General features: G+C 34.5%; 19 protein-coding genes and 2 pseudogenes across 26 annotated transcripts; 7 read left to right on the top strand and 14 right to left on the bottom strand.

Annotated features, from left to right (window-relative positions):
* Nucleotides 1–29,664: 29,664 nt before the first annotated feature.
* CYCB1;4 (Cyclin B1;4) lies at nucleotides 29,665–32,749 on the top strand. Its single transcript, XM_016331760.3, has 8 exons — nucleotides 29,665–30,155; nucleotides 30,505–30,628; nucleotides 30,748–30,790; nucleotides 30,885–31,145; nucleotides 31,244–31,363; nucleotides 31,576–31,986; nucleotides 32,076–32,257; nucleotides 32,358–32,749. Exons 1-8 carry the CDS (start codon nucleotides 30,101–30,103, stop codon nucleotides 32,497–32,499), a joined length of 1,338 nt encoding a protein of 445 aa, XP_016187246.1. The 5' UTR covers nucleotides 29,665–30,100; the 3' UTR covers nucleotides 32,500–32,749.
* Nucleotides 32,750–34,630: 1,881 nt separating this feature from the next.
* Nucleotides 34,631–42,304, top strand: LOC107629070 (stomatal closure-related actin-binding protein 1). Its single transcript, XM_016331761.3, has 13 exons — nucleotides 34,631–35,024; nucleotides 35,362–35,662; nucleotides 35,874–36,002; nucleotides 38,537–38,629; nucleotides 38,752–38,892; nucleotides 39,396–39,464; nucleotides 39,751–39,834; nucleotides 40,224–40,404; nucleotides 40,557–40,673; nucleotides 40,827–40,885; nucleotides 40,985–41,119; nucleotides 41,232–41,381; nucleotides 41,939–42,304. The coding sequence occupies exons 2-13, from the start codon at nucleotides 35,381–35,383 to the stop codon at nucleotides 41,981–41,983; spliced, it is 1,485 nt and encodes a 494-aa protein (XP_016187247.1). The 5' UTR covers nucleotides 34,631–35,024; nucleotides 35,362–35,380; the 3' UTR covers nucleotides 41,984–42,304.
* Nucleotides 42,305–44,574: 2,270 nt separating this feature from the next.
* LOC107629071 (uncharacterized) lies at nucleotides 44,575–46,655 on the top strand. Of its 2 annotated transcripts, XM_016331763.3 has the most exons (3): nucleotides 44,575–44,787; nucleotides 45,292–46,258; nucleotides 46,374–46,655. In XM_016331763.3, exons 2-3 carry the CDS (start codon nucleotides 45,296–45,298, stop codon nucleotides 46,377–46,379), a joined length of 969 nt encoding a protein of 322 aa, XP_016187249.1. In that variant the 5' UTR covers nucleotides 44,575–44,787; nucleotides 45,292–45,295; the 3' UTR covers nucleotides 46,380–46,655. The 2 variants fall into 2 exon arrangements, with proteins under 2 accessions (XP_016187249.1, XP_088364915.1); XM_088508789.1 differs by lacking the exon at nucleotides 46,374–46,655 and having other exon boundaries at nucleotides 44,659–44,787; nucleotides 45,292–46,267.
* Nucleotides 46,656–46,869: 214 nt separating this feature from the next.
* Nucleotides 46,870–50,902, bottom strand: LOC107632331 (cation/H(+) antiporter 4-like). Its single transcript, XM_088506590.1, has 4 exons — nucleotides 50,637–50,902; nucleotides 49,208–49,520; nucleotides 48,064–49,080; nucleotides 46,870–47,961 (listed from the first exon to the last, which is right to left on the bottom strand). Exons 1-4 carry the CDS (start codon nucleotides 50,900–50,902, stop codon nucleotides 46,870–46,872), a joined length of 2,688 nt encoding a protein of 895 aa, XP_088362716.1.
* A 1,183-nt stretch (nucleotides 50,903–52,085) lies between these two features.
* On the bottom strand, nucleotides 52,086–59,435 carry DGS1 (dgd1 suppressor 1). The gene is made up of 14 exons (XM_088506914.1): nucleotides 59,140–59,435; nucleotides 58,863–58,974; nucleotides 58,506–58,709; nucleotides 58,206–58,343; nucleotides 57,881–58,042; nucleotides 56,782–56,976; nucleotides 55,871–55,965; nucleotides 55,367–55,456; nucleotides 54,320–54,392; nucleotides 54,208–54,236; nucleotides 54,009–54,132; nucleotides 53,216–53,326; nucleotides 52,692–52,792; nucleotides 52,086–52,565 (listed from the first exon to the last, which is right to left on the bottom strand). The coding sequence occupies exons 1-14, from the start codon at nucleotides 59,346–59,348 to the stop codon at nucleotides 52,445–52,447; spliced, it is 1,764 nt and encodes a 587-aa protein (XP_088363040.1). The 5' UTR covers nucleotides 59,349–59,435; the 3' UTR covers nucleotides 52,086–52,444.
* Nucleotides 59,436–62,869: 3,434 nt separating this feature from the next.
* Nucleotides 62,870–64,181, bottom strand: LOC107634106 (cysteine proteinase inhibitor-like; annotated as a pseudogene). The gene is made up of 3 exons (XR_015907485.1): nucleotides 63,870–64,181; nucleotides 63,520–63,702; nucleotides 62,870–63,213 (listed from the first exon to the last, which is right to left on the bottom strand). The product of XR_015907485.1 is annotated as a cysteine proteinase inhibitor-like (transcript).
* Nucleotides 64,182–69,352: 5,171 nt separating this feature from the next.
* On the bottom strand, nucleotides 69,353–70,813 carry LOC148569689 (uncharacterized; annotated as a pseudogene).
* Nucleotides 70,814–74,561: 3,748 nt separating this feature from the next.
* LOC110269897 (uncharacterized) lies at nucleotides 74,562–75,126 on the bottom strand. Its single transcript, XM_021117860.2, has 2 exons — nucleotides 74,944–75,126; nucleotides 74,562–74,858 (listed from the first exon to the last, which is right to left on the bottom strand). Exons 1-2 carry the CDS (start codon nucleotides 75,124–75,126, stop codon nucleotides 74,562–74,564), a joined length of 480 nt encoding a protein of 159 aa, XP_020973519.1.
* Nucleotides 75,127–77,928: 2,802 nt separating this feature from the next.
* LOC107629073 (tropinone reductase homolog At5g06060) lies at nucleotides 77,929–79,675 on the bottom strand. Its single transcript, XM_016331765.3, has 5 exons — nucleotides 79,295–79,675; nucleotides 79,001–79,208; nucleotides 78,676–78,892; nucleotides 78,493–78,599; nucleotides 77,929–78,384 (listed from the first exon to the last, which is right to left on the bottom strand). Exons 1-5 carry the CDS (start codon nucleotides 79,480–79,482, stop codon nucleotides 78,196–78,198), a joined length of 909 nt encoding a protein of 302 aa, XP_016187251.1. The 5' UTR covers nucleotides 79,483–79,675; the 3' UTR covers nucleotides 77,929–78,195.
* A 2,615-nt stretch (nucleotides 79,676–82,290) lies between these two features.
* On the top strand, nucleotides 82,291–82,863 carry LOC107632333 (uncharacterized). Its single transcript, XM_016336028.3, has one exon. It carries the CDS (start codon nucleotides 82,291–82,293, stop codon nucleotides 82,861–82,863), a length of 573 nt encoding a protein of 190 aa, XP_016191514.1.
* A 1,528-nt stretch (nucleotides 82,864–84,391) lies between these two features.
* On the bottom strand, nucleotides 84,392–87,336 carry PTAC16 (plastid transcriptionally active 16). The gene is made up of 5 exons (XM_016331764.3): nucleotides 86,466–87,336; nucleotides 85,717–86,172; nucleotides 85,516–85,584; nucleotides 85,304–85,362; nucleotides 84,392–85,205 (listed from the first exon to the last, which is right to left on the bottom strand). The coding sequence occupies exons 1-5, from the start codon at nucleotides 86,916–86,918 to the stop codon at nucleotides 84,674–84,676; spliced, it is 1,569 nt and encodes a 522-aa protein (XP_016187250.1). The 5' UTR covers nucleotides 86,919–87,336; the 3' UTR covers nucleotides 84,392–84,673.
* Nucleotides 87,337–93,901: 6,565 nt separating this feature from the next.
* Nucleotides 93,902–99,918, bottom strand: LOC107629074 (splicing factor PWI domain-containing protein). 3 transcript variants are annotated; one of them, XR_015907339.1, is made up of 15 exons: nucleotides 99,659–99,918; nucleotides 99,406–99,495; nucleotides 99,122–99,244; nucleotides 98,586–98,753; nucleotides 98,390–98,476; nucleotides 98,140–98,252; nucleotides 97,561–97,608; nucleotides 97,415–97,474; nucleotides 96,436–97,179; nucleotides 96,035–96,196; nucleotides 95,793–95,936; nucleotides 95,491–95,688; nucleotides 94,784–95,412; nucleotides 94,522–94,597; nucleotides 93,902–94,263 (listed from the first exon to the last, which is right to left on the bottom strand). XR_015907339.1 is itself a non-coding variant. In XM_016331767.3 (13 exons), exons 1-13 carry the CDS (start codon nucleotides 99,677–99,679, stop codon nucleotides 94,770–94,772), a joined length of 2,601 nt encoding a protein of 866 aa, XP_016187253.1. In that variant the 5' UTR covers nucleotides 99,680–99,918; the 3' UTR covers nucleotides 94,566–94,769. The 3 variants fall into 3 exon arrangements, 2 of the variants coding, with proteins under 2 accessions (XP_016187253.1, XP_088364914.1); XM_016331767.3 differs by lacking the exon at nucleotides 93,902–94,263 and having other exon boundaries at nucleotides 94,566–95,412; XM_088508788.1 differs by lacking the exon at nucleotides 93,902–94,263 and having other exon boundaries at nucleotides 94,566–95,412; nucleotides 97,415–97,471.
* A 3,272-nt stretch (nucleotides 99,919–103,190) lies between these two features.
* On the bottom strand, nucleotides 103,191–104,195 carry LOC107632334 (uncharacterized). Its single transcript, XM_016336029.2, has 2 exons — nucleotides 103,661–104,195; nucleotides 103,191–103,519 (listed from the first exon to the last, which is right to left on the bottom strand). The coding sequence occupies exons 1-2, from the start codon at nucleotides 104,193–104,195 to the stop codon at nucleotides 103,191–103,193; spliced, it is 864 nt and encodes a 287-aa protein (XP_016191515.2).
* Nucleotides 104,196–106,720: 2,525 nt separating this feature from the next.
* Nucleotides 106,721–110,387, top strand: LOC107629076 (Major facilitator superfamily protein). Of its 2 annotated transcripts, none has more exons than XM_016331770.3 (14): nucleotides 106,721–107,023; nucleotides 107,112–107,218; nucleotides 107,663–107,741; nucleotides 107,840–107,899; nucleotides 108,000–108,066; nucleotides 108,140–108,264; nucleotides 108,341–108,442; nucleotides 108,518–108,895; nucleotides 109,033–109,080; nucleotides 109,183–109,245; nucleotides 109,338–109,418; nucleotides 109,526–109,624; nucleotides 109,843–109,980; nucleotides 110,095–110,387. In XM_016331770.3, the coding sequence occupies exons 1-14, from the start codon at nucleotides 106,811–106,813 to the stop codon at nucleotides 110,227–110,229; spliced, it is 1,695 nt and encodes a 564-aa protein (XP_016187256.2). In that variant the 5' UTR covers nucleotides 106,721–106,810; the 3' UTR covers nucleotides 110,230–110,387. The 2 variants fall into 2 exon arrangements, with proteins under 2 accessions (XP_016187256.2, XP_016187255.2); XM_016331769.3 differs by having other exon boundaries at nucleotides 107,100–107,218.
* Nucleotides 110,388–110,731: 344 nt separating this feature from the next.
* LOC107632335 (uncharacterized) lies at nucleotides 110,732–112,312 on the bottom strand. The gene is made up of 3 exons (XM_021117857.2): nucleotides 112,115–112,312; nucleotides 111,661–111,990; nucleotides 110,732–111,576 (listed from the first exon to the last, which is right to left on the bottom strand). Exons 1-3 carry the CDS (start codon nucleotides 112,197–112,199, stop codon nucleotides 110,732–110,734), a joined length of 1,260 nt encoding a protein of 419 aa, XP_020973516.2. The 5' UTR covers nucleotides 112,200–112,312.
* Nucleotides 112,313–113,219: 907 nt separating this feature from the next.
* LOC107629075 (protein TOC75, chloroplastic) lies at nucleotides 113,220–117,411 on the top strand. Its single transcript, XM_016331768.3, has 8 exons — nucleotides 113,220–114,143; nucleotides 114,405–114,744; nucleotides 114,847–115,071; nucleotides 115,168–115,275; nucleotides 115,373–115,564; nucleotides 115,680–115,928; nucleotides 116,557–116,811; nucleotides 116,928–117,411. Exons 1-8 carry the CDS (start codon nucleotides 113,326–113,328, stop codon nucleotides 117,165–117,167), a joined length of 2,427 nt encoding a protein of 808 aa, XP_016187254.1. The 5' UTR covers nucleotides 113,220–113,325; the 3' UTR covers nucleotides 117,168–117,411.
* A 705-nt stretch (nucleotides 117,412–118,116) lies between these two features.
* LOC107629079 (uncharacterized) lies at nucleotides 118,117–122,809 on the bottom strand. Of its 2 annotated transcripts, none has more exons than XM_088509983.1 (3): nucleotides 122,593–122,809; nucleotides 121,710–121,870; nucleotides 118,117–121,517 (listed from the first exon to the last, which is right to left on the bottom strand). In XM_088509983.1, the coding sequence occupies exons 1-3, from the start codon at nucleotides 122,662–122,664 to the stop codon at nucleotides 121,415–121,417; spliced, it is 336 nt and encodes a 111-aa protein (XP_088366109.1). In that variant the 5' UTR covers nucleotides 122,665–122,809; the 3' UTR covers nucleotides 118,117–121,414. The 2 variants fall into 2 exon arrangements, with proteins under 2 accessions (XP_088366109.1, XP_088366110.1); XM_088509984.1 differs by having other exon boundaries at nucleotides 121,728–121,870; nucleotides 122,593–122,786.
* Nucleotides 118,152–120,330, top strand: LOC107629077 (Tetratricopeptide repeat (TPR)-like superfamily protein). Of its 2 annotated transcripts, none has more exons than XM_016331771.3 (2): nucleotides 118,152–119,790; nucleotides 119,904–120,330. In XM_016331771.3, exons 1-2 carry the CDS (start codon nucleotides 118,152–118,154, stop codon nucleotides 120,035–120,037), a joined length of 1,773 nt encoding a protein of 590 aa, XP_016187257.1. In that variant the 3' UTR covers nucleotides 120,038–120,330. The 2 variants fall into 2 exon arrangements, with proteins under 2 accessions (XP_016187257.1, XP_020973509.1); XM_021117850.2 differs by having other exon boundaries at nucleotides 119,876–120,083.
* Nucleotides 122,810–123,072: 263 nt separating the features above from the next.
* On the bottom strand, nucleotides 123,073–124,319 carry LOC148569688 (transcription factor LUX-like). The gene has a single exon (XM_088509982.1). The coding sequence runs from the start codon at nucleotides 124,068–124,070 to the stop codon at nucleotides 123,225–123,227; it is 846 nt and encodes a 281-aa protein (XP_088366108.1). The 5' UTR covers nucleotides 124,071–124,319; the 3' UTR covers nucleotides 123,073–123,224.
* A 1,236-nt stretch (nucleotides 124,320–125,555) lies between these two features.
* LOC148569687 (uncharacterized) lies at nucleotides 125,556–127,457 on the bottom strand. The gene is made up of 5 exons (XM_088506589.1): nucleotides 127,301–127,457; nucleotides 127,014–127,189; nucleotides 126,434–126,800; nucleotides 126,083–126,250; nucleotides 125,556–125,998 (listed from the first exon to the last, which is right to left on the bottom strand). The coding sequence occupies exons 1-5, from the start codon at nucleotides 127,455–127,457 to the stop codon at nucleotides 125,556–125,558; spliced, it is 1,311 nt and encodes a 436-aa protein (XP_088362715.1).
* Nucleotides 127,458–128,024: 567 nt separating this feature from the next.
* LOC107632336 (uncharacterized) lies at nucleotides 128,025–129,393 on the bottom strand. Its single transcript, XM_016336031.1, has 3 exons — nucleotides 129,150–129,393; nucleotides 128,724–129,056; nucleotides 128,025–128,281 (listed from the first exon to the last, which is right to left on the bottom strand). The coding sequence occupies exons 1-3, from the start codon at nucleotides 129,391–129,393 to the stop codon at nucleotides 128,025–128,027; spliced, it is 834 nt and encodes a 277-aa protein (XP_016191517.1).
* Between the last annotated feature and the right edge of the window lie 8,060 nt (nucleotides 129,394–137,453).

Raw genomic sequence — 137,453 nt, 5'->3', positions numbered from 1 at the left:
GTCTACCTTTGAGAAACGCACTCTGATTTGGGCTTATAATTTTATTCATAATACCTTGTAATCGGTGCACCATAACTTTAGAAATAATTTTATACATAACTGAAGACAAACTGATCGGTCGTACCTGAGTCATGTCACTGGCATCTGGCACCTTTGGAATCAAACAAATTTGAGTATGATTGAAGCTTTTTAGAATTCTGCCACTGTGAAAGAAACTTCTCACTGCCTTAAAAATGTCACCTCCAACTATATCCCAGAAAAAGTGAAAAAACTTAGCTGTAAACCCGTCATCACCAAGAGCACTCTGAGCATGAACACTAAATGTAGCTCTTTTGACCTCGTCCATAGTTACTGGCCTTTGGAGCCTACGGTTCATGGAAGCTATAACCTTAGGCTCCAAATCCTCTAAGTATGGATTCGGATCAGCCAAATAAGAAGAAGTAAAAATATCGCAAAAGTAGTCTTCAGCTACCTTTGCAATATCCTCAAGTTTCGATACAATCTCATTGTCCCTCCCACTAATCTCCAAATTCTGTTCCTTCGCATCCTTGATTGAAATTTATGGTGAAAGAATCTAGTGTTCTGATCTCCTTCTTTTAGCCACTTGACTCTAGATTTTTCTCGCCAATAGCTCTCTTCTTTCAAATATGCCAGCTCCAACTTCTCCTTCAAACTGATAACTTCCTCTCCCCCATTGATTCCAGCCACCCGCAACTCCTCTAGTTTAGCTTGAAGGTCCTCAATTTCTTTCCGGGAGTTTGCTTTGTGAGTTTTCTACCATTGAACTAGTCTATGTCTACAAACTTTCAACTTTTGGGCCAAGGAGAATATAGCCGAGCCTACAACTTCCATTCTCCACACTTCACTGATAATTCTCTTGACATCCTCTTCTCCACACCAACGTTCCTGATATTTAAACCGCCTTTTACTATGCCATGATTGAGGTTCGGTTTCCATCAAAATTGGAGCATGATCCGCCTGTTATCTAGAGTTTTCTAGGATTTTCTAGGGCTTTCTAGGGTTATCTCGGGTTATCTAGGGTTTTCTAGGGTTATCTAAGGTTTTAAAGATTTTTAGGGTTTTCTAGGATTTTTTAGGGTTATCTAGGGTTTTCTAGGATTTTCTAGGGTTTTCTAGGATTCTCTAGGGTTAACTAGGATTTTCTAGGGTTATCTAGTGTTATCTAGGGTTTTCTAGAGTTATCTAAGGTTTTCTAGGGTTATTTAGGGTTTTCTAGGGTTATCTAGGGTTGTCTAGGGTTTTTCTTGGGTTATCTAGGGTTTTTTATGGTTTTCTAGGGTTATCTAGGGTTTTCTAGGATTTTTTAGGTTTTCTAGGGTTTTCTAGGGTTATCTTGGGTTCTTTAGGGTTTTCTAGGGTTTTCGAGGGTATATAGGAATTTCTAGGATTTTCTAGGGTTATCTAGGATTTTCTAGGATTATCTAGGGTTTTCTAGGGTTATCTAGGATTTTCTAGGGTTACCTAGGCTTTTCTAGGGTTATCTAGGGTTTTCTAGGGTTATATAAGGTTTTATAGGTTTTTAGGGTTTTCTAGGGTTTTCTAGGGTTATCTTGGATTTTCTAGGGATATCTAGGGTTTTCTACGGTTATCTAGGGTTTTTTAGGTTTTCTAGGGTTATCTAGGGTTCTTTAGGTTTTTCTAGGGTTTTCAAAAATTTCTAGGGCTTTCTTGGGTTATTTAGGATTTTCTATGGTTATCTAGGGTTTTCTAGGGGTATCTAGAATTTTCTAGGATTTTCTAGGATTTTCAAGGGTTTTCTAGGGTTATCTAGTGTTTTCTAGGGTTTTCTAGTGCTTTCCAGAGTTTTCTAGGGTTTTCAAGAGTTTTCTAGGTTTTCTAGACTTTTCTAGGGTTATCTAGGGTTTATTAGGATTTTTTAGGATTTTCTAGGGCTTTCTAGGGTTATCTAGGGTTTTCTAGTATTATATAGGGTTATCTAAGATTTTCTAGAGTTATCTAGGGTTATCTAGGGTTATCTTGGATTATCAAGGATTTTCTAGGGTTTTCTAGGGCTTTTTAGGTTTTCAAGGGCTTTCTAGGGTTATTTAGGATTTTCTAGGGTTATCTAGAGTTTTCTAGGGTTATCTAGGGTTTCCTAGGATTATCTAGGATTTTCAAGGGTTTTCTTGGTTTTCTAGGGTTATCTAGGGTTATCTAGAGTTATCTAGGGTTATCTAGGGTTTTCTAGGGTTATCTAGGGTTTTCTAGGGTTATCTAAGGTTTTATAGGATTTTTAAGATTTTCTAGGGTCTTTTAGGATTATCTAGGATTTTCTAGGGTTATCTAGGGTTTTCTAGGGCTTTCTAAATTTTTCTAGGGCTTTCTAGGGTTTTCAATGATTTTCTAGGATTTTCTAGGGTTATCTAGGATTTTCTAGGATTATCAAGGGTTTTCTAGGGTTATCTAGTATTTTCTAGGGCTTTCTAGGGTTTTCTTGGGTTTTCTAAGTTTTCTAGAGTTTTCTAGGGTTATCTAGGGTTTTTAGGATTTTTTAGGGTTTTTTAGGGCTTTCTAGGGTTATCTAGGGTTTTATAGGGTTAAATAAGGTTATCTAAGGTTTTCTAGGATTATGTAGGGTTTTTCTAGGGTTATCTAGGGTTTTCTAGGGTTATCTAGGATTTTCCAGGGTTATCTAGGGTTTTCTAGGGTTTTTTAGGATTTCTAGGGCTTTCTAGGGTTATTTAGGATTTTCTAGGATTATCTTAGGTTTTCTAGGATTTTCTAGGGTTATCTAGGTTTTTCTAGGGTTATCTAGGGTTTTTTAGGGTTATCTAAGGTTTTAAAGGGTTTTTTAGGGTTTTCAAGGGTTTTCTACGGCCATCTAGGGTTTTCTAGTGTTATCTAGCATTTTCTAGGGTTATCTAGGGTTATATAGGGTTATCTAGGGTTTTCTAGGGTTATCTAGGGTTTTCTAGGATTATCTAGGGTTATCTAGGGTTTTCTAGGGTTTTCTAGGGTTTTCTAGGATTTTCTAGGGTTATCTAGCATTATCAAGGATTTTTTAGGATTTTCTAGGGTTATCTAGAGTTTTATAGGGCTTTCTAGGATTTTCTAGGGTTATCTAGGGTTATCTAGGGTTTTCTAGGGTTTTCTAGGGTTATCTAGGGTTTTCTAGGTTTTTCTAGGGTTTTCTAGGATTTTCTAGGGATTTCTAGGATTTTCAAGGGTTTTCTAGGGTTATCTAGGGTTTTCTAGGGTTTTCTAGGATTTTCTAGGGTTTTACGGGTTTTCTAAGTTTTCTAGAGTTTTCTAGGGTTATCTAGGGTTTTTAGGATTTTTTAGGATTTTCTAGGGCTTTCTAGGGTTATCTAGGGTTTTCTAGGGTTATATAAGGTTATCTAAGGTTTTCTAGGGTTATCTAGGATTTTCTAGGGTTATCTAGGGTTTTCTAGGATTTTTTAGGGTTTCTAGGGCTTTCTAGGGTTATTTAGGATTTTCTAGGGTTATCTTAGATTTTCTAGGGTTATCTAGGGTTTTCTAGGGTTATCTAGGATTTTCTAGGCATTTTAAGGGTTTCTAGGTTTTCTAGGGTTATCTAGGTTTTTCTAGGGTTATCTAGGTTTTCTAGGGTTATCTAAGGTTTTAAAGAGTTTTTTAGGGTTTTGAAGGGTTTTCTAGGGTTATCTAGGGTTTTCTAGTGTTATCTAGGAATTTCTAGGATAATCTAGGGTTTTTTAGGATTTTTTAGGGTTTTCTAGGGCTTTCTAGGGTTATCTGGGTTTTCTAGGGTTATATAGGGTTATCTAGGGTTTTCTAGGGTTATTTAGAATTTTCTAGGGTTATCTAGGGTTTTCTAGAATTTTCAAAGTTTTTCTAGGTTTTTTAGGGTTTCTAGGGTTATCTAGGTTTTTCTAGGGTTATCTAGGGTTTTCTAGCATATTTTAGGTGTTCTAGGACTTTCTAGGGTTATTTAGGATTTTCTAGGGTTATCTTGGCTTTTCTAGGGTTATCTAGGGTTTTCTAGGGTTATATAAGGTTTTATAGAATTATTAGGGTTTTCTAGGGTTTTCTATGGTTATCTTGGATTTTCTAGGGTTATCTAGGGTTATCTAGGGTTATCTAGGGTTTTCTATGGTTATCTAGGGTTTTCTAGGTTTTCTAGGGTTATCTATGGTTTTCCAGGGTTATCTAAGGTTTTAAAGGATTTTTAGGGTTTTCTAGGATTTTTTAGGGTTATCTAGGGTTTTCTAGGATTTTCTAGGGTTATCTAGGGTTATCTAGGGTTATTTAGAGTTGTCTAGGGTTTTTTAGGTTTTTTTAGGGTTATCTAGGGTTATCTACGATTATCTAGGGTTTTATAGGGTTATCTAGGGGTTCTTTAGGATTTTCTAGGGTTTTCTAGGGTTTTTAGGAATTTTTAGGGCTTTCTAGGATTTTTTAGGATTTTCAAGGGTTATCTAGGGTTTTCTATGGTTATCTCGGATTTTCTAGGGTTATCTAGAATTTTCTAGGGTTTTCAAAGTTTTTCTAGATTTTCTAGAATTTCCTAAGGTTATCTAGGGTTTTCTAGGATTTTTCAGGGTTATCTAGGGTTTTCTAGGATTTTTTAGGGTTTCTAGGGCTTTCTAGGGTTATTTAGGATTTTCTAGGGTTATCTAGGGTTTTCTAGGGTTATCTAGGATTTTCTAGGGTTTTTAAGGGTTTCTAGGGTTTTCTAGGGTTATCTAGGATTTTCTAGGGTTATCTAAGATTTTTTAGGGTTATCTAGGTTTTTCTAGAGTTATATAGGTTTTTTAGGGTTATCTAAGGTTTTAAAGGGTTTTTTAGGGTTTTGAAGGATTTTCTAGGGTTATTTAGGGTTTTCTAGTATTATCTAGGAATTTCTAGGATAATCTAGGATTTTTTAGGGTTTTCTAGGGCTTTCTAGGGTTATCTAGGTTTTCTAGAGTTATATAGGGTTATCTAGGGTTTTCTAGGGTTATCTAGGATTTTCTAGGGTTATCTAGGGTTTTCTAGGATTTTCAAGGGTTTTCTAGGTTTTTTAGGGTTTCTAAGGTTATCTAGGTTTTTCTAGGGTTTTCTAGGGTTATCTAGGATTTTCTAGCACTTTTTAGGTGTTCTAAGGCTTTCTAGGGTTATTTAGAATTTTTTAGGGTTATCTAGGCTTTTTTAGGGTTATCTAGGGTTTTCTAGGGTTTTCTAGGGTTATCTAGGGTTTTCTAGGGTTATCTAGGGTTATCTAGGGTTATCTAGGGTTTTCTATGGTTATCTAGGGTTATCTAGGGTTTTCTAGGTTTTCTAGGGTTATCTATGGTTTTCTAGGGTTATCTAAGGTTTTAAAGGATTTTTAGGGTTTTATAGGATTTTTTAGGATTATCTAGGGTTTTCTAGGATTTTCTAGAGTTATCTAGGGTTTTCTAGGGTTATCTAGGGTTTTTTAGGGTTATCTAGGGTTATTTAGGGTTGTCTAGGGTTTTTTAGGTTTTTTTAGGGTTATCTAGGGTTATCTAGGGTTATCTAGGGTTCTTTAGGATTTTCTAGGGTTTTCTAGGGTTTTTAAGAATTTCTAGGGCTTTCTAGGATTATTTAGGATTTTCAAGGGTTATCCAGGATTTTCTATGGTTATCTCGGATTTTCTAGGATTATCTAGAGTTTTCTAGGGTTTTCAAAGGTTTTCTAGGTTTTCTAGAATTTCCTAGGGTTATCTAGGGTTTTCTATGGTTTTTTAGGTCTTTTTAGGGGTTTCTAGGATTATCTAGGGTTTTTATGGGTTTTGTAGGTTTTCTAGGGTTATTTAGGCTTTTCTAAGGTTATCTAGGGTTATATAAGGTTTTATAGAATTATTCTGGTTTTCTAGGGTTTTCTAGGGTTATCTTGGATTTTCTAGGGTTATCTAGGGTTTTCTAGGGTTATCTAGGGTTATCTAGGGTTTTCTACGGTTATCTAGGGTTATCTAGGGTTTTCTAGGTTTTCTAGGGTTTTCTAGGGTTATCTAGGGTTCTTTAGGGTTTTCTAGGGTTTTTAAAAATTTCTAAAAATTTCTAGGACTTTCTAGGATTATTTAGGATTTTCTATGGTTATCTAGGGTTTTCTAGGGGTATCTAGGATTTTCTAGGGTTATCTAGGATTTTCTAGAATTTTCAAGGGTTTTTTAGGATTATCTAGAGTTTTCTAGGGTTTTCTAATGCTTTCTAGGGTTTTCTAGAGTTTTCTAGGTTTATCTAGGGTTTTTTAGGATTTTTTAGGGTTTTCTAGGGCTTTCTAGGGTTATCTAGGTTTTTCTAGTATTATATAAGGTTATCTAAGGTTTTCTAGGGTTATCTAGGGTTTTCTAGGGTTATCAAGGATTTTCTAGGGTTTTCTAGGGTTTTTTAGGTTTTCAAGGGCTTTCTAGGGTTATTTAGGATTTTCTAGGGTTATCTAGGATTTTCTAGGGTTATCTAGGTTTTTCTAGGGTTATCTAGGGTTTTCTAGGGTTATCTAGAGTTATCAAGGATTTTCTCGGGTTTTCTAGAGTTTTTTAGGTTTTCAAGGGCTTTCTAGGGTTATTTAGGATTTTCTAGGGTTATCTAGGGTTTTCTAGGGTTATCTAGGATTTTCTAGGGTTATCTAGGTTTTTCTAGGGTTATCTAGGTTTTCTAGAATTATCTAAGGTTTTAAAGAGTTTTTTAGGATTTTGAAGGGTTTTCTAGGGTTATTTAGGATTTTCTAGTGTTATCTAGGAATTTCTAGGATAATCTAGGGTTTTTTAGGATTTTTTAGGGTTTTCTAGTGCTTTCTAGGGTTATCTGGGTTTTCTAGGATTATATAGGGTTATCTAGGGTTTTCTAGGGTTATCTAGGATTTTCTAGGGTTATCTAGGGTTTTCAGGATTTTCAAGGGTTTTCTAGGTTTTTTAGGGTTTTTAGGGTTATCTAGGTTTTTCTAGGGTTTTCTAGGGTTATCTAGGATTTTCTAGCATTTTTTAGGTGTTCTAGGGCTTTCTATGGTTGTTTAGGATTTTCTAGGATTATCTAGGCTTTTCTAGAGTTATCTAGGGTTTTCTAGGGTTATATAAGGTTTTATAGAATTATTAGGGTTTTCTAGGGTTATCTTGGATTTTCTAGGGTTATCTAGGGTTTTCTAGGGTTATCTAGGGTTATCTAGGGTTTTCTATAGTTATCTAGGGTTATCTAGGGTTTTCTAGGTTTTCTAGGGTTATCTATGATTTTCTAGGGTTATCTAAGATTTTAAAGGATTTTTAGGGTTTTATAGGATTTTTTTAGGGTTATCTAGGGTTTTCTAGGATTTTATAGGGTTATCTAGGTTTTTCTAGGGTTATCTAGGGTTATCTAGGGTTATCTAGGGTTTTTTATTGTTATCTAGGGTTATTTAGGGTTTTTTAGATTTTTTTAGGGTTATCTAGGGTTATCTAGGGTTATCTAGGGTTTTCTAAGGTTATCTAGGGTTCTTTAGGATTTTCTAGGGTTTTTAGGAATTTCTAGGGCTTTCTAGGATTATTTAGGATTTTCAAGGGTTATCTAGGGTTTTCTATGGTTATCTCGGATTTTCTAGGGTTATCTAGAGTTTTCTAGGGTTTTCAAAGGTTTTCTAGGTTTTCTAGAATTTTCTAGGGTTATCTAGGGTTTTCTATGGTTTTTTAGGGCTTTTTAGGGGTTTCTAGGATTTTCTAGGGTTTTTATGGGTTTTGTAGGTTTTCTAGGGTTTTTTAGGCTTTTCTAGGGTTATCTAGGTTTTTCTAGGGTTATATAAGGTTTTATAGAATTATTAGGGTTTTCTTGGGTTTTCTTGGGTATCTTGGATTTTCTAGGGTTATCTAGGGTTTTCTAGGGTTATCTAGGGTTATCTAGGGTTTTCTACGGTTATCTAGGATTATCTAGGGTTTTCTAGGTTTTCTAGGGTTTTCTAGAGTTATCTATGGTTCTTTAGGATTTTCTAGGGTTTTTAAAAATTTCTAGGACTTTCTAGGGTTATTTAGGATTTTCTATGGTTATTTAGGGTTTTCTAGGGGTATCTAGGATTTTCTAGGGTTATCTAGGATTTTCAAGGGTTTTCTAGGGTTATCTAGGGTTTTCTAGGGTTTTCTAGTGCTTTCTAGGGTTTTTTAGGGTTTTCAAGGGTTTTCTAGGTTTTCTAGAGTTATCTAGGGTTTTTTAGGATTTTTTAGGGTTTTCTAGGGCTTTCTAGGGTTATCTAGGTTTTTCTAGTATTATATAGGGTTTTCTAGGGCTTTCTAGGGTTATCTAGGATTATCTAGGGTTTTCTAGGGTTTTTTAGGTTTTCAAGGACTTTCTAGGGTTATTTAGGATTTTCTAGGGTTATCTAGGATTTTCTAGGATTATCTAGGGTTTTCAAGGGTTATCTAGGATTTTCTAGGATTTTCAAGGGTTTTCTTGGTTTTCTATGATTTTCTATGTTATCTAGAGTTTTCTAGAAATTTCTAGGACTTTCTAGGGTTATTTAGGATTTTCTATGGTTATCTAGGGTTTTCTAGGATTTTCTAGGGTTATCTAGGATTTTCTAGGATTTTCAAGGGTTTTCTAGGGTTATCTAGAGTTTTCTAGGGTTTTCTAGTGCTTTCTAGGGTTTTCTAGGGTTTTCAAGGGTTTTCTAGATTTTCTAGAGTTTTCTAGGGTTATCTAAGGTTTTTTAGAATTTTTTAGGGTTTTCTAGGACTTTCTAGGGTTATCTAGGTTTTTCTAGTATTATATAGGGTTATCTAAAATTTTCTAGGGTTATCTAGGGTTTTCTAGGCTTATCTAGGGTTATCAAGGATTTTCTAGGGTTATCTAGGGTTTTCTAGGATTATCTAGGGTTTCCTAGGGTTATCTAGGATTTTCTAGGATTTTCAAGGGTTTTCTTGGTTTTCTAGGGTTTTCTAGTGTTATTTATAGTTTTCTAGGACTTTCTAGGGTTATCTCGAGTTATCTAAGGTTTTCTAGGGTTATCTAGGATTTTCTAGGGTTATCTAAGGTTTTAAAGATTTTTAGGGTTTTCTAGGGTTTTTTAGGGTTATCTAGGGTTTTTTAGGATTTTCTAGGGTTTTCTAGGGCTTTCTAGGTTTTTCTAGGGTTTTTAGGATTTTCTAGGGTTTTCTAGGGTTGTCTAGTATTTTCTATGGTTATGTAGGGTTTTCTAATGTTATCTAGGTTTTTCTATAGTTATCTAAGGTTTTATAGGATTTTTAAGGGTTTTCTAGGATTCTCTAGGGTTAACTAGGGTTTTCTAGGATTTTCTAGGGTTATCTGGTGTTATCTAGTATTTTCTAGAGTTATCTAGGGTTTTCTAGGGTTATTTAGGATTTTCTAGGGTTATCTAGGGTTGTCTAGGGTTTTTCTTGGGTTATCTAGGGTTTTTTACGATTTTCTAGGGTTATCTAGGGTTTTCTAGGATTTTTTAGGTTTTCTAGGGTTATCTTGGGTTCTTTAGGGTTTTCTAGGGTTTTCGAGGGTATATAGGAATTTCTAGGATTTTCTAGGGTTATCTAGAATTTTCTAGGATTATCTAGGGTTTTCTAGGGTTATCTAGGGTTATATAAGGTTTTATAGGTTTTTTAGGATTTTCTAGGGTTTTCTAGGATTATCTTGGATTTTCTAGGGTTATCTAGGGTTTTCTAGGTTTTCTAGGGTTATCTAGGGTTTTCTAGGATTATCTAGGGTTATTTAGGGTTTTCTAGGGTTATCTAGGGTTATCTAGGATTTTTACGGTTTTCTAGGGTTATCTAGGGTTTTCTAGGATTTTTTAGGTTTTCTAGGGTTATCTTGGGTTCTTTAGGGTTTTCTAGGGTTTTCGAGGGTATATAGGAATTTCTAGGATTTTCTAGGGTTATCTAGGATTTTCTAGGATTATCTAGGATTTTCTAGGGTTATCTAGGATTTTCTAGGGTTATCTAGGCTTTTCTAGAGTTATCTAGGGTTATATAAGGTTTTATAGGTTTTTTAGGGTTTTCTAGGATTATCTTGGATTTTCTAGGGTTATCTAGGGTTTTCTAGGTTTTCTAGGGTTTTCTAGGGTTATCTAGGATTCTTTAGGTTTTTCTAGGGTTTTTAAAAATTTCTAGGGCTTTCTCGGGTTATTTAGGATTTTCTATGGTTATCTAGGATTTTCTAGGGGTATCTAGGATTTTCTAGTGTTATCTAGGATTTTCTAGGATTTTCAAGGGTTTTCTAGGGTTACTTAGGGTTTTCTAGTGCTTTCTAGGGTTTTCTAGGGTTTTCAAGGGTTTTCTAGGTTTTCTAGAGTTTTCTAGGGTTATCTTGGGTTTCTTAGGATTTTTTAGGATTTTCTATGGCTTTTTAGGGTTATCTAGGGTTTTCTAGTATTATATAGGGTTATATAGGGTTTTCTAGGGTTATCTAGGGTTTTCTAGGGTTTTTTAGGTTTTCAAGGGCTTTCTAGGGTTATTTAGGATTTTCTGGGGTTATCTAGGGTTTTCTAGGGTTATCTAGGATTTCCTAGGGTTATCTAGGATTTTCAAGGGTTTTCTTGGTTTTCTAGGGTTTTCTCGTGTTATCTAGAGTTTTCTAGGATTTTCTAGGGCTTTCTAGGGTTATCTAGGGTAATCTAGGATTTTCTAGGGTTATCTAGGGTTTTCTAGGGTTATCTAAGGTTTTATAGGATTTTTTGGGTTTTCTAGGGTTTTTTAGGGTTATCTAGGATTTTTTAGGATTTTCTTGGGTTATCTAGGGTTTTCTAGGGCTTTCTAGGTTTTTCTAGGGCTTTCTAGGGCTTTCTAGGGTTTTCAAGGATTTTCTAGGATTTTCTAGGGTTATCTAGGGTTTTCTAGAATTTTCAAGGGTTGTCTAGGATTATCTAGGGTTTTCTAGGGCTTTCTAGGGTTTTTAAGGGTTTTTTAAGTTTTCTAGAGTTTTTTAGGGTTATCTAGGGTTTTTAGGATTTTTTAGGGTTTTCTAGGGCTTTTTAGGGTTATCTAGGGTTTTATAGGGTTAAATAGGGTTATCTAAGGTTTTCTAGGGTTATCTAGGGTTTTTCTAGGGTTATCTAGGGTTTTCTAAGGTTATCTAGGGTTTTCTGGGTTTTTCTAGGATTTTCCAGGGTTATCTAGGGTTTTCTAGGGTTTTTTAGGGTTTCTAAGGCTTTCTATGGTTATTTAGAATTTTCTAGGGTTATCTTAGATTTTCTAGGGTTTTCTAGGGTTATCTAGGTTTTTCTAGGGTTATCTAGGATTTTCTAGGGTTATCTAGGTTTTTCTAGGGTTATCTAGGGTTTTTAGGGTTATCTAGGGTTTTTTAGGTTTTCTAGGGTTATCTATGGTTTTCTAGGGTTATCTAAGGTTTTAAAGGATTTTTAGGATTTTCTAAGATTTTTTAGGGTTATCTAGGATTTTCTAGGATTTTCTAGGTTTATCTAGGGTTTTCTAGGGTTATTTAGGGTTATCTAGGGTTATCTAGGGTTTTTAGGGTTATCTAGGGTTATTTAGGGTTATCTAGGGTTTTTTAGGTTTTTTAGGGTTATCTAGGGTTATCTAGGGTTTTCTAGGGTTTTCTAGGGTTATCTAGGGTTCTTTAGGATTTTCTAGGGTTTTCTAGGATTTTTAGGAATTTCTAAGGCTTTCTAGGATTATTTAGGATTTTCAAGGGTTATCTAGGGTTTTCTATGGTTATCTCGGATTTTTGAGGGTTATCTAGAGTTTTCTAGGGTTTTCAAAGGTTTTCTAGGTTTTCTAGGATTTCCAAGGGTTATCTAGGGTATTCTATGGTTTTTTAGGGCTTTTTAGGGTTTTCTAGGATTTTCTAGGGTTTTTATGGGTTTTGTAGGTTTTCTAGGATTTTCTAGGCTTTTCTAGGGTTATCTAAGGTTTTCTAGGGTTATATAAGGTTTTATAGAATTATTAGGGTTTTCTAGGGTTATCTTAGATTTTCTAAGGTTATCTACCATTTTCTAGGGTTATCTAGGGTTTTCTACGGTTATCTAGGGTTATCTAGGGTTCTTTAGGGTTTTCTAGGATTTTCTAGGGTTATTTAGTGTTTTCTAGGGTTATCTAGGGTTTTCTAGGGTTATCTCGGGTTTTTTAGGTTTTTAGTATTTTCTAGGGTTATCTTGGGTTCTTTAGGTTTTTCTAGGGTTTTCTAGGGTATTTAGGAATTTCTAGGATTTTCTAGGGTTATCTAGGATTTTCTAGGGTTATCTAGGGTTTTCTAGGGTTATGTAGGATTTTTTAGGGTTATCTAGGGTTTTCTAGGGTTATCTAAGGTTTTATAGGATTTTTATGGTTTTCTAGGGTTTTCTAGGGTTATCTAGGTTTTTCTAGGATTTTCTATAGTTATCTAGGGTTTTCTAGGGTTATTTAGGGTTATCTAGGGTTATCTAGGGTTATCTAGGGTTTTCTAGGGTTATCTAGGGTTATCTAGGGTTTTCTAGATTTTCTAGGGCTTTCTAGGGTTATTCAGGATTTTCTAGGGTTATCTAGGTTTTTCTCGGGTTATCTAGGGTTTTCTAAGGTTTTTAAGGGTTTTCTAGGTTTTAAGGGATTTCTAGGGTTATCTAGGGTTTTCTAGGACTTTTTAGGATTTTGAAAGATTTTCTTGTGTTTTCAAGGGGTTTTTTGGTTTTTTAGAATTTTCTAGGGTTATCTAGGGTTTTCTAGGGTTTTCTAGGTTTATAAGGGTTTTCTATGGTTTTCTAGGGTTATCTAGGTTTTTCTAGGGTTATCTAGGGTTTTTTAGGGTTATCTAAGGTTTTAAAGGGTTTTTTAGGATTTTCAAGGGTTTTCTAGGGTTATCTAAGGTTTTCTAGGGTTATCTATGGTTTTTTAGGATTTTTTTAGGGTTTTCTAGGGCTTTCTAGTATTATCTAGGGTTTTCTAGGGTTATATAGGGATATTTAGGATTTTTTAGGGTTATCTAGGGTTTTCTAGTGTTATCTAGGGTTATCTAAGATTTTCTTGGGTTTTCTATGGTTATCTAGGGTTTTCTAGGGTTTTTAGGTTATCTAGGGTTTTCTAGGGTTATCTAGGGTTTTCTAGAGTTATCTAGGGTTTTCTAGGGTTATCTAGGGTTTTCTAGGATTTTCTAGGGTTTTCTAAGGTTTTCTAGGTTTATCTTAGATTTTATAGGATTTTTAGAGTTTTCTAGGGTTATCTAGGGTTTTCTAGGATTCTCTAGGGTTTTTTAGGATTTTTTAGGGTTTTCTAGGGCTTTCTAAGGTTTTCTAGGGGTTTTAGGGTTTTCTAGAATTTTCTAGGGTTATCTAGGATTTTTTAGGGTTATTTAAGATTTTAAAGGGTTTTTTAGAGTTTTCAAGGATTTTCTAGGGTTATCTAAGTAAAGAAAATGCAACAATACTAACAACAATAGAAGAATAACGAGGAGAAAACATGCGAAAAAAGAAAAAAAATACACATAATAGAAAGAATTGCATTCACACGGTGTTGTGCGAATATTTTTTGTTAAATTTTTAGCTAACTTAATTGACAAAGACGATCTATTTATTTAACTGTTTTTATCTATCATTGGGTAATAATAATAATAATAATAATAATAATAATAATAATAATAATAATAATAATAATAATAATAATAATAATAAGAAGAAGAAGAAGAAGGAGGGTTAAGTACTTTTTTTGTCTCAAATGTCTTAGGTCAAAATCAAAACCGTCTCCGACCTTTTTTTGTTATTAAAATCATCCTCAACGTTATAAAACGTTATAAAATCATCATTTTGTCAACAAATAATATTTTTTAGACAATTTTACCCTTAAACAAAAATAAAAAACTCTCTCCACCTTGACCACTACCCTATGCATTATGCCATTATCATCACCATTGCTACACCATAACCACCAACAATATAACAACAGTAAACAATTCAGCAATCATCAACCATAATTTTAAATCCAAAATTAGCAACAACATAAACTAAAAAATTAAAAAAAGAACTCATATGTTCTTCAAAAATTAAAAAAACAAAAAAGAAAAGAAGAAGACAGAAAAAGAACAACAGAAGAAAATGGGAACAAGAACTTAAAATTGCAGTATCTCTTCCTTCCATTTTCTATTTCTGCCATTTACTCTCCACCCTCAACACTCCTCCCACCTCCACTATCCCACCACTGTCTTGCCCCTTTCTTCTTCTACTGCAAAAAAAAAATATCACAAGTCTAATTTTAGCTCTGCCCAAAATCAACAACAACAACAACAGAAACAAAGAAAAAGTGAATCAGAGAAAAATGATACAGAAGAAAGAAAATTAGAAAAAATAAAAGAATGAAGAACAAATTTAAATCCAAGAAATCAAGTAAAAAAAAGAAAGAAGGGAGCAGGAGTTGGCAGCGGCGACGACCACCTCTCATGGCAGAAGTTGCTGGATCAACCACATCTTCTCCTCTTCCACAGACAATACCATGCCTTAGCCAAAACCCTTTTGTTTTTTCTTCTGTTAGCATCTCCTCTCTATTCGCAACAGCCTCCTTTCTGTTGTTCTCTCATTTCTCTTCTCCATGAAATTTTGCTTTCCTTTCTTCTCATATCTCTCCTTCGTTCTACCTCTCTCACTCCTCTATCTTTGTCATGCAGCAGGGGAGGAGACGGAATGAGCGAAACGTAACAAGTTTGGCCATTTTATCGGTGTCGCAGGTTGATTTCGTTAGCGATGACGGAAAGTATTGGAGATAGGTGGAGGAAGAAGAGGAATGGTGAATGATAAAGGAGATCCATATGAGGATGGGAAGGAAGCAGAGGAGGAAGGGAAGAACTTGCGGCTTCTGAAGGAAGTGAGAGAGTGTGGGGAGGGTTTCATATTAAGGGGAGGTTTTTTTATTTTTGTTTAAGGATAAAATTGTCCAAAAAATATTGTTTATTGACAAAAGGATGATTTTATAACGTTTTATAACGTTGAGGATGATTTTAAAAAAAAAAAATGTCGGAGACGATTTTGATTTCGACCCAAGAGCTTAGGAACGAAAAAAATAGTTAACCCTAATAATAATGACAATTTATATATATATATATATATATATATATATATATATATATATATATATATATATATATATATATATATATAAAATAAGTAGATCAATTATGTGCTATATTTTGTTGCGATTTACGTTTAAACTCTCCTAAAGTATAAACTGCTATATCCGCAATTGGCTACCGTAGTTTATGAGTAAATAGAGCAAATATTTATATACCAGTTGAACGCGATAATATTGTATAATTTTATAATTATTGTTTTTGTATATCATATTTATTATTGTTATTTTTCTGTAATATGAATTATTGATTTTATTAGATAGAACAAATTAAACAAAAAAATGAATTATAAGTAATAATAACAGCAATAAATTATAGAGTAATACTAAGAATACTAGAAAAAAATACTATACAAAAAATATTAAAAAAAAATTAAACGTACTTAAAAAAATAATATGCTTGATGAAATATTTTTATGCATATAATTGAAATTTATATTCTTTTTAATAAAAATAATAATATTTTTATATATTGATTTTGTATAAATAAGTATTAAATTAAATAAAATTATAAAATTTTAATAAAGTATATAAACTTTATACAAAATTAGTATATGTTATTGTTATTAAAAAGAATATAAATTACTTATATACATAAAAATATTTCATCAAATATGTTATTTTGTTCAAGTACGTTTAATTTTTTCAATTCTTTTTTATATAGTATTTTTTTAAATATTTTTAGTATTTTTATTATATTATAATTTTTTTCTATTATTATTACTTATGATTAATTTTTTTTATTTAATTTGTTCTACCTAATGTGATCAATAATTTATATTATAAAAAAATAATAATAATAAACATAATATATAAGAACAATAATTCTAAAATTATACAATATCAACAACAAATTAACCAAAAAATTTTCTATCTTCATATTCTTTTTTGTTAATTTTTTTAGTTTGACATTATAAATTTGTCACTTAACTTAACAATCACGTTCAATTGGGATATATTTTGGCTTCATCTGCTCATTAATTGCAGTAGCCAACAACAGATTTAAGAGGCTAGATTTTTTTAGTATAAAATATAAATTGCAGTAGAATATAGCTAGATTTTGTTGAGTGTAGTAGTTTATACTTTGGAAGAGCTTGAACGTAAGTTTTTAGGGTATGGCGGATTATGTAAAAACGAGTAAAATGCTGTAGGGGTGTAACGGATTATATAGATACATAATTGCACATACAAAAATTTTATTCATATACTAAAATTAATTACTAAAATTAGTCATTAAAATTAACTATATATATATATATATATATATATATATATATAAAATTTTATATTAGTAGTTGGCTTTAATGACTAATTTTCAATGTTCTGAAAATCGGATCGGACCGGCCGGTCGGACCGGTTTAACCGCGAATCGGCAGTATTAACGGTCCGGTCAAGTATATAAAATCGATAATAAAAAAACCGGCTAAAAATCGTTGAATCGGATGAGAACCGGCCGGTCAGACCGAACCAGAACTCGGCCGGTTTACACAAAAAGGGAAGCTCCTTCGTTTCTTTTCTCCCGTTCTCCCTTTATTTCTTTCAGTCAGAGAAATCACAAACCGAACCACAAAACCCTAGCACTGTAAGCCTACACTACCGCCACAAGGAGGGGCATACTGCTGCCGTCCGTCGCACTCAAAGCTCGCCATCCGTCATCTAGCTTCCCTCGTGCTCGAAGTCTTCAACCCCTGTTCGCTGTCACCGATCGCGGTTGCTTCCTCGAGCTCGGCGTCCGTCGTCTTTGTCTGCTCAGCCACGCTTCTGTCGCCGTTTGTTTGCCGTTCACGTTCGCGTCTTCGTTCGCGTTCTTCGCCGTTCGCGTTCGCGTTCGCTCATCGTTCACCGTTCGCGTTCGTCTGGAAGCCACGTTGCTCTGCTTCAAACTCTGCGACCAACCCGCGTGCTCCACTCGTCGAACTGCTCTCTGTTGTCCCCGCCGTGAGTTCCCTAAACCAGCCACCAGACAATACACTCACACAACAGACAACACCAATACTATTCTTCAAACTCTGCAACTTCTGATTTCTACTACAATAAGTAATTATTTGATTTGGTAGTGGTTTGGATTTTTTCATAGATTAAATTAAAGTTACAATAGTTTTGTTCTCTTCTCTATCACATTAAAATTAAGCTTTGGATTCTCTTGTTTCATTTTAATTTTACCGCACTCAACATGTTTGATGAAATGCTTTAACCATATTTCTGATTGGTTTTATAATTTCTAGCTTTTATAATTTCTCAGTCAAGGTTAATGGTCTGAACTCTGAAATTTCAAATTACTCAAATATGTAATTTCTGAAATTAGGAATTTGTGAATCTGAACTCTGAAGTTAGTGATTGATTTCTGATATGTTACTGATTCTGTTCTAACATGTGCTTTTGTTACTGATTTGTTGATTCTGAAATTGAGTAATGGATTTGTTTCTGAAATTGAGTAATGGATTTGTTACTGATTCTGTTCTATGGTCTTATGGATGATTATTGGATTTCTAGCCGTTCTGTTGCTGTTTTTAATTTGGATTATGATTTATTGAATTTAGTTATGGATGAAAGTATTAATCAAGAAGCAGTTGTGTATAATGCCTGTTTGAGTAATAATTCGTCTGCCAATCCTCCTAATTCAAATGATTCTGCTAATCCTAATCCACCTAGTTCGAATAATAGTCAGTCACAAGGTTCTAATTTATGGATTTTGATGATTGATAAATCTTCATGTTGGTTTTTAATATTTAGATATTTCTTTTTACTATTTAACTTTTGAGATTGTATTTTGATAAGATCACACTTTGTTGTTGAATGCTAATTTTTGTTGTTGAATGCCCTGTTTGTTGCTGAATGATAATTTTTGTTGCTGAATGCTGTTGGTAATGGTGTTTTTGCTGCTGAATGTCCTGCTGTTTTTATTTCTTTGTTTGTTGCTGAATGTTGGTGGCAGAATTTAGATATGCTCATCTTGATAATTTTTTTATTTTTCAATGTGCTATGGCTAGTCTTTAATTTTGTATCTGGTTATGGATACTTCTTTGTTTTGTAGTTACTGGTTTTGCTGGCTTTGTTTGTTGCTGAATGTTGGTGGCAGAATTTAGATATGGTCATGTTGATAATTTTTTGATTTTTCATTGTGCTGTGGCTGGTCTTTAATTTTGTTTTAATTAATAAAACTTTTATTAATTTCAATTCTGGATAATAGTATTAATCAAATAGAGATTAATAAAACTTTTATTAATTTCGAATGATGCTGCTAATCCTAATCCTAATCCACCGAAGCAAATTTGCAACAAGTTCTTGTGGATTTTGATGATTGATAAATCATGATGTTGGGATTTAATATTTAGATATATTTTTTTACTATTTAATTTTTGAGTTTGTATTTTGATAAGATCATATGGATTAGGCTGATGATATTTTATGTAGTGTTTTAAATTTCGAAGATATTTTAAGATTTATATTATACTATAATTATATTTTAGGATGTTTGTTTATAATTTATTTATTATTTTATTCTAAAACGGTTTTTCCGGTTGAATCATTGGTTGGACCGGTTGGACCAGTAAACCAGTGAACCAGTGACTAGAACGGTTCGATGACCGATCCGGTTTTCAAAACCTTGCTAATTTTAGCATACACGTGAACCCACGACCTCTTAATTAAGTATGGAGAGATTATGCCATTTGAGTTATAACTAAATATTTATTTGTTTTACTTATATAAATTACCCTAATAATAATACACTTTTATTGCTAGCTAAGTTCAATTTTATATATTATGCTCCCATGATTAGATAACTAATTAATTTTTACTAAACAATGTAATTAATATTTGAGCCTGACACATACAACAAAAACTATCAAGGAATTATGAATGAGAAAATAAATTAAAGTGCCAATATGATCGGCTAGGACCAAGGAGAAGTTAAGGATGAAATGAATTACAAACAAAATCGAACTAAGTCCTTTACGAATTATTTTTGTCAATGATATAAATTTTTAAGATTTTTTTTTAAATATTCCAAAACTTTTCAAAATTTTCCAGAACAATAACAAATACTTTAAAATTTGTTTAAACTCCATAGAAATATCATTGAAAACAACAATTTAAAAATTTACCGTGATAATATGTTCTCAAAGCATTCTTAGTTGTAAATATATGAAATAATATGTTGTTATTTGCATATCAAAAATACTATATAATTAAAGCTCAGTTTATATATTTAAATATAATATATATTATTTAATTTATTATAAAATAATAATTAATTTTTTATATATACATATCATAATTGTTTGCTTATTGTAACTGTTGCGGGATCGACCTATGCATATTGTTAGTGTTCTTAGAAATGATTAGTATAATATTATAATTTTTTTCATAATAATTAATCAAAATGAATAAAAAATACTTATATTTTTATATTTATGTATTTCATATTTATTTATTTAAAAATAAAAAATTATATTATTATTTAAAATATTATATATTAAAAAATATTTATTTATATACTAAGATTTTTATATTTATTAAAATTTATTATTATCCTTTTTTATATTAATTTTTAATTTTTATTTAATAAAATTTAATAATTTATATAAATATAACATATTTAATACACACAAAATTATTGTGCTTGATTTAGACCTATCCATAATATTACATATATAATTATCAATGGATCAATAGATAGGGAGAAGGCTCATTATTTTAGATATCCCAACTATATGTGTGTTATGCATTGAATGGAATATGGAGGTGCTATATATAGATGTGGGACAGCTTTTGCTGAAACCTAGTGGAAGAATTCGGACCATCTGAGTTTTGTGCAAAAAAAAGGTTGGATAACCAATCGCATGGTCTGAGTTGTGAGGGAGGGAAAATTTGAATTTCAGGAGTGACTAATCAGACCGTCTAATTAGTTTTTTTTTTCTGAAATCAAATCGGACCGTCCGAATTTGATTAATAAATATTTTTTTGAATACGTTAACGGTAATCGCTGGGTTCGAGTTGAATATAATATATTTTTTAATATTATATAAGTGTGGGTAGCTCGTATTGGACTTATTAGAGCAGTTCTTCAATTCATCGTCTTCTTCCCTCAGCACCTCCATCTATCTTTCTCTGTTCTTTCGAACGAAGGAAAATAATTTGAGTGTGAAGTTTATTCATGTGAGTGAGAAAAATGGATGATAGAGTCTTACTCAAAGTATATTATTTCGGTCAGATTTTGTTAGAAATAGTTGAAGGAGTGAAATTTATTTGTGAAAATTCGTTAGATATTGTTATTCCATTCACAATCTCATTCGAGGAATTAAAAGGTGAGATTTGTGAGAAGATAGAATCTGGGTTGTCTAGGAGAATATCATGTATTTTATACAGGTATCCCATACCGGTATTTGGTAGATTCATTCAATTTCAGATGAAATATGTAACTGATGAAGCGAACATGCAAGAGATGTTTTCAATGTACATTAAAAGTTGCTGTCAGATATCGTTCATTGAGGTGTCTGTTGAATTCGAATAGTCCAAGGAATATAATATAATCAATTGGCTAAAGAATAAAGCAATAATAGGACCTGCACCATCATCATCACCAGAAGCATCATTACGAGATTCTTCATCTTCGTCCATGTCTTCATCTTCATCCTCCTCGTCATCCTCGTCATCTGGGGTATCAACTAGATACTCATCCGTCTCTAGCTCAGCTGTCCTAGCATTTTCTTCAATTAGACCCATTGAAACACGACGAGGATTTTGACTATTAAGAATTCCTCTACCACCATCACTCCTACTAAAGTCACCAGATACCAACCCTCCAAAAGTAACCGAGGAAGTGTGGTATGGATGCATCGCATCCAAGGAATACCTACCAGCCATGATATCGGGCTGATGGCCGTACTGTGATTGGCTTGTTTCTGCAACCATGAACTCAAGTAACTGGCTAAAAGATGCTCCATCTCCTGAGTCAAGTTGTGGAGTATCCCAATACTGCTGATGTATTGGATATGATATGGTAAATTGTGTTTGAGGTACATATGGGTTTGAGGATTGCGATTGTTCTTATGTAGGTGGAGGTGGAGATGGCGGTGACTGTGGCTCATGTTCTTCATTATCAACATCCATAACTTGATTACCCTCATCATTCTCTTGACCCACACGATCCGACAAGTTCAAGTGGTTGACATGTCTTGCACGGTACCAGTACATGTAAATATCCAAGGGATGCTGTGGAGGCACGGAAAGCTCAGTAAGAACGTAATTATACCTGTTCGTCCACTGTATCACCCAAAATGAATGAGTCGTGGCCGTGACCCAGTCAAAATTCTTAGGACCATTCAGGACCATTCCGTGTGCCTTGTCTAGATTCCGTTCTTGATGAGGAACTCCCTGAACGAAACCAAACTGTCGCCTAAACCTATCGGTTGCATGCCACTCAATGATTTCAAAAGACACTAATGGCACCGTAGCGCTCCACATGTACCTCTGCATGCTGGTTTCGTCAACCAACTGTAATCGGTGCAACCCTAAATTACTGCAAACACTCCGCCTCTAAGGCTTTAAAACTACTCATAGTCATCCCTGTGACTGGAAGATCGTCTGTTGGAAGACCAAAAATAACAGCAACATCTTCCAATGTCACAGTACATTCACCAACAGAAAGGTGAAAGGTATGTGTGTCTGGATGCCACCTTTCGACTAGAGCATTTACCAGTGCTTTCTGACATTGAACTACTCTAATTTGGGAAACATGCAAGAAACCGATAAACCGTAAATGCTCCTCAACTCTATCATCATACCAATCCAGAGGGAGTGGGTGATCACATGTCAAATACCGTAAACTCTACAAAAACATATCAGATTATTAGTCAAATTATTAACAATTACTAATTTACTACTAAAAGATAATAATTATCTAACTAGGGCAACTAATTTATTAAATTCATGCTAAATTTTTTGTTAATGGTAATTACCATGTATGACTAACTTAACCTACCAATTAATTGACTATCATTATTAAATAATTTTTACAATTAGCTAAACAAGACATAATAATTGAAATCACAAAGTTATGATATATAATTTTACTAAATCCAATTCAAACAAATGATTTTACTTAATCAAATTTACTAAAGTCCCGAATAATTAACTTAACTGCTAAAATTTAATTAACAACCCTATAAATTATTTTGAATGCTTTATTCAATATAAAAATTTATGATATTATTATTATACATATTTTACTCATTCTATTTCTAACTGATCATTGAATTACATAATTATTTATTTATTTAGTCACTAACAACAAACTAACTTACTACTAATAATAACTAATAAATAAATCCAATTCTTGTATGTTTAACTAATAAAATTTCACTTCATTAAACCCTCAACTACACTAACATATTTATTTCAATTAAAAATCTAACAACAAACAAAAAATTTTTACAAAAAATTCTACCTAATTTACTCAAAATTCCCCAAACCATTTTCAAAAATTATACAACTTAAACGTAATAATTAATTATAATTTTTAAAATTATTACAAAAAATTCTAAACATATATTTTTACTAATATATCAAATTACATCAATTTAAATGTTATCATTAATTAAAAAATTCACTAATCAACTACAAATGTATATATATACATATATACTTTCAACAATAAATTCCTAAGTTCTAACGATAATCACAATTTCTTAACCTATATGTTCCTAAATTCACTTTCTAACAATAATCATAATAATTCTATAACATACAATATTTACTTCATTTAAATATATATTCCTAAATTTTTAACAATAATAATAATAAATCTGAAATATAAAAAAAATTAAAAAATTAAACTCACATCATCAGGGTGGCTGAGATAATGTATAATATGAAGTTCAAGACGATCAACATTTTTATATTTTTGTTTCTTTGACATTGTGAATTTTTTCTTCAAGTTTGCATGAAAAACAAGGGGTTCTAGAGGCTGAAGAAGAAAAAGAGAGAAAAAGGGTTGCTGGTGGGGTTCACTATAAAAGTGACTAGGAGGGAATGAGTTGAGGAAGCATGTTGGTATAAGGAGGTACCATTCTGGGGGGCAACGAATGCACGACATGTAGCTAAGACCGCACAAATCGAACGGTTTGAGTTGTGCCCTCTAATCGGACCATCTGAGTTCCTACCTCCAAATCCCTCCGTCCAATTTCAGTATCCCTAACACTACATGCAGATAAAGTACTCATGTTCTCTATAACGTGGTATCACACCAAACTCTTCTCCATATTAAAATAAAAAAGTGTACGGAGAAGCTAGCTAGATTCCATGTCACATGCCCACCAAGTCATTCCACTTATATTGATCTATATTTAATTTAATTTCTTAGGCTAAGGCTTTCAAATCAATTGAATGCATTATCATGTGGTAGACCATACTATTGCATATAAATCCCTTCTACTTTTTATTTTATTTTAATTTCTTTCTACCTCATTACAACATAATACATACTAATGTTATTGATAATTTTTAAGTATTTCGGTTCATTAATGTTTCAGTAGTGATTTTTAATTATTTATTTTAATTTTTAAAAATAGATAATATATATAATTAAAATTAATAGTTAAAATTCATTGAAACCAGTATATTGATATTTTTAAAAAAAATTTAATATTATATTATACTAACAATATGATGAGGAAATTACAACCCACAAACTAATCGGTAAGTGCACCGGATCGTACTAAATAATACCTCAAGTGAGTGAGGGTCGATTCCACGAGAATTTATGGACTAAGCAACAATGATTGAGTGATTCACTTAGTTAGACTAACAGAAAATGGTGTTTAGAGAGTTCAATTGTATCAAACAGTAAATTCAGAATAGCAGAAAGCAAGCAGTAAACAAGTTACGAAATATATATGGAGAAACAGTTAAGGTTTCAGAGATATCTATCTTTCGGATTGACTTTTCTTACTAACTATTTTAATCATGCAAGATTCAATTCATGGCAAACTATATGTGACTAAACCATAATTCCTTAGACCTTTTTAGTCTCCTCTAAAATTTATCAACCGCCAATTCTTTGGTCACTTAATTCCAATTAGAGGGTGAAGCTTAATTCTAGTTCATATGCCACAAAAACCTTAATTACCCAAATATAAGAGGATTATATGTCACGTATCCCGTTAAATCCAGATAATTAGAAATTTGGGAGAAATTGTTTTCAAGATGTTGTTCAAGTAAAGAGCTTTTCCAAGTTATACAAGAACTCAATTAGAACAAGGGTCATACTTTCGTTCCACCCAAATTCATAAGATAAAGAACGAAAATAATTCTTGAATTATAAATCAGTACATGAATTAAAATAGAAAAATAATAGTATCAATCCATACAATAGACAGAGCTCCTAACCTTAACAGTGGAGGTTTAGTTGCTCATGGTTCAGAGAGAAAACTATGATTCGTAAAATTATAAATTGCGGAATGAGATAGAAGAGAAGAGCCCGAAGGGTTGATTCTTTTTCCATTTTATATCTAATCCTAATTAATGTAAATTATAATTTCAAAAACTAAATAATATATTTTCTTATTTAATTTAAAAATTAAAGTTTAATAAGAATAACAAAAGATCTTGCGTGGCTTGTGCAACGGCGTAAGGACCACTTGATGGAAGGAAAGCTTGAGCCTAACTTGGCAAAGATTGCGCCTTACTTGAGGAATGCAGTGAGGAAGGGCACCTGGTGCTCATGTTCTGCGCCTTACTTGAGTGTTAGGTGCGCCTAACTTGAAATGTGGCCTACTCCTTGTGCGTGCTTGTTGATGTGCATTGCGTCTAACTTGAGAAATCTCAAGTTAGGCGCAGCCTTGGCTGTGTGTCTTGGAAGAGAAGTATGGATTATTATGTATCGTTGAAAAGCTCTGGAAGTTAGCTTTCCAACGCCACTAAAACCACGTCGTCAATTGGACCTTTGTAGCTCGAGTTATTCAGGTTAGAGTGCAGAGAGGTCAGAGTTGACAGCATCATTCGCCTTCTTCTCTTTTTCTGCGAAAATTCTATCAAATCCAGCCGAATGCTACCTAAAATAGACAGAATTTTACACAACTCAAAGTAGCATCCATAGTGTCTAAAAGATAATTAATTCTTGATTAAACTCAACAAATTAAATACAAATTCACTAGAAAAGGATAGGAAAGATGCTCACGCTTCACAACGTCTAAGAGTGTACCACCCTTTAGTCTTTCTATGTGTTACATTAGTATACATGGGATCGTTATGCATATGCTTTATTTTTTTTTTAAATTAGGAGTGAGACTCGAATTCAAAACTATACCATATATTGAATTCAATCATGTTAATTACTTGTATATTAAAATTAAATATCAATTACTTATTATGTATAAATATATTTATTTAATATTTTTTTATTTTTTTATTGCATTACTATTAATAAATTTAATTACTTATTTATTGCAAATTTAATTATTTTGATGAATAATTATTTAATTAAAAATATGTTAGTTAACATGTATAATATACATAAATATTAGGGGTGTTCACGAGTTCGAGTAATCCGATTACAAGTCCGAATTCAAGCTGATTAAATTAGTTTCGAAACTAATGAGTAACTGAATATAATTAAATCCGATCAGATGATACCCAACTATAATTGGTTCGGGTATTGATTTTGCGGGAACGGAACTCAAATTATCCGCAAACCCAATCACCATTTTATTAAATAAAAAAATATAAATTCTAATAATATATAACTTTTACAATTAACATAACTCTATTGTAATTGTGAATTTATGAGTATTTTGTTATTGTTAGAATATTATTGATTTGTTAATTGATATTATATATATTTACATAAATTTTTAAAAAAATTTATCTTTTTTTAAAAAAATATCTTATTTCATTGGATATCTGATTACCCGAATCAAACTAATATATTTTTAATTGGTTTGATTTGATTCGGTTCGAATACACATATAAAAAAATATAAAATTGAACCAATTTAAACCTGTTACGATTTAATGGAAAAAAATTTCTTGTAACTTGTAAGCACCGAGTGCTTTTCTTTCCTCTAGGATTGAGAGTCTGTAACTACAGATCGAAAAGAAAAAATGCTAATATATGTAATGCGTATCTTTGAAAAATTAACTTAAAGGAAAAAAAATTCTTTCAAATTATTTTGCATATGCATTTTTCATTAACAAAATTGATACCATGTATGTGTACTTTTGAGTACCTAAATCCTAATAACTAAAATTTAATCTTATATATAAGCTAAGATGTCATTATTAGAATATTAAGAGGTTAAGAGATTCTTAGAATTAATAGTAGTGTAGTGAGATAATCATGCAAAATAGTACATGGGTTCCTTGGGGAGTTCAACATTATTGGTCACATGATGTTTGGTCGGAAAAGTGTTTATACAAGCCACCTAGTCACTTATACAGCCACTATCACATGCAACCAAACGTGTCTTCCCCCACAAAGCAAGACACATACATAAATAAAGTCACCTAATCTTTCTCCTTTACATATGCATGCCACCCGTTCATAAACCATTACGAGGATTAATATTAATATCGGTTCCGCTACGTTACCAACAGCATATCTGCTAACTTCTGCCAACTCTTATTTATAATTATGTTTCATGGAAGTGTGTTCGTAAATGTGTCTAATAAAAATGTCTTTTTTATAGCTGTATTTAATAGAAGTGTTTTTATATATATATTTTCTAGATGTGTCTCTTTATATATGTATTTAAAATATATTAATTATTAGACACATCTACGAACACACTTCCATGAAACACAATTATAAATAAGAGTTGGCAGAAGTTGGCAGATAATATGTTGGTATCCTATACTTTTCCTATTAATATTAATACAATTGTATTATTTTGTGTGAGTATCTAAGTTATTGAAATGCATATTGAATTTTTTTAATAAGTTAGTGAAAGTGTACACTTAATCAATTTAATTTAAACTAATATTAGTTTGATCAAGAAGTAGGTAAATTCGTCTTTTTTTAAGTATTCTAAAAATCGAATTTTACACGAAAAAATGTGCTATAAAAGAGACAACTACAGATCTACGAGATAGATTACAAAAAAATTTCTTGTTTGGGGAGAGGAAGAGGGGGTTTGTGTATTTAACTATTTAGATCTATTAAGGTCCCTTAATTAAGCTTTTTTTGAAAAAATAATTTAAACAATAAATGATTATATTAAAAGTAGTTTATAAATAAGTTATTTTGTGTTTGTGTTTTTAGTTTTAAAAGTATTTATTTTATAGAAATGTGATAAAAAGTAATAATATTATGAGAGAAGTCATTTTTTTTAACTTCTCTATAAGCTCCTAAATAGCTTCTTAGAAAGCCGCAATTTGATTTTGAAAATTGCACCGGATATTAATACTACTACTTTTCATAAGTTAAAAGATAAAAAAAATTACTTTTAAAACTTTTCAAATGGGTCTAAGTAATAATAGGATTATAATTTAAAATAAAAATAAAATAGAACTTAACAAGTTAACAGGCCTATCTGGGCTACGGAAAATGGGCTATATAAAAGGATTTGGGTTGACCTATAGACCCGTCATCATATTCAATTAGGCCCATCAATTGCATATTAGTGTGGTTTATTCTTGCACAGACTCAAAACAAGGTTGTCTTAACAAAAAAAAAAAAATGTTCTTTTTGATTAGTTAAAAAAGAGGTCTGCTACACATACAAATCTTTTTGGCTTACAACTCAACAAAACACACGCATTACACTTCCACATTCAAGACTAAATAAATGCACGTTATTCAACTACTTCCTGTTTCCAAAGCGCGCTACTCACCATGCATTATGAACGATTATTCTTCTTCTTCCTCCATGAAAACGAGTTTCTTGCCAAATTTGAAGATAATGGAACTTCAGAAATGCACCCAAACGATTACAGAAATACACCCAAAGGATTACAGAAATACACCCAAACGGTTACAGGAATTCACCCAAACGATTTTAGAAATACACCAAAAGGATTACAGAAATACACCCAAAGGATTACAAAACTACACCCAAAGGATTTAAGAAATACACCCAAAATTCGTTGAAGTACACCTTATGCATAATTCAGAATTCTTTCTCTTTCTCCTCCTCATCTTCTGCTGCTTCTTCTTTTTCAAAAACGATTTCAGATCTTGATGTCAAAAAACAATGGAAATCGAGAATAACGAAGAAAGAAAACAGAGAGAAAACATGTAAATGAAAAAGGAGAAAGAGAAGGTAAGAAACAAAAGAAAAGAAGAAGAAGAAGAGGAAGAGGAAGAAGAACGTGCAGTAAAGAGAAGAAGAAGGTGCAGTGAAAACGTGCAGTAACAGTTTGAAGCGCGTTAATATAAATGACTTGTAAAGACTTGTATAAAAAAACGCTTGTATGTGGAGAATTATTCTAAAAGAAAATTGGTAAAATATTTTATTTTTTAATTTTTGTATCAAATCAGTTTATTTTATTTTTTTAGATAATTCAGTTTTTATCTTTGTTTAATAAATATGTAATTTTTTTTAAGAATGTTCAAATTTTCATCCCAATGCTTACATGTAAAGAATAAATGAATAACCTGATTTGAAGATTGATTTTTTATAATTAATTTTTATTACGAATTAAATATGAACTTGGGTATTTCCTAAAACAATTAACTGAGAATCTTATAAATCACAAATAGAATAAATTAAAATCTTTTACATTTATTATCAAGATTGTTTATATAAATTATTTTATATTTAACAAACAATAATAGAGGGAATGGTACAATAGATAAGGGTAGGTACAGTTATTACTTACTATAATATATAGAGGAACTATATTATGAAATTAATTCAATTTTGTGGATTATTATTTATTAATAAAATACGAATCAAGAATGAATAAATTTGTTGTAGAATACAATAAAATATAAAAATAAAATAAGTGAAAAAATACATTATGAATTTATGATAACCAGAAATAGAAAGAAATATTCAATAAGAATTTCTATAATTGCATTTAATTTTAAAATTAACTACAATATTATAATAACAACATTAAACATCAAAGAGAAGTAAATAACTGAAAAATCGTATTTTAAAAAGAGTTTAATTTCATGCATTGTAGAATATTTTAGACATATATTTTTTTAGATGACCATTCGTAGTTGATATAAAAAAAATAATTATTTTTTATTGAAGTAACGTTACATAATTAAATATAAATATAAAAATATTTTACACTGATAATATATTAAAATTAAATTATTGTAAAAATATATAAAAAAATTGTATAAAGAAATACAACTTAATTTACATACACTGATAATTTAAAAAAATTTATATAACTATTATATTACTATATTATAAAAAATAATTTATTTTTAAATATTATTTAAACATATAAATTGATTAGATAACATGTAAAATATCATAATTAAACTAAAAAAAATTTAATTTTAATACGTATAAAATAAGATTACACATGTATTTAATTATATAATACAATATTAAAAAAATAATTATCTTTTATATTAGACATATAAATAATCAATTAAAATAACGAGTGTGATTTAACTACTGAGTGGATTAAAATTAAACTCCTTTATAAAATACCACTTTTATAATCTCAGCAAAAAATAAAAAAGAAAGTAAAGAGAAGTAAAGGTGGAAGGAGCGGTTAAATTCAGAGTATTGGATGAGCGTTAAGACCCAACGGCTACTCGGCTAGCAGAATAAAATTGCCACGTAAGCCAACTGAATAGAGAGTAAAGTGAACAACACAACATTAGCCGTTAGATTCACTTGAAACAATCCAACGGCGACGATTGAAAGGAAAACAAATTCGACCGTTGAATGCAAACACTATTCCTATTACAAATTAGTTCAATTCGCATGAAATGAAATCCCCAAACGTTGCATTGCATCACTTCCTTTATCATTTATTCTCACTCATTCATTCAGACTTTTTCACAAACACTTAGAAGAAGAAGAAGAACGAAAGAAAGAACGTTGTAAAGAGAGAGGGTGGCGACGGTGGAAGAAGAAGAAGGAGGAGAGAGGCGCAACGGTCGTCTCCACGTGTTTCTTTCGTCTCTCTTTTCAACCATTGGCGGCGTTTTCGCCACTTCTTTTCATCAACAAGATACCATGGCTTCTTCGATGGCTCTCCCTATCGATCAACAACAACAACAACCACCTAGTGGTATGCAAAAAACGCTTCATTCACTTAATCTTCTTTTTCTTCTTTTTCTTCTTGTTTGGATCATGTGATTTTTTCTTCCGCTTCTTGATTTGTTGTTTCTCTCACCAACTCCGGGTTTTTCATTTTAATGCTGCAAAATCTGATTTTTTTCCCTTCTGTGTTCTCGGCTGGGTTTTTGCTTGTTGAGTGTTTGAATAAATGCCCCCAAATCGTAAAGTTGTTATGCTACCTTTCACTACAAATTTGTTAACTTTGGGTTTTTTTTGTCGGTGTTTCTTTCTTGTGGATCTTTCTCTTTCTTCTTACTGTATGAATATGTGTTAATATCTTTGTTGTCTGTGTTTATTAGGTGAGAATGAGAAAAAGGTTATTGTGGCAGCAGCAGAAGGGAGGAACAATAGGCGTGCATTACAAGACATTGGTAATCTTGTGGCTAAGCAAGCAGAACAAAATGTGACAAAGCGCAACACAAGGTAATAATCCAATTTGTTCTTCAGTTTTCTTTTTTACACCATAAGGCTTCTGTTTTATGCTACACATTCAGAGTTTTCTACTTCCTTTAAGTAAAAGTTCAAATTGTTTTCTCTTGTAGAAACTTTTATGCTAATGACCAAGCTGCAGCAGAGAAGAACAAGGTGCTTATTAACTCTCTATCACTCTGTTTTTTTTTTTTTTTTATTTGGTTATTTCATGGTTGGGTTCTAAAAATTGATGTCTCTTATTGTACAGAAATCAAGCACTGAACTTGTGATTGGAGCAGCAGTGGTTCCAGCTAATGGGGTTGATGTGAGGAACTTCATTGTTGCAACAAAGTTAGAAGCAGATAAGAAGCCACCAACAGAACATGAAGTCATTGTCATCAGCTCAGATGATGAATCCGAGGAAGAAAAGAAGAAGAAGCCACAAGCTGCTAAAGGAAGAAAGATAAGGGAAAGGGTAACCAGGAAAAATGCTAAGGCTTTCAGTTCAGTCCTCTCGGCTAGAAGCAAGGTGATGAACAACTTTTTTTTTTTCTTCTTTTTTTCTACCTTCTGTTTTGCATCAATGTCATTGTGGTTTCTAATAAATAAAAAATTAGTTAATCTCAGGCTGCTGGACTCACTTATATGCCAAAGGAAGTGGTGAACATTGATGCAACTGACATGGACAATGAATTGGCAGCAGTGGAGTACATTGATGACATATACAAGTTCTACAAACTCACTGAAGTACTCCACTTGTTTTGCTTTTGCTCTTTCCCTAATTGCATTCCTTTATAAAACTATGCACCTTTTTGCCTAATGCATATATATGACTTTGCTCTGTCTTTAATTCCTCTAATTTTGTCCTGTTAAATTCATGTGTTTTTGCTTTCCGTAAATGTCATTCCTATGTATTTTTGTTAACCTAATAATGTATATGTGTGACTTTGATGACACAGGATGATGGTCGTGTGCATGATTATATGGGTTCACAGCCTGATATAAACGCCAAGATGAGATCAATCCTTGTGGACTGGTTGATAGAAGTGCATAGAAAATTTGAACTAATGCCAGAAACTCTCTATCTGACCCTCAACATTGTTGATCGGTTTCTGTCCATGAGGGTTGTTCCAAGAAGGGAGCTTCAGCTGGTTGGCATAAGTTCAATGCTGATTGCTTGCAAATATGAAGAAATCTGGGCTCCAGAGGTGAATGACTTTGTTGTCATATCAGACAATGCCTATATTAGAGAACAAGTTTTGGTCATGGAGAAAACAATCCTGGGAAAGCTTGAATGGTACCTAACGGTTCCCACACCCTATGTGTTCCTTGTTCGGTATATCAAGGCCTCCACTCCCTCTGATGATGAGGTATACATATATCTTTGTAGCTTAATTATTGTAAACTTTGTAAAAATGCCCTTAAATGTATTTGTTTTGAATTTTTTGTTTCAATGTAGATGGAGAATATGGTGTTCTTCCTTGCTGAACTTAGCATGTTGCACTATCCTACTATTATCTCCTATAGTCCTTCTGTGATTGCTGCTTCTGCTGTGTATGCTGCAAGATGTACCCTTAAAAGGGTTCCTTCTTGGACTGAAACTCTTGAACACTACACAGGCTACTCTGAGGAAAACATAAGGTAACATAACATTTTATTTGACAATTCAGTTAATTACAATTCCATCATCAAATTGCTATATGGACAATACTGTAGCTTAATTTTTCTTCTAATGGTGTAGAAATTGTGCCAAACAAATGGTAAACTTTCATGTTGCTGCTCCAGAAAGCAAGCTTAGAGCAGTTTACAAGAAATTCAGCAGCATGGATCGCAGTGCTGTTGCTCTTCTTACCCCGGCAAAGAACTTGCTAGCACAATCTTGAACAGCTAGTGTCAAGAACTGTGAATTTTCTTTTAATGTTTTTTGGATGATTGTATTTACCCAGCTTATGAGTCTTTTAATGTCTTTTGTTCAGGGAGATCATTGTTGTTATGATCTTTAGGAAGATATTATCTGGGAAGTTTGAGTTTGCTAGATATGATTCTTATTATGTAAAGCAGAATTTGGATGATATGGTGTGTGTTTTGGATATGAAAAATTGTGTGTAGCTAATGGAATTAGTATTTTCTTTTTTCTTTAACACCTAATTTTGGTGGTTGAGTGAGTTAAGAATATATCTTTCTTTTTTGATATTCCTCTTTTTTTCAGAAGAATTTTACACCATACCTTATTTTTCATATATATATATATATATATATATATATATATATATATATATAAAACCAAGTGTCAGGCCTAATGAGGCAGTTATCTCAATCAATCAACCTCATCCGAATCTTAAAAAAATAGTTCGAATAATTAATGTCCATTTTATGAGATCAAGCGGCACATGTCACTTGATTTGTTTCAAGCAATTTAAATGAAAACACTAGAAACAACCTGTAAATTAAACGAGATATTTGTTATGCCTATTTAACAATAATAATGATAACAAAAACTAGAGCAAAAAATATTAATTTGGTACTTAAAATATTAAGATTTAATTTAATTAGTCTACAAATTACTTGGTTTTTTTTAATGTTTTTCAATGTTGACTAATCTTTCAAAATTCAATTTATTTATTTTTATAATTAACAAAGAATCCCATGACCATACGTATGAGGAGTTCAATCCAAATACTGTTAACCAGCTAATTGATGGTGATTTGTATTAAAACAAATTTAATTTGGAGTATTTTTCCTTATCCTTGACCCAACAATAGATAATTTAGAATATCTTAACTTTTCTTCCCCCTTTATTCACAAGTCCAAGTCAAAATAGCTACCATATAAAGCAAGCAATCTCATCCAGAAATTATTACTCATCACGGATTATATTAAATTATTATTAATAGAAAAGACAGATATTAACATAAATTGCCACTCTTTAATTTTCCTCCAACAAAAAAAAAAAATGCCAAAAGGAAGAAAGGTGAGGCTGAAGTAAACACCAAACAGCTCAGCCTTAGGAATGTGACCTATGCAAGTATTTTAAGTTTAAAGCATAAGCATGACAAATCAGTTGGAATAGTATTAACAATAACAACAATGATAATAACAAGAGGAAAATTATTGAATTTGTGTAGTTATTTTTCCTAGTATATGTATATTAGTTTAATACACACATTGTTAATTGTTGAATATAAAACATAAAATTAGTTGAGATATAAATTTCTAAATTTTTATACCATATCTAACAATAAAGAGGATAAACATTTAGATGAATCATGCATTAGGGTGACATTAGTGAAAATCTTATTCTTGATATGTCACTTTAAGAATAAAATGAAAATAGGATTTTGCATTTATAGCATATATTTTTTAAAGAAAAACTTTAATAGTTTAATTGTAATTAACCTACATATAAATAAAAAACTTAATAAGTGCTATAGCAAAATCCGATTTTTTTTATTTGTATATCTTGCCTCAATTATTTATATATTTTATACACCTAATTTACTAATTAAGAGGTCGAAAATTCGGGAGTTTATTCCCATTTTAAAATAAAAAATATTTTATAAATAGTCATTTGTCTTTAAGTGAATAATCAATTATAAAAGAATAAATTATCATCTTATTAATGGATATTTTAATATAGACGAATGTTAATACTTTAAGATGAAAATAAAGATGTACAGCTTTTAAAAAATTAACTTATTACATTAAAGAAAAAAATAAAAAATAAAATCTTTTAAAGAGCTATTCACCTAAAAACGTCTAAAATATTTTTTTTTTTAAAGATGTTTGATTTTCAATCTTTTAAACTTTAGTTTTGAAATTTTAAATTTAAATAATTATATAAAATATAATAAATAATTTTTAAACAATTAATATAAAATATAATAAATAAAAAAACAAAATTTTTGTTTAATTAATAATAAGAAGCGGAATGTTTAAAGATTTTTAAGGATGAAAGTGCAGCTAATAATAAATAATCCACAAATATATAAAGCTAAGTACATGAAAGAAGCAAGCAAGGAGTTAAATTGAAGTGTGTTTGGTCACAAAATCAGCCAACACAAGAACACAACACAACAAACATTGAAGGGATCTCAAAGACAAACACCAAAACCTTGATACTAAATTCCCAAAACTAGGGGATGGGTCCCACCTAAACCTTCCATGGGCGGCACAACATTTTTGCATTCTCTCTCTCTTTTCTTTCTCATTTTTTATTTTTTTTTCCTTCTTTTCAAAAAAAGCAAAGCTACCCTCTTTTCTCTCTATGCCTTATTCTCTCTCTCTCTCTCTCTCTCTCTCTCAACCTCTTGTTTTGTTTGATACCCAACTTGGAGCAAGCCCCTTCTGCCAACTGATCTTGCAAGAAGAATCACAAGCTAGCTTCCCCATTTTCATCTTCTCATGATTTGTAAGTGAAAGTTTTCTTTTTTTTCTTTTTTTTTTTGGGTCAGTTTTTCTGCTAATTGCTTCAACTCAAACTAGAAGAAAAGTAGTTAAAGAAGGAGGATTAGGGTTTAGACTTTAGTTCCTTTTTCAAAAGAGTTTACTTTGACTTCAATTGACCTTAAACCTTAGAGGGTAGTTTTATCATATGTTTCTCTAGTTATTATATAGTCTGGTATGTGTTTGTGTTGTTGTTTTTGTATTTTGGTTTTCATATGTATGTGAAAAACAATGAATTTCTTCCATTAAACTATGGTTTACTCAGTAATTTTAGCTAAAGTTTGTGTTTTTGTGATTGGCAGTTGGAACTGATTGCAAAAAATGACAAGGGTGACTCGAGATTTTGGTGATACAATGCAGAAAGAGGCAGTGCCTGCAGTGTCCTCTGATGTGGTGTTTACTTCAAGTAGGTTCCCTAACTACAGAATTGGAGCCAACAATCAGATTATGGAGACGAAGGAAGACCCGAAAGTACTGTCTATGAAGGAGGTTGTTGCGCGTGAGACTGCCCAGCTGTTGGAACAGCAAAACCGTCTATCGGTTCGCGACCTTGCCAGTAAGTTTGAGAGGGGTTTAGCTGCTGCTGCTAAGTTGTCCGAAGAGGTTACTCTTCTTTCTCTTAAGCTCAATTTGTTAAACGTTGTTTATCCATAGGAATATACTCATGTTTTCTTCGTTTTTTTTTGTTCAATTTCATATGGTTTGTATTCTTTTAAGTTTTCAACTAATCAGTAACCACTGATCATAGTTTGCTTTCTGATAAAGTTCGTCTGCTTTATTTTAGCTGAATTTTTTGTTGGCTGGTGAAATTCAGGCTAGACTTAGAGAAGCAGCATCATTGGAAAAACATGTTCTTTTGAAGAAGCTTAGAGATGCACTTGAATCCTTAAAAGGGCGTGTGGCAGGCAGAAACAAGGATGATGTAGAGGAAGCTATTGCTATGGTTAGTTATCGTTTTTATTTATTTATTTATTTTTGAGTAAAGGGAAAGACAAATACTTCATTTTCATTTCTATATAATAAATGAATGCTCATATTTGCTCATATTTTCATTGGGAATTTAGAGTGTTGTTTATCCTCTAATAGAAATATGTTGCTCAACATCCCCAATGAAAAAGTTTCATTTTTTAAAAAACAGAATATTTTAGGAAATTTTGCATTAACTGTAAAATTATCCCGGGAGAGAGTTTGACAACACAACATAGGGTGTTCGTCATGGATTTTCGCGTTGAGCAAAAGTTGAGGAAAAAACATCATACGAAGAACCCAAGGACGAGGTGGTGGTGGATGAAAGGTGAGGAACAAAGAAGCTTCCTAAGACGGGTAGGAGAAGAGGCAAAGTGGGATGGGAATGGAAGCGCGAAAGAGATGTGGAGGAAGATGGCAGAAGTTATTAGAAGAATAGCAAAAGAAAGTTTTGGTGAATCTAAAGGAATAGGACCAAGAGACAAAGAGTCCTGGTGGTGGAATGCGAGTATACAAGAAAAGATAAAGATAAAAAGGGAATGCTTTAAAGAGTGGTCTTTATGCCGTAATGCAGATAACTGGGAAAAATATAAGGCGGCTAAGAAAGAGACAAAAGTGGCTGTAAGTGAAGCAAGAACAAGAGCATATGAGGGTCTCTACCAGTCTTTGGGCACGAAAGAAGGAGAAAAAGGTATATATAGAATTGCAAAGAGTCGGGAAAGAAGAACGAGAGATTTGGATCAGGTTAAGTGCATAAAGGATAAGGATGGAGAGGTGTTGGCTCAAGAGGAGAAGATTAATGAAAGGTGGAAGAGTTACTTCTACGAGTTATTTAATGAGGGACAGAAGACTCCTCCGAGCCTTGGTCGATTATGCACAAAGGAAGAAGATCAAAACTTTGACTATTATCGAAGGATTCGAGACTTCGAAGTAAAAGAGGCTCTAAAGCAGATGAAAAATGGCAGGGCAGTAGGACCTGATAATATCCCGATTGAGGTTTGGAAGGGTCTTGGAGAAAAAGGCATCAACTGGTTAACCAAGCTTTTTAATGAGATTTTAAGGTCAAAGAAGATGCCTGATGAGTGGAGAAAGAGCACATTGGTACCTATTTACAAGAATAAGGGGGATATACAAAGTTGCGAAAACTATAGAGGGATTAAGCTTATGAGTCATACTATGAAGTTATGGGAAAGGGTGATAGAACGGAGGTTGAGAAAAGAGACACAAGTAATAGAGAACCAATTTGGATTTATGCCAGGAAGATCTACCACTGAAGCGATATACCTATTAAGAAGGATGATGGAGAGGTATCGTAATAATAAAAGGGATCTACATATGGTGTTTATTGATTTGGAAAAAGCGTATGATAGGGTACCAAGGGAGGTCTTATGGAAGGTTTTAGAAAAGAGGAGAGTAAGGATCGCATATATTCGGGCAATTAAAGACATGTATGATGGGGCCACAACTAGTGTGAAGACTCAAGGTGGTGTGACAGAAGAATTCCCTATTGGTATAGGATTACACCAGGGATCATCCTTAAGTCCATACCTTTTCACATTAGTCTTGGAAGTACTCACAGAGCACATCCAAGAGCCTGTGCCATGGTGCATGCTTTTTGCTGATGATATCATCCTTGTGGGGGAGTCAAGGGAAGACCTAAATAAGAAGTTGGAGTTATGGAGAGAAGCTCTAAAAGTGTATGGTCTGCGCATAAACCGTAGCAAGACGGAATATATGGAATGTAAGTTCAGTCTGAGAAGGGAAAACCCCAATATAGAGGTAAAGATTGGAGAAAACACCCTACGAAAAGTTAAAAGTTTTAAGTATCTTGGATGCATTATACAGGATAATGGAGAGATTGAACAGGATGTAAATCATAGGATCCAAGCAGGTTGGTCAAAATGGCAGAGTGCATCTGGTTTTATATGCGACAAAAAAGTACCTTTAAGTAAATTCTATCGCACTGCTATAAGACCGGCTATGCTGTATGGTACGGAGTGTTGGGCGACTAAAGGGGAGCACGAACATAAGCTGAGTGTGGCAGAGATGAAGATGTTGAGATGGATGAGTGGTCATACGCGATTGGATAAAATAAGGAATGAAGATATAAGGGAGAGAGTTGGAGTAGCACCCATTGTGAAAAAGATGGTTGAATCGCGTCTCAGGTGGTTTGGACATGTGAGAAGAAGACCGATAGAACATCTAGTCAGGAGGGTGGATGAGATGGAAGATGGACAAAGGGCGAAAAACAGAGGAAGACCTAAGAAGACCATCCATGAGGTGGTCAAACGAGACTTACATGTAAACGGTCTCTCTGTAGACATGATACATGACAGAGCACAATGGCGCCGTTTGATTCATGTAGCCGACCCCACTTAGTGGGACAAGGCTTTGTTGTTGTTGTTGTTGTTTTAAAAAACAGAATATTCATTTGGTGACATTTTATTCACTCGTTTGCTATTGTTCAAGAGATTAGAGCAGCAACAGTAACTTATTCTTTGCATTCTTCAGGTTGAAGCTCTGGCAATTCAGTTAACTCAGAGGGAAGGGGAACTATTACTAGAGAAGGCAGAGGTGAAGAAGCTGGCAAATTTCCTTAAGCAGGTGACGTCAACTACTTAACTTCTTCGACCTATTTAAGAAATTTTATTAGAAATAGAAGAAAGTAGGAATAGAATCGATTTCACTTCCAAAGTCCAATGTTGAGACTTCCAATTCATTAGTAGGCTTCTGAAGATGCTAAGAGACTTGTTGACGAGGAAAGAGCTTTTGCTCGTACTGAAATTGAGAATGCTAGAGCAGCAGTTCAGAGAGTTGAAGAGGCACTTCAAGAACATGAGAGAATGTCTCACGCTTCAGGGAACCAGGTTTGTGATATTTTCTAGTCATTTATCAAGCTTTAATATTGTTGAATTTAGATTTATTTTTTCTCCTAACGTGACGTTACACATCAGACTCGATAACACTTATTTTCTTGTTCATATATTTTCATGAAAATTTGGTACATGTTTAAATATGTGTACTTGTACGGAGGCATGTCACATGAATATTTTCGGCTACTGATCTTTGAAAAGGCAATGACAAACGGAAGACCGGAAATTTTTCTTAAGAAATAATCTTTTTGCTTAAAGGTTTCTTGCATTTTCCTCTTCCATCTTTCTATTATTTGTCGTTTTCTTGTGATGGCTTGAACATAACGTCTTGCTTTGTGCTTGGTTAGTTATTGTTATTAGTTGCATGATGCCCCTGGTGCTAGTGTTAGCCATTGATCTTCTATCATAGTTATTTCCCCTTGAAAGTTAAATGCTAGTGCATCTCTTTACAAGTTTACGAGTATACTCAGCGGTTGTTGTGTTTATGTGAACTTTAGGACATCGAACAATTAATGAAGGAGGTTCAAGAGGCTCGTAGAATCAAAATGCTACATCAACCAAGCAAGGTATACATTAAATACTGAAAATGTTTTGTACTTGCATGTGGTTTTTATAGTGTAATAAATAATAATGTTTCTAAACTTTAATCTATAATGGGATTAGGATAAGAAAATTGATTTGTCCCAATGTGCTCCACACCATAATATATTTTAAATATGGCATCAATTTCTGTCTTTGTCTTTGGTGACTTATAAGAAGAGATAGTATATTCCACTATCGACTATTAGCGATATGTTATGACCATTATTCTACAAAATATTAAGAGTTTGAATTAGTTGAATATACTTGTAGGTCATGGATATGGAACATGAACTTCGAGCATTGAGGGCTCAACTTTCGGAGAAGACTAGACATTATCTTCGACTTCAAAAGGAGGTACGCCTTCCTCTTATGCCATGTTGAAGATGTGATATTGTAGTGCGCATAGCTGGTTCCATGCAGTATGTTGGCAGTTGGTGGTAGTGCTAGTTTATGCAGTATGTTATATTGAATCGAGTAAATCTTCCATATTTCTTCGTCAAGTTGAGACTATGATCTTGAGATGTATTTTGGGGATGTTCAAAAAAGGTCTAAAATGTGATGGATACCGGTGTAGTTAGTTTCATAGATAAGTATTTGAGTATGGGATTCAACATTGGGCTTATTCTTTTGGTTGAAGTGGATGACAAGTTTCTTTCATTGAATTAGGGGAATATATGATTGATTGTCTTCTACCATAAGCTTCTTTCACGGTATCACCAAATAACCTCAATTATGCTTTTCAGCTGGCAAGGACAAAGAAAGGTGGGGAAAGTGTTCCACAATTTTATGAACTAGAAGGCACTGAGACATTAGGTTCTTATTTGGAAATTCAGCCTTGCTCCGATATTGTTCCTGAAGTTTCAAAATGTTCAATCCAATGGTATCGTGTGTCATCCGATGGCACCAAAAAAGAACTTATTTCAGGTACATGACTTGCTTTTTTATGGCTGTTAGTTAATCTTATTAAGTTAGCCAGTCTTAATTGTTGATTGTGTTTTTTTTCTGTAATTTTGATTATTAATATCATTACTTACTTGCTTATCATATCGTATATATTTCAAATTTCTCTTCATCAGGAGCAACTAAATCGATTTATGCCCCCGAACCTTTTGATGTTGGACGCATATTGCAAGTTGACATTATTTCCGATGGCCAGCACATCACACTATCAACCACCGGTCCAATAGATCCAGGTTGGTTTCAATTCTGGATCGTCGTTTCTAGTATAATATTTTTGCTTCTATGGAGTTTATAATTATAAATTTGCTTTCTTTATCAGTTTCAACAAGTGGATATTTCTGTGCACAATCGAATTGAGTTTAAATTGCTTTTGTATTCTTCTGCAGCTGCTGGTTTGGGAACCTATGTAGAGGCGCTTGTGCGAAAACATGATACTGAATTTAATGTATGGTGTTATGATCCTTTCAATTATTTTTCTTTTTTTAAATCAATTTCCTTTTCTCGTGAAATCGTTTACATAATTACGTATTTCATGCTTCCGCAGGTGGTCGTAACTCAGATTAATGGTTCACATCATCCAACCGAATCAATTCATGTACTTCATGTTGGAAAGATGAGGATTAAGCTATGCAAAGGAAAGACAACAATTGCTAAAGAATATTATTCAAGTTCAATGCAGGTATTTTGAATAGCCGATGCTGCTGACAAAGAATGACAAGATTTATATTTTCCAACTTCTACTAAAAATTGGAATTCGGTCAAACAACTTGCTTTGATCTTGTTTTGTGTAGCTTTGTGGAGTTCGAGGTGGTGGCAATGCCGTGGCCCAGGCGCTGTTTTGGCAGCCAAAGCAAGGGTACTCTTTCGTATTAGCTTTCGAATCCGAGAGAGAAAGAAATGCAGCTATCATGCTTGCAAGGAGGTTTGCATTTGACTGTAATGTAAGTTCTTCTTAACAAGTTATTGCTTAATGCTGAAACTTAAGGATGCTATTATAGTGTTGCATTTACCATATCCTTAAAATAGAAAACTATGTGGAAGGTCTTAAATAACAATAGAGACTGATTTCAATATTTGATGATTAAAATTTGTTGAGGATTGAAGTGTTGGACTAAAAATTTCTTGGGACTGATTTTGAATTTTCAATCACGTCCTTCCTTACATTGGGAAATTGTTTTTGATCAAGTTGTTACATTTGATCTTACAAAATCAGATAATGATCTATTGAATTATATGAAAGTTTTTTTTTTTCTGGGTGTGTGTGTAATATTAGGTTATCCTAAGGGCTAGATTACTCACAAGTTTTATTTGATTTAAAGAGCTCATTAAAATTCTTTAAATTATAAGAACCAAATTAAAAATTTGAGTCACAAACTATATGATGCAGTATAATTAAACAACTTATATTTATATAATTAATGCTAGAGAATTGTCATATTTTCACATTAATTCTGATCTTGCTCACTATTCCTAACTTGGCAAATGGTTAAAATGGCAGATCATGCTTGCTGGACCAGATGACAGAGCTCCCTTAGGGACATGATGATGATGATGATGATGATGATGATTTCTCATTTTCCAAAATGTAATTATATGAAATTTTCTACATTGTATAATAAAAATAAATAATAGTATTAGTGTGTGTAATAGTAAAAATGTGCCTTGTTAAGTTGTTATTGTGGTTAATGGATACAATGATTCATACCTTACCTTATGGTCTGAATCCCCTTTTATATAAAAATTTTGTTTCACAAAACACCAAGGCAATTGTTTTTTGTTTGTTGCCTTTGTGAGTTAAAGAGTTTACAAAAGCATAGATTTGTATTTGAATAATTTGAGTTAGAGACAAAATTTACTTTGAGAATTCTATTTGCATTTATTTGATGAATAATGTTCTACAACCAAGTGTTTTTGTTGATTAAGTCCAACTAAGTTGGTTTAACATAACAAAAATTAATTATGATTAATATTATTTTAAATTTTATTATTTAATTTGACTAAATTTAATTTATAAAAAAACTTAGATGTGTAGTATTATTCTTATTTGATTGCAACATTAAGGCATGTGCATGTTACCTACTCTCTTATGCAATATTTTAGTACAACATTTATTTAACTCATAAAAGAATCCAATGTAGGGTTTTTATTTATCTCATTCTTTATTTTTTTTAATTTCTTTTATGCGTTGGTGGTATCGACCAATTATATTGGTACAAATAACTTTATTCATGATTTTAGAGTTAAATTTTAATTTGCTAAAATATTCTTTTTACCCTCAATTTAATAAAGAGAAAATTTCACTCCCCTCTCCTACGAGATGCTAAAATGACACTTCCCTTCCTTCTATTTTATAAATGTACATTTTTCTCCTTTCTAACTTTTAAAACCTTCCTCTTTAATGTATTTTAAACTTTTTGTTTTAACTAATGTTAATTTTATCCATTTTAAAAAAAAAATAAATTATTTTTAAAAAAATACCCATTAACAAAAATTTTATTTTTTATCATTAAATTTTGCTTACCAAAATACCCTTTAATAAATTATTCTTTTATTGATTAAATTGTATTTTTAAAAAAAATTTAATAATTATATTATTTTTTTTCTAAAATACCTTTCAATAATTTTTTAATTATTAAATTATAATTTTAACAAAATTTTTGTTAACAATTTTTTTTATATTTTACTATTAACTTTTTCGATATCTATATATATAATTTTAACATTAAATAAAAAATTTTAGTAAGATTATTTTTCAATATCAATATATATTAATTGTTATACATATTAAGTGGTAAGATTTTTTTATTTAATGTTAAAATAATATATATTGATATAAAAAAATTAATAATAAAATATAAAAATAATTGTTAACAAAAATTTTGGTAAAATTACAATTTAATAATTAAAAAATTATTGAAGGGTAGGTATCTTAAAAAAAAATAATTTAATTATTAATTTTTTTAAAAGTATTTTGATAAAAATACAATTTAATCAATAAAAAAAATTATTAAATGATATTTTGGTAAACAAAATTTAATGATTAAAAATAAAATTTTTGCTAATGGGTATTTTTTTTTTTAAAAAATGGATAAACTTAATCTTAGTTAACACAAAAAATTTAAAATGAATTAAAGAGGAGGTTTTTTAAAAGTCAGAAGGGAGAAGAATGTACATTTATAAAATAGAGGAGAGGAGAGTGTCATTTTAACATCTCGCAGGGGAGGGGAGTGAAATTTTCTCTTTAATAAATTATAAATGTGTATGTCCAATTTGAATTCACTCTAAGGTACATTCTTTCTGTTTTTCCTTTCCAAAAATATTAACACAACGGCAAAATTGAAACATTCCTAAATATTGTGTGTAAACAACGGCAAAATTGTAACATTTCTAAATATAGCGAGTAAGCTTCAAACAATATCCAAAACATTGAGGATAGACAATATAATTTTCTAAAAAATATATCTATAAGAAATAATTTTTTTTTTTAAAATTTAGAGTAAATATTCAAATAGATTCTTAAAAAATTTCATATCTAATAATTTGCTTTTCAATAAATTTTTATTTTTTAAAAGTCTTTGAAAAGTATTTTCACTAAATAATTTGGTCTTTCTATTATTTTAAAAGGAGATGAATATAATAATATTTTTTAAAATCTATTTTATATATATAAATGCTACACTTACAAATTTTTTTGTGAATTAAGTTAAACAATAAAGTTTGAGTAAGTGAAAATGATAAAAATTATTTTTATTAATATTAGATCAACTTGTTTAGATTTAATTAATAAAAAAAATTTTCGTGTAATATTATTCATATTAATTTAATTGAAAACTACGTAAGAATCAATGATTGGAATAATTAAAAACATAGATTAATAAAAATTTGTTAAAGGTAAAAGTGTCCAATCTAAACTTCCACTAAATTTAGGTTTTTAATCAAAATCTTGTAATGAATGAATTAATGATTGAAATAGTAAATATGAAATTTAAGTTTAACCCAAAAAAATAACATAGAGTCTGGTTGGTTTTCTCTTCCTTAGACAAAGCAAGCCACGTGGCCATTCCGCGTGGGGCCCACAATTCAAGGAATGGTCGGTGGATTTAATCATCGGCGTGACCCTGAAAGACTATACAGATTAAGACTTCAATCAAATCAACGGCTCTGCATTTTTCACATTTTCGACGTCACATCTCTGACCGTTCAATCCTCTGATGCACTCTTCGAAGCTTTGATTTTTTCTTTCCTACAAAATCTTCATCTTTTCTCCATCTTACTCATTCACTTCTCACTTCACACTGATAATCTCTCTCTCTATCTCTGTTTATCACTTCACTGATTTCATTTCAGGTACTTCTTTAACTACTCTTCTGTTTATTCTATGATCTCAGCTCAATAGTTCATACTTTAATTTTAGAATTTTTTTTCTTTAATTTAATTTATTTTGGTGTTGCTGCCTTGTGATCTGGTTAGTTGACTTGCATTTACCTTGTGATCCTGTGGATTAAAAATCCTAGTTTGATTACTCGGAAGTTCATGAACTATGAAGACATCACATGATGATTTTTACTCTTCTTTTGTTTTTAGTACACTGCTACCCTGATCTGGGATAATAAGTATTTGCAGCATTGTTTGGGGATCAGTGATCTGAAGTTTGGATTTTTGACTACTATGAATGTGATCTAGATTGTTGTAGTGTTTGATTTTGGTAAATGATTAATCACTTGGTTAAGTTCTGAAATGTTGTTTGCATTTGATTATGATCTATTGCAATTGGATTTATTTTGATTTTGAATTTGATCTGCTGCAATTGGATCTTGGCCAAGGCTAATTGGTTTACCGTTTTCTGCTTAGAAACATGTCGACGTCTGACAAGCCGGAAGTAGTGGAAAGGGGTACTAAGGATGAGAAGCACAAAGATGATGATAAAGAGGAGGGTGAGAAGGGTGGATTTATTGAGAAGGTGAAGGATTTCATTCATGACATTGGTGAGAAGATTGAGGGGGCTATAGGGTTTGGGAAGCCAAGTGCAGATGTTAAAGCAATCCACATTCCCAAGATCAATCTTCACCAGGCAGACCTTGTTGTTGATGTGCTTGTAAAGAATCCTAATCCGGTGCCGATCCCTCTGATTGACATAAACTACTTGGTTGAGAGTGATGGAAGGAAGCTAGTTTCTGGATTGATACCGGATGCTGGCACAATTCATGCGCATGGAGAGGAGACTGTCAAGGTTCCGGTTACTTTGATTTATGATGACATTAAGCAAACATATGATGATATTCAACCGGGGAGCATCATTCCTTATAGGTTGAAGGTTGATCTCATTGTTGATGTTCCGATCTTGGGGAGGCTGACTCTACCTCTGGAGAAGACTGGAGAAATCCCCATACCTTACAAGCCAGATATTGATCTTGAGAAGATCCATTTTGATAAGTTCTCTTTTGAAGAGACAATTGCAACTCTTCATTTGAAATTGGAAAACAAGAATGATTTCGACCTTGGCCTCAATACGCTTGATTATGAGGTTTGGCTTGGTGATGTCAGCATTGGAGCTGCTGAACTCTCCAAGTCTGCGAAAATCGAGAAAAGTGGTATTAGTTACATTGATATTCCAGTTACCTTTAGGCCCAAGGATTTCGGCTCTGCATTGTGGGATATGATCAGAGGAAAAGGTACAGGTTACACCATGAAAGGGAAAATTAATGTTGACACTCCCTTTGGAAAAATGGACTTGCCCATCAGCAAAGAAGGCGGTACTACCCGTCTCAAGAAGAAGAAGGAAGATCGCGATTATGATGATGATGACGATGACGACGAGGTCTGTTAACTTCTCTTGGCTTTTTCCTTTGTCCTACGTTTTTTAGTTTTTGCATGTATGTGTTGGTGATTTGCTTGTTTGATAACTCTTTTTCCCCCCTTTTTAATTATTGCAGGAGTGAAGTAGAAATTGTGGCAAGTTAATAGAAGATGTTGTTTTATTTGCAGCATATTTCTATTACAATGTCAATAAGAAGGGACTTAGAGGCATTACTTTTGATTTCTGTTGGTTAATGATGTATCTTGAGAGATCAAGTTGATATTTTGAAATAGTGATGTATCTTAAGATATCAAGTTGATAGTTGAATTATGTACTCTTGTCTTGTTGTGGATATGTGCTCCTTTCTCTTCAAACCAATGATCTTGTTTTATGTACTGATTGATGATATGCTTTGCAAATCTTTGTTTTTCTCTTTGCTTTTCAAATTAATCAACAGATGAAATGAATTCAGATTAAAGAAACCACTTGCAGGTTCTGAAACTAGCAGGAATTTGATGCAACACTTGTTGTTGCACTGTGCTTATGAAAAACTAGCACAGCATTGTGATTATTTTACTTTTATTTACAACATAACAACACAAACTACAAAACCTAAGGGTGGCAACTAGGATCTATGAGTTAGGCTGTGGCATTTTCTGTTGCTGCACAACTAAAATTGTAGCTTTAGAATTGGTATCTGGTGATGCAAGCAAATCCCCAATTGCACCTAACTCTGAGAACTCAGTCCATTTTTCAAGTGCTGCTGTAAGAGATGATTTGACACCATGGCGTCTCCCAACTATGAAGTAATCATGCTCAACAGCTATAGTCTGAATGAATCTTTGGGTTTGTGAAGGATCCTCAATTAATATTCTTTCATATGCAACATTGTCAACAGTTCCATAACACCCCTTCACACTCTGTAGCACCTCTTCATCAAGCATAGTGTCCCAATTGCTGGACTCATTCTGTGTTCCAACCAAATGGTACACAACCAATTTATAATGAAGTTCTGTGATTGCCCTTTTAGCAAGGCACAATGCTTCTCTATCATCTGAACCCCCCAAGAAGATCATGGCTATGTGCTTTGATGCAATGTCACAAGGGCCTTTATTCACAAGAATGGCAACCGAGCATGGTGCTTTTTCAAGTACCTTGTTGTTCAGGGTCCGTATGCTCTCTTCGGTTGAATCAATAGAACCGTCGTCAGCCCATCTGATATGAAACGGAAGGAGAATGAGGGATGCAACCTTGTCCAGGGCAAGATGGCAGATATCTTCGTACATGAGGCGCTGTGGCGATACGGCAGTGTAGGTGTTCACTTCTACTGTGGCGTTCTCATGCTTGAAGAGATCAAAGGCGAGCATGATATCGCCGGAGTAGTTGTGACTTCTGCTGACCGACTCTTGGAGCTGGTGTGAGATAAAGATGGGGGTGGCACTCCCAACTAGCTCTATGAGGTGCAGTATTTCCACCTGAAGAGGGCTAGTTATTGTTGGACAACAAAGATACAACATATTCTTGATCATATTCACATGATATGGTTTTTGGATGCATGCAACAATCCTAAGATCTGAATTTGGTTTCAAATGCAAAATGTCCCTTTTTTGGTACCCTGCATATTTCCTTGAAGGGTCATATAAGGACTTGATACCAATATATGCAGTGCTTCCAAGTATCAATGCAGATACAAACAGTGTAGCAACTGTTGAACTATTCAATGTCTGCAATATCAAAATGATGCCTTGTGAGCATAGCAAAAGAATAAGAAGAAGGAAAACAAAACACTATCTGCATGAAAATTGGAGTGTAGAATTGATTATTACCCCTGATTCATACAGAAACAGGTAGACACTAAAATCCACAACACCTTTGCAGCATAAGATTAGACCAAGGCAGATAGTATCTCTTGTTGGTATCTTGCAAAAGATGCAAATTATTGTGCACAATAACATCTTGATCAAATGGACCATCAATATGACTGCTGTTGTAACCACTGCCATAGCAGGGTCATCACCTATTTTGTTAAGATCTACCTTCATGGCGGCAGCGGTCACGAAGAGTGGCAGAAAGAACCATACATTGATCAACTCAAATTGCTTGACTAGCTCAGATCCTAATGGAGGACCTTCCGGCACGACGAATCCTAACATCACAATTCCAAATATGATGGGTAGGTTGGCTTCTAGTGCAAAACACCCTATGATAAGAGCCGAGAGGACCATGGCAAAGGTGTATATCTTCCTCACCGGCCTTCCTTCCGGGGTGTTCTTGGCCACCCACTTCATTGTAGGGCGGCCGATGAGAGGAACTAGGACTACAATAGCAAAATACACTGCCAAGACACTAGCCATTTTTTTTGCATCATATTTTTCAGCTTGGCTCTTGGTAAAGATAATGCTTAGTGAATTCATTATGGCAGTAAGGAAATCGCTCGAAAGCGCTGTTGTCAACGCAATGCGTCCGAGTTCAGAGTTCAAGATGTCTAGTTCAGAGAGGCAGGAAGCTATGACAACAAAGGAGCAGCCAGCTTGGGTAATCACCACCAAATTCAATGTTTCCCCGGGTCCAGCGACTTCTTGCCAGACAGTTCTTGTTCCAAAAGATATGCTCAAACAGATGACCAGAGGTCCAACTACTGCAGCAACCGCCATTGCCCAAGGTTTCATACCACTTCTTGTTATCATGCTAAAATCCATTTGCACAGAATTCAGAAACATGTAGAATGTGTAGCCAACCAATGAAATTAGCCCCAATACTTCTTCAGTTCCATAAGGAAACACCATCATTTTGTATTTGTTCAACCAATCTATATTCAATGAAGGGCCTAGAACAAAGCCAACCTGAAAAATTGAAGACGGTAATGTAAAAAGGTTTTGAATTTTGATCCTTGTGATGCAAGTAATGATGAAATTTATCTTCATTTCTTCATGTGCAAAAAGAGAGAGAGACAGAAGAGATTGAGCATACCAACACCTGCGAAACGAAATAGGGGAACCCCAATCGCTTGAGAACGAAATGAAAGCAATGCATGAGGGTGAAAATGACGCAAATTTGCATCTCTAACAATGTCAAACTTGACTGCAAAGGGAAGTTGCCGGATTTTTTGTTGGCCCAGATGCCGTCCGACACTATTTTGGGCGGTATATGGAGACAAACTTCATAGATAGTGGATTTCTGTGTTGACTCTATCACTCTCACTTGCTTGAAAATTGTTTGGTTTATCTCCATTGTTGTCAATGCAATGATGAGGACTATTGCGAGATCATGAAATGTGCATGGGCTATGAAGAACACAACCAGAGTGTTTTTAAGATCCATGCAAAGTTGAATGAGAAGAGACTTTTTAATATTAATAGTCTTCATATTATTGCAAGTTTGTTAGTATTTTGCGTTACATATTATCATGTCAAGTAATGTTTGAGCAATGGAATTAACTAATAACTACTACCAGAATTCTATGATTAATTATTAGTTAATACTCACATTTATTTATTTATTTATTTTGTTAACTGGTTATAGCTGTTAAGTATTAACGATCCCCCAAATCAAGAAAACAGTTGGAAGTAAATTGTCATAAATGATATGCCTACTCAACTACTAAGACAAAATCCCAGCTATAACTAGTTACAACAGTTCTTAAGCTAAACAATTTTGACGTTTTTGTATGCCAACGTTAATCTATGCTTACGCATTATTTCTTTTTTTAGTACACAATCTGTTACTTAACTTGCTATAATTTATATTTTAATCTTGCCAGAATATCGTTAACATCCTTGTGTAACACATACAAATATATAACTAATCTTTTCAATACATATGATTTTCGGATATTATTACTAATTTACTATATATATATATATATATTTTAAAAAATTTGTTCTTTTCCCCTCATTTCTAATTAATATCGCGGCATTGAAAGAGTTATAACATTTTCAAATCATAACGGATAATTATCTTCATTATCCTATTTAATTTGATAATTTCAGGAAATTTTATTAACGGATAAAATTGTTCTAACCAATTATTACGATAAAAAAGAATATATATATATATAAGTTTAAAAGAGATAACTACCAAATCGGTAGTCGAAAGATTCTGACGCTGACAAAATAGTACCTGACTTTTACTATTGACAAAATAGTCCCTAAAAAATTTTAAAATTTGACAAGCGTGTCTACGAGTTCGCCGGAGCAAATCTCCGTCAAGCACAATACTAAAGTGGCCACCGTAACCTGGCAAACCACCCCCAAACCCTAATCCCTCCCTCCCCAGCGCATACTCCCCCTCCCTCTCCCTCCCCATCGCAACCCTCTTCTCCTCTCCCTCCCCAACACATACTCCCCCTCCCTCTCCCTCCCCATCGCAACCCTCTTCTCCTCTCCCTCCCCAACACACACTCCCCCTCCCTCTCCCTCTCCCTCTCCATCGCAACCCTCCCCCTACCCAATGCACACTCCCTCCCCATCGCACCCCCTCCCCAATGCACATTCCCCCTCCCTCCCTCCACTACCACTCGCAGCAACAACCGCCTCAACATCAACAGCAACAACAACAGCAGTAACCCCAACGCACACTTTTCTCTCCTTCCTATCGCAGCAACAATCTCAACAGCAATAGCAACTTCAACGGCAAGAGCACTATCAAGGACCATTGCCACCACCATCGGAGCGACAACAAGGCCTGGAATAGCCGCATCTCCTCAGCCCTTCAAGCTTTCTCTCTTTCTCTCTTTTTCTCTTTATATTTATATATGTAGGTTATGTGTTTGTGTAAATGTCTGTGTGTGTGAATGGATATTGTTATTGTTATGGTCCTCCGATAAGAGAAGGAAGGAATGAGGGAAAAGAGAGAAGGAGGAACAAGCAAGGTTAGGTTTTGAATGTGCAGGTTCTTCTATTGGTTCTGTTTTGAGTTCTGATGGTGTTATTTCTGCTGTTATTGAGGCTTCTGCTGCTGCAATTGGGGAGGGAGAGGGAAGGAGGTAGTGTGCGTTGGAGAGGGGGCTGTAATGGGAGGGAGAGGGAAGGGGGCTGCGATGGGGAGGGAGTGTGCATTGGGTAAGGGGTTGCGATGGAGAGGGAGGGGGGAGTGTGCATTGGGGAGGGAGAGGGAAGGGGGCTGCGATAGGGAGGAGGGATTAGGGTTTGGGGGTGGTTTGCCAAGTCACGGCGGCCACGTTAGCATTGTGCTTGCCGGAGATTTGCTCCGGCGAGTTCGAGGACACGCTTGTCAAATTTTAAAATTTTTTAGGGACTATTTTGTCAATAATAAAAGTCAGGTACCATTTTGTTAGCGTCAGAATCTTTCAGGTACCGATTTGGTAGTTACCTCAAGTTTAAAATTATAGCCGAAATATATATACATGTTATGTCAAATAATATATTCAAATAGGTTAACCTATCTAATAGAATTTCAGTTAATATGATAGATACCATTCTAATTGTTAATAGTCCACCCAAACGTCAAAAGACATCATTTCTACCTTGATTTGTTAAAAGGAAGAGTAAATAGACATTTTGGCACCTAAGACTATATTTTTAAATGCTAGAGAATGGAGTTATCTTAATTTCTTCTGTTCTTAATGGCAATACTGGAAATGACGAAAGAATTGGAGTTGCTATTCTACTCATTTATTTCTATTTGTCTTCTGTTTTATGCTCCACTTTGTTAGGTAGGAAAAAAAAAACTTTTGACAAAATAAACTTTAACATTTGATTTTGACAAAATAACCCTTGAAAAATATATTTCAATCGACAAAGTGGCTATCTAAAAGGAATATGGCCGGAATACGTTACAATTGAAAAGTCCATATATATGTTGGTATGCATAATCAGAATTTGATGATCTTCATGAAAAAAAGAAACATATTTCAATTGTATTAGAATTGCGCCCATATCGAGCAACTCTCATTCACATGATTTTTTAACAACTGAAGTTCCTGAGGGCGTGAAAACACAACCCCAGAAATATATTCCGGAATTTCATAGAAAGTAAAATTTTGACTAATATCAACGTACATCATCCTCTCTAACATGATTTGGAATCAATTTAACTATCCAAATCCTTGATCTAACTATGGTGTGGGAAAAAAATGTTGTGATCTCCCAACGAATATGTATATGTGCCTGGCATCCAAAACAAAATTGGGTATCAAGTTGAATAAAAGATGGCATTGAAACCTTGAGAAGGAAAGTTAACTGATGTGCTATCGGCGTCTCAACATTGGAACTATGCAGTCATAATCCCTCTTCATCCGCGAAGTCACAGTTAACTTGTAACCAGTTTGCAGGCCAGGCCTAGCCAAATCAATTAAATCCTCTCGCAAACTGTTAATGACAATACTGATTTAGCAATGTTTGCTTTTTTCACATGATAATAGAGTATTACATAAATGTAACAAACAAACATGAGACACCCGTAACACACACAGAGAGAGAGAGAGAGAGACGTACCAATGCCACTCCCCAGAATCTTCTGCATGTTTCTTGACAGAATAATACAGGCTATTCAAGCTATAGAGTACCAATCCAAACATACATTGTGCATCTTTCTCCTGTAATGAACATGTGACATTACTTTTCTCCCAGGATGATTCATTCAAATTGTAAGTCGCTAATTCAACGGTAAAATGAGGAGAGTTTTTCATATGTCAAGAAATGTGATACCCAAGCAACAAACTGGGTCATATGTACTGGTAAACAAAATCCGAGGACAAGAACAAGCAAATGAAGGGCCACTACAACATCCTCAAACAAATTACTCTAGGTGAAGTTCCCACATATTTGGATGGCACCATCGGAACAATGCTGTTCGGTAAGAAAATGTTAAAAATGTTTTTATTTGTTTTTTTCTTTTGTTTCTGATTAGTGTCATACACTAGTTTTTCTAGAAGTGTGAGCAACATTGTCAGCTAATCAAGAAGAAATCATGCTTAGAGATATATATGATTCAACAAACAGTCAGGTTAGTTTCTTACCGATCCTTGCTCAACAAAATTTTGGTACTGCATAATCCTTTTTTCAACCTCTATAACAACTAGCCTCCTCTGAATCCGAGCAATTCTACCTCTTCCCTCAGCTTTCTTATCCTGAGTTACCATGATAGGGTATTAGATAATGTTTCACATGAATAACAGGTAATTTCTAATACCTCATAACTCGACAAACAGAGTCACCTAAACCCAACAAGGCTTGTATTGAAAAGTAATTGGAAATTATATGGTCAGACTAAAATGAGTTAGCAAAGAAACAAAAAATTTTATAATAAGAGAAAATTATCAAACAGATAGCATCCTCCAATCAATCTGATGTAAACAATGTAATTAAGATAAGGGTTTAGGAAACTTGCCAGTTATATATAGACTAAGGTATTTTGTGACTTTTGACTTCTAAAAAAAATGTAATATGTTATGTTATCAGAACGATCAAGGAGTAGTTTTGACCTCATCTCATTATAGTTAAGACATATGTTACCATTAAAAGGCAATGTATTATCTAATCAATTGACAAAACATAAACAAGTTCTGGTCGTATTCGATACTCCAAAAGTTATGCTCTAACTTGAAAGCATTATTGCCCCCATCAATTTAATTAGTCTATGGTGCAGCATTACCCCAGACCACAATATTCATATTCTGTAAGTGGACTTTTCAGTTTGGAGTGCATATTAGCTCTTGTAAGAGCTAAGAACTAAGACATGAGTTTGTGATTTTGTTCAAACTATTAAGAGAAAGAAGAGAGAAAAGAAGAGGAGGGGGGGGGGGGGATCACCTGTTTCAACCATGCACGCACTAACATGATGAGTAAGAGAGAGAGAATGAAAGCAGGTAATGCAGCTAGAATTGCAAAGTTAATTTCATTTGCTCGTAGAATTTGGTCCAGCTCCAGCATTGCCCTGGTCAAAATATCATTTTTATCAACTAAAACAATGAGAAGTACTCACTTAAATGTTTGGATTTGTAAAACTCACGTTTCAATATCCAATTTAAGCTTCTGAATCTGTAACAACAGATATGAAATTAATTATCAACAACTACTAAAATATACATTGCATATAATATATAAATAGTAAACTACACTACCTGAATAAGCAGAGCCTCTGCCAACTCTCCACCTATAAGGTTTTGAATAGGATGCCTGATTTCCTTCTCATACCTACATTTATAAATGCAAATATTAAACCATGATACTTAAGTAACAAATACTACAAAAACAAAGTGATCACTATGAAACTAATCATCCTTATTATTATTATTTATAATCTATTTCAATCTTTCATGATAACAGATAAGATTTAAGAGATTTTTAATGCAAATAACTTATAAATATCCTTGTCCTCTTGTTAAATCAAAAACTAACGATAACTCTGTATACATTCAAACATTGAGAATCTATATAAAAATAAAAATAAAAAATCATAAATAAAAAAAAGAAACCCATGGTAGATTATTCTAAACTGGTATATCTCAAAGCAGAAGTTTAAACAGGAACAGCACAATGCTTAAAATTATTTTCCTATGCGAATTCATATATTTTTCTAACTATTAATATACAGTTATTTAATTTGGAATAGCTTACTTAAAACCGTAAGTCAGAAACACGTTAGCAGAAGATATAAAAATACAGCCATTATGTGCCCAGGAAAAATGATACAGCCATTTAATCAAATACCAGATCAATTGTTCTTCATAAAAGCACCTATACCCTTCATTGTAAAACGGTCTAAGTGAAAAATCAGAGAGTTGGAGACCAAAACAGTGCCTTCACTCCTCAAGTCCCAACGGGATAGAGTTGGAAATCCATTTCAGTAGGTATTAACCAAAAAGAAACAGAACTTCTTCTGAGATATAATGAACCGTACACCTATAGTTATAAAGTCGATGCACTTTTTTTTCCTTGGGATAAGAGAATAATTATACTGACAGGAAGAAAGAACCTATCAAAAGATTAGTCATAAGAGGATAGGAGATCCTCTATACAAGAACCAAAAAACTTGCATCCTTGCACATGGACAAATCATATATCTCTTTCATAGTTCACAAAAACCTTACCATTATATTATGACTATATTTTGAGATAGTTCTAAATGTGACATATTCCAATTATAGGCAAGGAAACACCTATGTTACCTAGACATGACTATCTCGAGCATTTCCTGATCTGAAGCATTCTCTGGAAACTTCTGACCCTTTGCCCTCTCGCTGAAAGCCAACAACATTCTGTGCAGAAAGTTTAAAGAAAGTTGCTAAGATAGCAATATCCAAGCAGAATGTTGGTAACAAACACTGAATAGATTTACAGTGACGGTACAAAATAAAGCTTCAAAACATCATTTAATAATAATAATAATAATAATAATAATAATAATAATAATAATAATTTAAAAAAAAGGTAGCTGAGAGTAGATTGAATCATTGAACCATCAGGATTAGAAAAATTATCATCCTACATTCACTGGTGTAAATTTCAATAAGAAACTGAAATTTTCCTTTCATTGATGCATTGTTTTTCTTTTATAAATATTGTGTACAGAGCATCAACATAAAAAACAGTAAACAATCTGTTCCTTTAAGTTGTATACATATCTGATTTTTGAGTATAGAAAAAGAGGGACAATGTGTGTAACCAACAACCTGTGCAGTTTGTCAGAAGTCAACTCCAGCTCTGCAGGGTCCATAATACTCTGCTTCTTGAATGTCTCGAATAGATCATCTTTGATGGACAAAATCTGGATATCCATTGAACTATAAGAGGCTTATAAGTTATAATTTTATGCTACTTTATGATTCGTAATCTTTAGTGACGATTTCAAAGGATGTAATTTAGTTACAACTAATAGCTTTTAAGGAATTATGGAAGTATAAGTACAAGTAAAATTTAGATAGTAAAATAAAGAATTTAATTTTGATGGGCAGTTAGTGTAAAGCAGTTCTACACGTGCATCCAATTACGTATTGTCACATCAGCAAAATAACCACTTTTTAGTTTGACTGCGGAATGGTTATCCAAAAAAACGGATGTGATTGGACAATTGTGTAGAAGTTTTATACTGTCAGTGCATCAAAATTAAATTTATAAAATAAAATAAAAATATTACAAGCTTAAATTAAGATGGGAAATAACAATCTAAATATTGTCCTTATCTCTGATGGATTTTAATTGTATTCTACCTAAGTGCATCACAAATCAACTAGACTATAGAAAATATCAATCATTGTTCCATTCTTCTCTTTGAATGGAGAGGAGAGGCAGGAAGAATATAGAAGACAAGCCATTTTCTCCACTGTTTGTAGAACATGATCCTTTAGGAATAAATTATTATCAAATACGTCTTCTTAATACTATTTATTTTGTTCTTGCTAATTATCAATAGATTAAGAGCAAAAATCAGGTTGAGTAAACTGAATAATGGGAACTAGACTTCGAATCTCATAAGGGCATCTCGAGTTCAAGCCCCCTTTACTTTGTCCAAGAGTATTTTCACATAGAGAAAAAGAAGATGGGGGGAAAATGCATGATAGTTAGTATTAGTCAAGAACTGTACCGGTTGTTCCACGTGATCCTTATAAAAGCCAACTGTAGAATCCTTTGCTTTTTGAACCCAATTATCAAGATCAGAACTTCCCATCAAACTACTATGTCGCAAGAGCCAAATGGAACAGGCAGACAGACCAATTGCACCACATGTATAGCCAATCCAATATTGGGTTATTTTCCTTGGTTTTCTGTGGTTGGTAACCTGAAAAAAAAATAAAAACAAAAAATTCCAGCAAAGAATTTTGTCGAAGTCATTCGTAAACCAACTAGTTTTACCCTAACAAATAGTTGATTCATTGTTCGATTCATGAAACTCCATATATATATAGTAGGTTGAAGAAGCTGGATATTGACTCCAGTCAAGACAATTTTTCCATTTCAACAGCTTCTAAGGAACCAAGGAGGCAAGGTTGGAGGGAGGAGAGACTATAGAGGCTCAAGTAGTATCCAGCATGTATGTACTCATGAATTATAAAGTCCAACAAATAACACCTGATGGTAGGGTTTACTATTTAACTTCTTCACAATTCACAAAGTTAAGAAAAAGGGTCCTAACAGTTGGTTCATAGGTGAAGACAGGAGAGACAGGGAGAGAATGTGATAAAATAACAAGATGAAAAGTTTGGTAAGCCAACTCTGGGAAAAACCACAGTTGAAAACTATAATCAGTAAATCACCAACAAATATCTATCATTCTGATATCTGAGACAAGGAGACTCTAGTAATACATAGTGATTAAACAGCAATTCCTTTAGAGGACTCCGTAGTGTGTCTTTTGTAAATGTTACAGAAGAAAAATAGCTATGAGTTCAAGAGTGCTAAACAGCAATGGAAATAAACATTACCAATACTAAAAGAATTAGCTGCTGGAAATTGAACGATGAACTTATGAGGAATAGATCCTTTTTTATTCTTGCTCACAATCTTAAGTTACAAATAGTTTACAATTTATACTTTATACACAGTTTAACCATTAGAAGGCCAGTTTTATTAGTAGAACTCTAATATATAAACACTTTCTCAACTACCATACAAATATAAGCAAAAATTTATGACAGTCATCTCCTTGAGAAATTGACAAGACATCATAAGATAGAAGCTCTTACAAGAACAGATATGTAAGAATCCAGCTTTTGTAAATTTTGATATATAGAATTGATAGCATCCCTGATTTCACAATCTGTCCACTGGGAATCCTCCTGATTTATTTCCGGCAGCTTCTTAAACAGCAGTGGAATTGAATAGCTTCCATCAACAGAAGAATCAGTCTGAAAAGTGAATGTTGGTTCCAGGAAGAAAAGGTTAAATATGGACAAAAAAATTACCAAATACAAGTTGAAAATTTACTGGAGTAAACTGTACTTTAACAAAATTTGGCCGACAGCAATGAGAATAACATGAAAAAGGAACAATTAGTTTATTCATGTATACCTGATGCGCTGCATGTAGGTGACCGATTGAACTTTCTAATATTGAGAACATTTCATTAAGCCTAACCAACAATGAAGGCAGCTTATGCTGTGGATCTTTCACCAACTCCTCTCCAATTTTATCAACTTCCACGTAAAACTGAAAACCAAGTCAAGAGTTTAAGTCAACAACTGAAATCATAAGTTTATGTCTCAACTTGATGAAAATTACTTAATAACAAAACTACATTCCTTGATGTGATCGCAAAAAACAATTATTATAATGATTTAAAACTAAGGCGGGAATTTCAGCAGAGCACACCTGAGCTAAGAATGTTGCCAGAGCATATCTCAAGCTACTCAAAACCGTTAGCCTCTCATGTATGTAAACAGACGCAGTCTGGCAAAGATTCTGCACCAAAGATCCTTGAGCAGCATTTCCGCACAACAACTTAGCTGTTTCGTTGATAAAAGCGCTCGGACCCCTCTCAAAAACCATGAAATAAGCTTTACTAGCATCCGATTTCTGAACACATAAACAAGTTACAAGCATAACTGTTTGCAGAACACACATATTTGAATATCATGGCTAAAGATGCTGAAAAACTGTAAATCTTAAAGAGTGTATCAAAACAAAATCATGATAATAACGAACGAAAACAATAAAATAAAATAAAACCTCTGATTTAGATTGCCAAAACTGGAGATTCTTCTCTATACTATGCAAGTTCAACAAAACATGTTCCAGTATATCCTCCAATACACCATGCACTCTAGATTCCTTTATGATCCTGCAAGATAACATCATCATAATCAAAACCTAAACCTAGCATCATTGCACGTGAAAAAAAAAGGCATTATACAACGCAGAGAAATTAAATTCACGAGTAGAATCGAAGCACGTGATTTCGATTTCAATTCAGTTAGAAGTTATCGGAAAATGAGAATGAGCATACATGGAAGAGTCGCGGAAATTGGAAGGGAGAGGAAGCGGTATGCATTGGCGGTGGTGGATTGATCGGAAAGGAGCGGCGAGGTTGGAGAGAAAGCGGAGGAGATTGGATGGATGGAAGGGGTAGAAAGCGCGAAGACGGTTGCGGAGGTAGTTGGAGTAGAGTGAGACGATGGCTACGTTGCTGGTTTCGGTGGATTCGGTTTCCGCCATTGGAAGCTGAGCTGCAAGCTCTTCGCGGCGGTTACAGTGTTGCTTGGGAAAAAGGAAGAAGAGAAAGATGTGGAAGCTTGTGTTGGATCACGTTTTGAATGTTTTGAACTTATTACCCCTTTTTCTGTTTAATTAAATCGTAGTTGACTTAGTTTTCATTGTAATAAACTAGTAACTAATAAGTTTTAAATATTTTTAATACGTAATAACCAATAAGTTAAATTTGTCAAAGAATTATAATTCAAATAGCATAAAAGAGACATGTGAGATTTACACTAAAAAATTTATTAAGATTTTAATTATATTAATTTAATTTCTGGGATTTGAAAAATTGCCCTAAGTTAATCTTGTACATGTTACTACCTTTACAGAAAACGAAAATGAGACTAATATAATGTATTTTTCTAATATCAAGAATTAAATTAGTATAATGGAAATTTTGAAAATCTTTTTAGAGCACAGCGAATTTCAAAAATTACTTTTGGTTTTACTCCAAAATTTATTTGATACTTTGTTTCTAGACCTATAATACTATTAAGAGATTTTTGCATAGGATTCCAATAAAAATTGGTTGTGACTCTAGGGTACGAGTATTCTTGAGAAGGTCAAGGGACTAAATTTGGCTGTTTTTATGGTATTATTTTTGGAAAAGTTTAGAGGGTTAAAAACTTTTTTAAATTTTGGTCCATATGTAATTAGTAAGAAAAAATGAGCTATTAGATGAAATTTCAGACCAATTTTACACAATTAAAATCATTATTAATAGTTATTTAATGGCTACAAATCACAAAAGTTACTTACCTCTGACACTTCTCATTATTTTGACTGTTAGCTATTATTTCCGCAGATATTTAATAATCACAGATGTTTATCACTAAGTGCAACGAACGTATGAAACCATAGGACATTGTCTCAAATATTATAATAAAATTAGGAAAAAAGACATATAAGCCTCTGACTTTTTAAATTTTTGACAAATACATTTTTTACAAAATTTAAATACAAAAAAGTTCATGACTTTAACAAACGGAAGACAATTTAGTCCTTCCGTCTATTTGTCTCTCATACACCAAACAGAACTGGCTGACGTGGCTGAAACTGTGTCCAAGTGTCTGGTGCAATAAAATTCGAAGGATAAATAAGTCATTGACGTCATTTTGCAAATAAAGTTCGAAGGACAAATAGGTCCTTGAGAATTTAGTTCATTATGCTTCTATATGTATCATATATTACTATCCAATTGAAATATACCTATATTATGTATCATATATTACTATCTAATTTAATAATCAAATGTGTCACATGACACTCTTATTAAAATTGAGAAAAAATATTTTTTTTTTCAAAATTAATAAACTCTTTTCCTAAATTCTCTCATCTATGATCTACCTCTCTCCATTTTTCTATTTCTCTTTACTATTTTTACTCTATATATAATTATATTTTATATTAGTAATTTGACAAATCAAAATATGTCATCAAATATGTTTTTACAATTAAAATATTTTAAATGTAAAAGTATACACATTAAATTATTTTAAATTTTAGATAACGAATGTTAAAATTAATTATTAATAAAAAATTAGACTTTTTCATATAAAAATAATAACTAAAAGTCTTATTATTTAATTTTTTATCTGCAGATATCTTGGTCTTCTTAGTCAGAGACTTTTGTCAACTTAAGACTTTTTTTGTAAAAATAGTTTGATTTTATAAATCTTTTGTGCCATGCATAGTTTATACTGTTAGAACAAAGTGAATTATAATTTAAAAAAAAAATATTCTCGTAATGTTATTATGGATAATAATACTAGTTCTAATATAATACACAAATGCACTAATGCTAACTTAATAAATGAATGATGCACAAATGAACTAATGTTAACTTGATGTATAAATGAACTCATGCTAACTAATGCCACTGGTATGATGAAAACTAAACTAATGCAATTTAATAAATTCTAATATAATACACAAATGCATTAAAATTGAACTAATGCAATTTAAAAAAAAAAAAAAGTAGAAACAGAACAAGCCCAATTTCTACAATTTTAATACAAATAATTTAAATTGCAGAATACAAGTTAACTAGATTTCAAAATACAAGTATAATTTTATAAACTAAATTCTCATAATAGAAGCATAATAGAAGTATAATGAACTAAATTCTCAAAGACTTATTTGTCCTTCAAACTTTATTTGCAAAATGACGTCAAGGACTTATTTGTCCTTCGAACTTTATTCCCCTTCCAACGTGGCACTGTAACGGACACCTGGACACCGTTTCAGCCACGTCAACCAGTTTCGTTTGGTGTATGAGAGGCAAATAGACGGAAAGACTAAATTGTCCCCTGTTTGTTAAAGTTAGGAACTTTTTTGTATTTAAATTTTGTCAGGAATGTATTTGTCAAAAATTTAAAAAGTTAGGGACCTATCTGTCTTTTTCCCATCAAATTAAATATATTTAGAATAGCTTGAAGGTGGAAATGAAAAGTGGGGATGTATCTTTGGATTTTTGGGGTTGTTTTCGTGTTAATCTTCAGATCAGAGAAATGGTCTTTATTGCAAGACTTTAGTGAATTTAAAGAGATAGAAACAATGATATTTTTAATCAAAATGTCAGTTGGAACAAGGATAAGGTTCTCATATTTATTATATATTATGCGGCTGAATATGATATTGTTAAGCATACTAACCAAGTGACTAATGATATCTCTTTGATTGATTTTTGGTGCCATCCTCCTATCAATGTAGTTAAGCTAAATTACGTTGCTAGTCTTTTTGAGCAATACCATTTGGCTAGTGATTGACGAGTTATGTTGCAAGTATTCTGGTAGGACTCATAAAATGGTGTGAACTTTATGCAATTTGAATGGGTCTTTGTTTGGCCTGAAAAAGTAGGAATAAGGAGGCTTATGTGAAACAAATTATTTGGAGGCTTATCTTATTATAAACAAAGAATTTGCTATAATGCGAATGGATAACAATGACATTTTCTGTAAGATTGGTGAGATGTTGCAGCAAAACTATGTAGTCCACATTCATTTGATTCAGAGAACATCGAACTCAATTGTTAATCTTTTAGTAAAGATAACAATTAAATATAATCTATCTTATTCTGAATTTCTCTTCTTTTATAGTGTTGTTGAAGAGATTATTAAGAAGAAAAGATGTCCTCTCTGACTTAAGTGATTTTTATGTTTTTTTTAGTCACAAAAAAAAATAGTAAAATTTATTATTTTTTATTAGCAATTAACAAATAATATTTTAAAAAATAAATTAAAAATATATTATCGAATTACAAAACTAAAAAATCAGTCTAATAATTAAAATATTAGCAAAAAATAACAACTTCTATTGGTAGTTTAGTTTTATTTTCTTTACACTATAGTACTTTAGTTAGCTGTTTTAAGGTCATAAAGAAACTCAAACAGAAAATTTTTCGTTGTAAAGCAAACAATAATGCAAATCAGCAAGTAAATGTCACCATACTCTCAATTATAACTTCCATGTTCCATCAATAAGTAATTTTTAACTTTTTATACATTCTATTGATGATATATTAATAATATTACACCCATTATAGTATTTCAGAGCATAGCTACATTTATTCCATACATATATTAGTGAAAATTAAATACATAGCTAGATAAGTGGTCTAGACACTGAAGCAGCATTATCATTTTCATTATCATCATCATCAGTAACAAGCTTGAACTCTTGCAGCTCCTTGAAGTTCAACCATGGCTTCATAAACTTGTTTCTTCTCATCACCATCTTTTGCCTCCATAGTTATTTCATATATGCTTCCAGCAACTACTTGCTCCTTTGCACTTATCACCCTCACAAGCTCCAAGCTTGAATTCTGCAGCAGAAATTAGAAATTATAAACATATTATTCAAATACAAAAATATTAATCACTTGTATTTTCTCAATTCATTCGAACTAAAAATAATACTTCAAATCATACAAGTATTAATTCTTAAATAAGAATCTCCCTTATTATTACACATAGAAAATAACCCAATTTTGAATAATAACCCCACTAACATACTAACATAAAGCACAAGACTTTAATAAAGTGACAAAAATAACCCAAATTAAAATGAATTATATATTTTATCTGAAAAAAAATTAGAAATATAGAAGTAGAAGACGAAGAAGAAGAACTGATTTTTTGTTATGTTCTTCAAGAGCAAAGTGAGCAAGGTTCTGGATCTCAATGCTGTTCTGGCTTCCTTCAACCACACGATTGCCACCTAGTGTAGCCATTTTCTCTTATCTCTGATTTCTTTTCTTTTTTCTTCACCCTTTATTATTGACTTTTTTTTCCTTTTCAATTACCAGAGAGACCTATAAACCAATATAACAGAGAAACAACAAAATGAAATAGAGTGATAGGAACGCCAATGTGAGTGGATGACGATGCAGTGCGATAGAAAATAATTTCAACAAAGAAGGATCAGATTCAGAATGGTGAAATAAAAAATTGAAAGCAATTCTGAATTAAGGAGATTTACCTGTCAAGACAAGGAACAGTGGTGGCACCTGACGGAGTAAAAGAAAACCAGTGGTGGCAGCGGAAGAGGTCACGGGTTTGCAGCGACGGAGGGAGAATCCACGGAGGACTTGCGAGGGAAGTCAGAGTCACCGCCGAGAAGAGGGTTAGGGGTTTATGGTGGGACCAGCGATGGTAGGAGTAAAGTCTCACATATGCCTATTAAAGAACAGAAGTTTATATTGTTTAGGAGAAGAGAAACTGCTTTTTCAAGCTTGGTAACGCTAGCTTGTTTCCTAAGTAGGGGCATTAGTGTGGCGGATTTGGGCTTGCTGTCCTGTTAGCTCTAAGTATAGAGCACCGAGCTTGACTCATGACAATATAGAGGAACAACAGGTCACTGCTTTCTCAGACCGCATGGCCTAGTGGATTGGGCCTTTCATTTTTTTGTTTTTATTTACAACTGAATTTTTTTTTACAACAATTAAAAAAAGATCTCTCATAATATACTATTTTTTTTTTGCACAACCATTAAATAATCTTTTCTATTTATATTTTTTGAAAAATAAAATTTTAAAATCAAATAAAAATTAAATTTCACACTAATAAAATTTATAACTAATCAATTTAATCCCTATAACTTTTAAAATTTATTAATTAAGTCGAGTTTTATAACTATCTAGAATAAACTACTAAAATGGTACTCAAAATTTTATATTGTTGACAAAAAAATTCACAAAAAATATTAACAACAAATAAGCTTCTAAAAGATTTAAAAATGAGACGAAAAGAATAATATATATATATTCTAAAAATAGATTTTAGAGATCAAATTTTTTATTCAAATATTTATAACATTGTTCTAAGTTCTTCGCTTGACAAGTCTCACTTCGGTCATATATATTAAAGCACATGGGTTTATAAAACTTATGAGAAGGTGTAATATTTTTCGAACTTGATAATACGAGCTTGTGACCTGAGTGGGAATATTATTGTGATGGAACATGGGCTTGAATATTCTTGATAGGGCTAAATGGATTTGCAATATGCTGTCCTGTCCTCTCCAAGTTGAAAGTTGGGCCTCGGAACTTGGGCGTAGGCTGGAGGGCAAAGGGTTAACAGGCTGCTGCACCCTTGGCCCACATAGCTTGGTATGTCTTGCTCATAAACCATCATTTTTTCTTTTTTAACTATTCTTTTTTTAATAAAAACTTTAGAGGTAGATTACAGTTGAATTTTTTTTAACAATTAAACAATCTTTTTCGTTCATATATTTTCTTTTGCACAACTATTAAACGATGGAATACTTTTTTTAACAACTATTCAATAATTTTTTTCATCTTTAAAAAATACTTTAGAATCAAACAAAAATTAAATTTAACACTAATAAATTATCTAGCTAATCAATTTAATCCTTAAAATTTTTAAAATTGATTAATTAGGTGAGTTTTATAATTAATTGTTGCAAATAATGGATGGTTTTAAGAGCTTTTAATTGATATCCATTTTGTGAAAAATGGAATTTCGTAGACAAAGTTATGGACGCTGCAAGTTTGGTGTATAAAGCTGTGTTGCAGGGTGGCAAACTGGTTGCAGAATGCTTTATGGGCATTCTGCCCATTTTTTAAAAATACCCATCCACGCATACGCGTGGCATGAAATTTTGGCGACGCATGCGTACGCGTGTGTGCATATTCACGCGTACGCATGACTCACGTGTACGCGTGACTTGATGTACGCTCCACGCGTGCGCGTGGCCTACGCGTACGCGTGGATGCTGCCTGCTGCAAAAACCGGTTTTGACTGTTTTTAAACAAATTTACCACTTCTAAACCTCCATTTTCTTCCCTTTAAGGCTTAAAGTATGGTTCTAGGTCCAGTAGATAAAAGAAGCTAGAAAAACAAGATAACTTGAGGGTGAAGAAAGTTGTAAATGGTGGCTTTTATGAAGAAAATAAGAATGTTAACGAAGTTTAACGCTAAGGCTTGATATTTGATGATGTATTGATAATAATTTCCATGGCTTATGAATAATGATATTTGAGATACGAGTTTCCCTGGGTAAAAGCCGTGGCTCGCCACCACATGTTCCAGGTTGAATCTCGATACTCTATTGATCCTACGTCGTAAGGGTGACCGGACACGTATAAATTCTCCGGTATGGATAGCCCCATTGAGTGATTATATGATGAATGAATGTGAACTCTATGCATAGACTCTTGGGGATGCGCGACGGGGGACAGTCTAAGGTTTTCGGATTTGTCGGGTTGGCTGGATAACCGACAGATGGGCCTCATTAGCCATAGGACAGGCATGCATCATATGCATTTGTTTGTTTTGATTGCTATACATTTCCTGGGTTTGCCTAATTGATATATATCCCCTGCTACCTGTTATACTTGCTATTTGTACTATCTGCTCATTACTTGTGCGTGAACTTGCTTTGTTGCTTGTTTCTGTTGCATTATGGATGATGGAGGGATGGAGGAGATGGAGAAATGGTTTGGTGTTAGGTTAGGATTGGACTTGAGTAAGTTAGGTAGATTTAGAATACCTACCCCTGTTTATGGCTTCTGTTTAGTACTTAAGTTGGATAACTGAATAACGGAGTTCTAGGATTGCCTATGGCATTCTTAGGACCTTATTTATTATACGTGTGGTACTTTTACCATGCTGAGAACCTCCGGTTCTCATTCCATATTGTATTGTTATTTTTCAGATGCAGGTCGAGAGGCTCCTCGCTAGGCGTCTGGATCCTGGGAAGCGAAGTAGTCCTTGGGTGTATTTTGGTTTTCTGTTTATATATATATGTATATATGTATTTAGCTTACTCTCCAAGTAACTTATGTATGCTGCTCCTCTTAGAGGTTGAGGGAGAGATAGGAGTTTACTTTAGTATTTTGGTGTATTTTGGGGATACTTTTGTATGTTTATATGTATATATATGTCCTCCGGCCAGCCTTAGTTTCGCAGGCTGAGTCAGGGGCTAGTTATGCTGTTTCCTTGGCTTTCCTTTATTCTTTTGCTTATCTTTATCATGTTCCTATTAGGTTTCTTAGCACGCAAGTAATCCCTTCCGTTGAGCATTGCGCTTTTTATTTTGCGATTTTGTTTTACCTGTTTTTCAAGGCTCCTAGTATATTATCTTTTTCCACTATTATATATATATATTACTGTTTAGAGGTCCGTAACACCACACTATCTCTGTTCTACGACTTAAGCGTAAAACTCTGTGTAGTAAGGTGTTACACCAAACAATCTATAAAATAAAGAAATTCACAAAATATTTATACTTAATAAAGAAAAGGTGTAGCATGCAATAAACAAATAACTCAATGTTTATAAGAAAAAATAAACTAAAATATTTTAAAGCAGATTTATATGTATTTATTAAATGTTATCAAGATAATAATAATAATAATAATAATAATAATAATAATAATAATAATAATAATAATAATAATAATAATAATAATAACAAAACTCGGGTAGCAGAAAATATTAATTTAAGTAGTAGAAAATAATAATATATTATTAAAAAATATTAACAATTAGTTCTCTAAATATTTAGATAAATTTAATAGACAAAAATAAAAAATATACTATATATTCAAAACATTGTAAAGAAAAAATTAAAAATTATTTAAAAGATATATATAATATTTATAGAGATATAAGAAAAAAAGATCATTATTAAAAAGATATGATATAGATATTACAATTATTGACAAATTTCATTGTAATTAATCAATAAATATTAACAAATTTAATTATTTAATACATAATATATTTTTAAAATAGAATCAATATGTAGACCAGCACTAGAACGCACTATGTTTAGCATACTTTGCTCTAAAACTTAAGCTCATGAATGATAAAAACAAAATACTATAATAACATTCACAAAATATAAAAAAGAATCATGATATTTTTTAGAAGAATATAAGATAAAAAAAATTAAAATTATTGATCCACGAAAATATAAGAAAGAATAATGATAATTATTAAAAAGATACGAAATAGAATATTAGAATTATTAATGAATCTCAATATGATTAATTATTAAATATTAAGTTGTGTACGATTAATTACATAATGCTTTTTTAAAATATGATTGAGAAAAAAAATGTATGCAAACTATCACCATAACGCATTATGTATTTATGTCAGCATGTTTGACGCTATAATGCAATCTGTTATAGAATAATATAATGATAATTAACAAATTTCACCATAACCTGTTGTAGAATAATATAATAATAATTGACAAATCTCACCATAATTAATCATTTTTTTGTGTCTCTCTCATCATAATTAATCATTAACAAATCCAATTATTTAATACATAATATTTTTCAAAAATAGCATCAACATGCAGGGACGGAGCTAGGCTAACTATTTAAGGGGGGCGGTGTTATATTTTATATTACTATTTCTATTGATAAAATTAAAAAAAAATAAATATATAATCTCAATCAAAGTAAGACAATAATATATAAAAATTATCACTTACAGTTTTATATCATGAAAAGGCTATCTGACGTTTTTTTCTATTTTCAAAATCATCTATAATTGAATTTGTATCAAAAATAGCTGCTAATTCTTTTTCTATATAGATGACCAAATTGTCTGCAAGAAATTCATCAGCCATCTTACTTCGGAGTCTTGTCTTAACAATTTTCATTGTTGAAAAAAGCTCTTTCTGTTGTTGCTGTAGACACTGGTAGAGTCAAAACAAGATGTATTAATCTATCAACCATGTGATAAGTTCTTGATTTTCCCGTTTCTTTCAACTTGTTGCACAATTCAGAAAGTGTACCAATACCTTTCAAATGATTTGGTATATCATGCTGATAATGTTGCAACTGAGATTTCAAAATATTTAGCTCATTAGAAGGAAAGTCAAAGGGGATAAAACTTCTCTGCTAACTTGCTAATTTCTTCAATATTAAATGATTTGAAATTGTCCTTAGGATCCAAAGCACAACTCAAAGTCAAAAGCTCTATTATTTGCTCATTAAATCTACTATTCAACTCTTGTATTTGAGAGTCAATTGTTGCCAAGAATACATCTATTCGATAATGATGCTCAACTGTCACACTTGGTTGACAAGATCGACCTCTTCCAAAAACATATTGTGCACTCATATTAGGGACTTCAATTTCATGTTTTTCACAAAAATCTTTAATATTTGCAAGAAAATTGCACCATCTACCATCTCTTAATTGTTAAAGAAGTAACTTTAATGTAGAAACAATATGCATTGCATTAAGAATATCTTGAGATTGTTGTTGCAGTGCTTGGCAAAGAACATTAGTGATTCCCATAATCTCTTTCATCAAGTGCAAAGTGAAAACAAATTCAAATGACAATAATATTTTACTAACATCATAAGCCTCACCTCTTTGTGCATAAGTTGTCCCGTCTTCAATGATATTATTGAGAACAATGTTGGTAGCAGTAAACATTTTTACCAAACTGCAAATAGAATTAAAGTGAGAGTTCTATCGAGTATCCCCAGTTCTTTGTAAAGTGCTTATTTGATTCGCACCTTTGCCTGTTTCTAATTCATTTTGAGCAACCAAGTTTGCATTTTCAATTGCTTGAACTTCTTGTAATTGATCATGTCTTTTTGAAGAAGCACTAACAATAGTGACAATAGAGTTTAATTGAATAAAAAATTCATGAATTTGAAGTACCTCTCTTGAAGCTGCCACCAATGCTAATTGTAACCTATGAACAAAACAATGCACATAGTATGCTTGTGGAGAATCTTTAAGAAACAAAGTTTACAAACCATTCCACTCACCCCGCATGTTGCTAGCACCATCATACCCTTGACCCCTAATATTTTCAACTTGGATATTATAATGAGAAAGGACAGAAATCAATTATTTCTTTAAAGTTGTTGCACAAGTATCAGCGACATGCACAAGATCAAAGAATCTCTCTTTAACAAAACCATCTAGAGTAACAAATCTCAAAACAATGGCCATTTGCTCCTTTTTAGATTCATCTATAGCTTCATCAACAATAATACAAAATTTGGCATCTTCAATCTCTTCTCTAATTGAATTTCTCACCTTAGTAGCAAGAATATGTAGAATTTCTTTTTGGACATCATTTGAAGTATACTTAGCATTTTTTGGAGCATTTTCCAAAATATTCTTTTTCACTCTTTCATTGTAAGATCCCAAAAATTTCAACATTTCCAAAAAGTTACCTCTGTTGCTTGAACTTTGGCTTTCATCATGTCCTCTGTATGCACAACCTTGAAATGCCAACCATCTAATGCAATCTATAGATGCTCCTAGTCGAATTCGATTCTTTTCAATCTCTTCTGATGTTTGCTTACGAAGAAGTCTGTCAATATGTTGTGATTGTTTCATCAAATCATCACATGATTTCAGTGCCTTATGATGGAATGAGTTAGGACCTTTGCCAATGTGATTTAAAAGAGCACATTCTTTTCTACTATTTACTTTCTTCCAATTTCTGAAACCATTCTCAATAAAAGCATTTGAACTCGTATTGATTGAAGGTTCCTTAGCAAAAAGAAAGCACGGAAAACAATATATAGCATCATCTTCTATAGAATATTCTAACCAAGATGGGAACAATTTAAACCATGAAGCTTGAAAGCGACGATGACTTTTATCACCAGAAAATGGATAATTATCAAGAATTGGTTGATTTGGCCCAACTTTAATATAAGCCCGACGGATTTCATCTCTTTTATTTGGAGGAAACTTCCAAATCATTGGTGGCATTCCAGGATCTCTTTCCAAACGAAAAACATCTAGTTGATTTGGAAGAAGTCGTGGACGCTTTGAGCTATTCAATGGAGAACTTGAAGTAATAAAATTTGATGACCCCTCAAGTATTGGAGTAGTAATAGTAGAAGCATCTTCATTCTCTTGATCTTTTCTTTTAAAAAATGTATCAATGGTTTTGAACTTACTCATAATTCAAATGGCCAAATAAGTTCCTATAATTAAAAATATATTTAGCAAAAAGTGTAAATCACAGTCTAAATATTTATAAAATATAAAAATTATATTTCAATTTAAAATAAAATATTAAAATTCAGAACAATAATACTAATATCCTAGTATAAATAATATAAAATTGTAATTAAATAGTTAACTAATAAAAAAACTAAATATACAAACTAACATATAATAACATAAACTTAATTAACAAATAATAATAAATTAACTAATTAAGTAAATAACTAAATATATAAAAAAGAATAAAAATAGAACTTTTTTTGAGAAAGAGGAGTAAAGAATCACTTGTTGAACTACTATCTTTTTTTTAATCTGCAAAAAATGAAAAAAAAAGAGACAAAGAGGTAAAACCGTAAAAGATAAGAAGATTAAAGAGATAAAGAAGAAGAAGAATAGGAAAAATTGTTACCTGAAATTTTGGAAAGCCAAGACAAAAAGGGGGAGAGGGAGAGACTCGTTGTACGCTGGGAAATAAAAAAAGGGATGGAAAAATTGATTGTACGCTAGGAAATAAAAAAAGGGATAGGGGCTGAGAAATTAAAAAAGGGATAGGAAATGGGCTATTGGGCTGGATTTTTTGTACGAATTAAAGGGGGGTTTTGGAAAAGTTATGGAACAAAAAGAGAGGGGGCTGGGAAATAAAGAAAGGGGGGACCAGACTAATTTTTTTTTTAAAATAAAAACTAAAATTTGGGGGGAGGGGGCATTGCCCCCCTTTACTTATATGTACCTGCGCCCCTGGTAACATGTAGACTAGTATCAGAGTGCACCACATGAGCATACTTGACTCTAAAACTTACGTTCATGAATCATAAAATGAAATACTATATAACACCACTACTACATAATTGACTTTTACTAACATTTAAAAAATGTTACCAAATTATATTAAAATGTTACCTATATATATTAGTAATATTTTAACAAATGTTAAATATACCCTATATTATTAAAGAGTTTTACTAACATTTTTCTAAAGATTTTATAACATTTAGTAAAAATGTTACAAAAAATATTCTATAGTAATATTTTGAGAAATGTTACGATAGATATTTCTTGGTAACACTTAGAAAAATATTGCGATAGATAGTTTTTGTAACACTTAAAAAATATTACAATATATATTTTATGTAACTTTTAGAAAAATATTATCATAGATATTTTTTGTAACACTTAGAAATATGTTACCGTAGATATTTTTTGTAACACTTAAAAAATGTTACAAAAGATCTTTAGTAATATTTTTTAGTTATATTATACTATTTTTTATTTTATATTATACCCAATATAAATATACTAAAATTAATTACTACAACATAAAATATTTCATTAAATTCACAAAATGAAATTTTTATACTCTTTTATTAATCAATCATCATTGTACAATTTTGTTTCGTGATGCAAATAAAATGAGAAAAAATACTTATAACACTTAAACTCTATTTCCATTGCGAATATCGCATTTGACAACAACTGACAAGTCTCCTACGCACTCTTCATGCACTCTTCATGCAGAATTGAACTTGGAGAATTTGATTCATTCTTTATATTGGATTCCATGACATGCTGTATTACCTTGATGGCCATGAATATCGAGGTATCAACAAATCGACTGTGCAACAGGAAAGCTTTTCTATCTCTGACCACTTTCTCCTCTTCAGTTTTGCAGGGAAGAGAAGCCAATACTGCAAAATCTAAAGCCCTTTGTCTAAGCTCATATTCACCATTTCTACCTTGGCCACCACCATTGCCACCCCATCTTTCGTTCTCAGCAGGAAGGGCAGGAAAGTTTGAAGGTGACTAGGCAACAGATGGAGGGACAAGCCAGGTATTTGCTTGGAATCCATATGGAAGATTGCCAAACTGAACGAGATAAATTGTTAAGAAAAGAAAAAGGAAAACACTTTTTTATTTAAAAGAAAAAATAAAATCAGTTGGTATAAATATTACCTTGTTATGTTCAGACTTTATAGAAAGCTTTCATTAAAGATTCATATGCCTGCACCAATCAGAAAATTATTCAAAAGAATTTCATTAAAGATTTTAACCTGCATGCCCCAGCACTATTTTCAGCTTCAAAATTACTATTATTCGTATGCCCCAGGCATACGAATCCTATGCCTGATTCGAATCCTTTGTTTCTGAGGATATATGTATGCTTTGAGGTGTGCAAGAAGGGATTTGTTGGAGGTTGTAGACCTTTAATAGGTTTGGATGGGACCCTTCTTAGAGGGTACTACGGGGGGCAGTTATTGACAGCAATAGGACAGGATGCAAATAATCATATCTATCCTATTGCCTATGCAATTGTGGAGTCAGAAAATAAAGAAAGTTGGAAGTGGTTCCTAGAGATACTACAAGAGGACGTCGGAGATTTTCAGGCGAATGGCTTTAACTTTATGTCAGATATGCAGAAGGTACCTTTTTTGATTAATTTAGTGCAATGAATTCTGGTGTATTATGTAGAGAGTCTTCTTCTTTTTCGTTATTCCTGTTTAGTGTAGTTGATGTATACAGTTGATGTATGGTGCGAATTATTGTTAGTTGCTTATGTATATAGTTAAGTGGCCAACATGTTAGTAATTGTGAACATATGTTAATTGCTTATAGGAGATTTCAGAAAATCGGACTGACTGCTGATATGTTACTTGCTGATATGTTACTTGCTGAATATGTTGATGGCTGATATGTTACTTGCTGAATATGTTAAAAGTATGCATGCTTGCTGAAAGTGTTAATTATGTTACACCTACTTATATTCACCCTATTTCTAAATTAGTGTGAGGATTGTTCACTAGTGCTGGGACATCTACCCCATCTGCCAACAAACCAACTACGACCCCATCCACACACAACTCTGAAACTACAGCGCATCCACTGCAAGGTGCTAGTGCTGGGACATCCAGACGGTTCGTGCAATTCATGCCAACGCCTGGAGTGACTACGGGTGCTACAGGCCAAGGAACAGCTGGTCAGGGTGGACTTCATAGCAGGGGACGTGGAAGGAAAGGCGCATTCAGTGGATCAAAAACAGGTGTTTCAAGTGGGAGCAGTAACTCAACTCCACTTTGATAGAAACTCATGGGTGTGGAGACTCAATCAACATAGGAATTTCATGGTTCATTAATGTTATATTTTTGTTTTTTAATGTACTCGACTATGATCGTCAAAAACTGATGCTGGCATTTGGTTGTTTTGTTATATTAAAGAGCAACTCAAGACTCTTGTATTGTGTAATTATCATGGTCTGGTTTAGGATAAGGTAGTTAAACTTGATTTCAGGGTGTTTTTTTGAGCAACCAAACATGGTCTGGTTTGGCTTATGTCATAACTCTTATTTTTTGTGAATCAGAATCCACTATTTACAATGGTTATTTTATCAGTCTTTTGACAGCACCTTTTTTTTATTTTGGATGAATCCTTGGAATAGAAACCGAAAGCATATTGTTGCTATGTTTCTTGTTCTACTTATACTTGCTTCCTTAAGAGGAATAGACAGATTCAGGTGAGTTTACAATGGCATTGTGTCAAGATAAACTTTACACCAATTTACATGGCTGCATCAACTACAACTAAACATAACACTACCAGAGATCGAAATCTTCGTGCCTATGTTAATGCATCAGAATTAATAAAAACCAGATCAAAGTTATACAATCACTTGAGCAGCATGTCATACCAAAGTTCCCAACTCATACACATCTTACACTTTCATAACCAAATACAACTCAAAAATTAAACAGAAGGCAACCCCCAACGCAATGGTTGAGAACAACAGTCTCATTCCCCTAAGTTCCCCCCTAACTTCACCCCTAAATTTTTCCAATTTCCTAGACATCATCGACGATGCTGGCTGATTTTTCAGACCAGTCGTTACAGTCACGCCATCCTCATGCCTTGAATAAGACTTATCGGAATTTCTTTTTGCTAAAGCTCTTGCTAGGCCCTCCCATCCTTCTTCAATTTCATCCACCCACACAAAGTATTTGCAATCTCTTGTCTGGAAAAAATAAACCAACCGAAGTGTCAACTACAATGTCAAAAATAGATTTCTAACCTGAACAAGAACACAGCGTGTACATTACCGCCCACCCAGGACATCTGATGAACCATCTATTAGAGTTTGTCATGGTGCCAGACTCTATCAACACAACATCCCTCCCACACAAGCATTTTCCGTCGAGCATCTTTCCCTTCATCCTCTTCGAACTCGATGAACTGCTGCGAGTTCCATCACTTGCAGGAGAGTTATATCTTCGCAACGACATGCCAGGGCTCACGAGAAAATTTCTTCTCTCCTTATGTGCACTTGAAACTGGATGAGGTTGAAGTCAATTGCATTTACTGGGGTGTGGTTTGAATTGGGGAAGATGACTCCCTAGGGTTTTCACTTCATGGGTTAATCCTTATAATAACGTTGAAATCCACGTAGATAGGGGTTTGGGGGGTTTGGAGTGCCACGTAGGTTCGTATAAGCACGAAGCTGGTGTCAAACCAAGGCAGGGTATTTCTGTCACACGGACCGCATCTTCAATGGGTACAAAGTTAGTTTCGGTCTGCTATGGGTACAATTGTCAGCGTTTTCATCTTTCATGAGTACATTTGGTCATTTATTCATTTTTTGTTATACACTGCAATCACACATTACTATATAATTTACACATACTATTCTATATCAATACTGTTACTTGTATTTTTTGTTTAATGGAGCTTTGTGATTTGTTGATTACTTTATCAGCATTTACATATGCAATTAATCATAGGAAATAGCACCATTATAAAAGTTGGTAATAAGTCCCAACTAAAGACTTGAAAACCAACAGCTCAGTTACCTGCTGAAGATCAGAGACACGTTGTTGCAATCCCAGTTAGTCACAAAAATAAATGCTACAGACAAACCCCTACAATTGAAAATGAAGTCCTGCAAATAAGCTTCTCAAAATTAGTGGAGAGTCAGTATTTGAAATAAACGTTACTGGAGCAATAGGGACAAAATTAAGGCGAAAAGAATTAGCAGCGATGGTTAGGGGATTATGTTGGGAGCAGCGATGGTGGGAGTAAAGTCTCACATAGGGCATGTATCTTAAAGAAGAAAAGTTTATATAGTTTATGAGAAGAATCATGAATGCTGAGCTTGGTAACGCTAGTTTGTTACCTTAGCAAGGGCATTTCGATGACTGAATTGGGGTTGAGTTTCTGATGATTGATTTGGGCTAGTTTGTTCTTGTGGAGTGGGCCTTCCATTTTTTTATTTTATGTTTTTTATTACAACTGAATTTTTTTTCACAACAATTAAAAAACAAATCTCCTTTCATATATATTTTTTTGCACACCATTAAATAATCTTTTCTATTCATATTTTTTAGAAAAACAAAAATTTAAAATCAAATAAAAATTAGATTTCACCCTAATAAAATTTATAGCTAATCAATTTAATCCTTATAACTTTTAAAATTCATTAATTAACTCAAATTTTATAACTATCTAGAATAAACTAGTAAAATGATACCCCAAAGTTTATATCGTTGACAAAAAAATCCACAAAAAATGTTAACAACAAATAAATCTCCTTATAATTTTTAAATTTCATTAATTAGTTTGAGTTTTATAATTATCTAGAATAAACTATTAAAATAGTACTCAAAAATTTATATTGTTAACAAAAAAAATTCACAAAATAATAATATATTATAAAAAAATATTAACAATTTGTTCTCTAAATATTTAGATAAATTTAATAGACAGAAATAAAAAATATACTATATATTCAAAACATTGTAAAGAAAAAATTAAAAATTATTTAAAAGATATATATAATATTTATAGAGATATAAAAAAAAAAGATAATTATTAAAAAGATATGATATAGAATATTATAATTATTGACAAATTTCATTGTAATTAATCAATAAATATTAACAAATTTAATTATTTAATACATAATACTTTTTAAAAATAGAATCAATATGTAGACCAGCACTAGAACGCACTATGTTCAGCATATTTGGCTCTAAAACTTAAACTCATGAATGATAAAATAAAATACTATAATAACATTCACAAAATATTAAAAAGAATCATGATAATTTTTAGAAGAATATAAGATAAAAAAAATAAAATTATTGATCCACAAAAAATAAAAAAGAATAATGATAATTATTAAAAAGATACAAAATATTTATTATATAATATCATTAATTTATGAAAAAATCTAGGGGCAACAACAACACTCGGAACTCTAGTTCATCCTTGATGCTTCACACTGTCGCTCTTTCCATTACTGCATTCCCAAATTTTTCGATCTCTTGATATAATTGTGCTTCCAAGTTCCAACTTGCTCAATCTTACTGAGTAAGGATGTTGGAAATTAACAAATTTGTCTCAATGATGTGCTATTTTGGTTAAATTGTTAATAACTATTGTTTAATGATTCAAAGATTTTACCATAAGACATTAGCTAAGTTATGATTATTGGATTTGGATTTTTTAAATTTTGAATTTTATTTTAGAGGATAAAGTATGATCTATTATCATTTATTTTATAGATAAGATTAAAAAAATATATGAGAAAGAAAATATTTAATAATAAGAGATCTGACTTTATTCTTTAAAGTAAAAATCTAAAATTTAAATGATTCAAATTCGTAATTATTGGGGTCAAACTATCATTCAATCATTCATTCATGTCAAATGCTGTCACGTGTCCCATTTAGATTTGTTGATAGGTCTTGGCCACCTTAGCCACCCAACCCACATATCCGTCGCAGATGTCAATAATTCTATTATAGTGTTAAAAAACCAACAAATTTTGTAATTTGTAATCATCAAGTTAATAGTGTGAAATTTTATTTAATAGTGTAAGATTACTCATTTTTCTTTAGTTGATTAAAGACGGACCAAATTTTAATAAAAGTATTGACCTTCTAGACTTTCTCATTTTTAAATTCACAAATGTAAAGTTTTTTACTTTTTATAATTTAAATTTTTAATAAACATAATCTTTAATCAATTTTTTAAAACAAAAAAATCAAATAACATTGTCCAAAGAATCTAATTAAACATTATTTAAGTTTCTAATCAAACAAACATTACATAAACCTTTAAAAAAAAACGAGTCTGCTGGGCAAGCCCGTCCCACATAAATCCGCATCCTAGAAGGTTTTTGCATATGACAGTCAAAACTAATCCAAATCCTCTTTTTTGGCAAGTTAACCGAGTCAATCGACAGATTTCGACCGATAGCCAAAACCATTTGTTAATAATTACAAAATTTGAACATGTGCCATTTGGGTCTATGCTCAATAATGCAATCCATGAATGGTAGAGAAGACACATTCCTATGTATGAGTTGGGTAGAATCCATTTACGGTCATCCCTCCATCAACACAAATAATCTGGCCAGTGATGTATGATGATGCTGGTAAGCACAGAAAAGCAACAACAGAAGACACTTCTGCTGGATCTCCTAGTCGCCCAAGTGGGGTTCTCGAGTACACCTCTTCCACATACTCCTTGTTGCTCAGCACCTTAAAAAAGTTACCATGCCACGGTGAACCCTTGTTGCTCAAATCAATGTCATAGGTAGTTTAGCTCATCCTAATTTGTGGTTACAGGATAAGGAGGAAGACAATTACTTTTTCAACCATTGAGGTTTTGATGTACCAGGGTGCAACTGCATTACTCCTTATATTGTCCTTTGCCCACTCACAAGCTAGATTCCTTGTAAGTTGATTAATTGCTCCTATAAACCAGAAAACAAGACAGACATTTAAATTTTATTACTCTATACTACTCATCGACATTACTGCATTAGTTACCTTTGGTTGCTCCTTGAACCGACATGGACTTCAGGGAGACGAAACCAGAAACCGACGAGACAAACACAACACTTGCAATTCCAGATGCTTTCAGAAGTGGATATGCAAGTTGGCATATATGAAAGGTGGACCCTAAATTGGTATCCATGAGTCTGGAAATCTCTGCAGTAGTGAGTTCTGTCATTGGTTTCCTAATGTTTGTCCCTACATTGTTTATCTATAGCGGTATCGAAGTAACAGTTAATGTGAATTCAAAACATACACAACAGTGTTAGCTGGGGAATAATATCAAACACATGATATGCAAAGAAAGAAGAGAGCTTACAAGGATGTTGAGTTTTCCTTGGAATTGAGAACACACAGAGTCCATCAGCTTCTCCCTCTGATGAGGGACAGAGACATCGCAAACAGAGCCAGTAACATCAAAACCAGAATCATTCCATTGGATGAGAGACTTGGTGAGCTCAGCTTCGTTCCTTGCACACGTGTGCACTCTTGCTCCAAACCCAACCAGTTCCTCCACAATGGCGTGCCTTTTTTTGCAGAGAAAGTAAAGGGGTCATTGTGATGAATGGATGAATGAATGAGGAGTTTGAAAGATGAGATTTTGATTAGGTACCCGATTCCGCGGGTTCCACCGGTGACAAGGGCTGTCATTCCTTGGAGAGACCACTTGGGATGTGTCGGCGGCGCGTGCAACATGGTGATCGAATTTGAATGTGAATGTGATGTTGTTCTTCTGAGTTTGGAGAGTGATAGTGAGAGTGATGGAGTATGGAGAGCAACTACACCTTGAGGTTGATGCATCTTACTCTTCTCTTCTCTCTTTCTAATGATTATTGTCTAAACGTGCCACCATGTCTTCTTTCTCCATTTTAAGGAAGCTTGCGTTGAATTACTGTAAACTCACTTAACACATTTCTTCAAATTAAGAACTAACATGTTTAATAAAAACTAAATTTTCAGCCTTTTAATGTAGGATACCTACAATTTTTTTTTTTTAAGATGGACATTCATATTAAGTTGTCTTCACGTAAAATTTATAATTAAAAATTATTAAATAATTTAATATATTTAATTAAATTATTATCTAATAATTTTTAATTATTAATTTCATAGTCACTGTATACCTTAACATACAATATTTAAAATCAATACAAGATTGGTATAATAATATCAAGAGTTTAACTAGAGTTTAGATCCTTAATTTTTTTTCAATCAATACTACTAATAAATTTTTTTAATTTTAAACTCTAAATTTTAAATTTAAATTCTAAATTCTAAATTTTAAATTTTAAGTAATAAATTAGTTAACTCTAAATCCTCAAAAAAATTAAAAATAATTTTATAATAAAAAATTAATTAATATTAACTAATTAAAAATTAATTTTCTATACTTATTCTAATCTCAAGTATCATTTTCTATAATGATATTACCAAATTAAATGCTTAATTTTAAGACGGAATTAAAAAATCTATTTTTTGTATGTGGCCAATAATGGAATCAAATATAAATCTTAACATTCACATAGTTTTAATAAGTTTTATCTAGATAATATATATCACAAATCTCAAATCTCATATTTCTTAAAGATATGTGATAGCTATTACAATTTTGTTAGATAGACAATGAAAATTATGAATAATGTTAAATAATAAATTACATTCTAGGTTCATTAAATATAAATAAATTTAATTAATTTAAAATTTAAACTTCAAAATTAAAATTAATTTTTTTTAACTTATTATTTAGATTATTTTAAAAAAGTGTTGTTCTTCTATACTTTCTCTATAAATATAGTAGTGAATTTTTATCATTTTTTATATATTTTTATTGTAATTTTTTATTTTTGATATTAAAATTTATTCGTAAAAAGCTAAAAAATCCTTTATATCATAAAAAAAAATTTACAAGAGATATGCGTAAAAATTACAAAATAATGCAAAACTGTTTTCACACACACATATTATGTCCTTGACTAGGAGCACTCATGTTGGCACTTGGCCGTATGTATGTATATTTGGTTTCGTACTGTAACCCTCAACCCAGTAGATTAAGGACTAATCTGTCGCGATACTGAATTCTATTTAAGGGTTTGTCGCTAGATCAATCCAACTTGGTTATTGGCCGTATGTATATATTATATAGAGAAGTGCTAGGAGGCTAGCAATTTTTAGTATTTGTAGTTATCAAATAGCCATCAATAATGATTTTAATGATGTGAGATTAATGTGAGATTTTATCTAATAATTTTAAAAAAGTTGTTCGCCCTAAACTTTTCCTATTATGTATGTATACGATAAACTTACTTTAGGAGAATTGAAGCCCCATTTTGCATCGACATCGTATGAATTCTCGATATGTCCAACTTAGCTTAGTGAGGGCTTTAGTCCATAGTTAATTAGTTTCCACGTGGAAGACGTTTAGTAGAATGTTTAAGAATTAATTAAGTTGTTTGTTGTACTAAATAATTAATTAATTATATTGTAGCATGTTGACACAAACTATGCAAAGATATAGTCTTCTCATCTGCCTGCACAGTACCCTATGTTGCTCTTGTTTCCATTTTAAACATACAACATCATTTGCCACAAACTACATACTAAGTCAGATTCAAATTCAATAATATTCGAGACGGCTAAACACACAAACGTGTTAAGACTACTTTGACTCAATTAACTACTTATTAAACTTACATTATCCAATAATAATTAAAAAATCCACAGACCATAATATAATATTTATAATATAAATTTCTCTTTCAATTAATTAACTGGACGAATCGATACAAAAAGAGTATACATGCATGAATCGCAGCGAACTTATCAATACTCATTGTTTTAAAATTAGGGACGATTATAATTATTAGTTTTTGAAAACTAATTAAATACTACAATCTTAACGAGATCATGTTGTAAGCGGTTGCGTGATTCCTATTATGACCAGTTCATCAGCAGCATATGCTATGTTATATATATAAGATAGCAATTCATTTTTAAGAATATATATTATAATAATAATAATAATAATAAAAGATTGATTCATCGGATATATTAAGCGATCGCCGCTTGGCCCTAACATTTTATTAGTAGTAAGTTGGTTTTGTAAATAGAACTTGAGCAAGTTATTTAATGAATTTATTAAATGAATAATCCAAATTAAACAAGTGGACGTACCATAACAACTTAATAACGAAGCAACCCCTCAGAGGAACATCTGCTTGTATGAAACTAATTACCGGAAATTAAACCATATATTATATTATTAAAAGAAAACATAGCTGTTTGATAGTAACGTTATGTGTTTTAAGAAACAATGTAGAAGCCAACGTAGGTAAAAAGCTACACGCCAAATTGCAACAAGACAAGCTGTTCCGAATTCAGTGACCAAGTTTGTCTATTTTGTCCTTTCATACAACTCAAGCTGTATAGCAATCGTTCCTTAAAATTCATTTTTAATGGTGAACTTTGTCTCATTTTTAACTATAATCAACAAAATTAATTATCATGTATATATAGTTCATCCCTTGTATTTATATTTATATATATAGTTGACTAGTACTATTTCTATACATATATATATAGTTTGAAATAAAGTTGAAAGTAATTGATGAAATGGAGAAGCAATCAGATGATGATCAAGATCATAGAAGAACAGCAGAAAAGGTTGTTGTGAGTAGTAGCAGTGATGGGAATGAAGTGCAAGCAGTGAATAATGTGAATCCAACAAGGTCCTATGAATGCAACTTCTGCAAGAGAGGCTTCTCTAATGCACAAGCACTTGGAGGTCACATGAACCTTCATAGGAAGGACAAAGCAAAGATCAAAGAGCAGCAACAGTTTTCTTCTTCTTCAAATCAAACTACTCATCATCAACAATTTTTATTGGAGGGGAATCTTGGTAGTAACAATGATAATAATAATAAAGAGCTTTTGAATGTGCCTCATCAACCAGTTATGGACGATGAAACCAATAATAATAATGTTGTGATGATGAGGCAGTTACCACTCTTTTCAGAATCATCATCATCACCTCATCATCTTCAACAGCAAGAGGATCAAATTTCTGGTCAACAAGGTCCCTCATCATCTTCAGAATTAGACCTTGAACTAAGATTAGGGCTTGAGCCTCCACAAGGATCTAATTCATCATCAGCTACAATAACGGGTACTAGAAAATTCTTTTGAATTTAATAATATTGTTCTATATATAACAATAATAATACATATATATACACACACATGGTGATTATATTGATTTGTTTGTTTGTTTTCCAAGAACCCTTTTTCACTTTTCTTGGTTCAAAGAATAATTCATTTTCTTTTTTATTTTCTTACCCTCACAATAGTCATTTTAGCTCAATTATCATTGTTATTGTTTGTTGTAAACTCTAAATGATATATGAGTTTAATGTTGTAAGATGATGATCGAACGAAATCTGCTACTTCAATATAATAATTCTGATTCTTTATATATATGTATATATATCAATTCCTATTAATATTTATTGTAATTACGACAGAAGATATACTTATTTTTCTCAGAGTTATTATATGTTTTGTTTTGCCTGTTCAAAATTATATACACAGTTAGGCTTTACAAATTAAAATGCATGCATATGATGTATGTAATATTCGGAAGTAATACGATGTATGCATATATATATATATATGTTACGGTATACTATATACTGATGATAATTAATCTGCATGAGATATTTTATGAAAAAGTATAGGAGTAGCAACTTTTGTGTTTTCTGGCCATCAAAATAAAAGTGAGTGATCTCCCACCATTAGATATAATCTCACACCATTAAAAATATTATTGATGGCCAATTAATGGTTACAAAACACTAAAATTGCTGCCCCTTACCATTCCTCATATTTTATATCCATTATAGTTCACAAAATGATGTGTTATGTGAAATTATTACTTTGGCTTTCACTAATATATATATATCATTGAGTTCCATCGGCAATAACTAGGTAAATCTACTTAAGTTGCGTATTTGAAATACATGGGATTCAAACAATGCAAGTACATTAAATTAAATATTAGTTTTAATTCAATTTTAAGACAAGAACATTGTATAGGTCTCTTTAGGTACTTCCATAATTAACGTTGCCAACTTTATCAACAACTTATACCGAGTTCTAATATAAATTTTTCTCTTTATTCTTATACTCCTATGTGTTATCGCTTCGTTGTAATCTATAACGCTCATCATGGGCAATTGATAAGAAGAAAGATGGAAGGATTAACAAGTTAGTGGATTTCCTTAATGATAGAGAAATCAACACTTTATTTAAGTGTGTAGGCACTAATTTTATTAACTTTTTGGACAGGGTGTTGGCTTTTATTTAATTTATGTGTATCTTATATTTAAATTTTGTTTTATATAGGTCTGGTTTTTATTCTCGTACCTTATTATATTGTTTTCTTTTCATTTAATTTCAAGGTTTGAGCCAAATTTATTGAGAAAACAAAGTGTAAACCATTTTGATTCAAATCAGATTATCCATGTTCAATATCTATACTCGAATAAGGTCAATTAGGCCAAAAAGTATATACACATATAAAAATGCAGAATAGATATTAATTCAAGCAAGGAATGAAGCATACATAGTTATCGCCCTTAATAAGAAAATCAAAGGGAATAATTCATGCACTTTTTTATTTTGTACGTGGAAAAATGGTATCTGAAGCATGATGCTATTTTCACCAAACTGAAAACATGTCTCTCAAATATTATTAGTTCATGGCAGTTTATGTAAAACAAAGTGAGAAATTTGAGAAGCTAAATCTGATCTTACATTTTGCCCCCTGCTAATAATATTGTTACAGGGTCCTTAATTAACCAATTACAACCACAAAATTATCTTGCATGAAATATAGAACTTTACAAAACCATACACATCCCCAACCAAATAATCTGCATTAACATCGCATACTCATACAACAGATTTTAGAGCTGCACAAAAGCATGTTCAACTTCCTCTAATCATCGTCGACATAGATAGTTTCTTGCTTGAATAGGCCACCAAATACTTTCCTCACCTCTGTGGGTTTCTCTGCTTGCTTTGGCTTTTCCTCCTTCGGTTTAGTGGTGATGTTTCGAGTACTTGTTTCCTTAACAACTGCTTTGTTAGGCGTAAGGCTCCGAGCCTTGGCCTGTCCCCGAACGGTGGCTAGTTTAATATTTGGTTCCTCGTCCTCACCGGCGTTTTGAATTGAGGCTGAGATCTGTGAGCTAAACTTTTGCCAGGAAAGCCCTGCTCCGAAATCTTTGGCCTTGCTGAAGAGGCCTTCCACTGAAGCCCCTGCAGCCACTGCCTTATCTTGAGCTTCTTGAGCTAGACTCGCAGCACGGGCTTCTTGCTGCGAAAGCTTTTTCACCTCTTCTTCCAGCTTCTTTGTTGCTTCTGCAGCTTCTTGGGCCTTTTCAGCAGCCAATCTTGCCTCCTCTTCTGCTTTCGCTTTCTCAAGCACTTCAGCATAGGCTTTCCTTCTTCCATCCTCAGGAATAGTGCTGGAAAGAAATTCAGAAAATCAGATAGAACAACACATATTGATCTTGTTGTATACAGATAAGAGAACAGAACAACTAGATACATGTTACTTATTTACCTAAACAATTCATCTACACGCTTCAAGGGGGCTTCTGGACTTGTATACACTTGCACAACCTGTTCAAGATTTGAAAACAAAACGATGAAGAAAGTAAATTAACAAACAGAACGTTCAACTTTTTTAGCTTTTCTAATACTTTAAGGCTGCACAAGCATGCTAGTTTTCTCAAACAGAGAAATCAACCATAACAGTTGTAAAACTGATGATACCTTGTTTTCTGCCACCTCTGTGTTGGAGAAGACATCAGCAACTAAGGATGCTATCTTGGACTTTGCAACCTATAATAAACATTAAAGATAAACCATCACTTTCTTATAAACAATTGCCTACAAATATGAAAAATTAAGAATGTAAAAGGAGGATTGAGAAGACAAAATTCCATTTAGATACTATCGCATACATTACATTACTTTATAGTCGCTCGCACTGGCGCTCCCTTCGCCTAACACAACGACATTATAAGAGCTCTCCGGTGAGAAATCATCCGTTAAACTGGTCTTGATGAAGGTATACTTGACATCAGTCTCAATAACTTTCTGCAAAAACTCTTGTATGCTCAATGGTTGATTCTTGGAGAATATATTGTTGAAGAATGAGGTGATGCCATCAAGGACATTGTAGGTTGAGGTGGTGGTGGCGTTGTTATCATCGTAGATAACAGCCACGTGGCCTACGCCGGCGAGCTGAGCAGCCTGAACTACTTGCAAGGCGTCAGCTGTGGAGACCTCTGCCGTTGGACCATTCTCTGTTGGCCCAATGGTGACAACAACTTTGCTGGCATTGCCTATTGCTTTGGCTATGGAGTCTGCATCATCAAAGCTTGATTGCACAGCATTGAGACGCTTTGCCTCTTCTTTTGATATGATCTGCAGGAATCAGCAATGGAGTGTGGGATCACATGAACTAAAATTAATCAATTCCATCCAATACCCCAAACAATATCAAAAATGCTATATATCATGTGTACACGTGGCTTGGTTGGAATAATATAGAACACTTAACTTCATCTTATTGCAACCAACTCCAAATCCAATCATGCTTAAATATCTAAAGCCTAGTAAAATAAAATAAAAAGAAAGAGGAAAAGATATAGTTGATGAACGAGATGATGTGTATTCTTAGTTTATATTGTCGAGTGTGGAACGAATAAGAAGCTGACCTTGTATTGAGCAGCAAGACGAGCAAGTTCTTGAGCAGCACCAAGTTCGGGAACACCAGCTCTGACGCTGAAACCTTCTCTGAGAAGTGTCTGAGAAATGCGAATACCGGCCTGGCCGGTAGCACCGGCAACAAACACAGTGGAAGGGTCCTTCCTTCTTGGGTTGCCAAATGACAAACCAGGTGAAGAGGAAGAGGAAGGGTTGTTTACAACAGGGATCAATGACGTCACATCAGGTAACTTGCCGAAGTTGAAACGGAAGGGATTGGAGTTAGATGAAGCTTCTTCACCATCATTATCATCATTATCCTTGGGTTTACCAAGCCTGAGTGATGGGAATGGACCATTGTTGTTACTCTTAGCTAAGACTCTCAGCCTTTGGTTCCTGGGGAGGGTGAACCTTGTTGATGAGTGAGGTAAGAGAGATGAATTGGAAGTAAGAGTTGGAGCCATGGATTAAGGACCCTACTCTACTACTCCTCACCCTTCTTCTTGTTCAAATTGGATTTTGAATAAGTGTAGCAGTTTCTCATGAGGAGAAGAGAACATAGTGTGTATGCTTTAGGATTTCAGGGATTAATTTTGTTTGGTTGTTATGAGAATCATTATCTGGATGGAAGAGGAGCGAATGGGGTGCAGCCACGTTGTCACATTTTATCCAGTTCCACATATCTCCAACAGTCCAACACCAAGCATTCCAATTTCTAAAGATCAATAAAAACGACGTGACTGCACTCTGCTTACTACATTTCTTCCATAGCTTGAGCTGAGTTCTTAAATGAGCCTAGGCCATAGGCCATATATAATTCATTAATTTGTTTATAAAAGATTTTTTTTTTCCCACTCAAAGAAAAAATATTTTAATCCTTTTAAATGTAACTAATTTACTTCTCCAATGTATATAGGTGGTTTTGTTTTTGGAGCTTAGATAAAGTGTTGATAAAGGATATTTCTAGATACCGGAAGAAAATTTGGAAACATCCGTAATAATAAGAAAACAAAATTTCCAATATTTTTAGGATTACATTAATATTCCAAAGTATTTATAAGAACCAAAATTCTTAATATTAGCTCAACATTTAGAAAATATAAGAGAAACTTAGGCATTAGATTTCCACAAGATAAAACTGGCGCTTACTTGAATTAACACTTCCTATGCACGCAAAATAATGAAATAATAAAAGAATATTCTAAAGTTTTTTTTTTTTGTGACTGAAATAAATTAAACAAAAAAAACAAAACAAACAAAACAAGGAATTGCCTAAATAGAGGGACAGTCTCGTTCAAGACTACTCTTAAACTCCTCCCAAGGTGAAAGAAGCTCCATATGCGAAAGTTGTAACTTCATCGCCATCTTTGCCATAGTATCTGCCACCGTGTTTGCATCTCTCATAATCAAACGAAAGTCAACCCGCCAATTCCAATGCATGATATCTCTTATTTTAAGCACTAGTGGATCAATAAAACCCAAAATCATCTTGAGTAACAAGATTAAATGCTTCCACACAATCCGTCTCACAAATAACATCTCGTTGACCCACATCTCAAGCTAAGAGATATCCTCTCCAAATATCAAACAATTCTCCTTGAAGAATACTATTACTCTCAATCATTCCCAAACACCCCCCTTTGCCAGCTCCCATTACAATCTCTAATAACACAAGCAAAACCAACACTATCACCCGAACCAAAATAACTAGCATCACAATTAATCTTAAAAGTACCAATAGATGGGGGATTCCAAAAACCATTTAGAGTAGAGGGAAGGGACATACGTTGTAACTCAAATATATTCCTAAGCTCCTTTTCTGAAGTTAATGCCAGACAAATCACTTTTTTCGGAGGCCAAGTTTCATGGGGATTAAAGATGTTATTATTCCTTACTCGCCATATCCACCAAAGTCCCGAAAAGAACTTGAACGGATGCTCTCTGCTATGATACAAGAACCAGTTCTTCAAATCCAAAGGATGACAAGAAATATCCAACCTATGCCAGACAAGCTGAGCTTTTGGACAATCCCGAATACAATGTAAAACCGATTCCTGGCTAGAAAGACATCTTGGACACCTATCCGATGACGACATCCCTCTTCTAAAGCGAAAACTTGCAGTAGGAAGAGCCTCCTTAAGACACAACCAAGCCAAAAACTTATGCTTTTCCGGAACAAGCTGACGCTAAAGCCAAAGCCAATTCTCTCGCTCCTCCCAACCAAACAGCTGCTTACACAACCACAAGTAACCATTGCGTAAGTCATAGACTTTGGCAGCAGACCCACTCCAATACCAACCCACTTCCGGACCTGCTTGTTCATCTGAATTGTAAGAGAGAATATTATCTTTCAAATTTTAAGATAAAGGAGAATAAAGAGTATCCAAATGCCACCTACCAACCGACCAAATATTCTGTATCCGGATATTCGAATCAGAAATGTGAACATAATCCATCTCATTAGATAACCGTCCTTCTCTCCTCCAGCTAGAAAACCAAAAATTCTGATTCAAATCTCCAATACACTAAGCAAACCCATCTTTCAACACTTCCCAAGCCTTGCAAAGACACCTCCAAATGGGAGAGTCATTGTTCTTAGGATAACTAAAACAGTCATATAGAGATGATCGGTATTTGGCATCCAACAATTGGACCCATAGCTTGTTTGGCTGCTGGAAAAAAGTCCGAACTAGCTTCCCAAGAAGAGCAATATTTACACAATAAGGATCTCTAATCCCCAAACCTCCATATTTTTTTGGAGTAACCAGTACCTTCCAACTAACAAGATTCAATCCTCTTCCATCAACTTGTCCTTTCCAAAGAAAATTCCTCATCATAGACTCCAATTTACTAATGATTCCTTTGGGAAAAATAGAGACATGCATCTGGTACGTGGAAATAGCAGCAGCAACAGAATTAACCAAGCAGAGCCTACCAGCCCGATTGAGTAAACTTCCTTTCCAGCTTGCTAGCCTACTCCGAATCTTATCCAGGACACCATTGAAAGCTGAACGAGTCACCCTAGAATGGCTAAGGGTAACTCCAAGATGCTTGCTCAAGTCCTGGACAAATCTGATAGAGAATACCCCAGTAAAAACCTCTTTCCTTGTTGCAGAGACATTCTTGGAGCAAAGCGCTTTAGACTTCTCGACATTAATCTTCATCCCAGATGCTTTGCAAAAAGTCTCTAAAACCAACATCACATTTTGCACTTGTCTCTTTGTAGCTTTATAGAACAGAAGCAAGTCATCTGCAAACATTAAGTGGGATATTCTTGGTCCCCCTCTAGAAATAGCAACCGGCTCCCACAGGCCCAAATCAACTTGATGACTAATAAAGCATGCCAATCGCTCCATACACAACACAAAAGATAGGGTGACATAGGGTCTCCTTGTCTAAGACCTCGGCTAGGAGTAAAGCCATTCAAACGACTCCCATTCCAAAGAATAGATAAGGAAGAAGCAGTGACACAATTCATAATCAAATTAAGTGTAGGAATAGGAAAACCAAAGCTTTTAAGGGTATGAGCTAAAAACCTCCAGTCAACTCTGTCATAAGCTTTCTCCAGATCAATCTTAAAGGCCAGTGTGCCTTTCTTTGATTTAGTCTTCTTCATAAAGTGGAGGACTTCTTGAGCAATAATGATGTTGTCAGGAGTTCCTCGTCCCGGAATAAATCCTCCTTGAAGCGGGCCAACAATCTCCGCAAGATGAGGACGAAGCCTATTAACAAGGACCTTCGTGATGATCTTGTAAACTACATTGCAGAGACTAATCGGCCTGAAATCTTTCATAGATGCCGGTGATTCAACCTTTGGAATGAGAACCAGTAAAGTCTCCAACATTCTCGGATCAAGAGGAACACCAGAGAATGCCTGCTTAACCATCTTCCAAACATCAAGACCAATGATCTCCCAATATTCTTTGAAGAAGAAAACTTGAAACTCATCAAGACCCGGAGCTTTAAAAGAGTTCATGTGAAAAACAGCTGCTTTGACTTCCTCCATAGTAACTGGTGCCGTAAGGTTATTGCAAGCTTCCTCATTCAGAGAAGGAAGAGGCACATCACCAAGACAACCCAAATTAACATCATCCAAATGACAGAATAAGCTTTTATAGAAAGACTCTGCTTCTTGACTCAGAACTTCTGGATCAGTTTCCCACACTTCATCCTTGAGAAAAAGGCCGTGAATCTTATTATGCTTCCTTCTCGCAAGAGTTTGAATATGAAAGAATCTTGTATTCCTATCCCCGAACCTTACCCACTGTTCTCTGGACTTTTGGAACCATAGGAGCTCTTCTTGCACTAGAGTATTATTATAATCATCAAGCAACTGTTGCTCTTTCTGATGCAAATAAATACTATCCACCACTTCCAAACGCTTTTGTAAATAATTAATATGCTGCTCTAATTCACATTTCTTAACAAAAATATTACCAAATACCTTCGAGTTAAACTCTAGTGAATTCTTCTGTACTTCCGAAAGCTTGCCATGAATTCCTCTATTACCAGACCACCATGACTGGTTCACAATATCCCTATACCCAGGATGAGTAGCCCAAGCAGCAACAAATCGGAAAGGTCGATTCCCTTTAGGTTGAGGACGACCTTTACAACGCACCAGAATAGGGCAATGATCAGACTGAAGCCTATTTAAAACTTCTGCATAAACCTCTGGAAAGATAGATAACCAACTACTATTTATACAGACTCGATCAAGCTTTTTGGCCACGTCAACATAATTTTTCACCCTCATGTACCAAGAAAACCGCCTCCCAATAATCTTCAGATCAAACAAACCACTATCCCCTAATAAAGTAGCAAACATGTCGGCTCTTTGATGAGAAAATTGACAGCCCTTAGATTCATGAGAAAATTTGACTTCATTAAAATCACCAAGAACAATCCAAGGTCCTTGAAAAACCATGGATTGTGCAACAAGATAATCTCAAAGGAGAATCCTTTTATTAAATTGAGGACTGCCATAAATACCACTACACCTCTAAATTAAATTATCAAAGTGAACCTCAACAGTAACACCCTGATCAAAAGCATCAATGAACTTACAACAAACACCCTTCATAGAGGATAGAAACCAAATACCTCCCTTATGCCCCTCTGCTTCTACTATACCAACAGAGTGATACCCCAACATTTCCCAAAATAATTTTAAATGCTGAAAAGGGGAGTGACTTTCAACCACAATAAAGAATATTCTAAAGTTAAAGCTAAATGTATTATAGATAAGAAAAGATTAATCCGTTAAACAAAACAAATTAATGTATAGGTGTGTTTGGATTACGGTTTACAAACGGGAGTTTATATAAAATTGATTTTGATCAAAAGTAAATTTGTGTTAAAATGATTTATGTTTGGTAATTTTTGTATCAAAATGGATTATAGTAAAATAAATATTGTTTGACCTATACCATTCAAAATCACTTTTAGATAAAAAATTACTAAAATAGACATCAACTTAAAATTTTTTTATATTATCCTATTATTTTAATTTAGATATTTAAATAGATCTTATTAGTTAATTTTATAATAAAATTAATATTTACTTACTAAAATAAAAATAACATATAAAAATAGATAAAATATATTTTTAAATAAAAATAAAAAAATATAAATTTTAGATATATATATATATATATAATCAAATATGTTACATTTTTTAAGTATTAAATGTTACTTTAGTATTTTTTTGCATCGTACTTTTATTCTAGTACTCTCGATAATCTTATTCTTAATATTAATTTGGAATCCAACGTTTATAATTTTATTATTATCTATGATTAATTTTTTATTTAATTTATCTTTTTTAATGGAATCATAATCTATATTATAAAAATTACACTAAAACATAGTATATGAGAATTATAATTATAAAAGAGAGTACTGAAAATAATAAAAAAAAATTAAATATTTACTTTATAGTGACTGAAACAAATCTAAAAATTCTTGATGATCTTTTTATATAATATATTTTTAGTATTTTTAGTATGTTATAATTTTTAATATTATTATTATTTACAGTTAATTTTTTATTTAATTTACTTTATCTAATAGAATCAATAAATCATATTATAAAAAAATAATAACAAACATAATACACAAAAATCACAATTATAAAAGTGTATAATACCAAACAAACAGTTGAAAAAAAATAAAAATAATAAATAAATAAAAATAACAAAAATTTTATAAATAATACAATAACATATATAAAGGATAAAGTTGGCAAAAGATAAATAAATGATTAGCATCTATGGCCAAAAGTCCATTAAGAAAACGCAAAAGCTAAAAATAGTTGCTTCTTGTAAACGTGGTTTTGGCAGCAAAATCACTTCTGCGTTCAAGAGAAAAAAATTTGCCAAACCAAAAATTGAAGCTTTCAAAAAATTTTAACGTGCTTCTTCCCTTCCAACGGGTTTCCAAACACACCCGTAGTTTTCATTCATAAAGTTAAAACTGAACGTCAATAAACAAAGAATATTCTAAATGCCATAATTCTACCACTAATTATGTAGCATTTAAGGTTATGTTTAGTTCCAAATAACATACAAAGTATCATAGATAAGAAAAGAAACTTGATATAAAAATATCTCGCATTAACACATGATTCAAAGAGAAGTCACATTCAAAAGATGCATAAACAGCCTATCCTGGATTTAAAGGGGAAAAAAAGACAATAAAAAAGCCAACCAAGAAAGTTAAATTTTTACCTGGTTTATCTAGCTTGAGAAACCAAATTGTTCAATCTTTACAAGTACTAATAAAATGATATACTCCAAAAATAAAAGTGTTCTGATTCATTAATTGTGCTTTATATTGATATTATTATAAAACCACTTTTTTAATTTAAATTTTAAAAATGAACAAAATAAAAACTAACATCAAACTGACTCATCTTTTGAATGGAATAAAATGAATGATACATAATAAAAACATTCATTTACTCTCCGAAGTCCGAACACAATTCTGAATTTCTTAACTGTTAAACTAGATAATGGTATATACACAAACGGGGAGAAGGAATTCCGTCATCCCTTGTTCCGGATTAAAATGTGCGGTCCAAATACGCCATGCTAAATGTTAGCACAACTGAAAGTGTGCAAGCAAAAATCATATCGCGTCACACCCTTGGTCCCTCTTACCCTCCTTCTAACTCTTTATCACAGATCATGAACACATACAAATAAGGAAAAAGGCATAATTCTACTAAAAGCCTTAACACTCGTAGGGAATCCAAATGCAGCCACCAAATAACATCCAAGTTATTCAAAGCACTAGGAATGCAACAAGTCGTCCCGAGACCAACTTAACCAACAGCACAATTTCAAACAAACACTGGCCGCATTGGCATGGCAAAAAAAAAAAAAAAAAAGAAAGAAATGAAGAAACCTTCACTTGGACACAGCCTTAACACAAACACCTATCGATATTAATGTAAGTTGGCAAGAATCAGCACACACACACACATATATATAAAATTAAGTACATGTATTACAGTATACATATAAAGTCATGGAGCTTTATCAATCTCAATCATCAGATGGATCCGTTGAATGACATCATGGAGAATTCCAGAAGAGTCTAGAATAGCTCCCAACAATAGATACAGGGCTTTGAAAAATAATATTTACTACAGCCTGGGCTATGTTAGATACAACGGATTACTTGTTAATATCATCTAGAACCTGTAAAGTCTGCAAAAGAATGAGAACTTCACCTGTATTTAAGTTCAAAATATAGGTCTGCATATTGTCTGGTCACCAGGTCATCTAGAGCTGACATAAATTTCATCTACCAATTGACCAGAAAGCTAATTTAGTATCGACCTCATCAATAACATTCATATAAGACCTTCAGGATTAATCTAGTCTAAATATGAAATAGTCAAGAAAAAGAACCACATCAGATCCCTAGGGAACTGTTGTGAAGAAAATAAATGAGGAACTACTACAGAACAAAACAGCATCTTAAAAAAATAGGAGACAAGGCACCCAAATGCACACCACCCAAAAAACGTGAGATTCCCAACTAAGGGGAGACAAACATTACCAGTAAATACAGGGCAATGTCTGCACAGAGTTGCACTCAACAGATTTGCTCAGAAATCGTCATTTATCCATTTCAGCTGCCAGCATTAAAGATAGACTACATCAAACATTTACCAACAAAAAAAGAGAGGAAAAAAAAGCATACGCATTTCTAAATCCAAGTTCCTTAATCTTTAAGCTGCTAAAAAATAACAAGATATTTCTCAAGAAGTTTTTTGAAGGAATAAAATCAAAACTCAAGTGATGTATTCAGTTATTCATGCCCTTCTTTGCTTTGAGAGATTCAAGAGCCTTATTCCGCAACTCAATCTCAAGCTTCTTTTGTTCAGACAACATCTCGTCATTATCACTACGACGATGATCCATTCGTTCAGCTTCCTCATCGTCTGAACTATAGTCAGTTTTACCCTTCATTTTCAGCTTCTCTGCTCGCCGTTCTTCCCTTCGGCGTCTTTTCTCTTCCCGTCTTCGACGTTTCTCCTCCTTCCGCAGCTTCTTCTCCTCCTTTTTCCTCCTCTTAGCATCTTTCCTGTCCTCCATTTCAGAATCAGAACTATAATCTTCATCTGATGACACAACTTTTTTCTCTGACTTTCTATGTTTTCTCTTTTCCTTCCCTTCCCTCCTATGTTTGTCACTTTCCTCAGAAACAGAATCATAGGAAGCACTATGATTGACACGATCAACTTTTCCAACTAAATCTCGAGTTGCTTCTGATTTGTTGCGCCTATCACTATTTTTTGCATAGTTTGAAAGAGAATGATCCTTGTCATCAGACTTCTTAGTATCTACAGCATAAGATTCATGAGGCTTCTCACTGGAATAACTTTCTTTATTCCTTGGCGATTTAGGTCGCACATAAGATTCATCACCTTTTCCAGAAGAAATATCACTGCAAAAGAAGTTGCATTATCAAAAATGTATGCCATGCACAGAAATTTAGAATAACTGCAGTATACCAAACTATTACCCTTTAATCTCTCGCCCTTTCCTACTCCCGTCAGTGTTATCATAGTGACGAGACCCAGAAGAAACGCGACCAGCTGCCATTTCGGGAGAGAAATCTGCCTCATCATGAAACTTTGCAGGCGAGTTTTTCCGCTTACTAACTGGGGATAAATATTTTGTTCTCTTTCCGGATGACTTTGAATTAGGATCTCTGTTGTCTCTACCAGAGAGAAAAGAAATCAGACAATTCAACAAATTTATCAGAGTAACATACTCCAAAATGAAGCACAATCAAGTATAAAGTTATGCAATTAATATTCAAACCTAGAATGGTATGTTCCTTCTGCATCTTCACTTGTCTCTGGGCTATCATGGCGAGGTTTCTGGGTTCTTGGTCTCTTTGGAGGACTCAAGCTTCTTTCATGGGTCAACTTGTCTCTTCTTTGCCTCACCGGGCTCTTCGGTGGACTAAACATTTTCAATAACCAAATAAATGTGCAAACAAACCAAGTTAGAGAAAATGATCTGTAAGTAAGAGCAATAAATAAGAATTCAAAAAATACTACCTCCTGTCTTCACTGCTATTCCTCCTCCTTGGTTGTGGAGACACTGATCGTGGTGGAGACTTCTCACCTGACGAAACTGAGTCTGGCGATTTAGTGCGTGAAGCTTTATGATCCTTATCTTTTGGGTGTTGATGCGCCACAGGTGACAATTCTTCCGGTGTTCTGCAACAGGTATCCCCACAAATTTATAAATTTCCTTGGAAGAACAAACCTATTAAAAGAATAACATTCTGCACAATTTTTGCAGATCAAAGCTGGGGTTGGCGTAGTGCCACTATAACATTTCTGGCAGTTAACTCTAGACCTACTTCAAAATTGTGCAAATGACTATTGGAAATGTTTCATTTTAAAAGTTATACAACATTATTAAAGCAATCTGCTGAGTAACAATCATTAAATACCTGACTCTCCCCCTAGAAGGCTGCACAGGACTCCTTTGACGTCTTGACGAAGTTCTCTTTACTGGAGATGTAGATACATGCCGTGCTGGGGACTGAGAGCTCCATTCATTTGGAGGAGACCTCCTCGGAGAAGGACTTGGTGATCTTCTCTTAACAAAACCAGGTGATCTACGCCGCAGAGGAGATGGAGATCTGCGTTGTGGACTTTGACTCCCGTCCCTTCGACGTATGGGAGAAGTGGATTGCATGGGAGATCCTGATCTAGACCGTAGATGGGTTGGAGGCATTCGGCGCACAGGTGGAGATCTATACCGCATGATGGGAGATCGACGTCGCAGTGGAGAGGGTGACCTTTGTCGCCTTACAGGAGAGGGTGATCTGCGTCGACGCACTGGAGAAGGTGATCTACGTCGACGGATTGGTGAAGGAGATCTACGTCGACGCATTGGAGAAGGCGATCTGCGTCTTTTCACAGGAGAAGGTGATCTGCGTCGACGGTAAGAGGGTGAACTACGACGGTAGGGGGAATGCATTCTACGTCGTAGAGGAGAAGGAGATCTATAAGTTGAGCGGGATCTAGATCTTCTCCTTGAATATGGAGGCCTCCGGTAAGGGGATCGCCTAGGTGAATACCTCCGAGGAGAAATGGATCGTCGTCGTGGAGAACGGCGAATCCTATCAGAAGATGGGGAGCGTCTTCTAGCTTCTGGAGACCTAGATATACTCCTCGATCTATGTCTACCACTAAATAACACAAACTCATTAACCCCAAAACAACAAAAATAAAGGAAAGTTAAATGTGCATGATAACACTGAATAAGGGAAGAGCATATAAGGGATAAGAAATGAAACAAATAATTACACCACATCAAATTATACTAATATATGGCAATAAACCAATATATAGTGTACAAGCATATAACCTATATATAATAAATAAAGTAAAAGGCAAAATAAGCTATCAATACAAAAAGCATACCCCGAATAGCTTCGTGAATTTGAAAATGATTTACTCATTGACCTTGAAGGCGAGCCTCTGCTGAAGATAGCAAACAGCAAATATTTCAACCATCAAAATAAACATGGGAAGTCTATTAAAACAGTGTTTAATTCTAAATGTGTTACCGATTAGGCGAAACAGAAACAGCAGGTGAGCGCGGGGACCTAGAAACCCTGCAACAAAGCAGGCAAATAATTTAATCTTTCCATCCAAAGATCAATGTAATATTCAAATAATGAAGCTTAAACCCAAAGGGAAGTTCAAAATAAATGCTTATGGTCTCACCGGATAAAAAATACACTCCTACCACACATAGCACACCAAATACCAAGAAATAATAATGTATTTTGAATAATTCATAAATAGAAATTGTTTAAACTTTTCTTCCAGTCTTATAATTGATTTTAATTTACAGGAGATTGAAGGTTTTCATGGTAAATTCAAAGCTTTGGTACAATAGTATATAGATTAGGGAAGTTCTGTAAGTCAGGCTTGAATTATGCCCATTTTACTGTGGTGCATACTAGGGATAGAATTCTAGGTTGTCAACTAGAACAATGCCAAGCCACTTTCACAATGTGTCACTTTGCAACTTCAGGAATGCACAAATACGGCCTCTATAAAATTGAAAATCCTAGTTTATACTGTGAAATTTGATGCAATATATTTAAAAGAAAAATAAGCAAGGACTTGTCCCATTTAACCTGCTCCTTCCTCTAACACCATTCCTCTTGTCACTTTCTTTTCCATCCTGAACATAGTGCCCTGTGGTTGAGTCCAAAGCAGTATCATTATCCTTCGCATCAAATCCACCGTCCTACAGTAGTTTGAGGTAAAGGACATGAACCCAAATAATTGCAGAAGCTAGCTGAACGCCATGAAAACATGAATAAAGTTAAAACAAAAGTCTCAACTTTATAAAACGTAACTCCAGCACGGAAAAGGTAGTATTACCAGTTTTTTCAGCCTCACTTCCATGAACTCTCTATCTTCTTTCTCTCTTTTCCTCTGAATTTCACTAGTTATTTTATCATTTTCAACCTAAAGTAACAACCCACAGGAAGCAACTTACATCAGAAACACCCCAACAAAAGGGATAGAGGAATTTGTCATGAAAGTTCAGTAATGGTATATCAGGACTCAAAAGTACCTTCTTCTTCCGGAGTTCTTCTTCTTTGGCATCCAAGAACTGCTGAGGAACACCACTGGCATTTTTCTGTGCACTGAGAAGAAGCGTCCAAAGCTCTTTCATGAACTTTCCAGTGTTTTTTTCCATAAACCCAGTAAGTTGTATCTGGATTTCCTTCCCATTCACTTCCTGTGTCACAAGAAATAGAATGTGACCAACCCAAAAGAGAGGAGGGGAGGGGGTACTAGGTGGTGTCATTGGTGTGTACACATTAAAGATATTTCATTCTTAAGTGGGGACAAGGTTGCACGATCAAATGCTAAAAGCAAAATGACATTATATACAGAAATGCAATCCCGATTTCAACCAATGCACATGAAAATAAAATTATCAAAGATGTGAAGATTCAGCGAATGACAAATAGAAAATTTTAGACTCCAAGAACACCATATAGCCAATAACACTTGTGAAGCGGAAAACTGAGGAACACTACAACAATGACAATAATAAGATTCAGCGGAACAAAAAGTACAACTAAAACTTAATAGATCAGTTACCTTCGCATCAAGCAGACTGTGTATAAAGTTAATAAGCACTTCATCTTCGAACCCGAGAAGCTCAGTCACCCTTCTGGTGATCCAAGGCTTCATCACCTCCATGTTCACCTTTGTCATGTCCACCTATACAAACCATTGTTTTTCCAAAACTGAATTCAAAACAAACTAAAACCAACTAATCTCACCAATTTCACACACACACACACACTAATCCTTGTCGTCCCAAACCCACAAACATTTCCCTAGAAACAGAAAATTGAAAAAAAAAAAAAATCAAAACGAACCAGGTGCTCCAATTCGGGGGCAAACTTTTGCGACTTCAGCAGCTTCAATTGTTTATTCGAAAACCGAGTGTCCTGATCCGCAGATGTGCCCTATACACAAAAATTTCAACAATTACAGTTAACTAAGTAACACGCATCAATCCGTAATTAGTTAATATTACAGAGGTTATTATTGAAATCCAAAGCACACGAGATCTGAGAACTGTTAGGATTACTTAGCCCGAATCAAGGGTGAGATATGAGCAAAATTTACCCGAAAGAAACCGCCCGACATCTTGTGAAATCGACCTCGATTCTGAACGCAGCGACAGAGTGTGTGGGGTTGAGATTGAGCGTGAGAATATGCGTTTAACGGCGGAGATTAATCGAAGAGTGGGGTCGTGCGGCGAAGCAGCTGCTCCTTCTTCTCCTTGTTCCCCTCTGCGGAGTGCGAAGCTGAGCTTAGAGGGTTCAGAAGCTACTCGAAGAAGCAAAATGCCCTAATTTTAGTTTAACACGATGTGCGATTTTTACAAACTATCCCTTCGCGTAATTAGTTTTACGATTTTACCCTTGAGTGAATCAGACAACCGATATTTTTTTGCTGTTACCTTGTTTGAACTTTGGCCATTTTACTTGATTAAAATGATTGAAAGGATTTTTTATTCAAATGTAACATTTGTCATTCGTTTATATGAATGTTTGATTTATTATTATGTAAATCGTGGTAGGTAATTACGTTTTTTAATTTATACATAAATTGTGGGAGGTTGGCACGGTTTACAAGTAGAAATTAATGAGTATAAACCACGGTTAATTACCATGAATTATACATGAAAATGGTGGGTTGAAACCGTGCTTGGTCACCACGGTTTATGAAAAGACTTTGTGACCATAAAATCCTGACTACCACAGTTTATGCTTAGAGTAATATAAATACATAATCCGCTGTAAGTCATCACAAATGTCATATGTTGTAAACCAAAATTTTTGAATGTGGGAGGTTGAGAGAGAATCTGGGAAAGACTGTGAGGTTTTGAACCGTTTGGGTGGTGGAGCCATAGAAGACGAAGCTCGCATGTACCGATTAAATGGCTTTGCACACGTGGCTTGAAACATCGACTAAGAGGTTAGTTATACTACCTTATTATTATTATTATTATTATTATTATTATTATTATTATTATTAGAGAAATGTTAAGGGTCAGCAACTTTTGTGTTTTGTAACCATCAATTGGCTATCAATTGTGTTTTTAATGGTGTGAGATTACATCCAATGATAGAAAATTACTCACTTTTCTTTTGATGGTTAAGTGCTGGCCACAAAATACAAAAGTTACTGCCCCTAGACTTTCTCTTATGATTATTGTTATTATTATTATTAATGTTATTATTATTAGGTTTAATTACTCTGTTTGTCCCTATAGTTTCGTGAAATTTTCAATTAAGTCCCTATACTTTTTTTCCTTTTAATTAGGTCCCTACACCAAATTTTTTTTCAATTAAGTTCCTACACTTTTTTTTCCTTTTATTTGAGTCTCTGCACCAATTTTTTTTAGTTGAGTCCCTATATAATGAAGCCAATTACTACTAAAAGGGACCTAATTGAAAAAAAAAATTTAATACAGGGACCCAATTAAAAAGAAAAAAAATATAGGACCTAATTGAAAATTTTGTGAAACTATAGGGACCAACAGAGTAATTAAACCTTATTATTATTATTGGGAGTTGTTAGTATTATTATTATTGTTAGTGTTAGTGTTATTATTATTATTGGTATTGTTATTATTAGTATTATTGTTATTATTATTCATATTAATGTTATTATTATTGTTATTATTACTATTGTTATTGTCGTTCTTATTATTGTTATTGTTTCATTATTTTTATTACTATAAAGAAAATAGAAAACCAATGTGAGTGTATAGTAATGTTTTTAAATTATATTTACTGTTATTAATATTGCTTGTATGCTGAGGATTTCCTTATCCTCATGTTGCAGCCTGCTAGGGTTATTAGCGGTGTCATGAGACAACAAAATATGCCTTTACACGACCAGATTATACCGTATCTGGAGACCACGGGCTTGTATCACTTGGCTAGGCTGAATAGTCAATGGTTCTAGGTTGATGAGTCTCTACTTAGCGCATTCGTTAAGAGGTGACGTCCTGAGACCCACACCTTTCACATGCCGTTTGGGGAGTGCACTATCACTTTGCAAGATGTGGCATATCAGCTGGGTTTGCCCATCGATGGGGAGGCCGTTAGTGGGTGCCTGACTGACTTTGAGAATCTGATGGAGAACGGAAGACTCGCATGGGCGTGGTTTCGGGAGTTGTTTGGCGAGTTACCGCCGCAGAATAAAGTCAAGCAGATGACGGTATGCTACACATGGTTCCATGAGAGGTTTCGGGTTCTCCCAATAGATGCGAGTGAAGAGACTTATATACGCGCGTGCTTATATTCTGATGTTGTTGTCCTTTCAGCTGTTTGCGAACAAGAACGCAAACCGGGTTCACCTTCACTGGTTGCCTTATTTGGCATCGATGGACAACTTGGGGAGATATAGTTGTGGCTCGGCTGCACTAGCCTGGTTGTATAGATGTCTTTGTCGTGGCACAAACAGAAATGTTGTTAACTTGGCCGGGCCACTACAGCTTCTACAGTTTTGAATTTTCTGGAGGTTTTCCAGTCTCAGACCCAGTGGTTTTGATGTGTTCGGATTTCCGCTGGCATCCATGTATGGTTTATTGTTTTCGGTCGATTACCTGTTCAATTTCATGTGTTGTCGTTCCTAATGAAATGCTTACAATGAAACTTGTAGGTGGGCAACATATCTGCCGACAAACGATGCAGGGGATCAAAGAGTGGTGTCTTCACGCCTTTGTCATGTGCCCAAATCGTCTCCCGCTATCCTGATGCTGGGTCCACTTGTCATACTCCATCCGATTGGCCCAATCACACATGGCCGGATTCTCAATCCTCATGATGTCAAACCAGTAATAAAACTCTGCTTCAGTTTTTGCATAGGCAACATTCACCAGCATCCTCCTTGCATCTTTACCTTTGAAGCTTAGGCTAAAATTCGCTACCACATGACGAATACAAAACGCTCGAAAAGCACGTGGAGGCAGCCAACCATTCTCGGGGGCCTCAAGGGCAGCCTTGATGCCATTATGCTTGTCAGAGATAACAAGAATACCCTCCTGTAGCGTCACATGCGATCGTAGGTTGGACAAGAAGAATGACCATGACTCCGCATTTTCTCCCTCCACAAGGGCGAAGGCTATCGGGAGGATGTTCGAGTTCCCATCCTGCGCTATCGCCAACAGTAACGTGCCTCCATACTTGCCATACAAGTGGGTACCGTCAATACTCACTAGGGGCTTGCAATACCGGAAGGCTTCGATGCAGGGTGAAAATGTCCAGAAAAGACGATGAAAGTACACCGTAGACTCATCGACCTGATCCCCAAGTCGAACATGAGAGGTCTTTAACACAGTAACTGTCCCGACTATGGTCAACTGTACCCCTAGCATCTAACGTGGCAACTCGACATACAACTCTTCCCAATCTCCGTATATTTGTGCTACTGCCTTCTGTTTTGTCATCCAAACCTTCTTGTAACTAGGCCTGAACCCGTAATCGGCTTCTGTTGCTTATTGCAAGACCTTTACCGTAACTGCAGCATCCGTCCTAACAAACAGATAAATCCTAGCACAGATAACGTGGTAATCAAGCTGCCGGTGATCACTGGAAATAGAGGTGGCCAAGCAAGTGTGCGGACCATTGTACCTCCTAACCTCTCAAGTGCCTTTTCGTGCACGAAGCGATATGCGAATCAACCAACTACAACCCTTGCCGAATTCCTTGCATTTTCCATGATACTTCAGATGATCCAATTCTAAGACTCTATACTCAATACCTCGGCGGATGCTATAGTCCTTCACACTCAAAACAGCTTCATCTTTATTCTGGAATGATTGCCCAATCTGAAATTCTATAGAAGAACCCCCAATTGTAGCACCTCCGTCTGCCTGTTGACCCAAAGCCTCCAAGTTTAGAGTGGAGAAGTGTGGAGGGTACTGCTGTGTGCCAGAACTTGAAGGGCCATGCTGTGAATGTGGATTGGCGCCTGTGTCATCATCGCTATCCCAATGATATCTTCAGGCTCCTGGTCAGAGTCATCGTCCCGCATTGCATTCTCTACTCGATCAGGTTCCCCGAACCCTTAAACATCATGAATCATGCCACCATCGGTATCCACCTCAAATGCCTGCTGCCAGACCCCCAGGATTCTCGAACGGTACAGAAGCAACTGCCTCCGTTAGATCTAAATCAGCCGCAAAGGAAGGGGATGCGACCTGAGGAACAGTTGGTCCGGCCACAGGCATCGAACTAGACACACCGCACACGGCAATCGAGCTATGAACTGGAACTGATGCCCCAGAACTATCGACACTAACCTCCAACTTCGCATACAACTCGTGTATTCTAACCTCTGGAAAACTCCTAACACAATGAAACAGAACCCGAATATCTTCATCGGCCGCTATCACAAACGTATCATACTTAACACCGGTCGACACCACAGCGATGGAAATCTTGTAGAATAGCTTCTTCACCCACTTGCTCCCAAATACCTCAAGCTTTTGCAAGATGCTGTTCTTTACATCTGACAAAGTACTTGATGAATTGATAAATACACTCAACGGTTCTCTATCAGTAAACTTCACACCATATTTTTTGCTTCTTTGAATTTTCCTATAACAATACACTAAGACAAGAAAACTCCCTTCCTCACTTGCCATTGTGATAATGCTCCTCTTCAACAACTTGAATCTCACTCATATATATAGAATTCTTCTCTTCATAAACCGTGGTAGCTAACAGGGGTTTCTGCATTTAAATATCCCTTCATAAACCGTGGCAGGTTAGAGGGTTTTATGGTCAAATTTATGCCTTCGTAAACAGTTGTTACCTACCGCGGTTTATGGTCATTATTACTCAGTCAGAAACCGTGCCAGCTTACAACGGTTTATGTATAAATTATAAACCGTGGTTACCTACCATAGTTTACATAATAATGAATCAGGACACGCAGGTAAAAAAATTGCAATTGTTGCATTTCAGTAAACGTTTCTCTCCTTTATTTTATTCAAGTAAATTGCCCTTGAACTTATTTGGAGATAATATTCGATCTAGTGTGAACTTGCATTTGATAATTTTAGTTTTTAAAATTTTAATTGTTTCTATTTAATTTTTAAATTTTGTGAACATAATTCATGTTAGTTTATAAAATAATTTTTTATGTATAAATATTAATGTGGATAGTTAAATATCATGTTAAATTCTGTAAAATAACTTATTTTAATTTTAATACGTCATCATTTTAAAGTTATTTGATCACTAAAATTAAAATGATGTTGTTTTACAGATTCTAATTTAATATTTAGCTGTTTATATCTGTCCTCCATCAATGTCTATATACCAAAAATTGCACTAATGACTAATGTGAGTCAGATGACAAAGTTTAAGAACTAAATAGAAACAATTAAAATTTTAAAAATTAAATTAAAGTTCACATATAAATTTAGAGACTAAATTGAATATTATCTCAATTTTTTAATAAATACAAATATAATACAATTTATGATAATAAAATTTATTTTTTTTTTTAAAACAAAAATAAACTATAATTTGTACACAAATGTCTCTTTACAAAATAAAATTAACGTTCTAATTATGCAAGATAAATTTTAAATAATAAAATTATCTAAATTTTAAAATATATTTAAAATTTTTAAATTATCCTTTTTAACCTAAACCAAAGTAACTTACCGAACTCAAACTTTAACTAATTCTCAAATAAGGTGGTGGTGGTGAAGGAATAGGGACTAAGAGATAAGATAGAATTAAAGTTTGAGATTAGGTTGGGTTATAAAGAATAATTTAAAAATTTTAAGTAATTTTTGTTGGTTTGAAAGATTTTATCAGCTGAAATCTATCTTTCATTAATATAACATTAGCTTTATTTTTTTATGTAGATTTATTATCATTATAAACATTTATAGATAAATAAAAAAAAGTTAAATAATAAATACTTAGATAAAAACTTAAACTATCATCATTAAAGGTTTTTTATTAAATAAAAAATATTATACTCTTTATTAATTAAATATATTTTAACTCTTTATTTATTATCTTTTATATTAATAATTTAAATTTAAAATTTAACATTTAACTATTTTTATTTTATTTTTTATCTTTAATTATAAGTTAATTTTCAGATAGGATAACTTAAATTATTTTTCTCAAATTTATTTATTTACCCATAATTAGCTCAATAAAAATTTATTAGAATACTGAGACAGAGATTGAGAGAATGAGACTCAGTATTGTGTTTGTTGGTTCAGAGACTGGTACTAAAATTTTTATCTCTGTCTCCAAAATTTCAGTATTTCAGTACCTCCAAAAAATAGAGACATAAGGGACTTACATTTTTAGAGATGGAGACTAAAACTTTAATAACATTTTATACCTAAAATACTTTTATTTCAATTAATTAATTTCAATTTTACCCTTTGTACAAATTAAATTAGAATTTCATTATTGTTTTAATTCTTATATCCTATTTTGTACCAAACAGAATACTAAAATTTATTTCAATCGCTGTCTCTTAATCTCTGTCTCTCAATCTCAGTCTTTCTATCTGTATCTCTCCACCAAACGCTACCTTTATAGATTATCCATTAACCTCACAATAATAGAAAATGCTTAAATTCAAATATTTGTCGGACACATTTCTTTTTAGCAACATATTTGTAGAATACATTTAAAATATTTATCATCTATCCTAATATTTCTTGGCATCATCATCCTCTATCTTCTAAATGTAACGAAATATATATATTTAGAATATATTTTTTCACCTTTCTATCTATTACTTTTAATTATTTTGATCTAACGTATTATATATTTTCTATTGCACTTTATGCAAAATTGCTTATAACGAAAAGTTTCATCTACACTTATAATGTGTTAAAAGTTTTGAAAATGATCATTTTCTTGGTGACAATTTATTTACAATTGTTTTGGTATTTTCTGAAAATTAAAGAATAAAGGGTAATGCTAGATAGAAAAAAAAAAAACAAACAGAATTTGTCTTATTTAACATTAATTAATTATCATAATAATTAATAGATACTAAATAAAGCAAATTATGACTGTTTTTGATTGATTTTATTTAGTTATCAAAGATTTCGGTAACAGCATATAGTTGCTTTTTACATTTTTAACCATTGCTAAATATCTTGTGTGAAACTGAGTGTGCTCCGAGAATCACACACGTGCATTTTTACTATTTAAGATTCACAAAGAAAGAACCAAAAACATATGCTCTGTCTAGTGTTCTTGTTGACCTCACATGGCACTAACAACTCTCATCAGCTTCAAGCTTTCCCTGCTGAACCCACTTCACCATCATCATCAACGGATAAAGAGCTCAAAACTTCAACTCTCCAATGTTGGCATCAGTCATCAGCACCGCATGGTTACTTCCATGAACCATCATTTGGTCCCCAAGTACCCGTTTCTTCTTCTCTCTTGCAATGGTCATAATCCTAAGCTCAGATTCCACGTGAGGACCCCATCAAAAAGAAAAGCTGAAAAACTCTTCAAAGTTTCATGCTTTTTCATCTAATTTGGCATCTCAGTCTTGTGGGCAGGTTGGAGCACAGAAGGGGTATGCTTCTTCTGGGGAGGAACCTCAGTCGCGTGTTTCTGACACAAGTACATACCAAGAGGAATTCTCTTGGTCTTCTGTGGTTTTTCCGTACGTTTCTATCACTGTAACACTGTTTATATTCATTATTCTATGGCCTTGCTTTACATTTTGATCAAAATTGGTCAATGTATCTAAGTTTGGAGTTGCATTGTTTTGGGTTCAAGCCAGATTAAATTACATGTTTGACAGCATTTGAAACAAGTAAAGTCAAAATTAAGTTGTTTAGATTGAATCGTAAAATGTGACAAGTTTATACGGTTTGTTTGATAGATTTTGGGGTGGAATTTTGTTCCTTTTTGTTTCCAAATTTCAATCTTCTGCCGTTGATATCCCTGTGAGGAATTCAAGGCTAAAGCTTGGAACTAGGACGATGCTAACTTGTAAAACTTGCACGTGCATGGATTGGTCAAACACTGTGGATTTTGAAATGTATGAACTCCTGATCTACTTGTTTCACTTTCGATTGATTAATACAGTTCCTTTCAAATATAGGTTTCTATTCCCAGCATTGGGTGGCTTGTTATTCGGTTATGATATTGGTGCCACCTCAGGGGCCACAATCTCACTGCAGGTAAACTTGTTACTCAATGTATTTCAATTACACTTTGTTGTATTACTAGTGCAATAATTTATATAATTGAGCTTCAAGTTGTTGATTTGAATTCACAGTCACCTGAGCTTAGTGGCATAACTTGGTTCAATCTTTCGGCTATTCAGCTTGGACTTGTGGTATGATTTCAGCATCATAGTTGAAAAATTTATTATAAATTTACAGAGAAGTTATTGCTTTCTATACTAATTAGAATCTCACTTCCAATGTCATACATAGGTCAGTGGTTCCCTCTATGGGGCTCTTCTTGGCTCACTTATTGCATATGCCGTTGCTGATTTCCTTGGTAAGAGCTTTAGTTTGTTGTTATCCAGGAAAAAAGGCTTCTTATTAATCAAGTAAAATGGCTTAAACATTAGGGAGGAAGAGACAACTCATTGTTGCAGCACTGTTATATGTGCTTGGCGGTTCGATCACTGCGTATGCACCAGAGCTCAATGTCCTCTTAGCAGGAAGGCTGCTTTATGGACTTGGTATAGGTTTGGTAGGATACTATGACCTGTAATGTATTTTGTAATGTTAATTATAACTGCATCATCTTCGAACGAATTGATTTGCAGGCCATGCACGGTGCTCCTTTGTATATTGCGGAAACATGTCCATCACAAATCCGTGGGACTCTAGTATCATTAAAAGAACTCTTCATTGTCTTGGGGATTCTGGTATTGCACTTGTGACTTTTATGTCTCTTTTATTAACTAAAGAGCTTGCTGAGTTGGGAATGAACTATTGTGCAGCTTGGTTATTTTGTGGGAAGCTTTGAGATTAATGCCGTTGGGGGATGGCGGTTTATGTATGGCTTTAGTGCTCCGATTGCTGTACTAATGGGGCTAGGAATGTTGAGTCTCCCTCCCTCTCCGAGGTGGTTGCTTCTCAGGGCAGTTCAAGGGAAGGGTTCATTTCAAGATTTGAAGGAAAAGGCAATTCTCTCCCTGAGTAAATTAAGGGGCCGACCACCCGGCGACAAAGAATCTGAGAAGCAAATAGAAGAGAGCCTTGTTTCATTGAAGTCTGCATATGCAGATCAGGAATCAGAAGGGAGTTTCTTGGAGGTGTTTCAGGGTGCCAATCTGAAAGCTTTCATAATTGGTGGGGGGCTTGTCTTATTTCAACAGGTAGTGCCTCTTCTATGCAATGAGTCAGTTCATAGTTATCACGATTGTAGTTTCCCCTTCCGCTTTTATCGTGTTATTGACGGAAATATCGAATATTCCATCTACTATTTTTCTGATTAGACACCTTCTTGCTCTAGATAACTGGCCAACCAAGTGTTCTGTATTATGCAGGTCCAATTCTTCAGGTATGTTATCAATAATTTCAGTTTTTCTTTCTTTTCTGAAATAGAATTTTTTCTTTTTCATTTTTCTCACTTTAGATTATTCTCTATTTTTGCTTTATCTAGAGTGCCGGATTTTCTGCTGCAGCCGATGCTACCAAAGTTTCAGTTGTTATTGGCTTATTCAAGGTATAACTATTTAGTTTTCTTTTTCCCCTTCCTAGGAAGAGTGTCTGCTTTGTGAACCTGACAACAATTTATTCTTATTGATGAATCTGCAGTTGCTAATGACATGGATTGCTGTCTTAAAAGTTGATGATTTGGGGAGAAGGCCTCTTCTGATTGGAGGTGTCACTGGCATTGTACGGATTCGTTAACATTTTAAACTAACATATTCTTGGAGTATTCTGTCTGCAACTTGTCAAATGCACATTATTGTTGATTTTTATTTTATTTTAAATTTCTGCAGGCCCTTTCTTTAGCTCTTCTTTCTGCTTATTATAAATTTCTTGGAGGGTTCCCACTTATTGCTGTCGCGGCTTTACTTCTTTATGTTGGTAGCTATCAGGTAAAATACCCCCTGGTCATTGGCCTTGCTGCTTTTTGTGGAAAAGAAAATACCAGGCTTGCAAATTGGACTATACAATATATGTTGACATCAATTGTAATTCATGGACCTCTCTACTGCTAGTTAAAGGGGATTCCAACCAATCCTGTTTGAGAAGAACAGACACAGCAGTTCCTCTCTGTTTAGTAGACTAATGTTAAATTCTATTTGCATTGCAGGTATCATTTGGCCCAATAAGTTGGCTAATGGTATCAGAAATTTTCCCATTGCGCACGAGAGGACGGGGGATCAGTCTGGCTGTTCTAACAAACTTTGCTTCAAATGCAGTTGTGACCTTTGCATTCTCTCCTTTAAAGGTTTTAGATCCTTTTACCTTTCATGTTCACTTTTCATTCAAGTGTAAACTTCACCATTTTTACCTTTCTTTGTCAACTCTTTGAGTTTCTAATCTGCATTGGCTTCTTCTGCAGGAGTTTCTAGGAGCAGAAAACCTTTTTCTCCTTTTTGGGGCTATTGCTTTACTGTCACTTATCTTTGTTATATCTTCAGTTCCCGAAACAAAAGGCTTGAGCCTAGAAGATATTGAGTCCAAAATCTTGAAATGAGTAAGTGACAGCTTAAACTAGCATCTTGTAATCCTAATGGAATATAATTTTGGAGCGCATGTAATGTAATACAATGTATACATCTCCCACTTGGAATTCGTTGGCCATGTAAATATGTTTTATGGTGAGAAAAATGGTAGTTTCCTTATTGTTGCTCATAACTAAAGTTTAGAATTTAGCTTTGATCTTTCATGGCAAAAATATTAAAAGAAAAAACTGAAGAATATTTAGTGTAATATAAATATACAATAAGTCCACATGGAGTACAAAGATATTAATACATACAAATTAAAATTTACAAATGTAAATGGAAATGATCATTCCAGTCTAAATATTGGATACATATACAAAAATATAGAACAAAAATTGAATACATATAGCACAAGGTAGCCATAAACATCATGGGAACTTTCAATTTGCCTGAAGAATTCTTTCATGGTTTTCTTCCTGAACCACTGCATATTTAGAAAGAACTATAGGTTATGTTTAGAACAAAAAAGAACTATATGAGGAAAAATAAACAGATTATACTACCAGAATGAACTGCTGCTTTACCTTCTAGAGCATTGGTAGATACTGGAATTTGAGATGAACTGCGAGCAGCACTGATAGATACTGGGTTTTGATAGGATGTGCTTGCAATGTTGGTGTCAGTGGTCGTGATAGTGGTTGTTGTGTCTTCTTGTTTTGGTTCCTCGGTTCGGAGCAAAGAAGTTACAGCTTCTCTCACCTTCTCCATCACACCTGCATCACCTGGAGTTCTCTTTGGACTCATGGCCTCAGATATCACCTGAGACAAAGCTTTTTCATCTTCTCCCGGCTCAAGCTTGTTCATCAAGTACTCTTTCACCGAAACACCCTTATCCCATATCTGCGAGCCAGGGCTGGCATACCTGCCAGTAGTTGGAGCAGATGAACATGAAGGAGTCTGTGGTGACACTGGAGCCAAAGTTTTTGGGGTCACTGGAGCTGACCAAATTCGTGCTGCGCTTGGAGAAGTTTGGGAAGATGTCTTTGGAGGTGTACTTGGAGCAGAAACAAAAAAACTACTTTGAGTTCCATCCTTTGGTGATGTTGAAGTGTGAAGCTCATCAGGTTTGTAAATAGTGAGGCCTTGAAACTTGGAAGTCATAGAATGTGATCCTTTGTTCAGTTCATGAGCTAAGGTTCTAGTCGTCGCTACCCTGTTCGAACCAGCATCAATAGTATTGGTGCTAGTAGCAGCTCCAGCTGCAGCATTAGCCACAGTTGCTGGATGAGTTGTTCTCTTGGAGAAGGACCGAGTTAAACATTTTTCTTGCATTCCTAGACCTGATTTTGGTTGATGTGCCTTCTCAGATTCGTACACTGAAATAATAATTTTACACAGCAACATAAGATCAAAGTTAAGAGAAACCTTTTCAGAAAATTGAAAGTTAAGGTCTTGATTACTTGGAGCTCCATGGTATTCAGCTTCGTCGTGTGTTCCTTCGTCTTCCAAGCCAGAGCTGGGTGAGGGAGTTTGGTTTCCATCGTCGTGCTTTTTCTTGCTGAGGCTGTGACGCAATTTCTTAGCCTTCTCCTTCACTTTGGCAAGGACTGATTTCTTCTGGTTCGGGCTATGGTCTTCTTCCGAGTCATGGTGCCTCAACTTATTGAAAAAAGGTGATGAATTAGAAGTGGAGGAGGTGGAGGAGGAGGACAAGGTGGCAGTGTTGGTTGACATCTTAGAACCTGTTGGCGATAGCTTAGAACCTTTTGGTGACACTTTAGACCCTTCTCCTGTTGTGCATCAAAACAATAACTTAGAATGATAATTTCAGCATCTAAGAATGTATGTTGGTAAATACTAGCATATACCATAATCAAATCTTTGCCAAAAGACATTATAGGATGATGATTTTACCTCGGAGGAGTTGTTCCATGGTATGGATGGTGGGAGTTTTTGAAGTTTCAACACCAGGTCTCTGAGGGCGTTCGAGTTGAGCCATTTTTTTCTGTAGCTAAATTTTTTACATCAACAAATTTGCTTCCGCCTTTTAATAAATCTGCTCTTATATTTGCTCTTTCTTTGGAAAATATATAATAATGATAATAATAGACATAATTGCTTTTTTAACAAAGAATGAACCGTGGTCATGCAATGGCTTCCGGGGTTCTTGCACTGGGAAATGATGATCAAGAAGAACCTCAGCATGCACCATTAGGACCCATTTGTGGATTCTTTTCTCTACACGTGTAGACTAACAGTTTTTCTTGCTACTAAACCAAACAAATTAGAATCACCCTGAATTAGTAATTTGACCAGGCCAACACAGGAAAGATTGTTGAACTCATTTCAATATCTATAAGTGGAATTGATATTCGTATGTTCTATAATAATGTTGTAGAGTAGTATATATTTGATGATAATGTAAATTTATAACAAACATAATGAAATAAATGGGCCAAAAAGTCTATGGAACTAATAGTTTTATTAAAATTTGACCAATACTTAATTAGCCAAAAAAAAGTAAGTAATTTTATACCGTATCATATCCCTCATATCTTAGAAAAACGAATTATATCTCGATTGGATAAGACAAAATTCAAATTAAATTAAACTTATCATCTTAAACCATTTCCCTCCAAAATCCTCACTCGGTCCTAGTCCTCTATGATCAACAGACCTCTCTTCTTCTCAAGAATCTCGACTCTAGCTATTCACGACTAATAGACTGATGAATAGTTCAAAGAGAGGAGCCTATAAATCAACTAAAATAAATAATTAGGCCACACAATAAAAACAAAACACATAACCCACTGATCATGCACTCTTTCTGATAAGTGATTTTTTACTGACTTATGCGTTGGAATTTTTTTTGGAGGTAACACGCTCGGATCCAAATTCACCAAGATATTCCCAGTCTAGCTCGAGCTGCCAAGAACACCGGATTAACACAAGATTGAAGTAAAGCTCGAGAGGAATATTCTTACACAAATATATACTATTAAAAATACTAATAATAATTAATTAATGACTACAAATTACAAAACTTGCTGGTTTTAGCACTCCTCTAAATTGGCCTTTGTCCGTCACAGTGCGACAGTGAGAGTCAACACTCACCGGTCACCACCATGAACTCCTCCTTCGCCGCCAGCCACCTCATCACCACCCCGACCCTCCCCCCTCCGTGCCGCACATCCTCTTACCTCAAATGCCAGCTCCCTTCTTCATCCTCCTCTGACCACACCAAAGATCACTCCTATTCCACTCTCATCAAAACCCTTTCCACCACCTTCGCCCTCTCCTCCGCTGCCTCCATCGTCGTTTTCTCCACCTCCCCTCTCCGCTCCCTCCTCCCCAATGCATCCGCACATTTCTCCTCCGGCAGTGGTGGTAATGCAGGAAATGGCGGCAACCTTGGCGGCGGCGGCGGCGGTGGAGGCGGAGGAGGCTGGTTTGGCGGCGACGGATCCTTCTGGTCAAGATTCTTCTGTCTATCTCCGGCCATCGCCGCCGACGAATCACCGGCGCCGGAATGGGACTCCCACGGTCTTCCCGCCAACATCGTGGTGCAGCTGAAAAAGCTCAGTGTTTTCAAGAAGTACAAGATCTCCGACATCTCGTTCTTCGACCGGAGCCTCCGGGTCAGGATCAATGCACCTGACGACTCTTTCTTCGAGATGGTGTCGCTTCGCCCCGGCGGTGTGTACAGGAAATCGCAGCTGCAGAAGGAGGTGGAAACCCTAGCCTCCTGCGGAATGTTCGAGAAGATCGACATGGAAGGGAAGACCAACCCTGACGGAACCATCTCCCTCACCATCGCTTTCACGGAGAGCACCTGGCAGTCTGCCGAGAAGTTCCGCTGCATCAACGTCGGTCTCATGGCTCAGCCCAAGCCCATCGAGATGGACCCCGACATGACTGACAAGGAGAGACTCCAGTACTACAGGTCTGTTAATCAGTTATAACTGTTATGACAGTTAGTTAGTTAGTTAGTTTGTTAGCCGTGTTAGTTTTTACAGTTATGATAGTAGTTAGTTAGTTAGTTAGAGAATGAGTCTCAGCACACTTCGTTATGATAGTAGTTAGTTAGTTAATTAGTTAGTTAGTTAATTAGTTAGTTACTTAGTTAGTTGTGGTAGTTATAGTTTTGGACTTTTGGTAGGTAGTTAGTTAATTACTTCGTTGTGCTACGGCTGAACTGATACAGGTCCAAAGAGAGGAACTACAAGAGGAGGATGGAGAGGGCAAGGCCATGTCTTTTGCCAATGTCAGTTCATAGGGAGATAGCAGACATGTTGAGGAGCCAGGGAGCAGTTAGTGCCAGGTTGCTTCAGAGGATAAGGGACCATGTCCAGAAGTGGTACCATGATGAAGGGTATACTCGTGCCCAGGTTGTAAACTTTGGGAACCTCAATACCCAGGAGGTTGTTTGCGAGGTTGTGGAAGGGGATATTACCCAATTGACCATTATGTTCCTGGACAAGCTTGGGAATGTTGTTGAAGGCAACACCCAAATCCCGGTGGTGCAAAGAGAACTTCCCAGGCAGGTGCGTGTGATTTCATTGTAATGTGATTGATATGGTTAGTTCTGTGTCTCTAGTTCAGGATTGTTTAGATGAATGTGCTGATATTTTGTATTGAACTAATAGCTTCGCCCAGGGTACGTTTTTAACTTTGAAGCTGCCAAGCAAGCCTTGAGGAACATAAACTCATCCCTTGCTTTGTTTTCAAACATTGTGGTGAATCCAAAGCCTGATGAGAAGAGCGAGGGAGGCATTATTGTTGAAATTAAGCTAAAAGAGTTGGATCAGAAAACGGCTGAAGTCAGTACTGTGTGGAGAATTGCCCCTGGACGAGGACGGCCTCCCACTTTGGTAATTTTGTCATGGCGGATTTCCAATTTGTTTATTATCCATGAATTGTTGTTGCGCATTTTTAATGTAATTACTTTGTGTTCAACGTTTGCATAGGCTTCACTGCAGCCAGGAGGAACAGTTAGGTTTGAACATCGGAATCTGCAAGGGTTGAATAGATCTGTTTCTGGTTCATTGACAACTAGCAACTTCTTCAATCCTCAGGTATTTTACCTATAATAGACCAGTGAGTTTTCATCACTTCTGTTGTAGATTAAATAGTTTAGTTTCTCATGAATATTGTGATTGGTATTTGGTACAGGATGATCTTGCATTTAAGCTTGAGTATGCACATCCATATTTGGATGGCGTATATCATCCACGCAACCGTACCCTCCGTGTAAGCTGCTTCAACAACCGAAAGCTGAGTCCAGTATTCACTGGGGGACCACAGGTGGATCAAGTGCCCCCAATATGGGTTGATCGTGCTGGTCTTAAAGCCAATATCACAGAGGTAATTTGACTGTCGTATATACATAAATCTTGACCTGGCTATTTATGCTGTTGGTTTTTTTACTTTTTATTTTCATATTTAATATCTTAATTGCTATATCTCGTTTCCCATGCAGAATTTCACACGTCAAAGTAAATTCACTTATGGACTAGTCATGGAAGATATAACAACACGTGATGAGAGTAGTCATATCTGTGCCAGTGGTCAAAGAGTTTTGCCTAGCGGAGATATTAGTGCAGATGGACCTCCAACCACGCTCAGTGGTACTGGTATTGATAGGATGGCATTTTTACAGGCAAACATCACACGAGATAATACAAAGTTTGTGAATGGAGCTATAGTTGGAGAAAGGAATGTGTTCCAGGTGATCGTATTATCCTACATTCATGCCTTTTGTTGTCCATAGTGTTTAGATTATTTCAAATAGTCCTAACATCTTTTTTTTATTTTATTTCCTAATAGCAACATTTATCTCTAGCCGTAATTTTGGGGTAGAAGCCAAAAAGTTGCATCCAGTAGTTGTTACATTATCTATGTCTATACCATAGCCTGGCCAAATGATTTCGAAAAATCCTTTGAAGCACATTTATTTTATAGTTTATAGTTTAGAAATTAGGCAGCTTACCCTCCTTTTTTTTCCTTTTTCTCCTTGCACCTAGTCTTTGCAAGCTTACTGTTTCAAAGCTCTATACTACATCCTAATATAGAAGGGACTTTTGCAGAATCCTTATTCTTTAAAATTTGTAACTACATTTTGTCAGATTTACATTGGAAATATCAATCCTATGTTTGCAGGCCACTGAAGCAGTTGACTGGAATTTCACACGTGTTGATGTTTGGATTTGAGAATGAATCTTGTGCCTAATTTTGCTTAATGGAAATAGTCACTTTGCTGTAATTTGAAGACTAAATCAATGTTTTCTAGGTTTATGGTCTTGGAGCATGTTTCCCAGTCTTTTATTTTGACAGTGTTAGTTTTATACGCAGTTCAGGTTGATCAAGGCCTTGGCGTTGGCAGCAACTTCCCATTCTTTAACCGTTATCAGTTAACCATTACACGATTTATCCAGTTGATGCAAGTCGAGGAAGCGGCTGGGAAACCACCACCACCAGTGGTTGTCCTTCATGGCCACTACGCTGGATGTGTTGGTGACCTTCCAAGTTATGATGCTTTTCCTCTTGGGGGTCCCTATTCTGTAAGGGGTTATAACATGGGTGAGCTTGGAGCAGCCAGAAACATCCTCGAGGTAAGAACCACTGCATTTTTGTGATTTTCTGCCTAACATTTAGTACTTACTTTCATAATCTTCATATCATCTAGTGACTTTGGAACAACTATCGAAGTTTTTTGTTCCATCTACAGCTAGCAGCTGAGTTACGGGTACCTGTTAAGGGTACACATGCTTATGCGTTTGTTGAGCATGGCAATGATCTAGGAAGCTCAAAGGATGTCAAAGGGAATCCTACAGAAGTCTACAGGCGAATGGGTCACGGATCTTCTTATGGTGTTGGTCTCAAACTTGGATTGGTAAGAGCAGAATATGCCGTTGATCATAACTCGGGAACTGGTGCAGTTTTTTTCCGTTTTGGGGAGAGATTTTGAGGCAAGATTTTGTCATAGTTTACTGCTGAGTTGGTATATTCGTTTCTATTTTTTTAGGGAAGGGGTATTTCAGCCCCTCGATGAAGGAAATACTGGTTTTTTAGATGCTTAAATCTACTTGTACAAATTGGTGTTGAGTGGATTCCATACTACTCTTGGGTGTTCATGTGTAGGCTACTGAATATTGGCATAGGATGAAATATAAAATGATAAGAATACCTTACTGTGTACTATTGTTGTCTAATTGATGTTTGCGGCTAATGCTCAACATGCAGTTCTATGAAATTAATAAGTGCCTCAATATCCGGTCAAAAATAAATGCTCAATGTGCTATCCATGGAGTGCAACTTGAATAATTAAAGTATATAGGACATTTTGGACAGGACAGAATGTATATTTTAAGTAAATTATTAAGATTTATCCAACATACTTACAAAACAATTCATCTATACATACACTCTCAGAGAGATTTGCATGTTCATATATTAGGAATGTCCACAGCCACACATGCTTTAACTATTCTTGTATTAAAATATAATGACAAACTAAGGAAATTCCTGCCAATCTTCTTAAAAAATGAATACCAAATAATCTTGTACATATTTGAACAACAGTCTTATTTCATGAAGTGGAATCAGCTTCATATATATTTAAACAAATTTCAATTTTTAAAAAAACGCACTCGAGCAACTTTCTTTTCTTTCTTTAATCAATTCAATTATTTTGGAGCCGAATGAAAAATGTTATGCAATATACTAAAAATTAACTATTAAATTAATTATTTAATGATCAAATTAATTATTATATATTATTTAATTTATTTTTAATAAATATTTTATATTTTATACTGATAATTAATTTGAAAATTAATTGTTTTATCCTGGCATAATAGGTTGGGCCTGAACGATTATTCCGTTACCCATTTATTGCCCATAGCACAATCTGGGGCGTCCGATTCAGTGTCTCCCGTCTTTACTGACTGCGATGCATGCTTTCCATAAAACCACACTACTCCCCAGGATTCCCATAACAAACGCCATCATCCACCGCTCCTTCCGATCAGATCCCTTATTCTATGCCCAACTCATCGAAACCTACGCTCGTGATCGAGCGTTGCACCACGGCAAGAAGCTCCACGCCCACCTAATCACCAACGGCATCGCTTGCTTCAGCCTTGTCGCTTCCAACTTAGTTTCCTTCTATGCTTCCTGCGGCCAACTCTCCCATGCACGAAAACTGTTCGATAAAATTCCGAAAACAAATGTGCGCCGGTGGATTTCCTTTATCGGAACCTGTGCTCGCTGCAGCTTCCACCACGACGCCATTGCCGTGTTCTCAGAAATGCTGGCAACCCAAACGCCCAATCCCAATGCCGTTTTTGTCATTCCAAGCGTTCTAAAAGCTTGCGGCCATGTCGGGGACCAAATCACGGGTCAGAAGATTCATGGGTTGATTCTGAAGTGTTGTTTTGAGGTTGACCCTTTTGTGTCTAGCTCGTTGATTGTAATGTACTCGAAGTGCTTGAGAGTTGGGGACGCACGCAAGGTGTTTGACGGAATGGAGGTTAAGGATTTGGTGGCTTTGAACGCACTTGCTGCTGGGTACTCCCAAGTGGGGCTTGCGGATGATGCTTGGAGTTTGGTGGAGAGGATGAGATTGATGGGTGTGAATCCAAATCTAGTGACTTGGAATAGTTTACTATCTGGGTTTTCGCAAAAATGTGACCTTGCTATGGTTTCTGAAATTTTCAGGTTGATGACTGATGATGGTGTGGACCCTGATGTGGTGTCTTGGACTTCTGTTATATCTGGGCTTGTGCAGAATTTTCGTAATGAAGAAGCTTTTGACACTTTCAAGCAAATGTTGCGTCATGGGTTCTGCCCAACTTCGGCTACTATCAGCACCCTTCTCCCTGCATGTGCCACTGTCGAAAGAATGAGGATTGGGAAGGAGATTCATGGCTATGCTGTGGCAATTGGGGTAGAGGAAGATATATATGTAAGGAGTGCTCTTGTTGACATGTATGCAAAATGTGGCTTCATCTCTGAAGCTAGAACACTTTTTGGTATTATGCCAGAGAAGAATACAGTTACTTGGAACTCTATCATTTTTGGGTATGCCAATCACGGGTATTGTGATGAAGCCATTGAGCTCTTCAATCAAATGGAGATGGAAGGGAAAGCCAAGCTGGATCATTTAACTTTCACTGCGATTCTCACAGCATGCGTCCACGCCGGTGACATTGAACTTGGGCAGAGTCTGTTCAAGACTATGCAAGAGAAGTATGGAATTGAGCCACGTCTGGAGCATTATGCATGTATGGTGGATCTTCTTGGTAGAGCCGGGAAGGTTGACGAAGCGTACTGCATGATCAAGGCAATGCCAATTGAGCCTGATCTGTTTGTGTGGGGTGCATTGCTGGCTGCTTGCAGAAATCATGGGCATGTGGAGCTTGCAGAAGTGGCAGCTAAGCATCTGCTGGAGGTGGAGCCTGAGAGTGTTGGGAATCGTCTTCTATTGACGGGTGTGTATGCTGATGTAGGCAAGTGGGCAAAAGTTGAGAGGATCAAGAAGAGGATGAAGAAGGGGAAACAGAGAAAATTCCAAGGGTTGAGTTGGATAGGTAATGTATAATAATATTGTAGGTTTCTGAATGATTCTTTCTAGATGGGTGGTTCCTTTGAGATTTCCCAGATTTGTGTTGGTAGGTAAGGTGTCTGGGTTTTGCTTCTGCAGAAAGAACAGGATGCGTTGTTTCATGCTCCTCATCAGGCAACAGTTACAATATCTCTTGGGAGGCACCGTTGGACGACCCAGCGAAGCAAAGGATGCTTAAGGTTAAGAAGCCATTGAGTTTACTTAAGACGTAATTGCAAGGAAGTGGAAGCATAACAAGAAAGGATTTGCTCATGAATTTGTTCACCAAAGCTTTACCATTTCCGGCGAAAAAGACGTGTGGTCCATTAATTACATCTAAGGAACTTCTAGTATAGCCTAAAACGTATATCTTTATATATTTTGTCCTTGAAACCTAATCCACTAGAGCCATTGAATTATGATGGATTCCATGACCGCATTATTCTATTGTTTAATTTAAAGAATGATGTTGGCATTAGGTGCTCCTCTTTTTTATCCAATCAAGTTTCCTTTGATTGTCTTCCAACCAACTTTACCCTTTCTTTGAATCTTACCGTTACTTTTAAGAAATCTATTTCACAAATTTGTTGCTTGCTCAAAATTAAGCTGCAGGAGTAAAAGAAAACGGGTATAAGGAGGTCATAAAAAACTTGCAAGCCGAGTAAGTTGGTGTTCCTCAGAGAGTCAGAGTCCTACATAGTGTGATCAATATATACAAATGCCAAGTTACCTTAAATCGTGCTGATCAGTTCGTAACATGTCCATGAGTCCATGACCACCAAGAGAAGTAAGAGCAGGCACACCAATCTAATCTCGTTTTTAAGATGAATGTTAGAAGTACATATAAGCACTTAAACAAGAAAAGTTCAAAGGGCTATGGGAAGGAATGGCTAATAATAAAATGAAATGATTGTTTATAAGCGAGTGCAATGAAAACGTATGTAAATCTTCTTTTTCACCTCTATCTGTTGTTCTGTTCAGTGTCTATGTCATAGTATTCAACTTTGCATTGGTTCTGAAAAGGAGAGTTAGCATATTCAGGAATTAGTACACACAAGAACATAAGCTTTTTTATTGAAATAAATAAACAAAAAACATTATTTCCTAAATACGCATCCCTGAAAATGGTTACTTAAATACGCAGTACCATTTCTTGGCCACCACCCACGAAATGGGTTTACAAACCATGTCATAGATGCCCCCCACGAAATAGATCCAAAGCTGACAGCAGAAGTGTTGACTACCATTTCAATCCTGCCACCCGCGAAATGGAGGACTGCACATCATTGGAGCCAGCAGCGAAATGGCCACATCAAGGATAGCGCATGCGAAATGGAACATCCCGCTTCTGGCATCCACGAGTTGGGCCACATCTCCAATGTCCGCAAGAGGCACATACTCATGCATTTCATCATTCCCTGTCAATAAATCATACACTAAATTTGTTGACTTGGGGTACTGGTTTGATCGAAGGTCAGAAATTGGTGAAGTTTTGGGAAACCAATCATCTCCAGAATGATCTGAATTATCAGATGCATAAAGTGCCAATTCTGTCTCAGATGTATCTCTAGCTATAGAAGAACTCAATCCATAGTATTTCTGCAAAATGGTCATGGCTGGAGAAACCTTCTCCTTGGGTGGTTTAAGGATTGTAGAGGTTCCTTCATGCCGTATTGACCTGCACGTGGGGGTCTTCTTTCCGAGCTATTATCCCTGCAATGATTTTATCCTAAAAAGATTAGTTTGTGAAACCAACAGATTTTGAATTGAAGCAACAGCCTAGAACATCAAACAAAACTCATCCCCAAAGAAAAAAGATACAAGCAAAACCATGTAGAGTAGCAGCAAGAATTTTCATCAAACTGTAAATGGCGGATACATGGGAAGAATTAAAAAACACAATACATGAGTATATGGTAGTACCCCAACTTTGCATGTCCATTAGGTACACTCGAAGTCGGAGAGGGGGATGGCGGATGTCGTCCCGGTAACGGAATTTTCAATGTCTTCAGTGCAAAGATTTGAAGATCCGTGGCTAACCCGTTCACCCTTTTGATATCAGCTACCTGAATAAGGAGAGTTCAGTATCATGATATCACAGCCCAAAAAGCAATCATCCATGCATTGCTGGCCAGAAGTAAAAAACTTCTGACGCTTTCATTGTTATAGCCTTATAGGCATGTCTTCACATTATACAATCATCTACTTTGTATATTACCATATCTTCATGATAATGCAGTATCTCTAATAGTAATTTGTATGTTACTGGAAATGAATAAAAATAAACAATATTTGGAAAATGAAAAGTCAAATCAGTTGGAAATCAAATGAATTCAAGTTCTGCCCCAACTTCAAAACAATTTCTACCTATCGTTATTCTCATCTGCATAGCCATTCCACTAATCCCAAATCCCAAAAGTGGAGAATATTAACTCATAGGAGAAAACTTTGATTAAATAAGTAATCAGAAATCGAGCCACTTAACTCAAATGGAAATGGTTCCTTCAGATCGGTTTGTTGGAATAACAAAACAAAAACAAATCAAACATACACAACCTTCCATCATTCCCAAAATAAAAGAGACTTAAATAAGTTTAAAAAAGCACAACACAGGACACCAAAAAATATTGAAGAAAAGGGTGTAAACAAAATGAAAATAAGACCTCAGAATAAAACCCAGAAGAAAAGGGTAAAACTTTACCACATTTAAGGCACCCCAAGTTAAGAATCATAAGAAAATAATGCACAATAAGAACATGAAAAAAGAAAAATTGAAGTAGCTATATACCTCAACGCCATACTTAATGCCGACACCGCCACAGACGCCGCCGCCGTTCTGCAACCTGTTCGACGGCGACATCTTCACCGATTGGTCGCCGACACCAAAGATCTACGATCTCACACCAAAGGAATAAGATCTCACTTCCAATTCGCATGCGCCATCCTTGATGTGGCCATTTCGCTGTTGGCTCCAATGATGTGCAGTCCTCCATTTCGCGGGTGGCAAGATTGAAATGGTAGTCAACGCTTCTACTGTCAGCTTTGGATCCATTTCGTGGGTGGTGGCCAAGATATGGTACTGCGTATTTAAGTAACCATTTTCAGGAGTGCATATTTAGGGAAATAATGTTTTTTGTTTATTTATTTCAATCAAAAATGTTACATAACGATATATATAGTACGGATTATAAAATCGGAAGAGAACTAGTTCAGAATTTACTTCAGCAACAGCATGTAACCTAGCTCCATAAAGTCTTAACACATAGGATGGATGATAAGAGTAATTCCTCATTTATAAGTTGTCGATAATACCCTCGATACAATTGTGCTACAAAAGATGAAAAACAAAATTCTAATACAAGTTGATTCAATTAGAAGCAAAGATCAATCACCGGAGATAATAAAATTCTATCAGTTGATTCATTTATCATTAGGAGTGACATGTGGTGGGTAGGACCAATCCCTCTGCTGCAACACATGGTGATGATGAAAGCCATGTGGCATGCCGAGCATCGGCATTGGCATCATCGCCGCCGGAGGATAATGCATCGGGACCGGAACCGGAAGGTGCCCGTTCCCACGGGAGTGGCCACTTCCTCCTCCTCCGCCGCTGTCGTTGAGGCTTTGAGGAACCGGCGTGGAGGCGAAGAGGTGGTCGGAGGAAGAAGGTCCGTCGGCGGAGAGCCCTTGCATCCGCTTAAGATAGAGGCGATACTTCTGGAGGTGGCTGGCGACGTTCTCTCGGGTCAACCCTTCCACGTTCATAAGCTGCATGATCGTCTTCGGCACCGCGTTCTTGATCCCTAGGTGCGCCACCACGTCCACGAATCGCTTGTGCAGCTGCGGTGTCCACACAAGCCTCGGTCGCTTCACGGCGGCGGCACTGTCGGTGCGCGGCACAGAATCCGCTTCCTCCGCACAATCGACCTTCCGGAGCTTCCTCGAATTGGAGCCCGAACCGTCCGGAACGATCTCTTCCTCGTCGTCTCCGGCGGGATCGTTTCCCTCGTCTTGGAAGGGGTTGAGGTTGGAGGAGGAGAAGGCGTTGACGCCGGTACGGAGGGTGGAGAGAGTGTTCTTTGAGGCGCGGTTGACGTCGACAAGGGAACGGTGTGGCTCCGGCGAGATGCTGAAGGCGGAGGCGAGCTCCGGCGGGATCAAGAGCTGAGAGAGCGGGGTGAGATCATGGACCGCCGGAAGGCCCAATTCCCAGTCGGCGACTCGGTCGTCGTCTTGGTAGTCGGTCATCCTAACTTCCTCACCCATCCCGGCGTTGGCCGTTATAAACAGTTGAATTTGTTAGTAATCGAAAACGGTTAGGAAATTGGATTGGAATTCTGGATCTAAAAACAATAAGAGTAATGAGTGAGTGAGAAATATGAAGAGATTAAAACAACAATAGATATCTCTTAAGATTCGGCGGTGGTTGTGTCTGTGAATAAGGAAAGTGATGCACCAAGGTCAATTAAAAAGGGGGAAAATATAAAGTAGCCAAGTGAAATAAAAGTGGTCATTTTAAGTGAAATTTTTAGGTATTTCGACAAAATAAATAATATTTATTTAATTTCAAAACACATTAAAAATTTAAAATTCTCTTGACTTTGTGTTAATAATATTATGTGGAAAAAGAAGGGGGAAAAGTGCAATATCTGATTCCACATGAGAATGGTAGGGGTGCCAACGTGGACGACTTAACCAGATATTTTTGATCTTCTAAATATCTTTATATATTATATATGGGCCTTTTGTTTTCGTTTTTGCGAATTGGTTTAATGTGAAGCACACGTGTTTGTGCTTCGTCAGAAGTGCCTTCGCTCATGTTCCTATGCGGCTATGCGCTGTGATAACCAATTAAGACTAGCATAATTGAACTTAATCATAAATGAACCATTAAAAATTAAGTGGAACTGAATAAATAGAAAAAATGTATATATAGAAAGAGAAAAAAATCCTCTAAAATAAAAAGGATGTAAAACGATAAAGTAATATTTTAATTATTTTTAAATTAAGATAGTAAAGTTTATAGATAATAAATATTATAAAATTAAAAATAATTAAACTATTATTTTACCACTTTATAAATAGTCTATTTTATATTTTCTTTTTAAATTGAAAGTGAATCATATTTGCATGTTGCATCTTACATGAAAGAACAATAAATACTCATAATAGTTTGGTTTTTTTTTTTTTTGGACACTAAACCCTGTTTCAATACCCAAAAGAAAAAAACAATAAGTAATTTGGGTGCCATTCTGCCTGTTATCCCTTGAAGGCTTCAATGACCAAAACTCTAAATCGGGCTTTTGACTTTATTTCCTATTATTATTAGTATTTAGTAGTATTAAGTTAGGGCAACATATTTATGGCACGAATATGTTGCCCTAACTTAATACTACTAAATAGATTGTAGAGGGATATCCTTTTCCCGAACTGTTACTGTAGTTTTTGCTTTGTAATTATTGGGCTTCGGCCCCGTCATAATACCAAAAAAAAAAGTTAGGGCAACATATAGATGCATATGATTCAACTTGACATTGATATTTTTTGGTAATTAAATAGAAAAGAAAGAAAAAAAGAGACAAAACTAAATTAATTGGCTAGGGTCATATCTAAATCTATTAGATGTTGAAGCTCACTCCATGGTTGGCTCCAATTCGAGTGAATGTCCGCGACAGAAACAGCTGCTTTAGCCATACAATCTGCAACACTATTTGCAGTCCTCTGAATTAAAAGAATAGAGACTCTCAAATTTCAATTCATAACCTCATGTATATGCTTTGCCAAATCCCATTTCAGAATATCCTTACCAAGCATTCTTTGGTTTACCAAGAAAAGAGCTTCTAAACAGTCTGTTTCACAAATAACCTCATGAAATCCACTCTCCCAAGCAAGAAGTAAACCTCTCCAAATTGCATACAATTCAGCAAAAAGAATACTGCACACTTCGACTTTCCCAGTGCAACCTTTCAACCAACATCCATCAGGATTGCGAATGATACAACCAAAACCAGCATAGCCAAAAGGAGCAAACCAACTAGTATCACAATTCAATTTAACAGAATGAATTGGAGGTGGAACCCAATGCAAACAAAGTGAAGGAGGAGACAGAGATTGATCCATAGCAAAAATAGTGTGAAACTCCCTTACTGAACTACGAATCAAACTCACCACTTTACTAGCACTCCATGAATCATCTATATTAAATAAGTCATGATTCCTGCTTCTCCAAATTCACCAGATGCTCGAAAAGAAAAGAAAAACATCTCCACTCCTTGCACCTCTGTAGAGCCAATCATGTAAATTCGAGTTATCTGAATACAGGCCTAAAAGGTTCCAGACCTCCTTGGCACTAGGGCACTCCCGAAGACAATGAAGAATGGATTCAGAACTATTCTCACACCGATGACAGGTGCTAGATAAAGCTAAACCACGACTCAAACAAAACTCTGCCGTAGGAATAGCATTATGAAGACTGAGCCAAATCAAGAACTTGTACTTCTCAAGAATATGCAGTCGTCATACCCACAACCAATTATCATGCTCATTCCAGTCAAACTTTCTTTTGGCTAGCCAACTGTACCCACTCCTAGTTGAGTAGAGTCTAGAAGATGCCACACCCCACGACCAACCTGAACTCTCTCCAGCATTCAAATCCGGATTATAAGCATTCAAACACTGTTTGACATCTTCTGGAATGATAGAGAAAATATCATGGAGATTCCATTGACCATCTTTCCAAACATCTCTAATAGTTAAATCAGAGTCAGATATATGTACAAAAGGAACATCTTGAGCAATTGGGCCCTCAATACTCCAATTGTCAAACCAAAAAGATTGATCAAGTGACCCAATGCACCAAGAGAAGGAATCCTTAAGAGCACCAAAAGCCTTTGAGATACTCTGCCAAACATGAGAAGCATTGCAAGGGACAGGGCCATCTAAAACTCCCTCATTCTTCAGATACTTCGCCCTCAATAGAGCAACCCAAGGCTTGTCCTGACAATGAAAAAGTTGTCACACCAATTTACCAAGTAAAGATATATTAACACACGCAGGATCTCTAACACATAGGCCACCAAATTTCTTTAGAGTGATCACGGTCCTCCAATTAACAAGAGAAAGACCTCTACCATCAACTTGACCCTTCCAAAGGAATTGTCTCATCATAGAAGACAATTTATCGCAAACCCAGTTTGGAAAAAAAGATACCTGCATATGATAGATAGGAATGGATGCTGCAACAGAATTGATCAGGCAAAGTCTCCCTGCTTTATTTAGAAGCCTTCCTTTCCAATTAGCTAATCTTTCCCTCACCTTTTCAATCACCGAATGAAAAGAAGCCCTACTGGTACGTGAATGATTAAGGTTAACTCCAAGATATCTTCCTAAGTCCAAAGCAAAACGTATTGAAGAAACACTAGTAAAAATATCTCTTCTACGAGCAGTCACATTTTTAGAACAAAAAGCTTTAGACTTTTCAAGATTCACTTTCATACCAGATGTCTTGCGAAAAATGTTAAGAGAATGCTTGACCATTTGGACCTGACTCTTTGTAGCCTGACAGAAGAGTAAGAGATCATCTGCAAACATCAAATGAGAAAATTTTGGGCCACCCCTAGTGACAGAAACTGGTTTCCACACACCCTCGACCATCTTATGAGATATATAGCAAGCAAGTCTTTCCATACAAAGTACAAATAAGTAAGGAGACATTGGATTGCCCTGTCTAAGCCCCTTCTAGGAGCAAAACTATCCAATCTATTCCCATTTCACATAATAGAAAGAGATGATGCACAGACACAATTCATAATCAAATTAACAGTGATGATAGGAAAACCAAAAGCAATGAGAGTACTCTCCAAAAACTTCCAATCCACCCTATCATAAGCTTTTTCAAGATCAATTTTAAAAGTAAGAGTACCTTTCTTGGATTTTGTGTACTTCATGAAATTCAGAATTTCTTGGGCCACAATAATATTATCAGGAGCACCACGACCCGGAATAAAATCTCATTGTAAAGGACTAACAATATCTGGAAGAAAAGGCCAAAGTCGGTTAGTTAATACTTTTGGTGATAATTTTATAAACAACATTACACAAGCTAATAGGCCTGAAATCCTTCATAAAGGTAGGGTTATCAATTTTAGGAATAAGCACAATCAGAGTTTCCATGATGCTAGGATTTAAGAACTCTCCCAAAAAAGCGCTCCGGACAATATTCTAAATCTCAGTGCCTACTATCTCCCAATATTCTTTAAAAAAATAAGCTTGAAAGCCATTTGGACCAGGAGCCTTAAAAGGGCTCATACTGAATACTGCTGACTTGACTTCCGCAAAAGAGACTGGGTCAATTAACCTAGCACAAGCCTCAGTGCTTAGAGTGGGCATCGGAACATCCCCTAAACAATCAACCTCAACCTCTTCCGTTGTACCAAAGAGATTCTTGTAAAAAGAGAGGGCTTCTTCCTGGAGAATATCTGTATCAGTAGACCAAGACCCATCTCTAACATATAATCCATGTACTCTATTATGGTTTCTATGCACCAAAGTCTGAAGATGAAAGAATTTAGTGTTTCTATCCCATACTTGACTCACTGCTCTCTAGATTTCTGGTACCAAAAAAGTTCCTCTTGCAATAAAAGCCTATTGTAATCTTCTCTCAGTTCAGCTTCTTTAATTCTTAGAGATAACACATCGGTAACCTCCGAACCCCGTTGAATATGATCAATCTGATATTCCAGCTTATTTTTTCGCACAAAAATATTTTCAAAAATCTTTGAGTTGAAGTCCAAAGAATCCTGTTGAACCATCTTAAGCCTTTCAGTAACGCCTCCAAACTCTTGATTCCAAGCTTACTAATAACATGTTTATAAGAAGGATGTGTTGCCCACGCAGCTTGAAACCTAAAAGGACGAGAACCTTTCACTCTGGGGCTACCATGACAACGAACTAAAATAGGACAATGATCAGAATGAAGCCTGCTAAGAATTTCAGAATAACCCTCAGGAAACATTGTCATCCACGCCTCATTAACTAGAGCTCTATCCAACCTTTTAGCCAAGTTCCTGCCAGCTTGAACTGCTCTATACCAAGTATATCTCCTACTAGTCACTTTAAGATCAAAGAGCTCACAATCATCTAGAATAGTAGCTAATAGACTAGCTCTGTGAGAAGAAAAATAAGCACTTGTACTCTCATCTGGTGCCACAATCTCATTAAAATCACCAACGGCCATCCACGGTCTATTATGGCCTGAATTAATAGAACGCAAATGATCCAAAAGCATACATCGTTTTTCGAATTGAGGACTCCCATATACTGCACTACAAAGCCAAACTAAGTTACCCACACTCACTTTCACTGTGATACATTGGTCAATTTGATCAATAACCACACAAGAAGCATTAGCAATAGAAGATAGAAACCAAATGCCACCCCTGTGTCCTACTGCTTCCTCAATACCAACACAATAAAAATCCAACTTATCCCAAAAATTCTTCAAATTATTAAACATGGTATGAGTCTCAAAGAGAAAGAAGAAAGATGGTTTATATATTCTCACCAAATTTTTGCAATGCACACGGGCCATCTTGTTAGACGCACCCCTCACATTCCAGGCTATGATATTGAAACTATCCATAAAAACAGCAAAAAGGGAGCTCCAATAACAAACCCAAGACTCAACATGATGTCCCTGTCTTCAACGATCCTGTCTTTAATGGACTCTCAAGTTGCAGCCCAATTTTCTCCATCGAAACTTGCACCATACCCACCGTCGATGCTCCATCCTTATCTACTGGTGAATTCTGCAAAGAGTTTGGACGAGGACGTTTTTGCATAGGGCCATTTGTTGTCTCACCTTGCTGCTGATGATGAACATTGGGCCGGGTCCCCGAAGAAGCCACACTAACCAGTTTTCCAATATTGATGCCCCTACTTAATTTTACTTTGGATCCAGTAGCATGTGTTGTACATTGGTGATTAGGCCTTGTCCAAGTATTGGTAACCTTGTTAGGAGTCTTCTTTGTTTTTGGTTGGACCTGATGGGTGCTAGGAGAAGACTTTTGACCCATTTTATACTTACTAAATTCGGTGACGAATCTAAAAATATAAGTTGGAGGACCAAATTTATATTAAAATTTTAAAAAATATATATTTTAACATTATACTTACTAGTAACAAAATTACGAATGACTTTTTATTTAAAAATTGACTTTAATAGTGATTTAATAATGCAAATTTTAAATAACACAAATCTGCAAAATTTAAATTAATAACACATGTTTAATAAAAAAAGTTAATAAAATTCCATAACATTACAATGAAAGTGATTAAAAAAAAAAACAGTATAAGAAGTGTAAGATATTAAATTATCCTTAACAAATATGATATAATACACACCATAAAAATATTTTTATTTATTCTTTGAGTACAAGTTCCATTTATGTATGTATTAGATCCATAAATTGAAATCTTAATGTATGTAAATACAAATAGTTCAATGAAAGCAAGAATTTTCACAAATATTTAAAATTTTTCAATTTTAAATAGAATAGTCGTTTTCAAATAGTGTTTAATTGATTATGTATTAATCAATATTTAATTGATTGGTTTAAAGTTGAAAATATCAATAAAAAAATTTGTCTAAATTATCATGTTTCTTTTTGTCTAAATTATTATGAATTTATGATAACAGCACCAACATGATATTCATTGGAGAATATAATGAAAGTTCTTTCAGTATTTATTAAAGCTAAGATTTAATTTGTTTATTCTACTATACAATCAAATTATAAATCTAAGAAGATATACGTGATTTAAAAAGAAAAAAACATTTTAAATAAATTTGGTGGGCCCATGGCCACTACCCCCGGGGGACGGTTGAAAGAGCTTACACAGAGGTTAATTATTTCATCGACCACGTTAAGTTGTATCCCAAAATCAACTTTAAAAAATAGAATATATATTACCAAAATTAACTTTAGAAATAGAATATATATATATATAAGAATTCTTATTATTTTATACGTAGGTCATCGATTTCGCATTGTATAAATTGTATAAAAAAAAAGAAAGGGTATATATATATATATATATATTAGTTGATATAATGTTACTTAACATAATATTAGCCTAGATATTTATACCAGAGTTAGTTAGAACTGTTAATTGATCATAGTTATCAATTAATTAGAGTTAGCCTTTAGTTAGCACTTGTATATATCTTTAGTTAGGAGGTAGTTAATATTTTTGTGATTCTCCTTATTTCTTCAGAAAGAAATCTCTCACTTTCATATGATGTTTCTCTTTGTTCCTCTTCTCTTGCACCTATCATCAACCTGTAATCTCTTCACGGCTTTGGATTTTATCATGGTGCGGTGAGCGTGGAGGATGCAATCGCGACGAGATCTGAGTTGAGTTAAGAGAAAGAAGGAGATTGTTACTGAAAGTTCCCGATTCGGCCCATCTATGGCGAATGAGGAACATTTGGAGAATCCAGACTCAGATATGGAGGATGAATTCTCTCCAAACGACATTCGCAACTTTACAAGACTCCTGAATCGACTCACCAATTTCTAGAACTCTCAGTGTAGAATGAATCGCTCTGCATCTCCGAACGGTACGAACTCTCGCAATCCCTCAACCAATTCAACCTTGGACCTGCACAGCTCCTATTATCTTCATCCAGGTGAGAATCCTGGAATCTCGATAGTGAATATGGCTTTAATTGTTTTGAATTATCACTCTTGGTCAAGAAATATGAGACTTGCGTTAAAATCAAAGAACAAGTTACAGTTCCTTGATGGAACCCTAACGAAACCTTAAGAAACTTATCATAATTTTTTAGCTTGGGAAAAATGTAATACCTATGTAGTAGCTTGGCTGAATCTGTCCCTGAGTAGTGAAATATCTCAGAGCGTTATTTGGAATGAAAATGCATATGACATGTGGAATGATCTCAAGCACAGATATTATTAAGGATATTTGTTTCGAATTGCTGATCTAGAGGAAGAAATGTACACAGCTAAACAGGGAGAACTTAGTATAACTGCATATTTCACTAAATTGCAAACCATTTGGGAGGAATTGGAAACTTTTTTACCTATTCCAAGTTGCGTCTGTGGCGTAGAATGCATATGTGGTTTAGGAGTGATGAGAAAATATAGAAAGCAGCGCCAATTAGTGAGATTGCTGAGAGGTTTGAATGAAGAGTATGGTATCGTTAGGTCTCAAATCATGTTCATGGCACCTTTACCTGATGTGAATGCAGCTTTTGGCATGTTAACTCAACAAGAGAGGCAATTCCACTCCTTAGATAATGGTGAACCTAGGGCTCTCATAAGCTCTTCTGACCTGATTGAGAATGAGAAGCACTTTCAGCATCAAAATGCAAATGGCTATAGGGGCAGAGGTCGTTCTAGCCGAGAAAGGGGTGGTAGAGGAGGTAGAGGGCCTCCCAAACTATGTTTTTTCTGTCACAAGACGGGGCACTTGGTAGACACGTGCTATAAAAAATATGGACTCCCTCCACATATGAGACAATCGCAAAAGGCCTTTAACTATGCAGCAACCTCACCTGATGTGGAAATTGATGAGTCAAGTGAGGCATTATTGCAGCTTTCAACTCAGAAAGGGGACTGCAAGACATCCACGATTTCTTTATCTTAAGAACAAAAAGACACTTTAATTGCTCTTCTTCAACAGGACAATTCCTCACGGCCTGGTCATGTCATCAACCAAACCACAACACAGTCAGGTATACCAAGCTATATTTTATCCATGAGTGCACATATATCTCAAATTTTGTTTACAAAGTCCTTTTCTGCACATACCTGGGTCGTGGACAGTGGTTCCACCGATCATGTCACATTTTCTTTAGCCAATTTTCATAGCTATCACAATATAAAACCAATCCTAGTTAAACTTTCAAATGGTCACCAAACAATAACTCACATCGCTGGAATTATCATGTTTTCAAACAAGCTGTATCTCACTGATGTGTTATACATACCATGTTTTATTTTTAATATGTTATCAGTTTCTAAAGTTGCCAAATAGTTAAATTGCTATTTTTCCATCTCTGACACTGCTTGTGAGATACAGGACAGAAATACTTGGAAGATGATTGGGTATGCTAGTGTGGCTGGCGGTGTTTACACATTGATAATTACACCACCAAATTCACAGGAGGCACATAAGACTGCACTCACATCTCACACTACACCCACATCTCATAATACAGATACATCATCTCATATACCACCACAACGTAGTGTAGAAAATAGTACAAAAACATGGCATCTTAGACTTGGACATATACCTGCAGATAGGATGCTTGTAATAAAGAAGAACTCTTTGATAGTATAGATTGCATGAAGCCTTGTGATTTCTGTCATTATGCCAAACAAAAGAAATTCTGTTTTGTACAAAGTGTCACAGAATCAAGTGAAATTTTTGACTTAGTACATATTGATGTTTGGGCCCTTATGCTACTCCCTCAATTGCGGGACACAAATACTTTTTAACTGTGGTTGATAGGACCGTCAAAATGGGCCAAACCCATCGGGCCAGTCCGTTTTACCCATTTAAATGGGCGGGCTTTGTCTCCAAAATTAAGCTCGTTTAAATCTCGGGCTAAGTGGTCTGAGCCCGATTAACCCGCAAAAAATGACAGGTTAAATGGGCTAGCCCGCTGGCTAAACGGGTGGCCCGTTTAATTTTTTTATTTTTTTTTTTAAAAAGTAGCACTTTTAGTCGATATTTTCCTCGATCTGACTCGAAATCCGACCCATCAACTAAAAGAATATTATTTTTTTAAAGGTTTTTGACCTAAAAGTAATATTTTTTGTCAAAATATTTTTTAAAGAATAAAATAAAAGGATAAATGAGCTGGTCCGTTTAACCCACGGGATGACCATAAACGGTATGGGCTGAAAAATTATGGCCCACGAATAAAACGGGCTTAAACAGTCGAGCTCATTTAACCCACGAGTTTAATGGGTAGGGCCTAAATGGGTCGGGCTAGCCCATTTGACAGCCCTAGTGGTTGACGACAAAAGTCGTTTAACCTGGCTCTATTTTATGAAAATGAAATCTGAAATTCAGTTGTTGATTAAAGAATTTGTAGCATATATTCAATTACAGTTTGAAAAAATTATAAAATATTTTAGATCGGACAATGACTTTGAATTTCAACTACACAATTTCTTTGCTGAAAAAGGTATTTTGCACCAAACATCATGTGTGAAAACAGCCTAACAAAATGGGGTGGTTGAACGAAAGCATCAACACTTATTAAGCATGGCTAGAGCACTATTTTTTCAATCTTCAATTCCTAAATTTTACTGGACTTATGCAGTTGGGCATGCTGCCTACCTCATCAATCGATTACCAAACTCAGTTTTAAAAGATAAATTTCCTTATGAAATATTATTTTTCAAAATTTCAAATTTGATGGAATTGAAGACTTTCGGCTGCTTAGCCTATGCTTGCACTCTTACTGGCCATAGGAGAAAATTTGATGAACGTGAAAGAAAATACATTTTTTTAGGATATAGACACAATGTAAAGGGTTTTATCCTGCTTGACATAAACACAAGAGAAATACTCCTCTATAGACATGTTCAATTCTAGGAGGAAGTATTTACATTTCATCACAAGACTTTAATCAATTTTGACCAGCCAGTGATTCTTGATAACTCTCGCAACAATCCAGCATCCCTACCTTAGGTCATTGATCCTTTTAGATTTGAGTCACTTGACACACTTCATGAACATATTTCACTTAGCACACACCATGCATCTATGTTTGAAACTCCAACTCTTATGGAGTCTGGCACCTCTTCTATCATTCCACATGCATCTCATGACATTGCACATCATTCAAATTCTGCCATTACTCCTGATAATGAGGCCACAGCCACTCCTAGCGGTCCTGCATCTTTCTCGCCTCCTCCCCCACCAATTCGAAAATCCAGTCGGACTAAGCAACCACATGCATACTTACATGATTATCATTGTCCTACAATTCCGTCTACACTAGCATCCTCAACTTCAAACAGGTATCCTTTTTCAAAATTTGTCTCATACAACCATTTGTTTCCAAAGTTCAAAGCCTTTTCCCTAGCTGTTGCTGCCATTTTGGAACCAAAGTCTTATGCTGAAGCTGTGGGCTTGAAGTGTTGGAATGATGCAATTGATGATGAGCTTCGTGCTCTTGAACATAATCAAACATGGACAATTACTAGTCTACCTCCTGGGAAGAATGCCGTGGGTTCAAAATGAATTTTCAAAGTGAAATTCAATACGGATGGTACTGTAAAAAGGCACAAGGCCAGGTTGGTGGCTAAGGGCTTCACTCAACAAGCGGGTTTTGACTACTTCGACACCTTTAGTCCAGTAGTTCGAATGACCACACTGCGAGTTCTTCTTTCCATTGCTGTCTCGAAGCGGTGGATCATCCAACTATTGGATGTAAATACGACTTTCCTGCATGGTGAATTATCGGAAAAGGTTTACATGAAGATTCCTGAAGACCTGATTGCTCCTGCTGGTTCTGTGTGTAAGCTGAATAAGTCTCTTTACGGTCTCAAGCAAGCAAGTCAGCAGTGGAATACTAAGCTTGTTTCTGTCCTATCTGAATCTGGATACACACAATCCAAATTCGATTACTCTCTCTTCACTAAGCACACAAAGTCAGGGTTCACAGCCATTTTAGTGTATGTGGATGATCTTGTCTTGGCAGGAGATGATGGTTCTGAGATTGACCGAATTAAATTCACCTTGGATGCTCGATTCAGCATCAAAGATCTTGGAAAGTGGAAATACTTTCTTGGAATAGAGGTAGCTTACAACACTAGAGGGCTTGCCTTGTATCAAAAGAAGTACACCACTGATCTCTTGGAGGAATTCGGTTTATTGGAGGTGAAACCAGCAACTACGCCCATGGATTACTCGATTCTTCTCTCAAAAAATTCTGGGACCCGTATCATGATGCTTCGGTCTATAGGAGGCTATTGGTAAGCTTTAATACCTTACCAACACCAGACCGGACATTGCCTTTGCGGTCAGTAAACTGAGCCAATATCTGGACTCTCCGACTGTTGAACACCACAAAGCAGCTCTGTGGATACTCCGTTACTTGAAAAATACTCCAGCCACTGGGTTGTTCTTCCTCTCACCACCGATTTCAAGTTCACGGGGTTCGCTGATGCTGATTGGGCGACATGTCCCGATACTAGGCGGTCTGTCTCTGGATATTGTTTCTTTCTTGGCTCTACTTTGATATCTTGGAAGAGCACCAAGCAACAAATAGTATCTTGGTCGTCCTTTGAAGCCGAGTATCGTGCTTTGGCGAACGTCACCTGTGAAGGGCTGTGGCTCCTTCGGCTACTAGAGGTGCTTGGAGTCTCTCATAAAGACCCTTTTATTCTTTACAGCGACAGTTAATCTGCACTACACATGGCTGCCAATCCTGTCTTACATGAGCTCACAAAGCATATTAAAGCGGACTGGCATATCGTCATGAGGGTGTTCTCAAGCTATTGCCAGTAACATCAGCCAACCAAACAGCCGACCTCCTTACTAAGACTCTGGCACCAGGACCTTTTAGTTCATGTTTCTCCAAACTAGGATTGTTAGATATTCACACTCCTAGTTTGAGGGGGCATATTAGGTGATATAATGTTACTTAACATAGTGTTAGCCTAGATATTTATACCAGAGTTAGTTAGAATTGTTAACTGACCATAGTTACCAATTAACTAGAGTTAGCTTTTAGTTAGCACTTATATATATCTTCAGTTAGAAGATAGTTAACATTTTTATGATTCTCTTTATTTCTTCAATAAGAAATCTCTCACTTCCATATGCTCTTTCTCTCTGCTCTTTTTCTCTCGCATCCATCATCAACCTACAATCTCTTCACGGCTCCAAATTTTATTAATATATTAAAATATATAAATATATAGTATCTAATTTTAATAATTAATTTTATTATATAAATAATATTTTTGTTATTTCTTTTGTTTTATGTGTACATTCATTATATTAAGGTCTCTTTTGTAATGTTTAATATTTATTCATAAAATTTAAAAAAATAAATTCCACTTTGTTTTATTTCTACTTTTGGACACTAAATTTTTAAAAATAAAAAAATACATTCATTATATTAGACAAATTTTTTTGGGCACTAAATGATTTCCCTTATATTAATTTAATTGTTTATAAAACTTCATCACTTAGGCTAACCTAAAACTTGCTCCAAATCACACCCAACCTAACAGCCCTTTTATAATTTTATTCTCAAATCAATTTATTAAAAAAAAAAAATCTCAAATATGGCTCAGCTCTCCCAGCATAGATCCATCCAAGATGGTGACTGATTTTGGACTTTTGATAGATCAAGCGGCTAAGAACCCTAGGACGGTCATCCAATCATTTTTCAAGGACAACATGATTCACATTTCACATTTAGAAAGCAAAATTTTTGTATTCTTTTCTTTTAATCTATGTCAATAAATTTTTTTTTTTCTGTCACCTACCAGTTTGTTTTTTTCCTCCCTCGAGATGGTTCTATCAAGGGTCTATAGTGTGATAATATTTGAAGAATCAGTTTTCGGATATCAAGACATTTGGCTTCTGCGTCCT

The sequence above is a fragment of the Arachis ipaensis genome, chromosome B3 (genome assembly GCF_059453495.1).
Source record: "Arachis ipaensis isolate K30076 ecotype BB chromosome B3, ASM5945349v1, whole genome shotgun sequence".
Classification (NCBI taxonomy): domain Eukaryota; kingdom Viridiplantae; phylum Streptophyta; class Magnoliopsida; order Fabales; family Fabaceae; genus Arachis; species Arachis ipaensis.
The sequence above is the reverse complement of the archived record's forward strand: the minus strand, read 5'-3'. Positions and strand labels throughout refer to the sequence as shown.

What these genes read in the sequence shown, in the direction of transcription:
- LOC107632336 (XM_016336031.1), bottom strand. Translation starts at nt 129,393, where the DNA reads ATGGCCCGTGTGCATTGCAAAAATTTGGTGAGAATATATAAACCATCT. An exon ending in CACAGTGAAAGTGAGTGTGG is followed by an intron (nt 129,057 to 129,149) that starts GTAACTTAGTTT and finishes CTATTAATTCAG; the next exon opens with GCCATAATAGACCGTGGATG. An exon ending in TGGTAGCCCCAGAGTGAAAG is followed by an intron (nt 128,282 to 128,723) that starts GTTCTCGTCCTT and finishes CTACTGATACAG; the next exon opens with ATATTCTCCAGGAAGAAGCC.
- LOC148569687 (XM_088506589.1), bottom strand. Translation starts at nt 127,457, where the DNA reads ATGGTCGAGGGTGTGTGGAAACCAGTTTCTGTCACTAGGGGTGGCCCA. An exon ending in CATTTTTCGCAAGACATCTG is followed by an intron (nt 127,190 to 127,300) that starts GTATGAAAGTGA and finishes CTTTGGACTTAG; the next exon opens with GAAGATATCTTGGAGTTAAC. An exon ending in ACATGATTGGCTCTACAGAG is followed by an intron (nt 125,999 to 126,082) that starts GTGCAAGGAGTG and finishes TATTTAATATAG; the next exon opens with ATGATTCATGGAGTGCTAGT.
- LOC107632333 (XM_016336028.3), top strand. Translation starts at nt 82,291, where the DNA reads ATGGAGAAGCAATCAGATGATGATCAAGATCATAGAAGAACAGCAGAA.
- LOC107629073 (XM_016331765.3), bottom strand. Translation starts at nt 79,482, where the DNA reads ATGCATCAACCTCAAGGTGTAGTTGCTCTCCATACTCCATCACTCTCA. An exon ending in GGTTCAAGGAGCAACCAAAG is followed by an intron (nt 78,600 to 78,675) that starts GTAACTAATGCA and finishes TCTGGTTTATAG; the next exon opens with GAGCAATTAATCAACTTACA. An exon ending in AAACCTCAATGGTTGAAAAA is followed by an intron (nt 78,385 to 78,492) that starts GTAATTGTCTTC and finishes AACTTTTTTAAG; the next exon opens with GTGCTGAGCAACAAGGAGTA.
- LOC107632335 (XM_021117857.2), bottom strand. Translation starts at nt 112,199, where the DNA reads ATGGCTCAACTCGAACGCCCTCAGAGACCTGGTGTTGAAACTTCAAAA. An exon ending in CATGGAACAACTCCTCCGAG is followed by an intron (nt 111,991 to 112,114) that starts GTAAAATCATCA and finishes GATGCACAACAG; the next exon opens with GAGAAGGGTCTAAAGTGTCA. An exon ending in TGAATACCATGGAGCTCCAA is followed by an intron (nt 111,577 to 111,660) that starts GTAATCAAGACC and finishes TTATTATTTCAG; the next exon opens with TGTACGAATCTGAGAAGGCA.
- LOC110269897 (XM_021117860.2), bottom strand. Translation starts at nt 75,126, where the DNA reads ATGTCGTTGCGAAGATATAACTCTCCTGCAAGTGATGGAACTCGCAGC. An exon ending in TCAGATGTCCTGGGTGGGCG is followed by an intron (nt 74,859 to 74,943) that starts GTAATGTACACG and finishes TATTTTTTCCAG; the next exon opens with ACAAGAGATTGCAAATACTT.
- LOC107632331 (XM_088506590.1), bottom strand. Translation starts at nt 50,902, where the DNA reads ATGGTGGTGGCAATGGTCCTTGATAGTGCTCTTGCCGTTGAAGTTGCT. An exon ending in GAGAGGGAGAGGGAGGGGGA is followed by an intron (nt 49,521 to 50,636) that starts GTGTGTGTTGGG and finishes TGTTCTTCATAG; the next exon opens with CCCATGCACATTTCATGATC. An exon ending in TGTTTCTGTATGAATCAGGG is followed by an intron (nt 47,962 to 48,063) that starts GTAATAATCAAT and finishes TTGATATTGCAG; the next exon opens with ACATTGAATAGTTCAACAGT.
- LOC107629076 (XM_016331769.3), top strand. Translation starts at nt 106,811, where the DNA reads ATGGCACTAACAACTCTCATCAGCTTCAAGCTTTCCCTGCTGAACCCA. An exon ending in GGGCCACAATCTCACTGCAG is followed by an intron (nt 107,742 to 107,839) that starts GTAAACTTGTTA and finishes TTGAATTCACAG; the next exon opens with TCACCTGAGCTTAGTGGCAT. An exon ending in GGCTTGTCTTATTTCAACAG is followed by an intron (nt 108,896 to 109,032) that starts GTAGTGCCTCTT and finishes TTCTTGCTCTAG; the next exon opens with ATAACTGGCCAACCAAGTGT.
- LOC107632334 (XM_016336029.2), bottom strand. Translation starts at nt 104,195, where the DNA reads ATGGCAAGTGAGGAAGGGAGTTTTCTTGTCTTAGTGTATTGTTATAGG. An exon ending in TCCTGGGGGTCTGGCAGCAG is followed by an intron (nt 103,520 to 103,660) that starts GCATTTGAGGTG and finishes ATGATGACACAG; the next exon opens with GCGCCAATCCACATTCACAG.
- LOC107629075 (XM_016331768.3), top strand. Translation starts at nt 113,326, where the DNA reads ATGAACTCCTCCTTCGCCGCCAGCCACCTCATCACCACCCCGACCCTC. An exon ending in GAGGACGGCCTCCCACTTTG is followed by an intron (nt 115,072 to 115,167) that starts GTAATTTTGTCA and finishes ACGTTTGCATAG; the next exon opens with GCTTCACTGCAGCCAGGAGG. An exon ending in TTAAAGCCAATATCACAGAG is followed by an intron (nt 115,565 to 115,679) that starts GTAATTTGACTG and finishes TTTCCCATGCAG; the next exon opens with AATTTCACACGTCAAAGTAA.
- DGS1 (XM_088506914.1), bottom strand. Translation starts at nt 59,348, where the DNA reads ATGGCGGAAACCGAATCCACCGAAACCAGCAACGTAGCCATCGTCTCA. An exon ending in CAGAGGCTCTGCTTATTCAG is followed by an intron (nt 54,237 to 54,319) that starts GTAGTGTAGTTT and finishes CTGTTGTTACAG; the next exon opens with ATTCAGAAGCTTAAATTGGA. An exon ending in ATTTTGTTGAGCAAGGATCG is followed by an intron (nt 52,793 to 53,215) that starts GTAAGAAACTAA and finishes TGTTCATTACAG; the next exon opens with GAGAAAGATGCACAATGTAT.
- LOC107629074 (XM_016331767.3), bottom strand. Translation starts at nt 99,679, where the DNA reads ATGTCGGGCGGTTTCTTTCGG. An exon ending in GGTGTTAGAGGAAGGAGCAG is followed by an intron (nt 97,609 to 98,139) that starts GTTAAATGGGAC and finishes GCTTTGTTGCAG; the next exon opens with GGTTTCTAGGTCCCCGCGCT. An exon ending in CCTTCTAGGGGGAGAGTCAG is followed by an intron (nt 96,197 to 96,435) that starts GTATTTAATGAT and finishes TACCTGTTGCAG; the next exon opens with AACACCGGAAGAATTGTCAC.
- LOC148569688 (XM_088509982.1), bottom strand. Translation starts at nt 124,070, where the DNA reads ATGGGTGAGGAAGTTAGGATGACCGACTACCAAGACGACGACCGAGTC.
- LOC107629079 (XM_088509983.1), bottom strand. Translation starts at nt 122,664, where the DNA reads ATGTCGCCGTCGAACAGGTTGCAGAACGGCGGCGGCGTCTGTGGCGGT. An exon ending in GCATTAAGTATGGCGTTGAG is followed by an intron (nt 121,871 to 122,592) that starts GTATATAGCTAC and finishes CTCCTTATTCAG; the next exon opens with GTAGCTGATATCAAAAGGGT. An exon ending in GGGTACTACCATATACTCAT is followed by an intron (nt 121,518 to 121,709) that starts GTATTGTGTTTT and finishes AAATCATTGCAG; the next exon opens with GGATAATAGCTCGGAAAGAA.
- PTAC16 (XM_016331764.3), bottom strand. Translation starts at nt 86,918, where the DNA reads ATGGCTCCAACTCTTACTTCCAATTCATCTCTCTTACCTCACTCATCA. An exon ending in GTCTTGCTGCTCAATACAAG is followed by an intron (nt 86,173 to 86,465) that starts GTCAGCTTCTTA and finishes TGATTCCTGCAG; the next exon opens with ATCATATCAAAAGAAGAGGC. An exon ending in CAGAGGTGGCAGAAAACAAG is followed by an intron (nt 85,363 to 85,515) that starts GTATCATCAGTT and finishes AATCTTGAACAG; the next exon opens with GTTGTGCAAGTGTATACAAG.
- LOC107629077 (XM_016331771.3), top strand. Translation starts at nt 118,152, where the DNA reads ATGCATGCTTTCCATAAAACCACACTACTCCCCAGGATTCCCATAACA. An exon ending in CCAAGGGTTGAGTTGGATAG is followed by an intron (nt 119,791 to 119,903) that starts GTAATGTATAAT and finishes TTGCTTCTGCAG; the next exon opens with AAAGAACAGGATGCGTTGTT.
- LOC107629071 (XM_088508789.1), top strand. Translation starts at nt 45,296, where the DNA reads ATGTCGACGTCTGACAAGCCGGAAGTAGTGGAAAGGGGTACTAAGGAT.
- LOC107629070 (XM_016331761.3), top strand. Translation starts at nt 35,381, where the DNA reads ATGACAAGGGTGACTCGAGATTTTGGTGATACAATGCAGAAAGAGGCA. An exon ending in CTCACGCTTCAGGGAACCAG is followed by an intron (nt 38,893 to 39,395) that starts GTTTGTGATATT and finishes TGTGAACTTTAG; the next exon opens with GACATCGAACAATTAATGAA. An exon ending in ATCTTCGACTTCAAAAGGAG is followed by an intron (nt 39,835 to 40,223) that starts GTACGCCTTCCT and finishes TATGCTTTTCAG; the next exon opens with CTGGCAAGGACAAAGAAAGG.